Source organism: Xenopus tropicalis, chromosome 3 (genome assembly GCF_000004195.4).
Source record: "Xenopus tropicalis strain Nigerian chromosome 3, UCB_Xtro_10.0, whole genome shotgun sequence".
NCBI classification, from domain to species: domain Eukaryota; kingdom Metazoa; phylum Chordata; class Amphibia; order Anura; family Pipidae; genus Xenopus; species Xenopus tropicalis.
This window is the reverse complement of record NC_030679.2, coordinates 52,225,099-52,358,484: the sequence shown is the minus strand read 5'-3', so window position 1 is coordinate 52,358,484 and position 133,386 is coordinate 52,225,099. Positions and strand designations below refer to the sequence as shown.

At 36.5% G+C, this 133,386-nt stretch overlaps 2 protein-coding genes across 2 annotated transcripts; both read right to left on the bottom strand.

The window, feature by feature from the left end:
• Nucleotides 1–21,228: 21,228 nt before the first annotated feature.
• Nucleotides 21,229–110,677, bottom strand: otogl (otogelin like). Its single transcript, XM_031898881.1, has 57 exons — nt 110,330–110,677; nt 109,595–109,637; nt 108,499–108,547; nt 104,890–104,956; nt 103,579–103,677; nt 102,473–102,627; nt 102,126–102,247; nt 101,356–101,561; nt 101,093–101,220; nt 100,847–100,953; nt 99,730–99,836; nt 98,093–98,218; nt 97,233–97,341; nt 96,985–97,031; nt 96,082–96,227; nt 85,103–85,226; nt 84,173–84,350; nt 82,981–83,105; nt 81,614–81,823; nt 80,357–80,522; nt 78,700–78,774; nt 77,503–77,555; nt 75,946–76,108; nt 74,676–74,783; nt 74,118–74,256; nt 65,231–65,365; nt 63,874–64,020; nt 62,794–62,913; nt 62,048–62,164; nt 60,928–61,084; nt 60,311–60,337; nt 59,227–59,394; nt 57,858–58,136; nt 56,653–56,770; nt 56,405–56,484; nt 52,740–54,895; nt 52,384–52,561; nt 51,614–51,756; nt 49,608–49,631; nt 48,830–48,922; nt 47,930–48,119; nt 47,042–47,256; nt 45,956–46,097; nt 44,849–45,034; nt 43,677–43,889; nt 42,641–42,742; nt 41,483–41,590; nt 40,966–41,067; nt 40,778–40,882; nt 40,521–40,561; nt 39,801–39,864; nt 38,919–39,097; nt 37,729–37,833; nt 35,268–35,387; nt 31,806–31,851; nt 23,963–24,042; nt 21,229–23,020 (listed from the first exon to the last, which is right to left on the bottom strand). The coding sequence occupies exons 1-57, from the start codon at nt 110,436–110,438 to the stop codon at nt 22,820–22,822; spliced, it is 9,102 nt and encodes a 3,033-aa protein (XP_031754741.1). The 5' UTR covers nt 110,439–110,677; the 3' UTR covers nt 21,229–22,819.
• A 14,544-nt stretch (nt 110,678–125,221) lies between these two features.
• On the bottom strand, nt 125,222–130,369 carry rps16 (ribosomal protein S16). The gene is given in 6 exon segments (NM_001011146.1): nt 125,222–125,406; nt 125,497–125,544; nt 127,631–127,727; nt 128,227–128,328; nt 130,200–130,251; nt 130,342–130,369. Coding segments are annotated over 5 exon segments (441 nt in total). The 5' UTR covers nt 130,248–130,251; nt 130,342–130,369; the 3' UTR covers nt 125,222–125,260.
• Between the last annotated feature and the right edge of the window lie 3,017 nt (nt 130,370–133,386).

The following is a 133,386-nucleotide window of genomic DNA, read 5'->3' as shown; positions in this document are numbered from 1 at the left end:
CTTCACTGATATGCTTATGAACATTTTGGTAAAATAGTAGTGCATAATAATCGGAATTAATTATCATTGCTTAAAGGACATGTAAAGCCTACATTTGCCTACCATGTATATCAGTTGGGCATGTCTCCCCCACCCAAACGGCATTATTTGTACTGCATATATCCCCTCCGTTTGCATGCACCAACACATTTTCCTAAAGCAAATAGCAGCACTCACCTGGTGGCCATTTTCCTCTGATACATAATCAGATACATTTAAATCTGCAAACAGCATACACACACACAGACCCTTATTCAGCATACATGTCATCAATAATATAGGCTCACACAGGCACAACTGTCTGAAAAAAGTTTTGCTTTGTTTGAGCCGAGCTCAGAAGAGGAGGTTATGAGAAAAAAATAGAAGCAGACAGCTAGAGCTGAGTTTCCATAGGAACCAGCAATGCCATCTCTTCACTGGCTGCTAGCCTGGAGGGTGTGTTTAGTCATCTGAGCTTAGAATAACTGAGCATGTCTTGCAGGCCAGAAATAAAAGCAAATTCCTGAGGGAGGGGGCCGAGTGGGTTACAGGAGGAGAAGGAAATCTAAGCGATTTAGGTGATGCTGCAGCCTTACTATTAAACTCTGGACAACCAGTGTGGCAGGTATTGAAAGATTCCAAAGAGGCTGTTCACTGATTTAATTTTTGTGTGTGGGGTTTACATGTCCTTTAAGTACATTTTTAAAAATCTTTCCAATGGAGTGAGAATGTGAGATATGCAAAATATATGATGACATTTGAAAATAATACCTGTAACTAATGTCAGCACACTTTCGGATAAACTTAATTTGCCATTTTTTGTTAATGTTTGTATATAAATGTTGTATTGTCGATATGGTTTTAGTTTAGTGATTAATGCTGAGTATTTTTCTTTTGATTCAATGAAAGTTGTAGAGTCGTTTGATTCAACATCCCATACTGTCAATAGGTATCCACAAACCAAGCTACATAAATGATGTGCTGGCTGATCCCATGCTAAAATGATGCTTGTTGATGAAATATTTGTTGCCTGCAGATTTGTAGGATTTGATGGTCCTGGTAATACAGTAATACAACATATGCAAGATTAATAAAGGTGTTATAACAAATAAACAAAGTGAAAATTTTGGAAACTATCAAGGCATCATTATTAGAGACAAAGATACTCAAGTAAAACTTCTTCTTAAAGACGCAGGAACACATATTGCAAGGCTTGTGTTTTTTCATATCTATCTGCATAGCCCTTTTCTGTATATTTTTCAGAGAAATTTAAGATATATGTTGGATTAGTTGGGGCAGTCCTTTGACTGTGGGAATTTGGTAATTATTTGCAGTAAAACATAAACACATTACTTATTTATACTGCTAGATTATATTTTCCACCAGTTTTTATTCAGTAACAAGAAAGTCATTTTGTGTCAAACACCTGAAGAAGTGAGGACTCTGGTCCATTCACCATTGTTTATGTAACTACAAGTACTGTTTGTAGGTACCACCCTGGTGTCACAGTAACCTTTTCCTAACATCTACTGTTTTCTGACATATGCTGTTTAAATATTATCTTACACAATGAATGGGTTGAGATGTGCTCCATAAAAGCTATTAGTTTATTAAGACAATGTACATAATAATACACTTTATGCTTTTCTCTAAAAGCATACTGTGAATTGCTGGCATATACCAGTAAACATATTCCGTCCTAGAAGCCTCCCCATCAGTGTTTGTCCAGTTTATCTGTATGTATCCATGTGGGTTTGCAGCTCTAGTATTTGGCTGAGACTGGGGAAGAGAAACTGTTATACCTGTTCTATAGTTTTTGTATTGTGCAGTGTATTCAAGGGTTAGACACCCATCTAAATCCCCATAGGTCAGCAAGGTGCATCCTCTCAGACTCACATTGATAAGTAAGTAACGATTACCCTTCTACACTGTCTGATGCTTATCTTTCCATTTATTCATTGTATTCAAGTATGTCTTCTCCTCCCTTTACTCGGCCCACCTCATTATCATCATGTGTTTTCCATCCTGTAATCATTTCTCTTTAAAAGCCTGGCTGGCTGGCCAATGCTCGGGGATTGGGCATTGAGCTTAATTCTGTGACCTGGCCTCTGGTAATCTTGTTCCAGTCCAAGTTTCCTGCCTCCTCAGGTTCTGTTCCTGGTTCCTGCGTTCCTGTTCCGTGACCCCAGTCTTGTTCCATCACTCCTGGCCCCTTCTTGTCCTGCTCTTTGGATTCCCAAATTGAACTGGAATTGAACTTTCATTTAAAGCACCGTGAGGTTGTGGAATGCCCTTCCCAGTGGTGTTGTGATGGCAGATTCTGTTGATGCCTTTAAGAGGGGGTTGGATGATTGAACAAGCATAGTATTCAATGCTATTGGGATACTTAAATCTATAGTTAGCATTGATGTTGGTATATATGGTTTATGTATGTGAGTGTATAGATTGGTCAGTATAGGTTTGTGCGTGCTGGGTTTACTTGGAAGGGTTGAACTTGATGGACTCTGGTCTTTTTTTTTCAACCCTATGTAACTAGTTCATGAGGACATAGGATGTTTGTGTCTTTCCTGCTGAAAAGGAAACTGAAGCAGTTACATGACCCCTAGGAAAGAGACTCCTCTATACAAACACAAAAATTTACCTTAAGGTTTTTAGAGGTTACTATTGTTTCTTAACACTGCTCCAAATAAAACTGAACATCCACAGAAAATTAGAGATTAGCTTTCATCTTACTGCATTTCATGGATCAAAACACAAATGTCAACCGATTGCTATGGGTTACTACTTCAGAACTTACAGCTCCCCTTACCACAAGTGTCCCATCAAGCAGGACTAAAGAACAGTAGAGAATAGTAATGAGCTTTTTTTTGTTGAGCAGCAAATTTTTTCAAGTCAAATATTTGCACCCATTTCACAAAACACACAAACATTTTTTGCTCTTCACTAGTAGTAAACTCTGTTATGCAACTATTACAATTCAACTCACATTTTGTTAAATACTATTATAACTCCATAACTGCAGACTTGATTACATTTATGCCAATGTAAAATATAATAAAATATAACTTACTTGTCTCTGCTGAAATAATTGGGCTTAAATTCTGTAACCCTATTGTATTCTTCATACACAAAATAAAATAATACATGTATCCTGGATATAGTTGCTGAACTGATATATATGTGGAATTAGAAGGCAAGTGCTCGTAGTGTACACTAATATTATCTGAATAATATTTAATGAAAATGTCAAATCCTTGTTGAGACCAGTCTGAAAAATTACTCCATTGAAAAATAACTTCACTTTCCATTGCAATTTCTACAGAAAATGAAAAATTATCTGGAACTGGTGGATCTGCAAAAAAAAATTATACCAAGTGTCAGTAAAAGCATAATTCCAAATTAATGTTTAAGTTATATTGAGTTTTCTTAATAAAGAGGTGTTCTGTGATGTATGTGTATTGTCAAGTATATATATATTAATGAACTGAAAATCTCTCTCTTTTTGGATATTGTAAGGTGTTTAGTAACATAATGATACAACTTGAAATTGTTAATCAATAATGCATACTTTGTCTGAATTGATTTATGCCATACAAGGCAAAAATAAATCTCTTTTTGTAGTTGAAAAATAACATTTGCTTCTTCACATAGCACATTATTTCCTAGAAGTTTGTTAAAATGTAAAGGCTTTGCTAAATTAGACTGAGATTACAAGTTACCTGAAGTACCCCCTTAGATGCCAACATCAACATCAAGAACTACCCTGCAGTTTTTAATTTTGTTGACCAACAGGGGCTAATTTATCAAAGTACGATCACTTCCCAATACTAAAAAATCGTATTTTGTACTGTGCGTATTTTTTGCGACTTTTTCGTACTTTGCGACAAAAAGCGGGCCAATTTGTGCAACAAAATTATATTTGTTGCACCGAGTAACAAAGTTTCGAATTCATTCAAGCTTTGGTATCGTGACTTTCCTTGGGCCAGGTTGGAGCTGCAGAGTGCCATTAAGTCCTATGGGAGGCTTCCAAAATCATGCACAGAAGGATCAAGTCAGAAAGGTTTTCCTGCCTTTTACGATCGTTCAGATACAAAAATTTTGTGACTTTCGGATCACCAATATGATATTATCGTGACTAATACATTTTTTTCGTAAGCATTTTCATGATATTTGCGATCATCAGAAATTATTGTATCTAATCCGAATTTTACCCATTTCGGGATTCAAACTCGTACTTTGATGAATCAGCCCCATAATATAACACTGGTCACGTAAAACAGAATTTTATCAGAGTATGTATGTATGTATGTATGTATATCTTTATTTATAAAGTGCTAGTTATGTAAGCAGCGCTGTACAGTAGAATACATTAATACAAACAGGGGTATTAAGATAATAGATAAATACAAAGTATTACAATAAACAAATAAATACAAGATACAGTTGCAATAAGAGAAGAGTCAAAGACAAAAGAGGATGGAGGTCCCTGTCCCGTAGAGCTTACAATCTATCACAAATGCCAGCTCCAATTTAAGAGAAAACACTGATGGAGTATGAACAGCTAGACCAACACACCAAGACCAAGTAAGGCAAACTGAGAATTTACTATGTTGGTATAACAAACAAGCAATATGAAAAATGCAGGCAAACTAAACTGCAGGTAGAAAGATGATAGTGAGACACACAAGACAATGAAGGTGATGATGCTGAATAATATCCCATAAAAGTTCTCAACACATTAGATTATCTCTCCAATGTGACAACACTACTGAATGATGCTGATATATATTATCTGCTAAAGAAGAAATTCCACCGGCAGTTACAATAAAATATTATAGACAGCTTGAGAAGGATTAAGCAACTCACTGAACTTTGTATTTGGAAGCCACCCCATTCTTATATAGACTCCATAAGATACACAAAGAAGGAGAACCTCTCAGGCCAATTGGCACCAGCATTACATATAATACAGTTAAATAGGACTAAAAGCTTAACCTTCCTAGTTGGTAATGGTGTCCTACAGAACTCCTTCAGCAAGATTTGTAAGTTAAAACTAGAAATACATGACATACTGTAATTGTGTCCTGTGATATCACATCTCTGTTTACATGCATACTTTAACATTTCAGAAATCAGCTTGGAATTCAATGACAGCACACCTCATGAAGAATAAAGTAGATATAATTGTTTGTGTGTGTCTGTTTTTGTGTATATGTGCAATGTAATACTAAATTTGTCCACTACATATAAAATATTACTTACACTCATATTCACAAAGATATGGCAATTCCAGGTGACAGAAAAATGAAGTGTAAAAATAATTTGGTCCAGTTGCATTTTGCTGTAAAGTATAGCAATCTGTTTCATTTTCAGGTAAAGTTGACATCAATGAAACACCACTATCTAGTTTATAAGGTGAGTCATCTGTCCACAGTAGTTCCCCTTCCACCTATTAAAAAAACATGTATAAAACAAAATTACTTTCTTAAAGGACATGTAAACCCCACACACTAAAATTTAATCAGTGAACAGCCTCTTTGAAATCTTTCAATACCTGCCACACTGGTTGTCCAGAGGTTAATAGTAAGGCTTCAACATCTCCTTAATCACTTAGATTTCCTTCTCCTCCTGTAACCCACTCGGCCCCCTCCCTCAGGAATTTGCTTTGGCTGTTGGCTTGTGGGCATGCTCAGTTGTTCTAAGCTCAGATTACTAAACACACCCTCCAGTCTAGCAGCCAGTGAAGAGATGGCATTGCTGGTTCCCATAGAAACTCAGCTCTAGCTGTCTGTTTTAGTTTTTTTCTCCTGAGCTAAGCTTTACCTACAGTACTCAAACAAAGCAGAACTTTTATCGGAGACAGTTGTGCCTGTGTGAGCCTGTATTCTTCATGAAATGTATGCTGAATGTCTGTGTGTGTGTATGCTGTTTGCAGATTTAAATGTATCCAATTATGTGTCATAGGAAAAATAGCCACCAGGTGAAAGCTGCTATTTGCTTTAGGAAAATGTGATGGTGCTGGCAAGCAGAGGGGATAATAGTGCAAATGATGCCATTCGGGTGGGGGAGACGTGCCCAACTGATATACATTGCAGGCAAATGTAGTATTTATATGTCCTTTAAGGAAAAAAATAGAATCAGAGAAACAGCAAGTCCCCCTCTTTGCTGAATACTAAATTAAAATTGTCATTCTTAAATTCCACTTTTCATTTCTCTGATAAAGCCTATGCTTGCTTGTGCTCAAAGCCCCGTTAAACATAATTAAAAATTATTCCTGGAAAGCTAGGCAGTAGGCACTGCAAGCTTATGATAAATTGAAATTCCCATTCATATTACTTGGGCAGATACAAGAACATAGATGCTAAATTGTCCTATTACCCATACCCATTTATTACTCACAGCAACCATCTTTGATTGGTTAACTGCTGCAGACCCAGCAATCTGGATAATTGATTCCTTACCTGTATTATAATGTTGTGTGATATGTTGTGATTTTCATGGAATTTTTACCTATTGTGTATTTTTTGTTGGTGTGAGGGGTTTGGGACAGCTGTTTCACTATTTTGAAACACAATTTCACAGCTAAAAGGGAGTCAGTTTATTAATACATTGGTCCAAAATGTTTGATGAGAAACATTCATAGCACATTGTCAGACAAAATATTGAATTCACTTAAATGTAATTCCTACATACCTTTCTATCAGAGAGTCCACTCCAAAGTAAGATTACCTCATTTATGTGATAAAGGTAGGATGATAAAAATAAATGTTCCTCCATATTTTGTATGTTTACCAGATGTGCTCCAGGGTACAGAGACTGGCAGTGCTTCTCGGCTTTTTCCCATGGCTGCCCATCCAAAAACATTCTATAGCAACTGAGCTTAAATGCAGTCCAGCCATCTGAACAAACCCCTGTTAAAAAAGAAAAGCCCTGGGATTGTTAAATAATGAATTGCTTCATACTTCCAAAAGAAACAAGACTAAAACACATGATCCTTGGAAGACAAAATAAAGTATACATTTGATGCAGTATAAGTTGGGTATTTTTATTTAAATACCTGTACATAGATCAGCATAAAGACATTTTAACTGGGTGTACTTAACATGCCTTCTATTTTCATAACCACATTGATACATAGTCCTGCCAGGTACATTAATAACAATATACAGTAGGAGGAGTGCATATTTAGGAAAGTGTTAAAGAAGAAGGAAAGGCAAAGTCATTTGGGGGTGCCAAAATGTTAGGCACCCCCAAGTGACTTTAACCACTTACCTTGTACCCCGGGCTGGTGCCCCTGTTCGCAGAAAGCAGCACCAGCCCGGGGTAGCTGGAGCGGATCGCTTCCTACTTCCGGCTTCCGTTTGCTGAAATGCCAGCGGTCGGCGCATGCGCAGTAGAGTGAAAAGCCAACTTTAATGTTTAAGTTCGGCTTTTCACTCTACTGCGCATGCGTGCGCAGCGAATAACAAAGGAGGAAGAGCTGCAGGTACCCCAGGCTGGTGCTGTTCTCTCTAAGCAGGGGCACCAGCCCGGGGTAAAAGGTAAGCGGTTAAAGTCACTTGGGGGTGCCTAACATTTTGGCACCCCCAAGTGACTTTTACTTTCTTTCTCCTTTAAACTTTACTTAACTTGATTGCGCAAAATGTTGATACAATACATTTTTTTGCTGTCTCAAAACAATTATCATACCTGTTTCAGCGGAAATACTAATGTTTTGGAAAACATTTATAGATCCCAAACATAGTTTTTTAAAAAACAAGACAAAATTATAGATGGTCCCGGGTTTCAGATTTTCCCATTCATAAGAACTGTCTTGGAGTGACATCTCACGAGCGGAGCTGTTTAATAAAATACTAACTGAAATGTCACTGTTAAGCTTACTCCAGTTGAACACCACTGATGTGCTTGTCACCTTTAACTTGATATCGGAAACACTGATTACATCTGCACAAAAAATAAATGTGTAGTTATAGTCATTTTAAAAAATCATCCCTTAAAACATACTGCTGTTTCAATACAAATCACATACCTCTCACATGACTCTCATTATCTTACATATAACCAATACCCCAAGACTGATTTAAAAAGAAAGATTAAGCATTTCCTTGCTCCAGGACAGGTTTCACAACCAAAGCTAGAGAGCTGACAATTACCTCATCTCTATTGATACAGGAAATCCTAAATCTTAGAGTTTAAATATGACTGACAAAAACAGAGGTTCAAAAGTCTTGTTGTACATAGCTCAAGCATGAACTGTAAGCACTTACTTATTAGGCATGATCTTGCAGCTAAAAAACTGCCATTCTTTATGGACTCAATGGTGATGTTGTAAGACTGATTCTCCTCTAGGTGCAAAAGTGATGTGTGTGAATTATAAATTTGTTGTTTCACTGTTGCTTTTGATATGTTCTGAGAAAAAATAAATATGCCAAAACATTATTCTCTGAAAACATTTGTTACGATAGAAGTTCATTTTTGTTTTCATTTTTTAATTTGAGGGAAAAGCTCCTGATGCATTTATTCTATTAGCTGGGAAAATAAGTGAACACATTTATATAAGGGGTTTGGTCTAAACTCCATTTAGGGACCACAGAAGCCAGTGACTCAGGCCCAGTTCCTAGGTATCCACCTGCGTCTGTCTTGGACAGCATAGGTTAGGCAAATGACTGTTTAGGCTGGCAGTGGTAACTATGTGGCCCTGGGTGCATTTATTTTAAATAGAAGACTTGCTATTAAGTATCTTGGTATTTCAAATTTACTTAAAGATACTGCTTTTAGTAGCAAGTACGTTTACCAACACCTTTAAAATAATAACCTTAATAGTTACATTTTCTTAGCTTCTTTCATTACACCAAACAAAATATTGGGAAGACATCCCCTTTAAGACCTTCTTTCTAATTAAGTGGTGTTATCAAAGGTAAACTCAAGATAAATAGGACTACAACAATATTAATCTGAATGGCAACTTTAAAAAAAATTATAAGCAATATATGTTACCAAGGCTTCTTAAAAAAGTATAGATTTTATTTATCTATTATATATATATATATACTTGCGTTAATTTAGACGCGATGCTGTTTGTGTTATTTAAGTCGCGAAGACTGCGGTATTTGACGCAACACGCGCTAATTAACACAGCGCACGCCATATTAGCCATACAAGCCATTACTTTCGTAAAACTACTGTTCTGAAAATGACCATTTCCCTGCAAACTGGAGGCTGCATCACTCTAGGGCCAACACATACTTGAGTAAATCCCACTGCAAAGTCCATATTGTGTTGCCAAAAGCTCATGAACTGTACTTTTCTATAATTACCGCCTGCCCCAAGTAGGTGTTAATTTTGGCACAGACTAATGCGATATTTAGCACGTCTAAGGGGTAGATTTACCAAAGCACGAATTCAAATCCCAAATAGAAAAAATTTGGATTGGAAACAAAAATTTTTCGACTTTTTGTCGCCGTCGAAACTTTATCGTATTTTTCGCAACTTTTTCGTCGCCTTCGCAACTTTATCGTATTTTGCACAACTATTTTGTCACGGTCGTGACTTTATCATATTGAACGTTCATAAACGGCGGAAAAACCTTTCCGATTTTGCATGATTTTGGAAGCCTCACAGAGGAATACATGGCACTCTGCAGTTCCAACCTGGCCCAAGGAAAGTCATGATACTGAAGCTTAAATGAATTCCTAAACTTTCGTACTTGGCGCAACAATACGATTTTTTCGCGACGGCGATGAAAAAGTCGCGAAAAACTCACGCCGGTGACGAAAAAGTCGCAAAAATACCGATCATTACGAAAAAAACGCATTCAGACGCATTTGAAGCGTTACAATTAACGCATTCAGTTGTGCGCTATTTAACGCATGCGATATGCGACTTAACGCATGTACTTTGCACGGTTTTTTTTCGCGTCAATTTTAACACTTAACGACCTTTAGTGAATCAACCCTTATGTCTTAAATAAACTTTTGAAAAATTTGAAGGGTGTGCCAACCATGGAATATATATTGCTGAATACTTTAATTTTGGCTGTGCACCCCGCAAAGTTAGAAGCTTTGTAGTGCAGACACTACAAGAACTGATATATATATATATATATATTCTCTGTGAAACAATTCTTTAAATCCCATATATGTACATTTGCATTTTTGCTGAAAACCCAATCTTTACCTTTATTACTCAACAACTGATAACACATAAATTTACAGCCTTTTACAGAAATATGTTACATTATATTAACTGTGAATAAACAATACGATATAAGAAACCAAATAAATGTGTTACAAAGAAGATATTCATTTTCTCTTACTTCAGCATAACATATCATAATCTCTATTAACCCATTCTGTGGCAGGCAATTTTCACACTTCACTTGTGATGAATGCCACCTGTTAAATGCTAGTTTTTTGCATGTTTGTGCTCCCTCAAATAAGGGGTATTTCCCAGGGCTGGAAAACTCTTTTTTTTTTCAACTGCATGACCAGAATTTTTGTGTAATTCTATTCCTACAACAAGCTACACAAAGTAAATACATTTCATTTTCAATAATGAAAAAAAAAAAAAAAAAAGAAATACAGCAGAAAATATTTTATTGCATTGCCAAAATACTGATTTAAAAAGATGTATTTCTCCTGTAAAAAAAAAAAAGGGTTGCATTTGGATGCAAGAACCCCAGTAAAATATGTCAATTTGCACTCTACATTGTTTCCATTTTTTGTGCACCTGCAGGTTTGTTTATGAATGATTAATTTCATTATACAATTCTCTGCATATTAAAGAAATCTTTCAATCACTTTTTCAAACTATGTTGCGTTTTAAACCTTACCTAATAACTATAATAATAGGTTTTAAAATGTTAAGGTTTGTTTATGTTGTATTGTGTTTCATATGAAATAATGAATGTAAAATCAAAGAATAGGCTTCGCTAGACTAAATTACAGGTATGGGACCCCATATCCGGAAACCAATTATCCAGAAACTTCAGAATTACGGAAAGGCCATCTCCCATAGACTCCATTATAAGCAAATAATTCTAATTTTTAAAAATGATTTCCTTTTTCTCTGTACAGGTATAGGACCCATTATCCAGAATGCTCGGGATCAAGGGTATTCCGGATAAGGGGTCTTTCTGTAATTTGGATCTCAATACCTTAAGTCTACTAAAAAATCAATAAACCATTAATTAAACCCAATAGGATTGTTTTGCATCCAATAAGGATTATTTATATCTTAGTTGGGATCAATTACAAGGAACGGTTTTATTTCTACATAGAAAAAGGAAATCACTTTTAAAATTCTGAATTATTTGCTTATAATGGAGTCTATGGGAGACAGGCTTTCCGTAATTCGGAGCTTTCTGGATAACGGGTTTCCGGATAAGGGGTCCGATACCTGTACTAATAAAACAGTACCTTGCACTTGATTCTAACTAAGGTATAATGAATCCTTATTGGAGGCAAAACAAGCTTATTGGGTTTATTCAATATTTAAATGATTGTTAGCAAACTTAAGTTATGGAGATCCAAATTACAGAAAGATCCCTTATCTGGAAAACCCCAGGTCCTGAGCATTCTGGATAAAAGGTCCCATACCTGTATAAGATAGGTAAGTATCCAATGACTGAGCAGATAAGAGAATCATTGGTAAAATCGTACATGATTATCCGTAGCACATGGGCATGTATTTTTACATGCATAGCCGCATATGTGTGGGAATATTATGCTTCAGTTCTGTTTTTTCTTACTTTATTTATTGTCCATTACAGTTAAATCAACATTTGTAAATAGTTTCAAGTATGTATTTGTTTTCTTGTAATAAATATAAGCTTATCAGTGAATTAGCCTGTTCCTTAACATAGAATATGCATATGTAGTAGCAAGACAACCTGAAGGCCCTTATCACATAAAGGGCACATAAACATGTCATAGCATACATATTTTACTAGACTACAACCCCCAGCAGTTATGGGGTTATTGTATGTCTCAATATAGAGCACATTAGCTACCTACCTTAAGGTATCTTATCCATGGCCTTGCTTCTCTGGAATATTACTGATATATGCTAGCTATATATACAGTTATTAATTCAGGAAACAACAGCAACCTATTAGTCACCCTGGATTTTGTTTTACTTTGCTTCTTTTTTTCTGCTTTTTCCATTTTCATTGCTTTCGCCTTAGGTTTGGACTGTTATGATGTACTTTGTATAAGATAATTCAACACAATTTAATATTTGTAAAATTGCATAAAAAATTAAATAAAACATAAGTTACAAAAAAAAAAAAAAGAGTTAAAACATGATGGGAGCTGTAGTCCAGAAGCCACCATTAAAGCAAAACTGTATAACAAACTTTTCCTAATGCTTCTGGGGTCAGCTGTCCAACTAATGCAAAATAACCCTCCAGTTTACAATTACAATTGCTTCGTTTACAATTGATTCTCTTTTCTTGATGTGATTTGAGATGACCCATGGAATGTCTGACATTCACCGGATACTAATTCTACACTTGTAATTAAATATGGCTTAATTACTTTGGAGGGCTTGGAATGCAAACAAGTGAAATGAAGGCTTAAAGGGGTGGTTCACCTTTAAGTAAACTTCTTGTTTACAGAATGTTATAGAATCTTCTATTCTTAGCAACTTTTCATTTGGTCTTCATTACTTATTTTTTTATAGTTTTTGAATTATTTGTCTTCCTCTTCTACATATTTCCAGCTTTCAAATGGGGGTCATTGGCCCAGCAGCCACAACACTTTAGCCCCAAGACTTTACAATTCTATTGTTATTGTTTATCCCTTATCTTTCTATTCAGTCCCTTCCTATTAATATTCCAGTCTCTCAGCTAATTCACTGCCTGGTTGCTAAGATAAACAAGACTCCAGCAACCAGATAGCGGCTGAAATTCCAAACTAGAGAGCTGCTGAATAAAAAGCTAAATGACTAAAACAACAAAAAATAAATAAAAACTTAAATCCAACTGCAAATTGTCTCAGAATATCAGTGTCTGCATCATACTAAAAGTTAATGTAAAGCTGAACAATCCCTTTAAATCCTTTTTATGGAAGTGTATTGCTTAGTTCAACAGGATCATCTAATGAGAATCATCTCTACTACCACACCAGTCTGTTATCTAACACAGGAAAATGAATATGAAGTTTTTGGCAGCTGATATAACTCTGCAATCAACTAATCAGAATACTTGACATAATGCAGTTTAGGAGTTCAGAGTTAAAATAATTATGTTTAATGCTTAGAGTGACAATTTTATGGAAAATGTACCACTGTCTAGGAATACACAGAGCAGGAAGGAATTAAACTGATAAATAAAAGTTCATGTCCTATTTTTTCCAACAGACAACAGGTGTATAACCCTAGCTTAATATAAATATACATAACTTATATGTATTTGTGATCTCTAGCTTCCAGCAAAGTAATGCTCTTATTCTAAGTTGCTGAAAGGTTACACGCTTGATATACCTCATATAATATGCCACTTAATTGCAAAAACAGCTACCATTTGCCTACTTACTTGGTTAAAAGCAGCATTCTTCATCTTGTAACTCACAGAATAAAAATCAGGAGTCTGACCTTCAGGAAATGCATTCCATCCAACAACAACTGCTCTGGCACCTGCATCTATTTCAGTACACTCTAAAGTATTCCCACCCTGGAACAGAGAAATGTGTGTTCATTTATAGTTCAGGAGAATAGTCTTTTGGTATTTCCCAAAAGGAAAATTATAAATATTTCTTCTATAAGTAGTTGCTCAGAATAATCTTTACAATCAGACATCAAGTGCTGATGAAACCATGAAACCGAACTTGAGGTGAGTCAGATTGCTGAAAGAATTATAAACCAATGTTCTTACCTGAAAAATAGTCTGGAAAAAAAGCAGAAGAAAGTATTTGTCCATGGATCCCCAGAATTGTCCTCACAAATTTTTATTCTTAAAGCTTAAAAGCAACAAAGAAACAAAAGTAGCTGTAATAATTTTATAAGGAACAAGATAAGAGTTCACATAAAACAGAATACATTTGATGTTTTACTTTACTTATATTAATCCAGTAATCCAGTGGCTTGCAAAAGTATTCGGCCCCCTTGAACTTTTCCACATTTTGTCACATTACAGCCACAAACATGAATCAATTTTATTGGAATTCCACATGAAAGACCAATACAAAGTAGTGTACATGTGAGAAGTGGAACAAATATCATACATGATTCCAAACATTTTTTACAAATAAATAACTGCAAAGTGGAGTGTGCGTAATTATTCAGCCCCCTTTGGTCTGAGTGCAGTAAGTTGCCCATAGACATTGCCTGATGAGTGCTAATGACTAAATAGAGTGCACCTGTGTGTAATCTAATGTCAGTACAAATACAGCTGCTCTGTGACGGCCTCAGAGGTTGTCTAAGAGAATATTGGGAGAAACAACACCATGAAGTCCAAAGAACACACCAGACAGGTCAGGGATAAAGTTATTGAGAAATTTAAAGCAGGCTTAGGCTACAAAAAGATTTCCAAAGCCTTGAACATCCCACGGAGCACTGTTCAAGCGATCATTCAGAAATGGAAGGAGTATGGCACAACTGTAAACCTACCAAGACAAGGCCGTCCACCTAAACTCACAGGCCGAACAAGGAGAGCGCTGATCAGAAATGCAGCCAAGAGGCCCATGGTGACTCTGGACGAGCTGCAGAGATCTACAGCTCAGGTGGGGGAATCTGTCCATAGGACAACTATTAGTCGTGCACTGCACAAAGTTGGCCTTTATGGAAGAGTGGCAAGAAGAAAGCCATTGTTAACAGAAAACCATAAGAAGTCCTGTTTGCAGTTTGCCACAAGCCATGTGGGGGACACAGAAAACATGTGGAAGAAGGTGCTCAGGTCAGATGAGACCAAAATGGAACTTTTTGTCCAAAATGCAAAACGCTATGTGTGGCGGAAAACTAACACTGCACATCACTCTGAACACACCATCCCCACTGTCAAATATGGTGGTGGCAGCATCATGCTCTGGGGGGGCTTCTCTTCAGCAGGGACAGGGAAGCTGGTCAGAGTTGATGGGAAGATGGATGGAGCCAAATACAGGGCAATCTTGGAAGAAAACCTCTTGGAGTCTGCAAAACACTTGAGACTGGGGCTGAGGTTCACCTTCCAGTAGGACAACGACCCTAAACATAAAGCCAGGGCAACAATGGAATGGTTTAAAACAAAACATATCCATGTGTTAGAATGGCCCAGTCAAAGATCTAAATCCAATGGAGAATCTGTGGCAAGATCTGAAAACTGCTGTTCCCAAACGCTGTCCATCTAATCTGACTGAGCTGGAGCTGTTTTGCAAAGAAGAATGGGCAAGGATTTCAGTCTGTAGATGTGCAAAGCTGGTAGAGACATACCCTAAAAGACTGGCAGCTGTAATTGCAGCAAAAGGTGGTTCTACAAAGTATTGACTCAGGGGGCTGAATAATTACGCACACCCTACTTTGCAGTTATTTATTTGTAAAAAATGTTTGGAATCATGTATGATTTTCGTTCCAGTTCTCACGTGTACACCACTTTGTATTGGTCTTTCACGTGGAATTCCAATAAAATTGATTCATGTTTGTGGCTGTAATGTGACAAAATGTGGAAAAGTTCAAGGGGGCCGAATACTTTTGCAAGCCACTGTATATATAGTCAATCTTTATATATAGGCCTTGTAAAAGGATTTAAACAACTGTTTATTTATTTACAGGTTGTATATAAATAAAATTACATAAACTCAATAATCTCATCCAGCAACTACAAGGAAGAACTGTATTCCTTTGTATAGCAGAATCAGTAATAATCAGTTATAAGGCTAACAGAACACAATGGCATCCAACAAGCTGCCTTTCACTCCCTCTATCTGTATGCACTGGCAGGCATGGAACTGGCTTGTAAGTGAACACACAAGGTGGAATTGAGGGCAGAAATGCTAAACTTTGCATTTTCTGTGATGTGTGAACGCTCACGCCAATCTTGTGCGTGTCACTGTATGCAGATGGAGGAGGCGGAAGGCAGCAGATCAGCTTTTCACTGGCATAAATACATCCCATGTGCTATTTGCCTAAGCGCCAAGGAAGCAATGCAATTTGTTTCACTGTTGCTTAAAGCATTAAATGTATTCTAGCACTGGAAACTGATGATGTGCAGGTCAGGAAAAACTTAACCCCCACCCAACACTAACCCACAAAACCCTAACCCGCACCCAACCTTAACCTGCAAAAACTCTCTTTCTGCTCAGTACATTACTTCTGTGCATATTAGGTTCCAGGGCAGGGAAACTTGGGGAGCAGAGGAAGAGTTTACTGTACCCAGTCTGAACCGCACCCAACCTAACCTAAGTCAGGCAGTCTAACCCTTGGAAACCTACAAAGAAATATGTTTATCCTTCTTAAGTGTGGGATTGCTCTGTCTTGAAGGGCGGTGTAAATACAGAAAGGGGTGAACAAGCCTGAAGGCTGAGGTTTGTGAAAATAGATTTGTGAAAGCAATTTTGTTTGGATACAATATCAGGTTAATGCCTGTTTGCCATCCTAGATATTTTTTTAACTATAGCAGATAGAGGTATGGGACCTGTTATCCAGAATGCTCGGGATTTTCCGGATAAGGATGCTCTGGGGTTTTCCGGATAAGGGAACTTTTGGTAATTTGGATCTCCACAATTTAAGTCTGCTAAAAATCATTTAAATATTGAATAAACTCAATGGGCTTGTTTTGCCTCCAATAAGGATTAATTATATCTTAGGATCAAGTACAAGGTACTTTTTATATTTACAGAGAAAAAGGAAATTTTTTTATAAAATTAAAATGATTTGCTTATAATTGAGTCTATGGGAGATGGGCTTTTTCGTAATTCGGAACTTTCTGGTTAAAAAGTTTCCAGATAAGGGATCCCATACCTGTACTACAATTGAATAAAATGTATGTAACTTTGTTTTGGGTCCTGGCCAAATGTTGGACCATAAAAATGAGCACTAAAATCTCTAAAAACCACTGCTTCACTGAAACAGAAAGCAGGTAAGACAAATGAAAGGGAAAAAAAACATACAAAATATTATCATATTACTAAGGGACTGCATTATTGTCCCATTATATTCTTGTACGTATGTAGTTTGCCCTAAAGTTCATTTTATTTTTGCCGTAAAGTTTCTCTTCTTATATTTTTTCAGATGCCTATTTTTTTCTCTGTATCCCAGGGAATGTATTGTAATGCCACTGGTACCATATTTAGCTCACATGAGCATACTTCATACAACATGACAGCCATGTTGAAACCTGTAACACACAAGTTGGGTCATTACATATACTTTGCAGTTAGTGAAAAAATGCCCATCACCTGTCATTGTACTAGTTTGTTCTGCTAGGTAATGAATATATTTATGTATGTATACTTGCATTCTTATATTGCTAACTGTATACAGCTCTAAACAGTAAAGGCCACAATGCACTGGCCCAACAACAAAGTTGAGCTTCTCATCAACGTATCATCTTTATATCATTTGTCTCATGGCATCTTTTATGGGATATAGCCTTCACTCTAAATAGCCCTCACTAACTGGGAAATAGTTATAGACTAGAGCAGGGGTACCAAGTTTCTGGTAGACCTCGAGGTGGAATGCAGTGGAATGACATCCCACCACTTCATTTTCCGCCCAGCATACTGGAGCTTTTGAGTGTGGCTGCTCAAGCCATCCATCTTTGTAGTTTTATCCCGGTATAGAAGATTGTCCCCACCGGGTCACTGTATATATTTGTTCCCACTTTATATATGTTTCTGTGTGCAGACTACAAAGTGGGCCATGAAGAAGGAAAGTAAAAACTACTACAATCCTTTTACAATAAACTTGAAGTTGAATAATGTTATGTGGGCATTAAATGTGAATTTGGCACTGCATTTATATATTGCTATGTATATTTGTTAAACATCGATTGATACTTTTTCTTGCTTATTGTGCCAAATGATAGATGTCGTACAATTTTAACTGTGGTAGATCCCATGACGGAGGTCAGGTGGCAAGAGTAGATCACAGGGTGACAAAGTCTGGGCACCCCTGGACTAGAGGCTACATATCTTATACTAGATTCATTCTTTAACACAGCCCTTTACTTAATGCTCTGGCCATATAGCCACACTTTATTGACACAAACAACTCTGGCATTGCACTTTCTTGATGGGTGCTCAATGTAACATTCACAAAAAAAAGACACAAACCTTACTAGCTCACCTGAGCTGCACTCCAGTATTATCTCAGAACATACTGGAACACTTTAAACATAAAATAAAGGCACAATGAGAAAAGCAATTGACCTGATATAACTATAGTGGCTCTTATAGATGTTACAGGCGACTCGTTATGGACACCCAACTAGATGTGGTGCATACAAAACACATTATACACATCATACTTTGCTAAAGTGCAAAGACTTAGGGGCACATTTACTAATCCACGAACGTCCGAAAAGCGTCCGAATGCGTTTTTTTTCGTAATGATCGGTATTTTGCGATTTTTCGTAAATTGTCGCGACTTTTTCGAGCTCTCAATACGAAAGTTGCGACAATTCGCGAAAGTTATAATGGCAATGAAAAGTCGCGACAATTCTCGAAAGTTATAATAGCAATGAAAAAGTCGCAACAATTCTCAAAAGTCATAATGGCAATGAAAAAGTCGCAACAATTCACGGAATTTGTACTTACTATGAAAAAGTTGCGACAATTCACGCAAGTCGTACCGGTTACGAAAAAATCAATTTACAGGAAAGTCGTAACGGCGACGAAAAAAATCACAAAAAATAAGAAAAAGTCGCAAAATGTTCGTTTTCCAATCCGAATTTTTCTCATTCGGATTCGTGGATTAGTAAATCAGCCCCTTAGAAAGTAACACTTTGCACCAAACAGCAAATGGTGACGCACATTCTCCAGAGGCAGAGGGTGACTTTTAGACGACTATACTTGCTCGGAATCCTAAGCATAACTGACTAGAAATACCCTTATAACTGTTATTCCATGTGGGTTTCTAGTAGCTTCTAGTTTCGTTACAGTCTAGAGGGAGCTACAATAACCAAATTTAATCTGACTTGTATTGTCTGCCCTTTATTAAACCTATATTCTCTATAATCACAATAAAAAGAAACAACAGTAGCGTAACTGATTCAAAGATAGCACGTCTCTTCCAAGCACAAAAAAATAATACAGTTTCAAGGCAGAGAGCGTTGTGTTTCTCAGGCAACAAGAGGCGGGAGCCAGCGATAAGGAAAGCACAACTTGCATCAAACCTGAACTCATGCTTACAGCCAATCAGAGGCTCTCACTTACATGGTTGCCTCCAATCAGAGGTTTCCTGCTCCCACCAAAAGCAGTAAAGAGAAAGCGTGAGTCTCGCTAGCACGTACCTGCGCTGTGTCACCCGACTGCTGCTTTGTCCTTGTACTAGCAGCCTGATACTCTGTGCCTGAGCTTCCCTGGCCGAATGTGGATTATCAGTCCCTCCCTTGTATTTGCCGAGGAATTCACCTAGTTGCTTTGGACTAGATGCTGATCTCTGCTTAATAATTTCACTCCCCCTGTTAGTGTTTGTTTATCCACCAACTTGTTACGGCTGTTCTTGAGGAGAGGTTTCCATGGTGACTGGCAGGCAGTCCCCTCTTCTCGCACACTGCGGACCTGAGGGGGAGTGGGAGTCCTAATACACTGGAGCTGAATAAGGAGTTTACCCAAACAATTCAGGATTACACATAAATTAAAAGTTATTAGTTTGGACTGACATGACGAACCACCAGAAAAAAAATATCTGAGCCTGCAGTGACAAAAGGGGTTTGTAGTTGTGCGATAGCACATAAAGAAACTTGGTTGTTGGAGCTGAATTAACAGTTCCTTTTACTCTAGGGGCAGATTTATCATGCTATGTAAAAAGTGGAGTGAAACATTACGGGTGATCAGCAATTAGATTTCAACAGTCAGAAAACCAAAGCAAAGCATCTGATTGTCTGCTATCAGCAACATTACCAGTGATGTTTTACTCCACGTTTTACAGAGCATGATATATATACCCTGTCTATACTAAATTGAGCTGAAATGAATTCAATCTTTCCAGCCAACAGACTTCACTGACTACAACAGATAAGCAAGCATGATACCATGGTGTATGGGGTGTACCGTAGGTCCTCTGCAGGACCAATTTTTGAAACCTGGACCCACAACCCAACCCCACTGCTTTATTTGCAACCTGATCCACCATGACCCGCTGACCACCATTAAACAGAAAGTGCTGTTGCTACAAACCAGACATCATCAGAAGTGGGTAGGGGCAGAAAAAAACACTTCTTTAGACATTTACAAAATGTTTAAAGAAGTAAAAGGTAGATAATATAGAAATTTAAAATTAAAAATATAGATTATACCAGCAACCTGCAGGCTAGCATCTATACCCACACTCAGAAATCCTACCCACTACTAGACTCTACCAAATGTGACTACAGCATAGTTACTAAAACTGCCTTTTATTTGTTCCATAAAAGGAAAACTTTCTATATAATTGCTTTTTATTTCGCTTTTCAGGTAAACAGATTTCATATAGAGCACATTCCCTTTCAACTTCACTCTGCTAATATGGATAAAATGCTTGGACACACTCACAGACGTGAGAGTAGACTTTAATATGTGTCACCTTGAACTGGTGGTGCACGAAAAGTTTATTTCAACTGGTAATCAGTACATCACTTTTCTGAATTTTTTTCAATATTCAGATTCTTTTAAAACAAAGGTTTGAGTAATGAGCATGGAGTGATGCCATAAAGTTACCCTTTCACTGGCAGTGTAAAATCTTAATATCTAACATCTTATTGGTTGCTATGGGTTGCTGTGACCGAGCAAACTTATATTAAACTTTTATTACATACAGAGGCTCATAAGAGTGGAACATGACTTTAGAAAGGCTGAGGCAAATAATTAGCACAACATTTTACTACAAAGAAACAGGGCCGGAACTAGGGGTAGGCTGAAGAGGCACTTGCCCAGAGCGCAATGATTGGGGGGCACGAGGCAGAAACCTCTCCGCCTACCCCTAGCCTCGCTCCCTAAACTTCAGATTATATTATATTCAGATTATAGTTGTCTCATTTATATTCACATTATATTAGCAGTAGATAAACGATGTATTTATTAAACATGTAAACAAAAGTTTTTAAAAAATTGCCTTTATTTGAAAAAAAATTTCAAGATGGAAAAACTCACCACATAATATTCCTTAAGATTGGCTGGTAGACAAATACTAGCATCTAATAACATGGTCATGAGTTTTTAAATATTTTCACCAAACAAATAAAAAATAATTCAAAGTGCTTTACAGGAAGACATGTTTAACATGAATTCAAACCATCTATTAGCCATCAGTATATTGAAGTATACATTTTCTGCAGTAACAGTCTAGCAGTGATTTAAGCCAGCAAAGTGATATACACAACAATTTTTGGTAACACAGTATTTTCAGTAATTTTGTAGCCTTTTTTAAGACAACAATCCTAGTGCTTTACAAAGTATTTTCTATTTAACACCATGCAGTTTTTTTCAGCATTCTCCTCTTTTATTTTCTTATTTGAATACATACACAGCACGAGTTCATATCAGCTACTCATCATTCCAGTTTATATTGACTTATTACATGAATTGGTCTAGTGGCATGTCTTTAAAAATCAGTACTGGGAAATGACCATACATGCTTGGACACCAAAATCAAAAATCTTCGTGACCTACTACCCAGTACTGAACTGAGATATAGCCTATTTTTTCAGTGTAATATGTTCCTAAAATTATTAAATCCATTATCATGTTTCATTTTGTACATTAATTAAAATACATATATTTTATTGACAATATTATGTACACATCAATTGGTTATCATTATTGAAGGGATATTGTGCGAGAAGGAAGTGACCAGGGATCATTTTGGAAAGCTGGCAAAAGCATTTCTCTAAATGGAAGCATAACATTGAGCAAGAGAAACTAAAAATCATTTTTGCACCATGATATTCCCTCTACTATGATGTGATATCACAAATGCTTTCCGTCACTGTAGACAGAAAAATAAACATAGGGCATATATACTAACATTTTAGTATATTGAACTTTCCTGACTATCAGGAACTTTTTCTTTAAATTCAGGAAAGTATTTAATTGATGAAAACATTTCTAAAAGCACATAAATGAAACAATTCAGCAAACTGTGCTTGAATGCATTGAGCAGTCAAACACCATTCACTTCTATTAACCACCACATTTTTTTTACCAAGCTGTAACCATCATTAATGCTTAGTTAAAATGTACTTTAATAAAGCAGCCCCATATTTTAGAGTTATTTTGCAGTGTTTTCTGTGAGGAATTTGCCTCCATAGATGGGGTATACATTTAATCATGCATGTAATGAAAAAAAATGTTATCTACAGTTTATTGGGAAACACTGGCAATGTCCAACCAGCAACTAGCTATGATTAGTTTCCTACAGGTAGAATAATGAAATCCGATTTTGAATGATTGCCATGGGTTGTTTCACTGGTGCAAATTTGTAGTATTTAATTTCTTTCAATTCTTTTAATTGACATATGAAACGTAGTCCCCTTAATTGTAATACAATTAATTATTTTAGTGGGTCCATAATTACTTAAATTTTGTAATATATTGACAATTTTTGACACAATCATTATAAAATGTAAGCTTTGTAAATTGTTTTTCTGTGCCAGGAAATGTTGTTGATCAGTGTCCACAAAAAATGAAATTCAGTTCCACTGGCATGAACAATCCAGGGGCTCTTGTATGACATACATCACTTCCGTACCATTTCCTGAGCAATATAGTGGCACAGTCAGATTCTGCACTCCATTTTCCCGGCAACATTTACAGAATCTTATATGGCTATCAAGGTTGACATTGAAAATTGTAGCTGAAGGACATTTCCCATCACAAGATGCAATAGTTACCTGTTTAGTGGGTAAAAAAGTAGTTTGAGTTATAGATTGCACAGAAATATACATGCAATACATAGAGAATGAGGATCCTTCCTACGTTTATAAAATTCCTCATACCTTTATAGAATACAGTAATATGTAATGTAAGGCAAAGAGTACACCAAGGGAGATATCACATGGGAGCAGAATAGCAGAAGAATCAATTAGATGTTTGCTTTCAGATAGGTGACCAGTAAATGCTACTTGCTGAGTAATTGCAACAGGTTACTAGCAACTAGGTTACAGTAGCAAATGTTACACATTATAATACTTTACCCTCATTGATTTTGCTGCAGGAACTAAAATAATTGATACATTCTCTAAAGCGTGATATAAATCAGGCTTTATAAATCAAATCTAATAGTACATTTACCTAACAAGTGCAGAAACTCTCAAGTTATTTTTTAATTAATAAGTTTGGGTTATCTATTTAAAATAGTTGTTTAAATCTGGTATTTTAATAAAACTCAGAATTTTGCAGTGTAACCAAAAGATCATATGCATTGTTGGCTATTATATCCCACCATTATTTATGCTATTGTAAGTTACAAATGATAATCATATGGCACATTGTTTTACATAATTAATGGGCATACTTTAGAATAACATTTAGGCTATCAATTTATAGTTTAACTGGATACATTTTTTATTTGTTTTGTAGAACAACATGCCATTGTGAATGTGCTTAGTCAGTATTGCTCCATGTTTAGGTAGCAAAATGCTGAGTTTGGGGAAACATTGGATTTCTGACCTTTAAAGAGAACTATATACTTGGTAGGTCCCAACAAATTGAAAGATCAAATGTCATGTTTGGGATGTCCCTGATGCACTGAACAATTATTTCCCACAAAGTAACTTAATTAGCAGACTGTCAATCTAGCACTTTTAAAAATTCCTTAGAAATTTTGTACATACCGGGCTTTGGCTAAAACAGTCACTTTTTCTTATTGTGGTTCTAACTGCCACTTTCTGACAAATTCTTTCTTCCTTTGAACCTAAACAAAAGCAGACAATGATTAGCATGCTGCACAGACTTGTACCATAATTATATATCGAACCTGTAAAACAAAATGTATTCCTTCATTTAAACAAAAAAAAAACATAAACTGACATTTATTTGAAAAGCACATAACCGATATCTCTGTAACTATGCCTGTGGTATGTTTGTATGTTTCTCTGGATCTATTTATCTATGCAATGGTTTTAATGTCTAATTTATGACTAAAAAGGTAGGTTATTATACAATAAATCTTTCATTAGGATTAGTAAACCATATGGTACCCATTAAGTTCTGTATTGCTTCCATAACAGAAGCTTTATATAAAGCACATGTTTATATTATTGTGAGAGGGAGCTTGAAATAATTCCTACACTTGGTAGATATTACTGCAAACATTGGGCATTTAAGGATTTAAAAAGAAAAAATAGTGCCACTTGGTAAGTCTTTCATTTCAGCAATTTATCAATGCCTTCAATAATGCAATGGGAAAAAGCAAAGACAGAAAACCTCACACCTATTACAGTATTGGCTTTAGAAAGTGATATAGTGTTTGACCTAAATGGACTAAAAACATGTGTTATGCAGTAATATAAGAAATAAACAGTTTAAATAAACCTACACATATAAAATATGACTTGTGAGACATTTCCACTTATCCTTTCTGCACTTACCTGAAATGTTTTCCTCGTCAGGCTATATGCATGAAACACTAAGGGGCACTTTTACTAACCCACGAACGGGCCGAATGCGTCCGATTGCGTTTTTTTCGTAATGATCGGTATTTTGCGATTTTTTCGGAAATTATCGCGACTTTTTCGTTACCAATACGATTTTTGCGGAAAAACGCGAGTTTTTCGTAGCCATTACGAAAGTTGCGCAAAATCTGGCGATTTTTTCGTAGCGTTAAAACTTGCGCGAAAAGTCGCGCCTTTTTCGTAGCGTTAAAACTTAAAAGGCGCAACTTTTCGCACAAGTTTTAACGCTACGAAAAAATCGCCAGATTTTGCGCAACTTTCGTAATGGCTACGAAAAACTCACGTTTTTTCGCGCAAATTGTATTGGTAATGAAAAAGTCGCGATAATTTCCGAAAAGTCGTAAAGACGCCGAAAAAATCGCAAGAAATACTAAAAAGTCGCAAAATGTTCGTTTTCCAATCGGAATTTTTCCAATTCGGATTCGAATTCGTGTCTTAGTAATACAATGCTGAAGCACAACCGTTGCACCATATATTTTAAGAAAAATACTTCTACACCATAGATTTCCAGCAGATATTCCCTTGCAATACCCTATATACCCTCTATACATAAGGTCAGGCATCTTTGTCAGACAGTATCGGTATGGACTACATTTAAATAGGAACTGTTAAGTGTAAAAACAAAACAGGCTAAAAAGATAGGCTGGACAAAATCAAAAAATGCTTTTAATATACTTAGCCAGAAATGTAATCTACAAAGGCTGGAGTGAATGGATATCAAACGTAGTAGCCGCAACACAGATTCCTCTTGTTTATCTGTATAACCTGTTAGTCAGTTGGTGACTAGAAAGGTGCCACATAGGACATAACTGTTTAGTTAGTTTACCTTTGATCCCGACCTGCATGCTCATTTATGTTCCATGTTGCCCCCCTTCAAGTTGCTAGCTTACTAACCGATCAGAGTGATGCAAAGAAGGAAGTTGTGTTCAGACTATTACGTTAGACATCCACTCACTCCAGCCTTTTTGTAGATTTACATTTTTGTAATCTATATCTAACTACATTGGAACCATTTTATATTTTTCACAGCCTGAGTTTCCAAAGCTAAAATTTTTGAGTAGCAAAAAAACACAAAAAGGAAATAAAGAATGTATTATCTAAAAGTGTAAAAGTCAATGGGGGTTGTATTTTCAAACTTCCCACCATTTTTCAATTTGAGTTTTAATATGAAATTTAACTCATTGAATATTAAGGAATTGAATTGATTTGACTGCATTCCAGATGTTTCGTTTTGTTTTCAAACAATCAAATTTTGAGTTTTTTAGTATTTGAAAAAAAACTAAAAAATTCTAATTTTGATAAATTTGCCCCTTTATCATAGCAATGAAATTTTTTTTTCAATATTATAATTGCAGTAGAGAGATTGAAGCTAAATGACTTTGATGAGTTACTGTAATGCTGAAATGTGTCTAATATAACATTTAAACATGTACAAAATACATATTTAATTGTAAAGTAAAACAGTTTAAACAGTCACCCATTAATTCTGAGTAATGTTGATGAAGATCCATATGAACATATGTCACCAAAACAGATATAATTTGTAACAAATCATTGCTGAAGTAAATGGAAACATGTTACAAGAGAAAAACACACAGAAAATAAGATATAAATATATTTATCTAGATTAGAATATGATGTATTCAGGCTTTAATACAATTCTGAATTGAGATGAAAAAGGAAGAATCTTTGTAAACACACTTATGTTGTGATGTATGAAGTAGCATAACAAATCTGTGATGTCAGTTCTCTGGTTTCACTTGTACTGCTTTGTATTCTATGTCTTCTATAGGTTTTTATTTTTGCAATTTTGTTTCAAGGCTATATGCCTATACTACCTTACTTGAAGTGTTTTTCCTGCTTTTGCTGCATCTACATTCCCTCTCTATCCTCACCCATACTATTATTACAGCTGGATAGAGTTTCTGCCTCTGAAACATTTTTGATTCTTAACCTGCCTTTAAGTATATATTGAGGGAGGGATTTATCAACCTTCAAGTTTGATTTTTTTCACAATTCGAGTTTTTTTGCAATAGAAACTCAAATTCAAGTTGTGGTTTAAAAATTCTGGTATTTATTAAGTGCAAAAGAACTTAAATGTAAAAATTTGTCATCTAAAAACTTGTTTCTGTAGAAGTCAATGGAAGTCATTCTAAGCAAAGTCAAGCCATATTTTCAGTTCAAGTTATTCAAATTTTATTTTGAATTTGTAAACTCAAAAATTAGAGTTTTTTTAATCGCACAAGTTTACCACATTAATAAATATGCAGCCATGTGATATGTGAGTTTATTTGATTTAAAAAATAAACTCAAATTCACAAACTTAAAAATTGATAAATAAGCCCAAGAGTCTCTTCCAGCTAATTGTGTCTTTTAAAAGTATTGTCCAAAAGTCCCTTCCTCATGTAGATCAAACCAAAATGCACTACAGTACATTCTTTACTGCATAAATCAATTCAACATTCAGCTACTCAACTTTTCATTGAGTTACCTATATTCTCTTCATTCATTTATCGCTTTCAAATCTCAAATGTATTCCCAAAAGCACTCCAAAAGTACAACAATGGAGACTCATTCATCCAGGTCATGGTACATCTAGATTTACTTATACTAGAAACACTCCAGAAGTACACATTATTTTTTTCTGTGAGCTTTGTTCATCTCATCTAAAGTTTTAGATGCTCAGTTTAAAATGCTCACTAAAGCTCTTTGGATAACCAACCACTACTTTCGTCAGGGATTCTACCCCATGACCCTCTAATATTATTTAAGACCAAGCTATGCACTACACTTCACCACTACAGTCTCACTACACTGTCTTCTTACATGTTCTTTCTCTGTAGTCTCAGTTCCTCTTTAATTATAATTCACTTTCCAGGTACCTCTTAGCTGGGTGTAGCCTTATGTACAGTACAGTTACGGGACTTGTTATCCAAAATGCTCGTCATAATTTGATGCTCTTGTAAGTCTACTAAAAAATAATTTAAACATTAATTAAGCCCAATAGGATAGTTTTGCATCTAATAAGGATTAATTATATCTGAGTTGGGATCAAGTACAAGGTACAGTTTTATTATTACAGAGAAAAGGGAAATCATTTTTAAAAATCCAAACTATTTGGTTAAAATGGAGTCTATGGGAGATGAAATTCCTATAATTCAAAACTTTCTGGATAATGGGTTTCCGGATAACAGATCCTATACCTGTATTGTAGAATATGCTGGTATGAATCAAATATAATCATATTTTAAAAAATGTGTAACGTTAAATGGCATTTTTTTTTTCAACATTTACCACATACAAATTACTGGAAGACAAAACATTTGATGCTATGATGTTTCTTTTAGGGGAATAAAAATGATATTTTCACAAATTAGGTTACCACTACTTCATACATTTTCCACACTTTGACTAATAATAAGGACCTTTCTGAATATGTCAGGTTAGAATACATTTGAAGTGTTGACATAAACAAGAAAGAACTTTAGAATGCATCAATAATGCAGTTTGAATCAAGGTTGGTCAGAAACCAATTTGTTGTGCTGTTTTATATGCTATGGGGCAGATTTATTATCAGTTGTACAGTACCTATTTTTTTTTTTTATAGTAGTAAGAAAACACAAGATTGATTACGATCTCTCTAGAGTTTTTACAGCAACTACCACAAACCTGAGCTATGATTGATGATAAATCTGCTCCATGTGTTTCAAAACCTTTCTATTTTATGCAAGACACCTCCTTCTCAGGTTTGTATGCATATCAAAAGCAACATGAACATAAACATGATGATATTTTAAACACTAATTTTAGAATCACAGTTCAGAAACAAAGTTCAACTGCAGAAATAGCTGCTATTATTAAAAGGCTAGCTCTATATATTAGAGTATGTGTGTGTATGCGTGCGTGTTTGCGTATATATATATATATATATATATATATACACTGCATCTGTATGAGTCCCTCAGTGCACCCATAAGAGAGACCTACAGTTGCCCCCATAAATACAGGGCTGTCTGCTTTCAGGGACAGGCAGGGGTTAGCACAGCTGATCTTTTTATCTGGTGCGAGGTGCACAGACAGACCCCAGACAGAAGTTTTCCCTGAATGAGCACTAAGGGGTACACTTTTGTGCCCCTTTGTGCTCTTGCACTTCTGTATTTTAATCAACCCTTAATAAGACCCTCAATATGTGTAGAAATGTTTGAGAAATAACTGAAGCATCATTGTAAATAAAAGTTTAAATAAAAAGGTGGCAAAAATTCTGACCACTCCCTAAACCCTGAGCAGGCAACAGCCAAAGGGTTCCTGATGGGTCCCCTAGCAAAGCAGTGGAATATGCAACTCCAGGCCCACCTGTTGAGTAGGTTACCATGGTTAGATAAACTGGTGTAATATTGAACTAAATCAGGGTAATTATTTACTAATCTCTACCTTTACTTAAAGTTCTACAATACAACCAGCACATATTTTCGTTGGTTAGAAAAACAACTGCTATAATCCAATTATTAATGCCATCCATGGGATTTTCAGCTGCTGTGGCAATGCACACACTCACTTTCCTGCACATACCCATCAGAAAATGGCTACATTTTAAAGCAACTAAGATTGTTGGAAATTTCATTTTGGAGGCAAGAAATGATTTTTCTGATTTTTTTAGAGATAGAAAATCATTGCTACAAAGATAAGCCCCAAATACAGAACCTCAAACATCTAATTCATCTATTACAGTATTATTACAGTACAGAAAAAGGCATAAAATAATTATAGTACCTGGTTCACAATTTATTTTAGCAGTAGGAACTACGGGGGTAAAGGTAAAGGGCAATACACCCATTCCAGAACCTGGCAGAATTATTAGGAATATAAGATTTCTTTTGTAAAAATAAACATTTTAACACAAATAACATGTTCATTAATTCTTACACTGCCAACTATTTCTCTCTCGCACTTGAAGTACAAAACTATAATTCATTTCTGAGCAGAATCAACAGAATACAATTAAAATGTATATAAAAAAATGGCACACCAGGAGTTCCTGACTAGCTTCACAGGATTCACTGACATGTACAGTGGTTGTAGAAATGTGGCTATGGCAAGGTAAGAATTAAATACATGGAGTCACTCTGCATGCATTTGATCAAGTGTTTAATCTTAACTTGTCCATTTCACCCCTCACGGCAAGCGTTCTTAAATAGCTTGTGGTTCCCACAGAGCACATGCTTTTAGTTCCATTTTAATCAGCAGTTGAAATAGCATGTTATAGATGCTTGTTTAGTCTCAGAAGCCACATAGACAGATGTTTTCTGAAGTATAACATTGGCTTTCATGCGACCACAGAGTATTGTGAAATCTACAGCAACACTTTCCTCTTGAGACAAAATACTGAATACTTTGTGGCTTCCGTGTCATTATTATTGACATCCATAAATATATTTATAGTTGAAAAGTCATATTTTATCATTCAGGAAATGCTACTAAATGTATTCTTTTATAGTGATGTTGATTTTTTACAGTAGTGGTTGCAAATGCCGCTAATGTAGTGCATTTTGAAAGGTTACTGTATAATCCACAGTACAGCTTGAAAATAAACTGTATCTGAATCTTGCACTTAGAGGTAGTGGCATTTGTTATTAACCATTTATCTTTATTGAAGAGCTAAACAATGGATATTATTACATATATATTGTGGAGAGATGCTGTTGCGACAAAGCTGTAAACTGTAAAGCTTAAAAGGAATACTGAATTTTTGTGTTTACGCCTTATCCATTAAACTCATTTTAATAATGATGCTTAATTAATATAGAAGCAATTGAAACAAGTTCAGATGCAATGTATTTTCAGTGTGAAGTCTTATATTGTTAAAGGCACATTAATGCTAAAATGCAACTATACTTTAGTGAAAACTACTATAGGTATGAAATCTGTTATCTAGAAACCCATTATCCAGTAAGCTCTGAATTATGGGAAGGCCATCTTCCATAAACTCCATTATAATCAAACTTGTATTTGATTCCAACTAAGGTATAATTAATCCATACTGGAAGCAAAATAATACCATTGGATCTATTTAGGGGGTGATTTACCAATGTTCAAATTTGAATTTTTGGGAGCCATATTTTTAATATAAGATATTTGAGTTTGTAAACTCGAAAATTCAAAGTATTCAAAAGTTTTTATTCAAACAAGTTTACCATATTAGTAAAAAATTGATAAATAAGCCCATTAATGTTTAAATTATTTTTTGATAGACTTAAGGTATGGTGATAGATCCAAATTACAGAAACCCCTTATCTGTAAAAACTCAAGCATTCTGGATAACAGGTTCCATACCTGTTAACTAAGTTGTGTCTTTTAAAAGCAGGGCCATTTGCCTTGCTCTCGTTATTCTAGCTCTTTCTGAAAAACAGTAGAATAAAATTGTAGGTTCTCTGATGCTTAGTGCCAATTGATCTCAAATCAAGTGGATGTATTCAGAGACAGCAGGTAGGGTTGAATGCACTATTATTGGCTCCTTGCAGTATGTGCAAAAATGGCTTGTGAATTTGGATCTCTTAAGAACATCTAGTCATGAATATGTGAATGTTACAAAGTGCTCTTCAGTGTAAGTCATATTTTGACATTAATGTTCCTTTAATCTCTTTAAAACATGGGTCAAGAAACACTATACATACATAAAATACTTATGGTCTTCTCATTTTAACATTTTTGTCCATAATTTTATATGCAGAACCTGTTCTGCTCATAGTTTGCTTAGTGTATTTATTTTTCTACATACATTTGATGAAACTTCTAGTTATACTCCAGAATGATAAGGTTAAATCATTCACCATGTAGTCAGCCAAAAAAGCAAGACCTGTGAGTGCTAGATGTTAAAGAATTGTAATGTGATTGGGCCGGCCACTGCATGCTTCTTTTTCTTCCTTATGTCCCAGCAAATAAGTTAAAACACAGCTCTCCAAGGTAAAGCAGAAACTAGCACATAATGCAGCATTTTTCCACTTACATATCTTGCAGCAGCCATCATTGTAGGTCTCTATAGTGCCCCCATTCTAAAAGGAAAACAGAAAATATAAAAGAATATCAAAAAATAATGTGTTGTACTTTTATTCTCTGGAAGCTTTTTTAAGCAACACGTATTTAGATCAAGAAACACAAATGTAAATAGAAACCTACAAATTGACCCATTACCTTAAGCTGCACATATAGTGAAAAATGTGCCAGTTTCATAATAAGCTTGCCAAATAAGCTCTTTAGCCAAATTTGGCCCACCTCCTGTTTGGCATACTGGGCAAATTTGATGGTTTGGCTCTTGCATATAGTGATATGCCATTTACAGACCATGAGAGCAGTGAAAAATGCAAAGGTCCACCTTTCTGCCTCCATTATAGGAAACATTTTTTGCCTGACTGTGAGTGACTTACACTCACCATATATGCAAGAGGTGGGTATGCTGTTAGATGACCCTTACCAGCTTGCCATTCTGCAGGCACAAGATGCTTTAGAAGCCCTGTTCATAATACCTGCTCTAAGAGAGAGCTAATTACAGGACTCCCATGTACAGAGTTACAGATAGGTGCAAGAGTTTAGTGAATGGCACCCAAAGGGCACAATTTTCAAATGATCAGTTTATGCTCTAGTTATGCTATCTTTTCATAAAGACATGTTATCTGCTAGCTCTAGTTATGTTATCTTTCTTAAAAGTGTGGCATTATATACCCTGATCTAGGTTAAATAAAGAAAAAAAGGATGACTTAATAGAATGCAGACGTGTTAAATGTACCGGTATGTTGCTTATCCTCATTTTTCATTCTTACCAAATTCAATACAGCTTCAGTTACACCAAGTCAGAATTGTTAAGTACCCCTGTACTCATGAATACTTGCAGCTAGTGTTCAAGCCTTTGATGTCATTTTGGGTTTCAAATTTGCAAAGGGCCTTCATCATTGTTAACTAAAAAGCTAAGTATATTCAACAAAGTGAAACAAAATAGTGGTAAAATAATAGGGGTTATTTGCAACATCCTGGTTTTAAACAAGCATTTATTTTTGCACTCTGCTATTGCAAAATTGTCATTAGAGCACTGTTTGCATTTGCCAATGCTCTTTTCAAGAGAAGCAAGCGGTGGAAGGCCCATAGGCACTGTGTTCAAGGTTCACAGCACAACCTTATTCCCGACCAGTATTGCTGCCTGAATGAACACTAAGGGGCATGCTCTTGTAACCTTTAGTGTTCTTGTACTTCTGCCCAGAGGAATCATAAATGACTACTAATGTTTTATGTGCAGTGGAACTTTTCTGATTTTGTACTTTTAACTTTTATTATACTATTTATTGTACTTTCACATTGGTAAAGTCACAGGTGAAGCAACATGTTAATGCCCCTTTTTATAGATGTTGTTCTGAAGATCTATGTATGAATTGTCAAAAACAAGAAGCAAACTAAATATGGATTACTTTATCTTGTTATTACAAAATATGCATTGAAATATTATTTTACAAAGCAAAAAAGCAGTCACGAATGTATGACATCTACTTCATGAAGTTACACATTTCCATTTTTTCATGTCTGTAGCTTCAGTGCCACTAAATTATTGGTAATTATTGTCATATGACTTCACTAATGTAATATTATTGTATTGTTTTTGCAACATAATTAATATACAGCCCTTTAGAGTCCTGTGTAGCATTTTGGTATAGTATCTGTCTTACGGTATATACTATGAAGTCTATTATGCTATTATTGTGTTTTGAATATTTAGTTATGCTAAAGACAAAATAAAACTTATTTTCAAGAAAATAAATAGAATGCTTTTGTTTGGAGCATTGTCAAACATTAATAAATAACAAACAGGAACACAAAATATATGATTTTATATATTTTGGGTCTCGATATAAGATATAAAGAATCATTTATAGTCACAAAGCTCAAATATTGGCAGAGGATTGCACATGTCAAAACTCTTTAGAAAAGTATGTCTGTCTACCTGTACTCCTATGTAATTTGCATCATGCGCCAATTTGCCTGCTGCACCCACTTTGCAGAATAAATTTGAGACAATGGACAATGGAGTTCTGCACTTGTGGTACTGAAATTCTGTTATTAAAATGCTGATATTCTTGGGCTATGCTCCATGAGAGCTTTTGTCAGATAGTGTTGGATCAACAAAACACAAGTTGAATTTAGTTGCATGGGTTGAAATATAAGGGGACTGATAGAAAAATCTGATGTATACACTACATGAAATATTTGTCACCTAACACAACACTGCCATTAGAAGGAAACACTGCATGTTGTGTCTTCATTCGACGAGTTAAAATCTGATGGTGACTTTTTCTTCTCATTGAAATACAGTGACTGTCAGATGTTGATGCAGGAACATTACATTACAGCTGTGGAGATCAGGTTTTGTAGGATCCTACAAAATCTTGTGCTAGTGTGTGGTGTTGTGTGGTGTTGTATGACAAGATTAGGTAAAATCTCACTCACAAAATCTGATCAAAATCTCCCGTGTTTATGTTAAATAAATAAAATAAATTCCTAATTTGCCTAATATTGAAGAGCATACCAATTAAACTTTGAATTAATGGGGTTGATTGACTAAAGGGCGATAAAACGAGCGCTATGTATAGTATGCATTAAAAATGTTAAAGCTTGATTCACTAAAAGGACAGGCGTCATAATTAAGACGCGATGTTCTTTGCGTTATTTAACTCACGATGAGTGTTTTTCTTGCGTTAATTCCCACCAAGTGCGTTATTTCCCGCTGTGCACAATATATTTTGCGGCTTGTTATATTAGCACACAATTTTACGCATGTAACCATTACGTTCAGGAAACTTCTGTTCTGAAAATTACTATTTCCCTGAAAACTGCAGGCTGCATCACTCTAGGGCCAACACATACTTGAAAAAATCCCACTGCAAAGTCCATGTTGTGTTGCCAAAAGCTCAGAAACCACCATTTTCTTTAAGTACCGCCTGCCCCAAGTAGGTGTTAATATTCGCACAGACTAATGCGATATTTGGTTCGTTTAAAGCTTCATATGTGTTTGTGAATCGTGTGTTAGTATTATTTATATGCGAGAATTAATACAATGCAAGGTAAATAACGCATTGTAAATAACGCAATAAGTGCATTTTTTTGCGCATGCAATATGCAGCTTAACGCATGCGAAATGACTTTGATGAATCGGGACTTCATTATCACATGCTTTTTAAAACAAAAAAGCATGCGATAAGCATTATCGACCTTTAGTGAATCAGCCCCAATGTGTCTTAATACCTGTATCTATAGTTAGTTTTATGCATGGATAAAATGGATTTGATTTTTACACCAAAAAAAAGTTATGTTGATGTGTGGTTTCATCAGTCATCAAACTGGATGATACTCATAGACTCTCAAAGAGATCCTGCTTCTAATACAATCCACGTGCCAAATACTTATGCATGCACTTCTTAACACAAACCTTCAGACAGTCACTGTCATTAAAAGGAGGGCAGACCACACTAGAGCCCAGTATCATAGCACCTACAGAGGTCTTTGTGCATTCATATTTGGTGCAGTTGGATATCCATGTTTCCCCAACCTATAACATAAAAGGGATCTTGTCATTGATAGCAGAAAAACAATTCTTCAAATATTTATTAAAACTGATATCATGTGCTAATACTGAAGCAAGGTTGCACACAAAATAACTCATTAACAAATGTGTTATTAGTTCAAGAACAAACATATACAGACTGTATTCATATTTTTCAGAGTGAAGGAGATGGACACAAGTTATTTTAGACACATAGGTAGAGCATAATATTTCCGACCCCCTACCAGGCTGTATGAATTACCAATTTTTCAGTCTTTACAATTACATCTAAACATAAGGATGTTTAATCAAGTATATTCAGTAAGATGTACAGTACATCACTTCATTCTGAGTTTTACTGAATTGTGCAGTATTTGTAAATCACTAATACACAGAACAACAATTCTTAAACTACAACAACACTACTTATCCCAGACTTTCATAACAAACCTAGGGACATATTTATAAAGCTTTGTTTAAAAAGCAATATTTCAACTTACCAGATTCTATATGCCATTTAAATCATTGTATTTATAACCCATGTATTGATTTTATGTGTTTGTTAAAAAGGTGTTGAGAGATGACTCCCATGACTCCAATCCCCTACTTGGGACCTTTATCCTGTAACTAATTGTGCATCACAGATAATAATACTTAAAACTTCAAGTAACAATTAATTACAAAGGCAGCCCTATCAGCAAAAAATTATTAACATAACCTATAGGTAACTTTTTATATAGAAAAGTTCCTTATATAATACCAAAACACACGGCTAATATATCATTTATTTAATATATTATTACATTACATTTCTGTTTTCTTTTGAGTCCATCGGGTTTTGGGCTTATACTGCAGTTCAATTAGTGATTTTAAAAGGTTTAGTTATGCTGTGACTATCTGGGTTGGCAGGTATTTGCACTTACATAAGAATATCTGTTGTAAACAAAAGTGTCTGACTGTTGTGAGCATTTCTGTGCAAGCTTGAAGCTTTTGAGTATGTGAAGGTGTATGGATGGAATGCTAGTTATACATACAAGTATGGGTCATTTTTTGTCTGTGTTTGGTTTCTGAAAATGAATAAGGGTGTCTGGGTGTTCCTAGGTGTGCCAATTCATGTTGTCCCCCAATGCATCCTTTGCTTCTACTTTGTAAACACATTGCAGTGTCTCCTACTACATGACTTTACTTTTTTTCTGCCTATATTTAATATATATTTACAACATCATCCAGTGGTTTTAAAATTATAATGAATAAAAATCAAAATAGTAGAATGCATCCCTGCTTCACCTCATGTGCCTCAAAAACCTATTGTTTTTACACAACATTTCCATTATTCCCACAAAATAGCATGTCTTTTCAGTTCCATTACTGCTGGTACTTGCTTTAGTAGAAAACATGGGACATTGCTAAGAGTGCAGTTTATATTATATATACGGTATGGCCATGGTCTTTTGTATAAATAAATAAGGTCAAAATGGCTATTCCTTTGCTGTATCGTGGCACCAACTTTATATTTACAACAGTAAATGTTGCATGTCCCAGGGTGGAGCCAAAAACATTTTGATAAGGAAGGTAAACTGCCATTTATTAAGATGAGATAGGTCATGCAATTGAACTATTTAATCTTCCCCCCTTTTACTTGCACCAAAAATTTTCCACTTTTGAAATCCCAGTGAAACTGATGTTTCACCCAGGGCTGTGGAGTCGGAGTCGAGGAGTCGGAGGCAATTTTGGGTACCTGGAGTCGGAGTCGGCAAAAAATGAACCGACTCCGACTCCTACTAAATTTAAATGGGAATAAAAAAAATAAAGCAAGTTTAAATGTCCCAATTCACAAACAGTCATAATTAATTACTTCTCTGCTATAGGAATAAAGCCCAATGCACGCAGTGCATAAACAAACACGTTGAGTGACCATAAAGCATGCTTTTCATTGACTGTATGAATGTACATTTACATTAGCATATAAAATACATTAGCATACTCCACGACTCCGACTCCAGTCGGAGTTGTGGAGTCGGAGTCGGAAGTATCAGAATGTATCTACCGACTACACAGCCCTGGTTTCACCTTCTCACCCTGGTCATTTAAAAGTTAAGGTTACTGGAATTGGTGGAGCTCTAATGCTTCAATATTATTCTACAATAAACTGTAGCTTCTGATTTCTTTTTTTTTCTTCTTCAATAATTGGCATTCCTTCACAAAACTCTTAGAAGCTGAGATTTTTGCTCAGTTCTAAAAGTATTCTTGTTGGATAATTCATTATTTAAAGGTAAAACAAATGTTTGGACATTACCCACAAATCAGGACACCCAAAGATGTATTAACTATAGATAACTATTCTTACCTCATATAAAACTAGTGTTCCATTATCGCTGTAAAAGGAGCATGATACATTTTTGCACGTGCCACAACACATCTGCTGGCTTGGAGATGGTGTATAGACTTGGTTCTATGAAAAAAAAGTCCCAGGTTACTTTGCTAATCAATGCAATCAGTCTGTAACTATTTTTACTTTAAATATTAGGCTGTGAGTACAGAAGGCAGGAAACAGGTTTCATCAAGATGCTATTATACTGGGTAAATAGCTGGTTTGAATATTCAGATGGTGAATTCAAATGTTTTATGTAGCAAGTGGTATCATGAATCTCTCAAAACATTTAACATGTACAGGTATGGGATCTATTATCAAACATGTGTTCTGCTATATGGTTCATCATACAACATTTGAAAACTGTAAAAAGCCCAGTAGGATCTTATTCCTACCAGTAGGGACTTATGATAGCTTAGTTACCATCAAGTACAAAGTACTGTTTTATTATTGTGAAATCAAAGTTTTGTGGATTAATAATGAGTTTTAATGCTTTCCAACATAAAGTAAGGGAGCAGGACATACTTAATGTAATGTGTACATTAGATATACAGGTATGGGACCTGTTTTCCAGAATGCTCGGGACCTGGGGTTTTCCTGATAAGTAATCATAATCATGTAATTTAATCTATTAAAAAAACATTTAAACACTAAATAAACCCAATAGGATTGTTTTGCCTCAAATGAGGTTTAATTATATCTTAGTTGGGATAAAGTACAAGGTACTGTTTTACTACTACCAGGCCCAGATTTGTGGCAAGGCCACAAAGGGCCGGGCCTAGCGCAGCACAAATTTAGGGACGGCATGCCGCCTCGTCGCAATGAAGTTGTGAAATTTTGCTATTTTGCTCCCATACGGAGCAATGGGGACTTCTCCCCACTGCTCCGCTCCGTAATGGAGTTTAAATATGTGGGCATGCGCGCTGTGTGGCGGCGGTAGGGGGGTATAGAATTGTTTGCCCATGCTCGTGCAGGGGGGGCTGGGGGGGTGACCTACAAAGATTCACAGCAATGGGAACAACAGAGATCAGAATCTCCCTCCCTAAGAGTTTCCTTGATAGACTACATTGGAAAAATTTATCATAGGGTGATATTGATTGTTTAGTTATTTCCATTACGTTGTATTCCATACATTACGGTCATTACTGTCATATTTTAATACTTACAGCTCCACATTGTTGTGAGCAGTTCAGAACTGAAATGTCCATGGAATAAAACCCACTTTTTTCATTTTTTTCAGGTAAACACTGTACTGTGTAGCAGAGCTCCCCATCCACATATTGGATCAGTGACTGCCCAGGTTGTAGAACTGTGATTCCCTGAAAGATGCAGACCTCTTGTTTTTCTAAGGTAAGGGACAACCAAAAATGAGTTATAATAAGTTTATATCAGACTAAGTAGACGTAAGCTTCTTCTAACCATTAGTAAAAGGGTCCTGTGTATTCACAAAACCTGTGGCCCTAGCGAGAAACTTTTTTCTTTTTAAATGAACACAGAAAGTTGAAAACCCTTTTAAAATGTAAGCATAAGCATGCTGGAGAAGAAAAGTTATGTAATTCCTTTTGTATACTAAAGGGAGAGAATAGTTAATTGTGAAAAAGAACATTCTATTTTTGCATATTTATTTGATTTTTTTCCTTAAAAATTTTGATGTGATGTTTTACTGCTTACTCTACACTCTTCAGCTGTGACTGTTAATCAATCTATTGATTGTCTATGATCATATTACTACATTTTTAACTGCCGTATACTGAAATATTAGTAGTAAATCAATGGAGAAATATGTATACTTTTAGAAAGGACCATGCAGATACAAATCACGTGATGTTACCCTATGCTATATAACTTACTCAACTGAGAAGCAAGCTCCATTATACAGTAGTTATGTTCAAAGGGCAGCACCATATCTTATAACTTTATTGTAGTTGGTTTAGAGTTAGATTTGTCCATATGCAGCAGAATTGACTATTGTTAACAATAAGCTATAAGATGTAGTTTAGATCAAAACCTAGTATACATACAGTACGAAAAAGAATAAATATAATTACCACAAATATAATGAGTGCATCCACATGGGCTTTTATAGTGTTCATTAATTCGCCGAATTTCACCCTAATGATAAAGAAATAGAGGAGTAATGGATATGTTCAACCCTCCAAAATAACAATATCTTTTTCCCTAGTTCTTCACAAAGATTACTTCAGGGGTCCTCAAATGTCTGCAAGTGTTACCACTTAGCCTGCCACCCAAATGCTCTAGAACATAATGTATATTTCTCATTGAGCAGTTTGTCTGGGTTGTTTTCTAGTCGTTTTCATTTCTAAGGTCATGGTCTACTAATATATAACTTATTCAGGCCATTGGTTTTTATGTGTCAGTAAACACAATGATATGGGAAAGAGAAGATGTGGGGCACAGAAGCAACATACTAGGTGATTAATAAGTCTATATAAACATGAACCTTTATGATGTTGGGCCCACCTTAACAATATACATTCAAATTTTATCCCATTATCTGATCACAAAACTTTCTGCCAATATAAAAAGCATAGTGTAATACATACAGGGACAAAGAGATTAAACATATACACATTAACACATTAATGAATTTCGAACCACAGCTCTTAACATATTTGCTAACATACATGAAAGTTGCTTCCATATGTAAGAGCTTTGTACTAGTTTAATACAATGTCATTTGATTTTGATAAATTTGTAGTAATAAAATAATGTATTTTATGGAAAGGTGTTTTAAAGTATGGTCTTACCAAGTTGCACTCTACATTTGTCACATTTCCACAGTCACATTCTAAAAAATAAAAATAATAGAATATGATCAATAAATATATATTATGTAATCTACTGAGGAGCTGGCTAAAACTTAACTTTATTATGCTCCTGCTTATTATTAATAACAGTGTAAACCTATTTTGGATAGTGAAACATAAAGAGAAAAAGTGTCCTTCCCATTTTGCGTTTAAAGGCTGTGAATAGGTTTATCATAATAAAATACAATCATACTGACCACAAGACCAATATGGACAACAGTTGCCAAGGCTTTTCTTTTTAACCAGTTTAGTGTCAGCTGCACACTGAAGCTGTGGTGTAGAACAGAGATTTTCATCACATACTAAAAGAGAAAAAAAATTCTAAATCAGGAAACTTTTATCTGTACAAGTGGCCCTTAATGTGTGCACTAGAAAATATTCTCACCGCAGATGTAATGAGGGCAACACTGGTGTGTCGTGTTCAAATCAACGGTAAGGATTTCCCCTTCACTGCACACTGGAACAGGTTCTGTACAGGATTCACAAACTACATATGTGTAAAATAAATCATTATTAAAGTTTTGTACATTATTACAGTGGCACAGCTAGAGCTCAAGTTCCATGCTGTCTTTTATTTCCATTAAACAGGAAGAGCCAACATCTAGAGGAGGATGTTAGAAAGGCAAAGGCTGTATTACATACTGTATTACAATGACAAACACAGTTATAATTATAGAATCATATTTTTGTCTAATATATTTGGTGCTTAACTATACATATTAAACATTTTAATAGCCATATGTCTGTAGATATTAAAAGCAAGGTGAAGACAACTTCAAAGTGGCATGAATAGTTATAAAAACTATTAAGCAAATATGGAGAGTTATTTAATGTGTGTAGTAGCACTGGCATTCTGAGTTTAAATCAAGACAGTCAAATTCAAATGTTAGGTATTTTCTTACCACAAATATAGGAGAAACAGCATGGGTCCTCTTGCCTTGCCTCCACTAAGATCTGATCCTCACTGCAGTTTGGCGCTATAGATTTTGGGCAAGCAGAAAGGTCACATTCTAATTGAAGAAAAAAAAATAACTGATATTGAAATAAAAAGCATTGGTATTTGCAAGTTTGGAAGTGATTTATGCATATGATGTTATATTTAAGTAAGTTTAATTGAGCTACCAGGCTAGAGCTGTAGCAGGAAGCTACATAAAATGGCAGCTGTTTTCTTAAACAATTGGAGAAAGCTTCTAGGCCTTTTTACTCAGGTATGGTAATGCTTTCTGCAGAATAAAAATAGCATTCTAGGTGCACTAATGTGGCAAATCTTTTGGCAGTAAATGCCAAAGTTACTTTCCTTCTCCTTTAATATTTAGGCAGGCACTCTTTACATTTACAGATATATGTAAACATCCATGGAACAGTAATGCTTCTATTGCTCCATAAACAATTCAGCACATTGACACACAGAGCATTTGATTACCAAAGTCCTTTCCAGGCATGGATTCTCTGCAAAATTCGGCATTAATGAAATTTTTCATGAAACTGCTGCAAAAATTTGCCACGGCTATTATCACCAAGTGAGGAAAAAGTTGTGGTTGCGCAGTAGCCACATTTCATAAATTTTTGTCCATTTTGCAAATATTTGGCAATTTCATAAATTATGGCTTTGGAAATTTGCTGAATATGTCTAAAAGCAGACAATAGGACACTCAGTCACTAGCAGAAGAGACTGTTTTACTACTAAAAGATGGGAAGCAGAATTGTATTGTACTTTTACACCTACAGAAATGGTACTTTTTTTTCTCAAAAACCATAATAGCGTTTACTGTTGTGTTGAAAATGCTCCACAGAAACAAAGATGTAAGTGTAAGTGTAAGTGCTAGGGCACTAAGGGCACTAAAGGGTGGAAAGTTTCTCCTGCTAGCACTCATTTACTAAGCACTTGCTTTTGGGGCCTTGCTGCTCTCCAGCTGGTAGCAGAATAAAATCCAAGGCGAGGTGCCTTGACCAAAGATACTTAGGCAATCCCCATCATTAATATTCTTTAAGTTAAACATACATATTTAATATAAATAGCAAGAAAACAATATCAGCTAGATTTAACAGAAAAAAATTACCACATGTATATTTTGGGCAGCATGTCTCAGGATTATAATCAGCAACCGGCCGTTCACCAGTCTTACACATTAGAGGCTTCTCACACAAAGATATATTGCACTCTATAAAAAAGAAATATTCAATTCTGTAAATGAGTCTATAACGTATAGTATAAATTATTTCATATAAAGTCTATATCACTGAATGATGTGTATAGTGTGATAACAAGCTTGTTAGTAAAACATATTAATAGAATACGACACTTTGTTTAAATATGTCATCGGAATTAGGCGGGGTTTCTGCAGGGGCACTTCAAGAAGAAATTGATTAAATTTTTATACAGTAGAACCAGATTTTTTAGAACCCAGATTTCCCAGGGGGGCTGTGTATAACTGATTAAATTGCAGGGGTTTTTTTGGTGGGTGAAGTAGTTATGTTGACTGTAATTATTGTATGTTCATGCAGCAGCAATATTCTCTGCAATACTGCAGTATGTTTTTAAAATAGATTTACAATTAGCGCAAAATTGACTACAAACATTATAAAGCACCACATTTTTGTAACTGAAGAACTTAATTTCTGCACAGTGTGCAGTAGTTAGTTGCAGTGCTTGGGTCTTTGGTCCAGTTCCAGCCAGGGCTTTATCTGCAATGAGTTTGTACACATGTTCTTCCCATGTATGCATGGGTTTCATCTGGGTACTCCAGTTTCTTCCCGCACAGAAACATATAGTAAGGATATGTGACACCTGATAAAATTGACCCTATTGCGTGTAAGTCACCTTAGACTGTAAACTCAATTGGGGCAAGGACTGATGTGAATGATACAAACAGAAATGTGCTACAGAATATGTTCCCTTTCTGTAACTAAAGGACAAAAGAATGTCCATGCTACCCCACTTGAAGACATGAATGATTTTACAAACAAGCTTTGCATGTGAGTTGTTGTATAGTTAGTGGCTTGTGACACATGCAACATTTTGTAGTGATGCAGCTCAATTACAGTGGAATTCTGGGAAAAATCTCTAGATTGCTGGTAAATAAATGGTTTACATACCACAAACTTTTTTTGGACAGCACTCTCCTTCTTCAATGACACTGATAAGTGTCTCACCCTCCCGTTGGCAACTTGGCACTGGCTCTTTTCTGCAGTCAGGTTCTATAGCTATAATGGTTCCATTTTCTAGGCATTTAGACATACAACATCGTTTCATTGATGAATTCCAGACTTCTCCTGGTGAATGTGGATTCCCTGCATTATCAGTACATGCTAACAGAAAAATAGATAAAAGGATGCAGCATTGAGAAAAGTATTCCACAGTTTTAACTGTTATCAGTGTTCTGTGTCTTTTGTTGGCCCCCAATTTGAAAAAAATCGAACTACAAAGATCATCTTTTAACTGCCATTGGTGATTGTCAGCTGCAAATGATGAAAAGTATAATGCTTTGGAAATCTGTTGTAAGTATTGTAGAACCTACTATTAATGTAGTTTCACCCAAATAAAAATGTAGTACAGCTACACACAAATCAAATGAGTTTGGTACAAACCCTTGATTTGCTTTATTTAAGGTTTAGAAGTGATTTAATGATTTTTTTTACTGTAATAAATTGGAAAACTTCTTTTAATGAATAAATATAAAACCTTCTTTCTTATTTACAGGTATAGCTTTACATCCTCTGGCTTCTTCTATTAGTATAAACATCACCAGAGTCTTGGCTACATCTTACATTCTGCCGGGCTCTCTTTGCGGTTAGTTTTGGTATTCAGTGACAACAAAATGTCAGTATACCCCATATTTTATTCTATACTTGAAGCTACAAATACGTGACCATGATCAACTGGTGATATCTAACTCTATTCAGGTAGATTCCTGTTTTGTCTGTGGTCTCTAAATTTTTGTGTTGGCTTTGGGTTTATTAAACCTTTTTGTTTACTCAGTGTTCTTCATTGTGTTATAGTTCAAACTATGTTAACTCCAGATAATAAAAACTTTGATATGTAAACTTCTCTGCCTTATTGCTCCCAGACATGATGCATTGATCCCCAACGGTTCCTTATAAAGAGGAGAGCATCATCATGCAGATTCATTTCTTCACAACCCTTAATGTCTGACTACTGTACACAACATGACAATGCTCTCCTCTTCATCTATAACTCCAGATAATAATTTGGATACTATTTTAGTGGCTTCTTATGTTATATACTACAGCCAAAGATAAAAACATACCACATTTTTCTTCAGGAATACAGAGCTCTGAATCAGTTCTATGAAGTATGGTTCCTTTTTTGCACACACAGTCTTCCCTTAAATACGAACAGGGTGATTCTTCATAATACCATTTATTTAAGCAGGTTTTAGCTGCACAAGGTTGCACACAAGCTTGGTATTCTTTTCCTTCTGGGCAGGTCAAAGCTATTAAAAAATATAGTGGAAAGGTATATTAGTACAGGTGTGTTTTTAAAGGGATACTGACACACACAAAATAAAGTTAATTTGTAATCCACAGAGTCTTGTTTACTTTTTGCTTGAAAATTTGGATTTATAATGTTTTTTCCTCACTTAATAGACTTAGCAAGGTGGGTTACTAAACCCAGTCACTAAAGCAACTAAGAGCTGGAAGTTCAGTTTGCTAGTACAAAAACATTTTTTTTTTTACAAAAACTGTTATTCAAAGGAAATGGTCCTGGGAATAACATTTTCTTATCCATTTACTGCATTACATTAAATTGGTTATGCTACATTGGAAATAATGATCTGAATGGCTACCTAAAAACAAGGAAGCAGGTTGGAAACCCTGCATGACTATCGCTTCCAGCTTTTTTGCGCTAAATAATATATATTTGGAAACTGAATGTACATTAAGATTTCAACTTCCCGGCTCTACAAACCAGTTCTGGGAGGAGAGGACAAAAGTAACTTAATTTACCAGTCAACTGACTGTATATGTACATCTTCTTTTTATCTGTAAGCCTCAGACACAGACTTTAGCTGGGGAAAAAGAGCTGGATTTGTTTATATAGAGCTCATTATCTCTGTCAAACAAATTCTCTTGATTACAGCTGAATGTAGTAGAGCCATGTGTCCTTTATAATAAAGTTAACAAGAAGATACTTGTTTTTATTAAAATTATTATAGCAAGTTGTTTTTAAATTTGCCCTTGATGAACAAAAGCATGTTGTGTTTTTTAAAATATAGCTTTGTTTGATGTCATTTAATCAAGGGTAAACTGGGTTGTTTTTTTTTACTATAGCCCACCTTTAATGTATGTAGATTTCCTATACAGGTAACAACTGATGTATAAATAAAAAGAGCAGATTCTTTGTAATGACTTACAGCAGTAATCTTTGGTCCTCCATCTAATGCAGATATTGTGCTTGTTGCACAGAGCTACGTATGCAGAAAGAGCATCACATTCATAATTTAAAAAATATGTGTTGTTGATCCACATCTTCTCACAGAAGTCTTGCGGTGAAACCTATAAATCATTGTGATATACATCAGATCTCTGTTAATCTTAACTCAATTATCAGATTATATTATATAACCTCTCCAGTACAGAACAGCATAAGTTTCAAACAATGCAAATGTTTATTAAAAATTTCTTGCTGTGCTGCAGAAACAAAAACAAATCCCATCATGTAAAACAGCCTAAATTGACCGTGAAATTATTAAAAGGCATGATGAATTGCACACAAAATAGTTGCAAGACATGGTAACACTGTACTTTTGCAGGCATGCAGAGCAGCCCTATATATATCTATATATATCTATCACCCTTTACTTGTATTTTTATAGCCATTCCAGCATCTATTTGTTTGTTGTAATCTTTATGGATTTAATATCTCTGTGAAAATGGTTTTATAATGATGTGGTTTTTTTTTAGTTACATTCTGTAAATATCATATTTATTTTTGTAGTATGTTAAATGATAATATTATCATTTGCCTATTAACAATTTTTCGGACATGCCAAGTAAATTGGTGTGTGGTGTATTAAAGCAAAATAGTCCTATAGTTCATAGTTCCTATGGCCATATGCAATGAAATATGTAAAGCACTTGCAAGAGGTTAAAGTATATATCGCTGTTAGCAAAAGTTTTAAATTAACCCTTAAAATGTAGACACCATAACTATGTTTGAACTGCCATTATGTTAATGACTCTGCATTGCTCCAAAATGATATAAAAGTTTGTTCATCAGATAGATAGATAGATAGATAGATAGATAGATGATAGATAGATAGATAGATAAATGATAGATAGATAGATGATAGATAGATAGAGATAGATAGATAGATAGATAGATAGATAGATGATAGATAGATAGATAGATAGATGATAGAGAGATAGATAGATAGATAGATAGATAGATAGATAGATAGATAGATAGATAGATGATATATATAGCTTTTGTAACATACTTTCCTGTGACAGGGGGAAAAAGCTTTTCTGTTCAAAAGCTCCAGGCAATAAGTGCAGTTATCCTCTGTGCAGTTTCTTATAGGACGTCTTGTAGTAACATCAATTGATTTCTCAATTTCCCAGCTTTTAATAAAGGCTTCAATGTCTTCTTTGTTGGTAATTATTGTTCTGTTTTGCATCTTTAAATCATCACTTGGATCACCATTGCAAATACCTTAAAAACCCAGATCGCAAAATTGCATATTATTTATAAAAGACCAGTATTAAGACAGAAATAGCTAAGCAAGCTTGCATACCCCAGCTCTTGGAAATGAATTTAACTGTAAGTATATTAACTTTATTGACAAATGTACTTGCACCTATTCAAGCCCCTGCAATTTATGGTGAGTGCAAGGGAACCCTTGAATTAGCAAAAGCCTGGAGCTGGCATCATTAGGCGTAAGCTTTTGGCAATGGCTGCAACTGACTTGCGGCAACTCAGGTAGGTGCTAATATTAACGCCAACCAAATATTGTAATACTTCACTGAAGTTGAGGGGAAGCTACATAATTCTTTCCACAAATAAGTGTTATAATTATGTTAAAGTTTAAAAAATATAAACTGTTTCCTCAACCTTTTTTTACTCATCTTGAATCAGCAAATTAAAGCAGGCGAAATGTATCTGTAACTCACAGCATGAGCATGAGCAGTTAGGGCCAGAAATGTGGAGATAGATGATAGATAGCTAGCCATCAGCCCTTGCCGGTTAAGAAAGTTGTTCTACTAAAGTGACACTATAATATGCATTTACAACACTTTACTTTGTATTCTTTTTATTATATATTTTATATTTATTATTTTTAATTAATAGATCAATTGTAATATAATTTTTTAATAACTTTACTTACCACAAAGCCCCTCTGTTTTGGTTGAAAGATTAGAATGTAGGCCATACTGTATATCTATGATGCCTGTGACATGAGTCCACTTAATGTTTATGCCTGCTGGAGTGTTAATGACATACATTGCACCTGTATCTTGAATACACAGTCCTTTCTTTGAGAAAGGCAGAGGCTGAACAATTGAATTAACTTCTACCTAAAATGAAAGAAAAATCCATACAGCATTAGTGTTAATCCTAGTAAACAGGTGACAATGAATGCTCTGGCATACTTCTGTTAAGATAATTTGCTGTGGTGACATGAATAATTGTTCAGGATAGAGTCATCATTGGGAAGCAAAGGCCTGTGTAGGGCTTCATTTATTTAACTATGACTACGACAATATGGAATATATACTTTGTGGCAATGTAATAACAGGAGTAAGGATTGTTTTAGGTCTAGCAACCCATGGCAACAACATCAGTTTTTTGCTTTCAAGTAGTAGACCATGAAGTGATAACCTTAAACTGGTTGCTATGAGTTACTAGACTAAAAAATGACATGTGATATTACAGTACCCTTTCTGTTTATTGTGTACCATGATAATAAATAGTCTAAGCATGAGTAATGTGACTGCTTAAAAGGCAACTATCACCCAAAAATTACTTCCACTGTGAGAGGTGGACGCTAATAGAGCCTGCACTCTGGTTGGAGGAAACAATAGTCTTTTTTTTTTTTTTTAAATAGCCTCCTACAGTGTTCGGGCGTCTAAAGCATCAAAAGCTCTGCCCCTCATTTTAGGAGCACATGGCAGGTGGTCACTTGAGTATCAAGACAGCAAACAGGCCAGATTTTATAATGATCCTTACTTGAATAAAAGAATTGAATAGACATTTTAAAAAATATTTGGAGCAATATACCCCTCACCTTTCTTTCTAAGCGGTTTATGAGGACTTGGAAATTTGCTGTTGTCACATTTAACTTTTTAAAACAAAGTCCAGAGGTGCCTCCGGCAGGAACCTAATGGGAAGTGAGGAAAATTTGAAATTTAGCTGGAATAGTTTCAGATGCTTTGTGTTAGAGAGTAAGGTAATTTAGAAATACCCCAGACTCAAGTGCTAGAGTACTAACAGGTACAAAATTGTCCAGATCAGTAATAATTTACCTAGCACTTGGGTCTGGGATAAACTAAGCACAGCCATGGCAAGCACAAGGCAACATGCACCCACAGGCTCTCCATGATTTGTCCATCTCCCTTTCCCAGCGAACTACTTGTGAATACATTGCTGCCAAACACAGGCTATGCTGCTATACTCACTGAACTATTGCAGTGAGTATAGCAGCGACAGGTGTGCAGCTTTAACAAGTGTGTTTGTATGCTGTATTAGCTACATAAGGAAAGTGCAGCTCCTTCTGGAGCCTTGTGGCCACCCTGCCCCACCAATCATAAGTGAGAAAAAGAACAAAGAATTATTAATGCAGAACAAAATAGTCTTTAGACAAAAACTAATATCACTAAAACAATCAACTGTAATATATAGCAACTACAATAGCAGAGTTAGTAACATTTGCTCTTTGTCTATGTATTAAAAAAAATTTTTGAGAAAACTATCAACTTTTACTAAATCTGCCACTTGGAGGCTATGAAGCTATTTTTCAGTTGTCTTTAAGATATTGTATTGAATATCCCTTCGATGTTACTCACCAGCTTTCTTATTGAGTTGACACTCTGAAAATATACAGAAATGCAGTGTTAGAAATATAAATGAAAATACATAAATAATCTTCCTAGCAGATCTACTCGGTTAAACTTGGTCATAATGTGACTGTATTAACCCTTTCTGTGCTGTCTGTTTTGATTTGTGATTCATGGTATGTTGGCAGTTGATCAATGAAAAACCTGAAAATGTAGAATCTATGGTGAATTTGTACTTTAGGGTAACTTTTGCATTGCCAGGCACATATTGGGGCAAAAGACACAATATTTCTAGATACTTGTAAATATGTATGAATACTAGAGTAAATTTACTAATGACATAAAAGTCCAAGCATATGTTAAAGGAGAAGGAAAGGTAAAATCACTGGGTGGTGCCAAAATGTTAGACACCCCTCCTGTTAGGAGAAACCCGCACTGGCCAGGGTAGCTGCACATGCTCAGTAGAGTGAAAAGCCAAACGTTGACAAAAAGCTGTCTACTGCGCATGTGCTGGCTGCGGGATTCCGAAGATAGACGAGAGAAGGAAGATGATTGCTCTCTCGCAGATACCCCAGGCTGGTGTGGATTATCCTAACAGGAGCACCAACGTATAAGGTAAGTGATTACCATCACTGGGGGGAGCCTAACATTTTGGCACCCTCCCCTCCCCAGTGATTTAACTTCCCTTCTCCTGTAAGACAATTCTTATTCTTAGTACAAAACTATATGAAATTCAAGCAATACTGAATTTAATATTAATTCACAGAGAAACTTTTCATTCCCTTTACTACCTGGGTGTTGTCGATTTAACAGCAAATTATTGGGTATGTCATAGGCTTCTTGGGCAAAACACCCATCTTAAATATTATTGAACAATTGGAGCACAGGGCTAATTGCTGGATTGCATACAAGGCATGATACTTGGTATAATTACCTCCCATTGAACTGTTAGATCAGGCTAAAAACCCAAATAGTCAGAACTGCAGAAACTGACAAGAAACTTGGCAAAATGGTGCACTGACAGATGAAATTTTCAAATAAAAGAGATTATCTGCAATCCCAAAGGACTGCAGGAAAATCTCATGCTATTATGGTCCATCTTTTGCCCATCATTTTGGACAGTATGATGGAAAATTAGGCAAACCCGCTCAACCAAATCTGAGCATGTATGGCTATATCAGTGCTGCAAAGAACATCCTCATAAATGCTAGGGAAAAAAGAATACATTTACACTATATGAATATAAAAGCAATTATGCTACAGATTCACACATTTTCCTGTAGGATTAAGCCATACCAAATATAATCAAACAAATCTATGGTATGTTTTAAATATTGTTGTACAATAATTATTGCATTTTTTTACCATCTAATATTTTATTGTTTGTCTGTAATTATTCAAATGCAATATAGTCAAAGCTTTGTTATTTGTTTTCCAAATGCAAGGCAAAGTTCATTGTTCAATGTGTAATAGATTGTATATGTAGGGTGTGTCTGCTTTGTCAAGACACCACTGAGTATTACAAAGTGTAATTTTAACAGGTGATAAAATGAGTAATTCCAGTTACCAACCTCCTTTGCACAGATGTATTACATATACAAAACTTGATATCCAAACAAAATAAAATGTCAGTACAGGTATCGGACCCCTTATCCGGAAACCCATTATCCAGAAAGCTCCGAATTACGGAAAGCCCGTCTCCCATAGACTCCATTATAAGCAAATAATTCAGAATTTTAAAACTGATTTCCTTTTTTTGTGTAGAAATAAAACAGAACCTTGTAATTGATCCCAACTAAGATGTAAATAATCCTTATTGGATGCAAAACAATCCTATTGGGTTTAATTAATGTTTTATTAATTTTTTAGTAGACTTAAGGTTTGGAGATCCAAATTATGGAAAGACCCCTTATCCGGAATACCCCTGGTCCCGAGCATTCTGGATAATGGGTCCTATACCTGTACTATGAAATGGTACTTTAAGTAAGATCCCACTTGGGCATAGCGCTACTTACAAGACTGGGAGGGCATTTTTCAATATGGGCTACAATTGTTTCTTTCGGAAGTCTGACTAAGATGTAGGGTGCAGCATTATACAATGCAATATTATTTCCATCAAATGTAATGATGCTCAGTTCTGATAACACAGAACACTGGCCTGTAAGCAAAGAATATATGGTTTAAAATAATATTCATAACATTTAAGAAGAGGTAGTGGTCAGGGTCAAGTTGGAAAATCAAACCTGTAGTAATTATTCTCTGCTTTCTGAGTGATTAGAGATCAACATTCATTAAAACCTGTGAACAGATCTCCTTACACCAAGTCATGCGTGTATCCTTTAACACGCCACACAGACATAAAGGAAAACGTGCAGGGGAAGATGTTATATACGCAGCTCCATAATTACTCTATGTAGTTATTGGGTTTCACAGTGTTCATCCTTCTTCAAATAAAAATAATAGTTTTATTTTCATTTCCTGCAAAGACGACACATCGTGGACTACAACTTTGTGGAAAGGGATATACTAATACATGTGTGGGGTTATCAAATTTGTGCAGATGAGTAGGTGGCAACAGGAGGAAAGACAGTCCCACACACCCTGTTATGGCAGATTTCAGCTCAAAGAAGTTTTTATAGACAACAGTGCAGTTTACTTGAAGTGTTTAGCATTTTTATAAAATAAATTGTGTAGTTTAAATTATCTCAATAGGAATCTCTAACTATCCACTGTAAAACCAGCAAATGGATTTAAAGGATATTAAGTTCAAGAAAATAATACTTACATGGACACTCCCATTCTGGACAGCAACTATCACTATTCACTTGAACGGGCATTCCACGAAAGCCACAATCTGGCTTCTCTACATTTTTGTGGCAATTACTTGAAACATTGTACAATATCCAACCCATATTTATACAGACATATTGACTGCATGGGTCCAGTGATTCGATGTATCTTGGCTAGGAGAAAAAATGGGAACATTTAAACCTCATCTCTGATAATCTAGCTTTTAGATGTGACCACAAAGAACATCTTGACACAACATTTACAAATATGTAGCCTATGAAGTAAGAAATATCTTGTAGGTTAAATACAAATACAAGATGCAAAGACTACTTAAACACATATATTTCTTACCATGCATTCTGAGGCACCGCTTGTATGGACCATGGTACCATATGAATAATACTCAGAAGATGCAGTGTAATTCATAAATATTTCAGTAACTGTTTCTGAGCTTGTTGTTTCAAGAAGAGGAGCAACAGAAGATCCAGTCACAATGATTTCTGGAGTACTTCCAAACTGTGTAAACTCTGTAAAATTAGAAAGGGCTTCGGAAGTTGTTTTTGGAAAAACTTTCTCAGCAGTTGTTAAGTTTGCTTCAGAAGTATAAACAGGCTCACTAGAAGTTTCTAGTCTTTGGTCAGTAAAAGATGACAATGTTTCAGTAGACTTTAATGGCGTTGATTTATATGGTTGTTCTTCTGTTGTTGCCCAAGTTTGACTTGCATTGTATTTGGGTGTTATAGTTTTATCCAAAACTGTTTCTTCTGTTGTTGTAAAATTGATTGCAGATTCTATAGAGGGTGTGATAAATGACCCGGTTGTTGCAGCTAATTGTACTGTAGGTGCTTGTGATGTCTCCCTGTCCTTTGTAGTCAAAAGAAAATCAGTGTAGACTTTGAATTCACTAGTTGTCAATCCTGTGAATTTGGCTAACTCTGCTAAAGGTGTGGATGAACTCACAGGGGAAGAAGATTTCAAAGTTTCATAGACTGAAGCAGGAAAATATGTAGCAAAACTTTCTTTGGAAGATGTTGTAGATGGAGCTATTGAATGACTTGTTACTGCCATTGTTACTTCTTGTTTCTCAGAGGGCTTAATAACTGAGATTGTTTCGGTTGTCTGCATACCCTGAGTAGGAAATGTTGTACTGGACACTTCTTTGGTGCTTAACTGAGGGAATGTCCTTGGAGCTGTTTCAGTACTTTTTGGGAATTTTTTAGTACTCAGAGTTACAGTAGTAGTTTGAATATGTGTTACATTGGGAATTAAAGCAGTGGTGATTTCTGTAGAAGTATTAGTATAGACTTGTGAAGAAATTGATGAAATATAAGCAGTTTCTCTGGGGGTTGATGGTGACATAGTTGAATGTAAATAAATGGAGGTCATGTCTAATTCTGTAACAGAGGTAGTATTTTGCTGTGGAAAATCAGTTTTTGAAATATTGGTAGTAGCCTGCAAAAATGTAGGCAAGCTTGTACTATCTGTGAAATGAGATTTTTTAGAGGTCATTGAATCAAAGATGTCTTCCTTTCTCTCTGTCATTTTAGTTTGTGTAACAGCCTTTGAAGTTTGGTGTTCAACTATAACAGACTGGGTAGGACTTGTGGTTGAGTCTATCACTAATGGGGATACATATGTTAAAGGTGTTTTTGTTGTCATTGTGGTTTTCAAAACATCAATGGTGATATTTTTCGTTGCTGTTAAAGGTAATGACATATTTAGCAAGGAAGTTTGAATGCTGGTAAATTGTTTTCCATCAGTAACATCATAAGTGGTTTGTCCACTGGCTTCTAGACCAACAGGCTTTGTCAGAGATGTGAATTTTGTAGTAGTAGTAGTAGAGATATTTATAGGGGTGATTGATTTAGTAGATAACGACATGTAAGGTCCTGTTGTTTCAAGAGGTGATGCTTGACTAGATTGAAATTGTGATTTTGATAGATCTTGAGTAGATAAATATGAACTATCTACCCAAGGTGAATAGGGAGATACAGTCACAGACTTTGTTGTCAGTAGAAAATGACCCAAGGAGGATGGGCCCAGCATTCTTGTTGGTGTTTTGGTTGTGTCAAATGCTGGTCCTGGAGGTGCACTTGTAAAAGTTGGAAAAGGTGTCAGTGGATGATAGGAAACTGGATGGGCATCTGAAGAAGACTTAATTGGTGTTGTTGTTGTAATTCCAGGACCTACAGCAAATGTTGATTGCTCTATTTGTTGTGTAGATAAAGTTTCAACATATTCGCTTGTGGACAGTTTATGCTGTGCTTCTGTACTTGCAGTTGTTAGCTCTGGGTAAATTGTTTGGATTTCACTTGGTGTGCCAAAAGAGGCCTGAATTGTAGAATGTAATGTAGAATGTAATGGACCTTCAGTAGAGAGTGGTTCAAGTGAAACTGAAACAAGGGGAATCATTGAAGCTGTAGTTTCTACATAAGACGTTGTTACTGTTGGACTTATCTTTGTTGGTTTTGTTAAAACTGAAAATTCAGTTGTTGTAACTGGAACACCTTTGGAAAAAAGCATAGCACAAGTTTTAAAGCTATAAAGAAAAAATATATGGTATACTGGTACAGAACTTAGAAATACAAATCACATGCTGGGTATAAAATATGCACAATTGTGGCCAAGTTATGACCTTTTTTCAAGAATGAAAAGAAGTACATTGAGTTTCTAAATTTAAATCTCAATTTGTTATTAGTCACTCTGCCCAGTTTAGAAATACAGTCTTTTACCTAGCATTAGTGAAGATGACCTAAAGATTTAAGAAGCTAGCATTCCTCTATGACTTCTTTGTGATCTGAAAGCCTGGCCCTCAAAATTAGCAATCCACATATGTGGTGAGATTACAAATAACTATTTTGCGTTCTACAAGGGTCAAACAAGGACTTCCCAAAGTGCAGATTACTGGATCTGTGTGAATCCAAACATTAGGAATGCAATCGCTTAAAATCAATAATGAGTAGAATATCAGAATTGGCACTAATACACAGTGATAAATAAACATTCTTGTGTTGCTTGATGCAAAAGGTTATAGGTATTATAAATCACTAGCATACACAACAATGCAGCAAAATAAGTAATACAAATGACTAAGCTGTTACTGTCGTTGTCTGCTGTAGGATGCAGTGAGAGATGACTGGGGCATTCTGACCACCAATACTCATGGCACTGAATGCCATAGTCCTAATAAGGTACAGGGGTTTAAATCTGCCAAGGATGATAAGTGTATATAGATTATTATTTTCAGTGTCATTTTTAAGATTGAAATCATGAGAGCATTTTTCACTATGGAGCTGAATATAACCAGTCTCTAGATGCAATCAAAGCTTAATTATACATCAAATTGTGCATTTTCAGCTCAGCTAATAGTAATGTTTCCTATAAGGGTGTATGCATGGGGTGCATGGTATGCACTAGGAATGCACTGAATCCTGGAATGGGTTTGGGATTAGGCAAAATCCAAGCACAAGCTGAGTTTCAAACATTACAATTGACAATTTTGAGGGGGTTTTGCACAAATTATATACAGGTATAGGACCCGTTATCCGGAAACCCATTATCCAGAAAGTTCTGAATTACGGAAAGGCCATCTCCCATAGACTCTAGTTTAATCAAATAATTCACTTTTTTAAAAAGTATTTCCTTTTTCTCTTAAATAATAAAACAGTACCTTGTAATTGTTCCCAACTAAGATATAATTAATCCTTATTGCAGCCAAAACAATATCATCAGGTTAAATTACCGGCTAAATAATTTTTTAGTAGACATAAGGTATGGAGATCCAAATTACGGAAAAAACCCTTATCTGGAAAACCCCAGGTCCCGAGCATTCTGGATAACAGGTCCCATATCTATATTTTAGTAAAAAATTTGCTTTTTAGTGTAAAAGCAAATTTTGCATTTGGTGAATCTCTAGTATTCACAAGCCCCCAGGACAGTAAAATCTGTACCAATAGTCTCTACAAATATACATATCCTCGGTAAAATAAAAAATCCCCTGGAGATACAGTACTTACAGTCTTCTGGGTAGACACATTTAAGTGTAACCTCATCAAGAATCATATTATTTGGGCAGTATGGTATACATCCTTCTACCCTGCAAGTAAAAAAACAGTACATTAATATCTGTAGTTTTATGGTATCTTTGTAGAAGCTGTTTATTTCTTTTAAAACACCATTTAGCTGCCTATGCTACCAGTGATTTCAGGTCCCCAGCAAACTTCTTCAGTAGCTGTAGTTCAGTAATAACACAGAGTGCACTTACGGAGGGAGAAATGAACATGTTGTGGCATTTGGATCGCTGCAGGTTTTGACACAAGGGTTGGCGCATGGTTCATATCGCCATTCACACATTCTCCTGTATGGAACAGCTGCAACGACCTCTGAAATTTAGAATTTTACAAATCTTAAACTTGTTTTGTTCCTTTTAGTGGCACTCTTTCCTTTAAAAGTCTAAAAAAAATGCTTACAACAGTAATATCAAATACATTGTATCTTGCTTTCTGCCTGATGTGAGTCTTAGCCTCCCAAGATGGGGAGTGGTAGATCATGAAAACTGTATGGAAATACCCTCACACCTACATTAACCAGACATGTAATATGAATGTGTCAAGATGTGTGAACTTTCACTCTATCCCCTCTGCTGTCACTTAACATTAGCTCTCTTTTGATGCATAGAATGCAGGGATTTGTAATGTATCATCACTGGGAGAAAACACACATTGTATCCCCCCATGACATTAATAAAAAAATATCTGAGATGTTGTTAAATTAGGGCAGGCATCCTAAATAAAAAAATAATACATACATAAATAATGAAATGTAAAAATGATTGGGGGATTTTGTTGGGTTTTGTGGCCAGCATATTAATATGTGTAACCTAAAGTGATTTTTACTGTGCAAAGTTGAACCTACACTGGTCTACCTTCCAACCACCTTGTCTGCGAGCTGAACTTTTGGATAACATATAACTGATCATACAAATCAATTTTCCTGAACCTGAATTGCAGGAAGTGAAGAAGAGTTGCAGCTTCTCTTCAGTTTCTTCTGTTTTTTGGAGAGTGCTTGTACCTTGTTACTCATTGTTTAAAATATTAAACAATCAGATTAACCACTTTTTTCTTGCACTTTTTTTTTTCTAGCAGAAATTGTTTACAGGCATATATACAAAGACTATTTTGATTACAGTGTCCCAAATCATGGCATGCTAAAGCTCATGCATTTAGATAATACACCCAGACATAATGTATTTCTGTCTTTAATGGCAATGGGCGTTTTGGCACCCAAATTATTTTAAGCTCAGTGGGCAAGCGCCAAAAAAACTTTTTTTTAAAGGCAATCGCCTGGACCCATGGGTGCTCTCTCAAGCAGTTATGAAACCAGTTCTTTATCTCACAAAATAAGGATAAACAAGAAGATAATTAGACCATAAGGAAATAATATTTTTGCTTAAAAGGACAGCAATCTCACCTTCAATTTTAAAGCTGCTCGAAAGTTTGAACTCTTCTGAATTATCATATTTGGAAACTTTAACTTCCATATCAGTGAGCACAATAAAAAATCCTTTCTTGCTGTGCAATTCAAAGGCACTAAAGCCTGGAACCCAAAGGCCTTGATGGTGGAAAAATGTTGCTTTTCTCCGAAAAAATGGATTGTCCTCCCATTGTTCCAGCCGAACGGTGTCATTTTCATTAACAGAGAGGAAATAGTTTGGTCTTTCCGCAGACTCCAGAGACACAAGTGACAAGGCTATTGTAATAACAAAGGGCCCAAAGAAAAAAACAATATCATTTAGTATGTACATTTTTGCTCTTTAAAGATTTTTAAAGTTAAGATATACAATGTCTTTTCCTAAGTTTGAGGGAGCAAATGAATTCTAAGGAAGGGATCTAGCATCTAATGTTCACATATGGGGTCATTTGCTAACAACCAAGATGCAAGTGCTAGAGTACTAAAGGGCACCCTGCATGTGCCAGTGCCAGCATTGGATGGGCCAGTGGAACACTGGAAAAAAATGAGGTGGGCCCCACCAACAAAAGCCTGCTCCTGTACAACTATGGGTGCTCTCCCTCTACCCCAAATTGTAAGCGAAAAAAGGAGGTTAAAGGTATGTAGTTTACATGGGGGAAAGATGCTGGTGGCACTGTGTTTAACACCTTGGAGGAGCTCCCGACTGGGGTGGGGGGCCCATGGGGTTGCAGCCCTAGTAGGCCCGGACACCCCAGTCCAAAACTAGGGAGAGGTGACTATGAGCATCCCCTTGCAGAATTCCATCAGACACATCACCACCTCACAGCCACTTTGAAGAATTATGTGGAAAATGCTGCATTGTGGGTATATAATAAGTCAACTTGCGCCAGATATTGTACTTTGCACACTACACATAGAGGCAGATTTATCAAAATGTGAGTTCAGACCTGAATACATAAAAACTCACCCACATTCTATTCATTCCTATGGGATTTTAGGAAGTGTATTTATGAATGGGTAAAAGTTAGAACTCACTTTTTGATAAATACGCTTCTAAAAACCTAATAGGAATTAATAGAACATGGGTGAGTTTTTATGTATTCAGCTCTGAACTTACATTTTGATAAATCTGCCCCTTAGTCTCATAAATGAGCCCTAAGGTGTCCACTGTCTTTGATATGTAACATTATACATTTATCAGTAGTTTTTCTATAATAGTATTTCGATAAAACTAAAGTTAATAAATGTGACAAAAGTGATTGATACAGTTTTGCAATGGAAAATGAAATACAATGCATGCTTCATTTGAGAGTTTTAAAGCTTAATGCAATTTGTTGAGGCAGTAACTGTTATATAACTGAATACTCACATAGGTCCTTATCTTTGAAAAGTCCAGGTGTTACCATGAAATTAAACAAAACGCGTCCATGTGCACTCATTCTTGGCAGGGGAAAGAAATGTTTGCTGGTAACATTTACACCTAAAACAATATCCTTATTTCCACAACTGGAAAGAATGTAAGGTCCCTCTCCAAGGCCTAGTGGAAAACCAAAAGGAGAAAACGCTGATTATTAAAATATATTTATAAAAATAATAGCTATTGGCACACAATTTCATGGCAAAAAAAATCACATTCCATTTCAGAATATCTGGTATGTTTTATATCTGTAATTTGTTGCTTCCCAAATATGATATAAATGATAATAAATTTGTTTTTATAATTCAGTGGGACATTATATTTTCTCCCACCTCTACATTTTCTTCATCCTCCTCTTCCATCCCTCCCTGCCTCACTCCTTTCTGTCTCTTTTTCTTGGTACATTCCATGAATCTGTAATCTCTGCTTCTTTTCATGTAACATGTCTTTCAATCATTTCACTCCTCTTTCTTGTAAATCTCCCTGCTTCCTCCCCCAATAAATGTACCTAATAGCACTATTTAAAGAGATGTAAAATTGTTTGTATGTGTTTCTTTTGGTTTAATTAGAAAGTAGTGAATAGGAGGAAGTACAAGATGTACTCGACCAATGCATCAAGTTATTTTTTGTTATACTTCCTTTACAAAAAGACACTACTTTTACTAGAGACATGAATATAAGGAAACTAATACAGATAATTTAAAAAGATATGTATATAAGATTTTGCTCAGACAAGATTCCATTTAAAAAAAATCAAACTTTTAATATAATTTTCTATCTGTACATATAGATATATATTTGTAAATATAGTAAGAAATGAATGACTATATTTATAAACGTTTGGGTAATATACTAAATGCTTGGGACCTAGGATTTTCTGGATAAGGGTATTTACACCATGCGTCTCATCCCATACAGAAGTTATATATGGTGGTACTGGTGTTCTCTAGATACCTGGCATGGAATCACTTTGATATAGCAAATAACTTGCTGTGAAAAGGTGCAAATTATACATTGCATAGGCAATTTCTCTTACCTTCGTTATAGTATTCACAGTCGTACGCTGAAAAATAAACAGAAAATATTGAAATCAAAGCTTTTTTTTTTCTTGAGAAACTATAAAAAGAATCATTTCTTTTGAATCCTTTATTGTTATAAATTATAAAATTGAATCAGTTTTCTGATTATTGCTGCCTTTCTGCTTGATTTTCCTAGGTTTAATTTTGCAAGGATCTGCAAACAGTTTAAATTTTCCCTCCATGCATATGTGGGCTTCATTCAGCTTTCCAAAAACATACAGGAAGGTCCCTAATGAAACTGTATGTTTGCATGTTCAGGACAGGGGCCTATATGAATAATGAACTATCTCTGTAAGGGCTTGTACAAACAGCCATTTCTCCAGGGGAACACAGGAGAACTATGTAATAAGTTGTGCTATAACAATGATGAAAATAAACAACAAATGTCCCACCAGCAAACTTATTAACTAAGTAAATTGGAAATAATTACATTTCCATCCCTACCAACCTACCAACTATTCACCACATTCAGGCAAGGCCTTTCTTTTATCTCAACCATGTTTAGTACTTTCCAACCAACACTACTAAGACACATGCTTACATGATCCATGCCTGTTGGTGTGGGCATACTTACGGCACAAGTTAGGAGATCTCCAGTGGACTGATACACCTTGCTGACAGCATTTGTGAGCATATGCCGCTATACTAGTGCACAAGCACTCACAATCCCCTCCCAGGTTACAGTTACATGTGTCTGTATGGCAGTTTTTCACAAATGACGTCACATCAATCTGTTGATAAAATATGTGCAATGTACATTTTATTCCATATAAATAATTACAACTCCATGGGGCTCACTTAGCAACATTTGAATTCGAATTTTATTGTGATTAAAAAATTTGGCATTATTGTGTTCAATATTTATTAAATGCAAAAAATCATGAAACTTAAAACTGAAACACTTAAAACTTCAGCATAATAGAAGTTAATAGAAGTTGTCCTAGACAAAATTGTGAACCTTTCCTTTTACCATTTAAAGGAGAACTAAAGTCTAACTAAAGAAGTAGGGCAGCAATGTTATCCATTATGTTTTATGCTTCTGTACCAGTATCAACCCAAGGGAACCACAGCCCTTTAGCAGGGACAATCTGTGCACCCAAAAATGCCCCAGTAGCTCCTCATCTTCTTTTCTACTGATTAACTGCACATGCTTTGTGCTGCTGTCACTTACCTGCTTAGGGGCCCACTCACAATATACTGTATATACTGTACAGAATATAAATAACGCAATATAGGGATGAGTAGTAATTAATACAGGTAATTACTATATGGCAGCTTAGAAACCAGTGCAATTAGCATCAGAGTTTAATAATCAACCCTGTAGCATAAGCTTATGTAACTGGCCAACTTAATTTTCTGAAATCTGATGATTTGTGACGACCCCTAAGCTCAACTTCTTAACAGCTGCCCAGAGCCCACTGAGCATGTCAGTGTCACTGACACTTTCCAAGATTGAGCGTCCTGTGACAAGTCCTGGATCATGGCTGCTGCTAAGATGCTGAAACTTTATGTTGATGCAGTAAGTACAGTATATAAAATATGGCATTTTTAGCCCTATACATTTTTAGTGTTTAATGCTCCTTTAAACCCCACTGTAATCTAATTTGCGGTGAACACTACATTTTATTAAATGGTACACTTTTTTATTGCACAAATATGCAGTGCCAACTAAATGCAATTACATTGTAACTTACCACATTGCGACAAGGAGCAAATACATCACTGTAGAGAACTGAGCACTCTTTTTTTGCATAGGGGAATTTGCTCTGGTGAACCTCACAAGGTCGCGCTGTCTCATTTGAACTTTTACACTAAAAACAAAGACATAAAAAATGTATGCTATCACCTTACAATGGGTATTTTGTAATTCCACCAACTATTTTCTACATTTATTGTACATATTGTGTTTTATAATATGTAAATATAATTGTTCATCCTCATTTATCTGCTGCTCAGTATTTTTTGATGTAAGTTTTAAATGTGAGTACATTTCTATACAATTTTTTCTTTCTATGTATATTTTAGTAATACAGGAGAACAAGTTCTACATAATATTATGTTTAGTTTAAAATCAATTACAGTGGTTACTTTTTCCATTATTTATATCATTATGTTATAAATGTTTTATTACAGGAATGGAATTTACCAGTATATATTGTGACCTGGGCTTTATTCAGATTAGAAGTATTTCCCTAACATGGAACACCAAGCCACAGAGGACTTCTATTCATATATATTTGTATATCCAAATCGTAGTAAGGGTCCACACTACTCAGGACTTAGGAAAAATGATATTCATATATATATATATCATTTTTCCCAAGTCCTGAGTAGTGCGGACCCTTACTACGATTTTGATATTTTCAACTTTGGACTGCACCCAGGCCAGTAGAATGGACTTTTACCTGAATGCCAGCCAATTGCGACTTCAAATATATACCTGACCAATTGTCCAGCTGTCTCCAAAAACTTGAGGGTTTCTCACTTCCATGTTGTTTGATGTTGTAAAATCATTTGAAGTGTACTTATCAAAATTTCCACACAGGCCTGCCAATTTACCCTTGTTGAAAAAATAAAATAAACGAATCAATATATAAATATGTTTGGAAATTTTTTATTACATTACTTTTTGCCTTATTTTATATAATTTCATTTTGCATTTCAAGTTGGTCCACTTGGCCATCTGGAAATCTCCTTATGGGTTCACCCTACTGGCACAGTACATTTGCTACAATGTCACTTGTCTCTCCTTCCTAATCACTCAGTTTACTTCTGTCATGCTTATACAGGGAGTTCAAGGTTTTAGCGCTGGGCTTTGGGTACTAGAAGGGTTTGCTACTGCAGATAGTTGGGTGTGCACTGCAGCTCAAGCAGAGACTAGGAAGCACCAATCTCTTATAGAAGCACCAGGCAGATATCCAGTGCTCTATTTTGGTCCAGTTCCATTCTAGGCAGCAGACCTTATAATTATGATATTTAAAAACAAAATAATACTTTTATAACTGCTCTTCCTAGTTAAAAATAAATGTTTCTTTATGCTTTGGCCACTAGAAGGCACAGTTCACTCAAATCTTTGGATAATGTTTTCAATCAGAGCAATTATGGTTGCTCCCTTCTATAACAACAAATAAATGGATATAAATACATCTACCTTAGGAGTATTATCTGAAGCTGTATATGGTATATTGAACATTTTATTATAATCTTTTATTTATATCTACCTCATAAATACAAAAATAATTCCAGTACCCAATTAAACTTCCTTCAAGTTTTTGGAAACTAATATTAATCAAAACCGTAATTACAAAATGGTGTAGGCCTTGTGCAATAGTTGTAAAAAAAAACCTAAAAATATAAGTGATATAGCAAGAATATACAAAGTTCCAATACTATCAGAATGCCTTTCCTTCAAAAAACTTTACATGATGTTAGATGTTACATGATGTTGCAGTTATAATGCTATACTTATAGTACTGTGCTCCTAATACATTTGCAAAAAACATTAGGAACTCTGACTTACCTTCCACCGAGGTCCTACTTTGACATGTATTGTGGTTTTTTTATCCCAAAGTATTGTCATTTCCAGTTCTGGAAAGTGCACCACTGTATAAAAACCAGCCTTCCAATGTTCATATCTGTATAAACTGTTTTGCATTCTATATGTCTTCTAAATACAAAAATAAAGATGGATAATCATACATATACATGCATATAACACCATTACAAATGGCCATTTCTATTTTTCTAATTAACTTTAACGAAAAAAAATAATGAATGGAACTAGGGATGCACCGAATCTGAATCCTGCCGAAAAAGGCAGAATCTTGGCCAAATCTTGAACCGAATCCTGGATCCGGTGCATCCCTAAATGAAACCACAGAAAGTGGTTAAGCATACACATAAGGTAAACATGTATATACATACATGTATCTTAACATACAAGCATGTATGTACACATTCTAACTTATACACATAGCAACACAACCTAACACAACCAACTTACACTTATTATTAGTTATGTTGACAACATGCATAGTAACACGGCGAACATGTATACCCTCCAAGCCCAGGCAAACCATATGGGGGCAAATAGCCACAGGTTACACAATAACAAGAAAAAAAAAAAAAGCTAAAGGGGGTCTCTGACCAAAGGTTGGAGAATAGTTGAGAAAGTCGGGATACCTGATTAAAAGCTTTAGAGGATAATACTACAAAATACTTTTCTGATGAATTAATGTATTTCCTGCTAAAAAGTACAATACTTTTGTTCAAATTAATGTGCTAAATGTCTAGTTTTATACCATGGAAGCATACCCCTTCTTTTATGCTTATTTGTAGATTTCTGCCCGTTTGGGACCAGCAGATTAAGGAGACAGCACCCCATCTTGAATATTTATCAGGGGCCATCAAATACTTGGAGCGTTTGGACTTTGTTTTTATGTTCTTTGTTTTTTTGTTTATAATACCAGTAAGTGTCACTTTTGATAATACATCATTAGAACCAGAAAGAGGGCTTGAATTAAAAAGATTTGACAATGGTTACTCTATGGCCATAAGCTCAGTATTAGCTTAGCAAACAGAGTTAATGGAGATTGTTTCCTCATGGTTGCTAACATATATCTAATCCAAATTTAGGTATTTCAGAACAAGTGAGAAGAGAATATCCCTGAAAATGTGCAGAGATTACTGCCTATTTCTCTTACACTTTCATAGCAGGAGAAACAGATGGGCATGTTATTCACATGGCAGGACGTATGATATAAACAAACCAACATTAACCGCATAAAACTGGTGGGAAAAGGCTGGGCATATCTTTTACACAACAGCAGGCAACAGCAATGAAACTTTCCTAACCCTCTAGTAAGAATTTTACTGACCTGGGCAGCTGACGTTTCACCAAAGTAAATGTCTGTGTCACCCAGTGAAATGACAAGATGCTTGGAGCAAATGATGTCATTGTCAAAACATTTCCTATTCTGGGCAATGACTGAAACATTGGAATTGTCCACACTCTACAATGAAAAGAGTTGCAAAAAAACATTATGCATGGCATTCACCTTCTCAGTATTTTCAAATTTCTAAAATATTTGCATAAAATATCTCGTTTAGTTCCATATGTTAGTGTTCTGAAGCTAAGAAGAAACATCTGCAGGCAACACAGTTAATTTTGTTGATCAAGTACATAACAGTCTAAGGCAGGGTAAGAGAAGAGAACAATATTAAGTTAATGTTCTTTTTTTATGCCCTGAACACAGTTGGTCTGGTGTTACAGCTGACCTTCGGCAAACTCTCCTACTGCTGAAATAGCACTTATAGTCATATGCTCTATATACATATATGTATATAAAACAATACATAAATATATATGTATTGTATTGCCAATATTGTTTGGATCCGATTATAGGGTTATTTATAGTATTATTTCATCAGTGTGGCCAGTAACAAAGTATAAAATCATCATTTATTTATATAGCACCAGCAAATTATGCAGCGATAATAATAAATGACTACTGAGTCTATAAACACCCACAATCAATTTATGAAAAATAACATTTCATTCTCTGCAATGACCTTCATGTGTTTTCCGAAGAAGAATGCTTACAATTATTTCAAACAACATCTCCTTTGTTTTCATTGTTTGACTTCACCTTATTTATCTAACGGATTTGACTTTTCCTTGTATTACATTTCAGCAATCCTGTTCTAATTAAAAATGCCTCTGATTTTCCCAAGATTGCTCTTTAAACATTTGTAGGTATCTGTTTCTGTTTGATAATACTCCATTTCAGCATGCAATTTTTACAAGGGCGTTCCCCAGTTTCAAAGTGAATGTTGTATTCATTGATTTCAATTGCAGCACTCTGTAGTTAGCTCAAACTAATCACCACTGCAGATAGGTTTTTATTCCAGTTTTAAATGATAATGTTTTTAATATGTGGATAGGGACATTTTTTAATATGTGGATAGGGACGTTTTTTTATTTCTGAGCTTTGCAGAATAAAATACTAAAAGAGAACACAATAACAATATTCTAGCATCTGTCCGGTATTGGATTGCTGGAAGTTAAACAATAGGAGGGCCCTAGCATAAACAAAAAAATAAAATAAAATGTATATATACTCCAGCTTGCTCACCAATACACAGAGGAACCGGGCCAGCACTTTCTCCCAGGCATTTTTCAAGGTGGGCTATACTAAAGAGCATATTTATTAACACTGGAGATAAAGATCACCGGTGATGTTTCCACTAGCAACCAATCAGATCTTTGCTTTTGTTTTCTAACTTGTAGCTGACCATTCAAATCTAATTTTGATCCAAATACAATACAACATTTCGAGGCTCATTTATCAACATTCTCATTCATTTTCAGGAATGTCATTTATCAAAAGATCCAAATTGAAAAAGCATGAACAAATAAACATGCAGAAAAAATGCAAAAAACGCAATATTTTCATATTGTTGCACAAATGACAGTTTAAAAAAACTGAAATCCTCTAAAACCACAAAGCAAAGAAAGAACTTACAGCTGTAAAAGAGATATCAGCATTGACTTCTACATGATTTTGACAGGTTTTAGATGGGGTATTTTTGCTTTCATATTTGTTGCGGTTTTCATTAGGAAAAAATCAAGTACTTTTTTCTCAATAAAAATGTATTTTGGTGCAAAAAAATAAAAATCGTGAAAAAAAATCAAGCGTTACTAAATGCCCCCCTTAGACACAAGATAATCTCTTTTTAATGACATACTGTAGAACTGATATTTTATAGGCACATTACACAAAAGTGTCAGAATCCTATAAAATGAATTGTGAAACTGCCTAAATTATGATAAAGCACATTACAAGTTTACATAGAGATCCTGAAGTGATGATTTAAGTATTTTACATGCTGTGTAAAATAACGATATACCTTTGTTTGACAAATATCAAATGAACTAAAGATTCTACCACTTGATGGGAAGCATACACATTCTTTTAACTTGACAGAGGACTCAGTATAGCAGATTCCACTTTATCATAATAAATTAATTGAATTACAAAAATCCAAATGTAAAGCCAAAGAAGGTTTTTTACTCAGAATATCTTCTGTAAATGCGTTTGTTTTGATGAGTTTGTCCAATAAAGTGAAAAGGTAATCTCAAGTTTTAAACTGTGTACAGCAACTTGACAGTTTCCAACACTTAACAAGTTGACCCGGAGGAAGTCAAATTCTTGACTAATCTGGAAAGCACCCTTCCAAAAATAACAAATGGACAGATGGTAGATGGAGAGATAGATAATGAAATCATGCCATGGTCACTGTTATTTAATTCTCACTGGTCAATATAAAAGGGCAGCCTTCTTGGTCACCCTGGTAAGAAATGGGCCTGCATGCTATGTATTCATACAGTCATCAGTTATACAGTCCATGTACACTATACACTTCCAAATAATAGAACTGTTCTCTGATTTGTTTTGATGTGGCCCAAATCTCTGTAACTGTTTTTTTTTTTTCGTTAATTTGTATGTAGACAATTCAACAAACGATTTAGGATGACACAAGCAGCCATTTAAAAAAATACAGTGTTTTACAAGTTCTGTTGTTTGCCTGAAACTGTGCCACATAACACTCTCTTTATCCCCAGAAATCATGATCATACTCCTTGTATCACCGAGTGGTGTTTTGTGAAGAATTGTTCTTTATCTATTCAAATAAGACTCCTTGTTACGCATGCCAGACTCTGCAGTCCTTGCCAGTCCCAATTTGGCAAGACTAAATGTGCTCGATCTATCATTTATTATTATTACCATGCAGTTTCCCTGCATGAGGCTGGAATTTCAGCTCCACTGAGCTTGAACGTTAACTTGATGAGGCCGTGAGATGCTGCCAATAAACACCTGTATCACTCTGATAACAAAAAGCTGGTAGCTGCTGTGCATTGGTCCAAAGTACCCTGTTAATTCTTGCCTATTAGTTTTATCAAATTTTATCTCCAGTCAGCATCCTTTGCAGTAGCACAAAGACCACATATAATTTTACATATGTGTATGTTCATAAACAATCTGCCTGGAAGTAGTAGTTTTGTAAGCTGCAGTATAATTATGGGTGATCTCAATGAAATGAAAGGGTTAGCAGTCTTACATAAGGCAGTGGAATCAACAAAGTTTTATAGGGGTGTACCAAATTCAGTATACTGACCCAGGACACCCCCTAAAGCATTGATATTTCTGCGAATTTGATAAAGCCTAAATTCAATGGATTTCCTCTATCATAGAACTGAGCAGCATAACAGCATCACTGAGCCACATAACAGCAGCATTTAACCTATTATAGATACATATGTTGTTAACATAAAATTAAGTATTAAGTATATAATTTAATTTAATATCCCATGAAATCAAGACTTCTGATATTTATGCACGCAAAGAAAATTTCAAGTTGCATCATAATACATAACAAGGCCATATAGTTTAATATAGTGTAATTTTTTGGGGGGAAAATACTTTTGATTAATAAACCGAAAATAAACTCCACAAAGATCTGTTCATAACACAACCTTATCTGCTTAGAGTTCTTCCTTTGTAAGAAGTAGCAGACAATGAAAGTGTAACAATATTAAATGCAATAAAAAGGCATTGGAGGTGAGGTTCATTTATCTCTAGGCATACAATCGATGTGCAAACAATACAGAAATATCCAGAAATAGGTAAGTGCAGTTTATGTCAGTGCTAGACAGAAGAACAGTTTGACTGATGCCAGATTTAGCAGTTTAGTAAAAATATGCCCAATGGCCATAAACCTGTAAAGAAAAAAGTAGAGAGTTTTTATATTGTGACTGATAGACTGCATTATTTCAATTCATTCATAGTTGTGTGTAAGGAACATGGTCCTAAGCACACACACCCTGAGTTTAAGCATCACACATACACAATACTACTTATATGAATTTTCTATATATTTATGTCTGGAAAACAATGCCTCACATGCCTCTTATGATAGGAAACAGCAAATCTTTATGTAATAAATACATAATGAATACTTAACAGCATAGATAACCAATAAATGTTCTTACTTCATTAAATACAAACATAACAAGGAGAGTGTAAACTAATGAAGCACAGACAGCTTCCATGGTACTGTTTCAGGGCAGGGCCAATCATGTCTGCTTATTTGTCTAAAGCTTCTGTCTCTAGTGTCACTCAGCTGGGAAGGTTAAAGTCCCAAAGATTCTTACATGCATTTGGAAATAGAATACAGAACCATCTCAATGTATGCCAGAGCACACAATTAAGTTTTAATTAAATGGTCACCGATTTCCCATGAAACATTTGCAGAGTTCTGTTCTTTGAGGTGTTAGACCTCAAAGACAGCCCAGAGCTTTAACGCCCCTCCAAATCTTCGATCTACTGGAACTGTTCTTTCTAACACTAGAGCAACTCATGTGAGCACAGTAAAGAGCATGTAAATCTAAAAAACATCAGTATTTTTATAACAATCACTAACCATAGTTACCACTCATCCTTAATAAATACATCCACAGTAAAAACTCATGCTTAATAAATCAGTCCCATAGTTTTCATATAATATATCCCCTAGCTGTATGACAAATAATACAAAAATAGATAATAGGTACTTTTTTGCACTAAATACTCATTACTACTCATTTCTTTTCAAGTGGTCCAGATACTGTACGTATTGCTTGTTAAATAGATAACAAGTCTTTTGGATTTAACAATTTATTTTCCATGCTGAAATCCTTCTGTAGTCCCCAGTTCAACCTTTAATATGCCCCTTAATATATATAATACTTGTCAGATAAAAATGAATGAAAAAGACATTAGTCTATCTACTGTATAAAACAGGATTCTCACGATAATCTGCAGAATTATCTGCCAACAGATCACTATCAGTTTCTTAATTAGTAATTAGCTTTAGTTCAAAGGTAGGTACAATCCTTCATCAATTACTCAATGCAATTCAGCAGACATGAACAAATTAGCCTTTGTGAGTTAGCCTGCTTCATTTAAGAGTCAGAGCCCAAAGGCCAAAAGACCAGCCATGTATTGCACCTGTCCCTCACACAATAAGTCTACTTTTAATATGACAAAACCACAGAGCCAGGATTTTCATCACCTGAGTCATATGGCCTGGGTGATGAGAAGTCTGCAGGCATTTTGCCATTGTGACTGATTGTGTTTCGTCAAGCTATGTTCATGAACTCCCGTTACTCCCGGAGAATGATTTCAGACGCATAACATAGTGACACTGTATTATAGAAACCCCAGCCAAGTTAGTGTGTGCTGTAAAAGAGATTTAACTACATCTTTCTCCTACAATATCTCTGGTTTATCTCATGGGAGATAAATATTATACTATTATACAGCTATGGCACCCATTATTCCAAAAAAGCTTGGGACCTGGGGCTTTCTGAACAAGGTGTCTTTCCACAATTTGTAACTTTACCAAAAAATATAATTTAAACATTAAATTTTACCACCAATATGAATTATTTATATCTTAGTCGGGATCAAGTACAAGGTTCTGTTTTATTATTACAGAAAACAAGTAAATCATTTTTTAAAAATTTTAATTATTTGATTAACATATAGTTAGTGGGAGATGGCCTTCCCGTGCTTTAGAACTTTCTGGATAATGGGTTTTCAGATAACCTGTATTTTGCATGATTCTAATAAAGAAAGAGAAATTCTATAAAGGATTTAAGTCAGAATGTAGAATTGTTGAGAACCATGTAATATCCACCTTACGGAAGGGTTGAAAATGAAATTGATCCTTGCAAGCCTTTATGAATACTTTCTACATTTTCTACAGGGTAAGTTGCAAAGAAAGGCAGACTTGATGTCTTATTCTTTAGAGGAATAATCTGAGAAGCAGTGCTGGCAGAAATGTGCATTTGATCTTGGCCTTTTTTGCACAGCCTTTTATGGAAAGAGGAAAATGGCAGCTGCAAAGCAATTCTAGTATAGTTTGAGTGGATTAGTGCTAATCCTTCTATTTACAGACATATACTGTATCTAAGGCTTCAACCGCCACATATAGAAGCTTCTCATTAAAATTAAAAATGTTCCGAAAAGAACCACTCACTCATCATAGGTTACAGTTTCAGCTGCAAATTCTCTATTGAATTGTTAATGCTTTATGGCTTTCTTTTCTTATTCTCTCATGTTCCTGCTGATGACTTTTTGCCTTAAGAAAATGAAAGTCGGAATGTGTGCTGTGGGAAAAAAATGGCTCCTTTATTTCATTGCATTGTTTGAGCTATTTGATACGAGCATTATTTTTTTATTAAGCAGCATTGATTGAGAAGCTCTGACATTTTCAATTACTCATAGTAGGGCTGCATGTTGGCACGGTCACAAGCTAATAAAAGCCTAGATTAATCCTGCATTTTTGGGGCATTGTTTCATGGCAAACACACCATCATGGCCATTATGAAAAAGATACCATTGCCTTCATATTACAGCACAGGCTATTCTAGGCTGGTAGGGTGTCACTTTATATTTTCTTCTGGCCACCATTTTTAATAAGCAGATTGAATTGAATGGATCTCATATTTCACAATGTCATTTATTACCTACAGTAAAACATCTAGTATGTTATAGATTCAGCTCTGGCATAAGAGAGCAATGGGAAATCTGAGCAATGCTGCTGATATAATATTTGAATAATTTATAAATTACTAAATTAATTTATTATGTAAACAGAAAAATCCAGGGGTGATTTACTGAGAGCCGAGTAGGGTGCAAAGTCCAAAAACAGATCCAAGATTCCCTGACCCACAGTTATCACCCTGCAAGTTCCTGCTTTCACCTTATAAATACACAGCTACCCCCATCCCTTCCCTTAACTTGTACAGGCTACAGTGGAGCAATGTATTTACAACCTGCCCTATAACTAGTGGTGAGCACAAGGTTGGCCTGCACCCGCCTTCGCCCAGTGATGGATTTCCAGTACCGACCTAGGTGCACAGCCCAGACCTGGGGTCATAGCAAATGACCACTCCTTTTTTACATTTACAAATAACAGTGATAATTGCCAAATTACTTTCCAGAGGTAAATGTGACACAACAGTACTTGAGAGCTCATAGACAGATAGTTCAAATATTGTAATATGGTTTATAAGAAAACACGGTTTTTGTTTTAAGGGAACACATGCTCATAAAAGTTGTAAAAAGTTCATGTTCATGCAACGTTCTTATCTACAACATAATTCATAGGACACCAAAACTGTTTATGGTTAAAGAGGATGTTTATTTTTTTTTTATCTTAGTTATTTATGTTTTGTGTTTTTTAAAGGGATTCTGTCATGATTTTTATGGTGTAAAATTTTTTATGATTTTTCTGTTTCTTGAATTTTTCACTGTTTTGCAAATTTTTCCGCAAAGCGAGACGGGACAGATTTGCTTATCGCTACTTATTTTTTTTCCAGGCCCTTTGTTATTGATCTTTCATTTTGACATCCAAACTTTTACCCTGCTAGCAACCAGATAACAGTTGAAAATGCAAAAGTCAAATAAGAAAAAAAAGTCAATATATAGAAAATGATCTTAGAATACTGCATACATCATATTAATGTTAAATATTAGCTCTGTATAAAGACATTTTTAGGAACACTTTACTGTACATCCTACAATTCAGTTTGCAATATGCACTCTGATCCACATTGGTGCAGCTGTGATTGCCCTGTGCTGATGCAGTGGTGTAACTGTAAGGTGTTACTGGGCCCCACAGCAAATTCAATTTAGGGGCCCTCTGTAGTTTCGCCCCTGTGCTGATGGTTGCCTGCAAATATACATGTTTGTATGTATGTTTAAAGGGAGATTTAGTGCTGGACAGTAAATTTGTTAAGACAGCGGTGCTGCTAAATCTCTGTTAAAGCGCAAAAGAATAAACATGGAGTATTATAGGGTCAGCAGTTATAAGCTATAGATGCAGGGCCACACACATAGGCTGGTTTTAGACCAGTTTATATGATCATTGTCTGGATCTTACCAAAACTCAAGTAAGATATATAACTGGGCTAATGATTGTTTATGTGATTTATTTTACATACATATACATAATTATACAGATAATATATATTTTTTTTTTAAGTTTTAAACCATTTCGTTGTTTTAGAGCTACAGCTAATTCAAAATTATTGGGGTTATACAGGTATGGGATCCCTTATCCGGAAACCAGTTATCCAGAAAGTTCCAAATTATGGAGAGGCCATCTCCCATAGACTCTATTATAAGCAAATAATTCTAATTTTAAAAATGATTTCTGTTTTCTCTGTAAATATAAAACAGTACCACAATGGTGGTTGCCCCCAATACGCAAAATGCAGGGAATGTGTTTAGCAACAAGTATTTTGATAAATGCCTTTGTAACTGAGAATTTCTACGTAGAGTAACAGTGCCAAATAAGAAACACCACTTTAGATCAGTTCCTTCTTTCCTCTTTGCAGCATAGACATGTCACAAAAGCAGCAAACAAAAAGCCCATTTTGAAAATGATGCAAGAATAAATCATTGTTATAAATTAGAATTTACACTGAAATCTATAAATATATATATACTAACAGAAATGTGAAATTTATGAGCACATGAAAATAACTGTAAACATTTTTTCCACTTAATCTGATACAGTTTTATATATTGATTTTGCTATAAAATACTGCTTCATCCTACCTTGGTTTTAAATGATTATTATACAAATTATTGCTCGCCAGCTTTTTATGCTTAACATTGCAGTAGAGGCCAACAATGAGAAATGTTTTCTTACCTTAACTAGATAGACTTGGCAGTCACTTGCATAATCATACTCAAGTCCATCAAATGTGTAATAATGCCGGTCCCCATACACAGTACAAACTGATGGGCAGGGGTAACTGGTACAGTTGAAGAGCCCCCTTCTGCAAACACTGCAAATAGAGATAGCATTGCATGAAGTACTCTGTGGTTCTGCCCAAAGTTATAGGACATAATAGGGGTCATTTTTCAAATCCCCTGAAGCAATTGCTACAGCACTTAATGTCTGACATAGCAGGGATAAGCACAGGGCCATGTTGCATTGTGCCATCACTTGTACATCTGAATAATGACTAAAGGGATGCCCAAATACCTTCTCAAGCCCACCCCCCATGAAGACAGCTCCATTCTAAAAGCCTAAAGAGCTACACCTATGGGTATGAAATACAGGACAGGGTGCAAAAATCTTTCTTGCATTATGCCCCCTCTGGCACTTAAGTGTCAGCGGTTGCTGCCCTTACCTAGCAATCATTGTTTCAGCTTCCAAACTCAGAAGCCAGGATAAAAGTAAAACACTAGTGAAAGTACCTACCATGTATAACAGGGTGTAGAGATCACTTCTCCTGACAGATATTCTCTGTCTTTCCATGTACATGGGCAGCTATCTGGTACATAACATTTCCCTTTGTGCTCTGCCATTCTTTGTAATAGAGAATAATTAAAAACATAAATTAATGCGGAACAAGAATTAAACATCCCAAACACAGTGTTAACAGGTTACAAACTTTTTATTATCCATATATTCATATATACAAAGTTTTTCACCTCTCTTGCTTGATCTCTAAATATTTATAATGGTGCTGGGGATAGCTATTAAGTCTCTAGGTGTTTATGATTTCAAATGTGATTTGGAAGCCTGAGTCAGAGCAGGGGTAGCTGTTTCTAACTATCGTGGCAGAGTATAGAACAAATATATAATGTTATCAAAGGTTACAGCATGCCAGATACCAGCAGCTTGCTGTGGTTTAGCAGCACTGGGTCTTGAATTTGAACCTCCCCTAAAACTGATTCTTTTGCGCCCCCTAGCTCTCCAAAGTAGGCATTCCAAACAATTACAAATGCAAGAGGATTGCTTCCTAGGAGCACTTCATCAGTTTTATTGTTTAACATATGAAGATGCTGGGGGTCATTTATAAAGTTCACGCAGTTGATATCATTTTCGCAAACGGTTGTTTGAGCACGTTTTCCCCTAAAAGCTTGGTGGTGCTGTGCCTGCCTTTCCTTTTTTTGCAAATTGCAGTGAAATGCAAATTGGAGACAAAAATTAGCAAATGAGATAGCGATTTGCATGAGCATGCCCTCTGTGCGCGTTTATTATGCGTGAATATAGCAACGGTTTTCTCTTTGCAAACATAAATTTGCGAAATCAGTTTAGTGAGTATTTTTTCCTCCACTAAAGTTGTGGCGTAACTCGGACATAGAGTGTGCGGATACATATTCACAATTTGTTAATATTCTATATTTAGAAAGCTTTAAGCACATTCGCACTGCAAATAAAAATTTCGCAATTATGTTTGCACATAAAATGCACCAGTCTTGCTTTATAAATGTGAACATGGGCAAGGCAAATATGTTCACTGCACAAATTTTCTAAATGACCCCCACTGTGCTTGCTTGCAAATACAACACTATAACCAAAGGGTTGGCTTGGATATTCGGTTAGAAAAATATACCGAGCATTCTGGTCGGTGTACATAAGCACTAGTCCTTTTTCAGCAGACTCCACTTGCCTAGTGTTCCATTAACTTTTTGTAAGTGTGATTCAGTTGGATTGTAAAAAGCAGTGAGAGTTTAGTACCTACCCTGCTGGACAAATACATCCACTGGCACAAGGTGGGGAGGGCACACATGTAAAGTTCATAGCCAGATTGGCACAAGTGGCTTCACAGTTAACCCCAGCTGATGGGAAACCAGGTATGGGGTTTCTGCAATCAAAATATATTTTTCCATCTGGACATGTGTGGCCTTCAGTTAAAGAGAAAAAACAAACAGTTTGCTTTTGAAACATATATATATTAGGAGTAATAATTCAATGATAGTTACTATTATTGAGGGTAGTTATAACAGGATCACTGCAGTATATCCACCTTACACAGAACATGCATTATTGCTATTTATTTAGTGCAAATATGGTTGTTTTAAATACATGACATATTAGAAATCTAGAAACCATTTAATCATCTACTAAGTTTTGAGTTGAATTGCTACTCAATTAAAAAGAATTCTTACTGAATATGAACATCTGACTATAGGCAGGTCCTGAATCGACTCCTCCTGATATTTTAGTCAGTGGCCATGAAAAGCCATAGACTGATGTTACGTAAGTAAATATCCATTAGCCACTGAAAGCAGCCCACAGTAGAATAAACCCACATAACTTAATATCCTTATCTTAAACACCCTGTGCCACACCAGAGATTAGCCATGTATCCTTCTGATTACCCCAACTAAACTGAGTACTGAGACTTCCCCCACACACCCACGTATGCTTTAGCCTTATTACACCCCCACGTATGCTTTAGCCTTATTAGCCTCACACCCCCACGTATGCTTTAGCCTTATTAGCCTCCCTGTTACGATGACCACCCTACAATGGCAACTGCCTACTGACCTTTAAAGGAACAGTAAAACCAAAAAATTCAAGTGTATAAAAGAAATTCCAATATAATGTACTGCTGCCCTGCACTGGTACAACTGGGGTGTTTGCCTCAGAAACACTACTATGGTTTATATAAAGAATGCAGCTGTGTAGCCATGGGGGCAGCCATTCAAAGGAGAAAAGGCACAGGCACTTAGCAGATAACGGATAAGCTCTGTAGAATACAATAGTGTTTTATCTGTTATCTACTATGTAACCTGTGCCTTTTCTCCTTTTTCCAGCTTGAATGGCTGCCCCCAGGGCTACACAGCAGCTTATTTATATAAACTATAGTAGTGTTACTGTAGCAAACACACAACTTTTACCAGTGCAGGGCAACAATACATTATATTTCTTTTACTTTAAATCTCTTCAATTTTTTGGTGTTACTGTTCCTTTAAACCCCTCAATAAAAATGTGGTTTATTGCAAAAAAAGGGTGTAAAAACTGGTTTAAAATGAATGACATATTTAAATGCTCCATTGTTGTGCTTAATTAATGCCATGCACCATGACTTTAGAAATTAGCCATTTAAAAGAATTTGGCTTGGTTTTTATAGTATTTATAGTAACAGCATAATTTGGTGTAACCCAATGAAATAAATGAGACAAATGTAGAAATTTTACACCAAAAATGTTGGATCTTTATGGTGAAATTTAGAATCATTATTCTCCATTAATATAAACATGTATGTAGTAAATGTGCAGCAAAATATGCTTACCTGCTATGGATGTAGCTGTTTCAGTACATTTCATTGTTCCATTCAAACACTGGCTAGCATAAAAAGGGAATATCTTTATTTCTGTAAGGTTATGTAATGCATTGTTGTTAAAGAGCTAATGGTAAGTGTGCATTGAATCTAGCAAAATCATCTGGAATCACCAAAAGTGCTAAATGCTATGATTTTCGGTAACTAGAATCAGTTAGAATACCTTGTGTCCATACTGTGAGAAGGCCACAAATACAAAGCACAGTGGAGTGCTTCAGATGCAAATAAATACAGAAACTGCATTATTTTTCTGTATTTAGCATGACTGCATGCAGTGTATTTATATTGTGTATTTATATAAATATTGTATTTATATTGTTATAAATAATAACAGAACAGACATGAGTAATACATTCAAGAAGGACAAGCATTTACATCAGCCACATGTTTCCTGCTTCACTGTGTATAGTACACAGCCAGTCACAGTTACACAAAGGGAGAGGGGAAAGTTCTAAAATTGCTACACAAATATTAAAGCATATACAGAAATAGCACAAATATTTTTTAAATATAATTGATTAATCATGTTTAGCTGAGATTTTCTCATTTTTAATCAGTATAAACCATTCTCTGTTCTTAAGTGTGTAATCCCTAGAAAGCCAAACCTAGGGGCCCATACATTAAACCACGATAGAGTAAGAATGAGAATTTTTTTTATTTTTTATAATTTATAGAACTTTTAGTATTGACAATGATATTTTCATTAATTTCCGTGACTTTTTTGTGGTTTGCGTCAATTTCTGTGTCAAAATCGTATTTGTCCCAACGACTACGAACATTTCGGAATTCATTCATGCTTTGGTAAGCTTTGGACTATCTTTTGGCCAGGTTGGAGCTGTAGAGTGCCATTGAGTCCTACGGAAGGCTTCTAAAATCATGCACTGAAGTTACGATAGTTCGAATACAAAAATTTTGTAACTTTTAGATCACAACCACGATATTTTTGTACGACCAGAAATTATCGTGGTCACAAATTTTTTCCAATCATACTTTTAACGATCCGAAATTCGTGCTTTATTGAATAGGCCCCAAAGTGTTTGTAACAATATTATATTTATTTGCAGTAGGCTACTACTCAGTTTTACTTCATTCTTAAGTGTACCACAAATACATGTATACGTCACCATGAAACATTAGTCTGAATCTTACCAAGACCCAGCATGCCTCATCATAACTTCCCCTGGGTGAAAAATTCTGCCTCTGTAGTAGCATCTACAGCTGGATCTGTTGGATAAAAGCATTTGTTAATATGTTAAAGCTCTAAGCTCTACCATATCTGTAGATATGCACCATAGCAAGTGCCACATCTCTTCAATGTTACCCATTACCTCATAATTTCCAAGCTCCTATAGATCTGCAACTCTTTGGGCTAGAGTTATTGAAAGGTGAAACAGAGTTTTCACAGGTTGCCAAAGGGGAAAACAATGAGGGAAAGTAGGGGGTTATGTAATAAATGGTTCAAAGTTTGCTACAGGTCTAATCACCTATATCTACCAATCATCAGGTATCATTTACTGGTCATACTGTTAAAAGCAAACTTTTTACTGGTTTACTGCACCTTGACAAAAATAATATAGCTGATTTATCAAAACAGAGCCAATCTGCATCTGGGCAGTAACCCAAAACAGCCAATCAAGTTTTTGTTTTCATTGTTCTACTTTCAGGTGTCTGAAGAGTAGCCCTGGGTTACTAACTAAGTACAACTTTGCCCAGTGTTTACATATGGGGGACACTCAGTTCATCCTATGATAAATATGCCCAGAAATCATAGTTTGCCGCCAAAGATTTTAACTAAATCAGTGTGTTTCATAGCATGTGTGTTCCATAGCATGTATTACTACTGGTAACTGGTGGAGCACAGGCACTGTACTTAGCAAAAATATAGTCAGGATACTGCTATACTGGTAGCAACACATTCCAGATTAGTAGCAGTACCAGTAGTGAAACCAAAATGTACCGTACCTCTGTCACAATCACTTTCCATAGACAGAAGCTTAGGCTGCATGGCTACCTAGGCCAAACTGTCCCGTGCTCTTAAAGCAACTTTAGGGCACTAAACCTCATGCCTCAGCTCTGGATTTACATCCAACTTCATACCTCTATATGTCTATAGAGCTCTGATCAAGGATCAATAGAGAAAAAAGGGTAGGGCAAGGACAGACTGTGGAGAGATTTAAGGTTTTTAGGTTTTTTAGGTTGGTTATTTATGGAGATAAATATATTTCTTTCTTTCTCTGAGGAGCACCACTTGGAATTGCCTGATGTAACAAATTACATCTAGGTCTCGGGTAACTGCTTAAAAATTCCTCCTTTCGCATTTTAGGGCTATCACACAGGATCACCACATTGAGAGGAGTGAAGCAGTGAAGCCCCTAAGGGAAATTAAAGATTCTATAACTTCTCATTATTTATTGGGCCTCCCACTTTGTGGACCTTTGTGTACTTGAAATGCCAGCTGAGAAATGAGACATCTTTATAGATATTATTATAAAAAATAACACAAAGTATAGCTAATCTTTGACATAAAAGCAAAAGATTTTCCGGTAAAAATCCTGATTGCCCAATGCATAAATGGCTTCCTGTTCTTCATTCATACTTAAAAAGCACAATGTCCACACAACAGAAGATTGATTACACCCAACAGGAGGCATTTATCTATTTTAGATAACAAGATGACAGACAGAGCCCTAGTAGCCAGGATTCATACTGGATTATTGTTTTGTATGTTGTATTAAGTTTTACAGAAGATTTATGTCCTATTGTTAATGCAAATGTTGAGACTGATATGAAAATCCAATGTACTTACATTCCAACACAAAAATTTACTGACTCATCAAAGTATTTTCCTTCAGGGCAGTTGCATCCCTCAACACATTCATCACTACAGACTTCTCCAGATGTAAGAGAACCACAAGTCCGGCCACAGAATGAGGTGCACTGGTGGTATACCATTCCATGAAGGCATACGACCCCTGAAGGACAAAATATTGTGTTGAATTTACAGCTCACAATGCGGACATCACAACACTGATGTCAGCATTGTGGCAAAAAAAGCACGGTATGCCTCTTTCCATCACTTTGGGACTTCCTGCCTTGTGTCTTTTCTTTGTAGCTACTTTAACTGTTTTATATGTCTTACAAGGGGAGCCTGTGTTTTGCAGTGATGATTATTTGGAAATAGAGAATATGCTTGTCCAGTAAGAAAGCTTTTATGAGAGATGATTTTTTTGAGGCAGAAGGTTTTCATAGGATGGCTGTTAGAAAGCTTTGGGCAAGAATGCCATTTGTGGAGAAGCATTTCTTGCAAGGTAATACTGGGCAGTTGAAGCTGGAAGTTAATAAAAATAATAAATATATATATGGTATTCAATAATATGATATTCAATAAATTACACTATATGGCTAAATATATCCAGACACCTGCCTGCCCAACATCTCATACTTAAAAGGTAAAAAATGCAAATTCAATTTTGTTGCTATAACAATTTCTACTGACTGGGAAGGCTTTCCAGTAGATATTGGAACATCATTGATGGGATTTGGTTCAGCCACAAGAGAATTAGTGAGGTTGGGCACAAATGTTGGGAGATCCCCTTTAGAATAACTGCTGATGCTACTTTACAATCACAGTTGAAGTCTAGGAGTGTAGAAATATGGAATCCTATTTACTACATGTGTGGTAGGGTAGACAGTACAAAAACGGCCACAACCTGCCATGTTTTTGCACTATGCACCCTGCTCTGCACCCTTAATGAGTACCATAGACCTGCAACTGCCCCCGATAATACAGAGTTGCCTCTGCATTTAGCAGCACTGTATTAATGAGGGGTGGGAAGGCTTTTATCCTTCCCTGCCCTAATCCTCCCTTAACTTGCACAGGTCAGGCCTGTTCTTAACAATTCTGGCTGTTTTGCAGTTTGCACACTGCATTCCTATGAGTAAAAGATCGCTTATATGTATTACTATACTGAATCGAGTTTCAAGAATTAGCAGTTGATGGAACGATACAATGCTTATAAATTTAATTCCAGTTGTAAAAATGTTTCTTTTTTATTTTACTTACCACAGAAAGAAACTTGAGATCTGAAATTCACCGTGACCCCATGCTTGTTGCAGATGTAGGCATAATGGGCAAGGGCATTGCAAAGACAGCTGCTTCCACATTTGCATGCATCAAACCGACATAACTGGTAATATTGCCCTGGGTTCACATATGTATGACAAGGTGCAAACAGCTCTTGATTTATGACATCACAGTGCGCAGCATAACCAACTGCAAAAAAAGCAAAATCTTATATGGCACAGGTTGTACTATGTTACCATGAAGAGTAGCACACAAATAGCATTCCAGCAGGAGGCAGTGGACAAAAGACAAAAACAGGGGAGACGGCAAGTAGAATTTACATGCCAAGCAACACAGCACAGAAGGGGATGACAATAAGAATTTCAATTTAGCATATCTTCTGTACCTCCTGCATAATATTAATAATGGCTTATTAGGATCTTAATTTATGCTGCAAAGATTAAAATATGGATCACTGATGTTTGCAAAATTTTCTTGTATTCATTAGAGAAAACATTAAACGTATTTTTTTTGGTATGCCATCCAGTCTACAGTTTGATTCCACTCATATTGTACCAAGGCAAGAATTGTTTCAACGGAATATAAATTAAAGAGGAAAATTACCATAGAATGAAAATGGGATTCTGGACCCTATATCGTCAGCTTTTATTTACCTGATTGTGTTCAGCAAACTTCTATGGACCACCAGTTAGATAAAAAGATCTCAAATAGCTTTTACAGTCCACCAATTTTATACTTACCCTGCTTTGCTTACATTTTTGAACTCCACAATTACAGATCGACATTTACACTGCCTCTTCTCTAACCCAGTGATGGATTATAATAGGGACAATTAGGGTGGTCAAGTTCTGAGTTTGGCTTTAGTCTATATAGCTGTTTACAATGATCCACTATATCTAATATTAGACAAATAACTATGACAAAAAAAATGACATCTCTGCATGGCAACTGTACATATGTGCCCCAAGCTATATACATGATGCTCCACTTTTGCTCCACCTTTGCCATTGTTTACTATCAACCGCTCTCAAGAGTAGGTAATCAAATATATTGTGATGTGATGGTATTTGAAATACCTCACATTCCATCTGTGCAATACCACAATGATGTCCTCACCTGCACTCATTCAAGTCATGGAAGCTACAGCCTGTGTAATATTAGGACAGAAACATGATGCCCAGGGCACACTATATTTGGATGCTAAACTCTAAAGAAGGCACTTTTGACATCTCTGTTAAGGAAGCCTCTCTGCCAGAGCCAAAACACAGTGCCACGGTCTGAAAATTGAACATACTGACAAGGCTAGCATTAACTCATATGTTCATATGTCATATGTTCGGATTTACCATTTTGGATATTTATGTCACATGGATCCACTACTGGGATGTTGACTGGTGTTAGACAAGCAGATGATATCTTCCAGGCATTAGCATGGAGCTGTGGAGTTCCTTCGATCATCCCTGCCGGAGACCTATTAAACACAGAGACAGTTTTCTTTCACAAACACATTGAATCTAAAATGTAATACTGTGCAAAATATGTCACAATTAAAACTCTGACAAGATGATTAGGCATGATTAAGTGCTAGATTAGCATAAAAACACGTTAGGCTGCATACATGGGGTATGATTTTTTAATGGATTATAATAAAGATTTATATTTTTAATTTTTGATTCTTTGCATTCTTAATCTTTATATATTGCATTATTGTCCTCTTTTGGTCACTAGAGGGCTTTGTCTGCAACATGTATAATACTAACTTTATTTACTTTGATTGAATTTTTTTTCCTAGTTTGGCTATTTTTTGGAATGTTTAACTTGTTTTTACCTGAAATTTGGTGGGACATGCAGTGATTTTTTTTATATACCATACCATCTGTATTAATTCCCTACATGTGTCTATATGTATATTTCTATAGTATTGGAAATTTACTTTACATCAAAATATAAATGACTAACAGTTTTCATAATATCGTTATAAATATCTGAATGGAATGTACCCAAAAGAGTGGTCTAATGGAGCTGTATGTGGACAGTAATGAGTTACAGGAAGCTACTAGCCACAAGCCGAAGATCTACTGGTAAGTAACTATCTATCTTTTGGACACCCCTGAATGTAAAAATGAAGTCTTATTGCAGGTTCATACCACTATAACAATATTATTTATGGTTAATTATAATCTTACAGTTGGGATCTTATAAATGTAATAAATCATGGCTTATATTGTATACATAATAGATATCACACTGGAGTTAGATGATGACAGTTGACGTTATTATAGCATTTGGTACAGATGTTCTCAGTAGTTTTAAATAACCCTATTATATGGAACAGAATGTATACCATAACTATGTACACTAGGAGGGAAAAACAAGTGAAGAAGGGGATCAGGGATATCTTGTGTATTGTTGTTGAATATGGACTACAACAGTTCCACGCATAAAATCACAGGCATATTTAAAACAAGAGGAGTCTTTACCTTATTAACCACACTTTGATTTTACCAGCCTAACTTAGATTTATAAACAAATACTTACAAAAAATCATCTCTTAAGTTGCCGTTAAATGTTCCGCAAAGGCCCAAGGTTCTTCTTCTCCAGGCACTACTTGCTTTTATATAAAGTCTGTCACCACCCTTAGAAAATTGTATTCTTACACCAAATTTAGTTTTCACTTGCACAAACATTGATGACAGATTCCGTACTTCAATCTCTCCTAAATAGGGTGTGAGGACAAAAACAAAATAGATTTCTATAATAATATGAAACAAAAACTAGTACCGTGTTAGCCAGTGTCAAATATATTAAAAAAACACAAATACAAGAGTATTGTAGAAATGACACCTATATTGGCTAACAATAAAAATACATTGCAAGCTTTTAGAGCTCTAAGGCCCCTTTGTCAGGCAAAATACAAATGAAAGCTGGAATGGCACAACATATATACTGTTAGATCAGAGAGAAGTGTTCGTAACCAATTAATTAGGTTGTGGAAAAAATAATGCAATTTGTTAGCAACTTATTATGTGACAAAACAACAAATCCGAATGCAAAAATATGCCATCTAAAGCCTGACATGTAGAAGTTAATGGCTGGTGGCCTTTTTACAACTGGAAGATCTTTCTTTGCTTCATGGTTTTAGAGGTGTTCGGGTTTTTTCGATGCTTGCATTTGTGTGACAATACAAAAAAGTTGTGGGTTTTCATATTTTTTTCTGCATCTTTTTTATTTTAATTTGGATCTTTTAATAAATAAAATTTGTTGTTTTAGCAAAAATGGGTTTAGTTGTAGTTTCAAAAACCAGTAAAAACAACAAAAATCAAAATGTTGATAAATGGGCCTCCTAATATCTGAAAATGTCTGAAAGTTAATTCCACGTTCTTTCCCCTCATTTTAAACATGAATAAAGTTGGGAGATTTTACTAATTTTTATTAAATCTATAAATATTACTTTCAGAACCGACTTACCATTTATAATGAAACCCTGATTAGAACCATACTGAACTTCTCCATCTCTGAAAAGTGTCACTTGTTTATTTATGTCTTCATCAATCACAAGTGTAATTGACTGGATGCAGGCATGGTCATAATTCTAAAACAGCAAAAGAATAGTTAAGTCTCTTTATCTAGCTTTATCAGCAATTTGGCTGCACATGAGGCAGGTGACATGTATGGCCTAAAGCACCATCAGCTCATTTATTAAGGACTAGGCTCAAGTGCAGGAGTGCAAAGAACTCACAAACTTGCTGCCCTTGAAGCCCATATTGAAAAACATTTATGTAGCAGTGCAACTGTGCTGTGTGATTTGTGCCCTGCTAGACCAGGGATCCCCAACCTTTTTACCCATGAGCCCAGTGCTGCCTTAAATCGGAATTACTGATCTTGAGCAAGAGGCAGAGCACAACACTTACATGCATAAGAAATCCCTGTATCAAACACCTCCCATAAGCAGTGACAGGACTCTCTAGTGCCTTTCTTATAATATAAAATACATTAGGACTGGCCATATTGTCATTTACTTTAGGTGTTGGGTAAATAATAACCAAATCAAAGTTTATCCATATTTGTAGTTATTATTCTAAACAATTATGGATTATCTTGTTTGAAGAGGGGGGTAGTTTTGTGTCACTTTACTTACTGATTAAAACAAGAGTACACTATTTATCACCAAATATCACTATGGGGGAGATTTATTAAGACACGATTGCTCGGAGCGTACTTTAGCCGTTTTTTTCGCTTTTTTCGACTTTTCCGTATGCTTGCGCAAAAAATTTAGAATGATTCTGCCGCTGTTTACAAATGTTTAGTACGAAAATTTCGTGACTTTCGGATCGCCAATACGATATTATCGTGACTAATAGGATTTTTTCATAAGCATTTTCATGATATTTGCAAACTTCAGAAATTATCGTATCCAATCCGAATTTTTCCCATTCGGGATTCGAACTTGTGTTTTAATGAATCGGCCCCTATGTATACAGCAGATTTATTTGCATTATAATTTAGACAAATAGTGGCCACTGTTTCATCTGTCGACTGATAAAATGTCACTCTTACTCTTCACCATCACCATGGCAGCTCTTACACCAATTAATAAATGTATATAAGGGAAAATTTAAATCAATACTTACCGAAATTTTCCTTTCCTGGTTACTATGGGCAGCCTTCACACCTATGGGTTTCCCCGCCCTCCAACCACTGATAGGACAGAAAACTCCAATTAACCCCTTACCCCTGCATATAACCTTCCCCCTCCCGTCAGGTCATGTCTTTGCGTCCGAGCCTGAACCTTAGGGGGGAGTCGGTGTGAAGGCTGCCCATAGTAACCAGGAAAGGAAAATTTCGGTAAGTATTGATTTAAATTTTCCCTTTTCCCTGGTCACTATGGCAGCCTACACACCTATGAGTCAATACCCAAGCAGTTAGAAAGGGTGGGTTAAAACAGAGTAAACACTTTATATGCAGAAACACAAAAATAAATTTATTTAGGCATTGCCGTTGCCACACACAGCCTCCAACACTCTATTTCCAAACTCTTTCTGCGGTTTGGTCTGCACATCCACTCGATAGTGCTTTAAGAATGTTCTGGCCGAACTCCATGATGCCGTCTTACAGATCTGGTCTGCCGACACCTGTGCCTGAAACGCCCAAGAAGTACTTAGAGCTCTTGTAGAGTGTGCCCGCACCCCCTTAGGAAATTGTTCTCTTTGGTTCTGGTATGCCAATCTTATACAATTGACTATCCACCTACTGATGGTGGGAACTGAGGCTGCTTGACCTCTCCTGTTACCGTTAGGAATAACAAAAAGTCTATCTGACTTTCTCCAAGTCTTTGTTCGCTTTAAGTAGACAGTCACCATTCTGACCATGTCTAACGCGTGCCACCTCTTTTCTTGTTCCGATGTATAATCCGAAAAGAAGGAAGGCAAAACTGTCTCCTGATTGAGATGGAAAGTTTTAACTACCTTAGGCAGGTATTCAGTTACTGCTCTCATGATTACTTTATCCTGTTGGATAATAGTGAATGGTGGCACCGCTGATAATGCTTGTAGGTCACTCACTCGTCTAGCAGATACTACTGCTGTTAGAAAGACAATTTTTAATGTTAGGAACATGTCAGATGTTTCCTCCAAAGGTTCAAAGGGTTTTGAAGTTAAAGCTTCCAACACTAGTTGTAAGTCCCATACTGCTGACAAAGTTCTGTTTGGAGGTCTCAAATGCATAACTCCAGTCAAAAACTTAATTATTTTTGGGTCCTTTGCCCACTGCGTCTCTGTTAAAGCTGAAATTGCTGAAACTTGTAATTTTAATGTCCTTTAGCTTAAAGATTTCTCAAATTCAGCCTGGAGAAAATCCAGAACATGTATAACTGACAAATTTTCCAATGTTATGTCTTTCTGTTGCAGCCATGGTAGAAATACTTTCCAAACTCTATCATACGTTTTATTTGTAGACGTCTTTCTGGCTGCTAACATGGTGTCTATTACTGAGGCAGACATGCCTTCGGTGACTAGTCTTTGCCTCTCAATCTCCAAGCCTTCAGGGCTAATGTTTGCGGAGCTGGATGTAGGATTGGCCCTTGACTCAATAAGTCTTTTCTGGATTGCAGCTTCAGAGGTTTGTCCACTAGCATGGATCTGAGAAGTGGATACCATTGCCTCCTTGGCCAATCCGGAAGGATTGCTATTACCTCCGCTCTGTCTGCCCTTATCTTTCTCTAGACTCTTGAAATTAACGGAATTGGTGGGAATAGAGTCAGACAGAGTCCTGTGCTCCAATTCTGTATCAAGGCATCTTTGGTTCTTGAAAAGAACTGTCTCACCTTGCAATTGGTTGGGGATGCCATTAGGTCTTTCTCTGGCCAACCCCACTTGTCTACTATTTGAAGAAATATCTGCTGATTCAATTCCCACCCATGACTGTTTACCGTCACTCTGCTCAGAAAATCTGCTGCCACATTCTGCATTCCCGGAACATGTATCGCTGATATGTTCTCCAGGTATGTCTCTGCCCATTGCATAATTGGCCGAAGCTCCTTCATTAGACTTTGACTGCGTGTACCCCCTTGTATCTTCAGGTAAGCTACTGCTACCACATTGTCTGATCTTACTAGCAACGATGTCCCTTTTAGATGATTGGCCAGCATCTGAACTGCTTTCCATACCGCTCTTAATTCCAGGATGTTTGCTGTAAGAACTTGTTCCTCTCTGGACCATCTTCCCTGTATGCCCTTTTCCTCCACATGAGCTCCCCATCCTCTGGGGCTGGAGTCTGTCGTCAAAACCTTCCATTGAACATCCTTCAATGTTTGGCCTCTGGACAAATTGGCATCTTTTAACCACCACGACATTTCTACTTTCACTTGTTGATCTATGTGAATCGTCTGATTCCAATCCTGCTTCCGTCTCTTCCATTGCCTCAAAAAGGCTGTTTGAAGTGGCCTGGTATGCCATCTTGCCCACACTACCATGGGTGCCGTTGAATTCAGCAACCCTAAAACACTGCTGACCTCTCTTGCTGACATTGAGTCTTTCTTCAATAATTTGGATATCACCATCCTTATCTTGTCCTTCTTTTCTTGTGGTAATGTGACTATCGCTCAAGCGGTTTGGAATCTTGCTCCTAGGTAGACCAAATCCTGTGTTGGGTCTAACTGGCTCTTTTGCAGATTCAACACCCAGCCATGGTGCTGCAATGTCCTTATGACCATCTCTCTGTGGTATAGTAGGAGCTCCACCTTTCTGGCCTTGAGCAAGATGTCGTCTAAGTAATGGTAAATTAATAAACCTTGTCTCCTTAATAGTGCTATTAGCGGCTGTAGGACCTTCGTAAACACTCTCGGGGAGGTTGCTAGTCCAAATGGTAGACATGTGAACTGGTAATGTAGATTGTGATCTATGGCAAATCTCAGGAACCTCTGATGTGTGGTTGCTACGGGAACATGGAGGTACGCATCTTTTAGATCTACTGACAAGAGCCAATCTTTCGGCCGTATTTCCTTTACTATTGAAAATATAGATTCCATCCTGAACGTCTTTATTTGTAAAAATGAATTTATTGGCCTTAGATCCAACACTGGCCGAAAATCCCCTGTCTTCTTTTTCAGCATAAACAAGATGGAGTAGATACCTTTTCCCCAATACTTCTGCGGTACTGGACTTATTGCTCCATCTATTAGGAGTTGTTGCACATATGAAATCATTATCTCTTTCCTTTCCACTTGAAGAGGAATCTGTGAGATCACGAACAAATTTTGTTTTGGAGTTTTCTTGAACTCCAAATAATAACCTTCTCTTATCGTCTGAAGAACCCAGTGATCCGAAATGGACTTTGCCCAAACCTCTATGAAGTGTTGAAGTCTCCTGGGTATTTGTGAAGCTTGTCAGACTGTTTTTCTTGAGAATCTTGCATTTTCTGTCTTTGGCTTCTGCATTCTGAACAACGCTGACTGACCACCTCTCCATTGTGATCTCCTATCCTGCCCGGATACTCTAGGCTTCTGCTCTGTTCTAAAAACAGCTTTGTTCCGAAAGGACCGACGATCTTCCCCGGTTTCTGAAAACCTTGCAGTTCTTCTTTCCTGGGGAAGAAAAACACTTTTACCGCCCGTAACCTTCTTAATGATGTCATCCAATTTTGGCCCAAACAGCATTTGGCCCTCGAATGGCAGATTACACAAATTCATCTTAGAGGCTTTGTCCGCGTTCCATGCTCGTAGCCATAAAGCTCTCCTTGCTGCCACCGATAAAGCCATGGCTCTTGAAGAGGATCTTACCAAATCCACTGAAGATTCTGTGAGGAAATCTGTCGCCAATCTCATCTCTGCGAGCGCATCAATTATATCTCTTCTATCCACCCCATCTCTTAATGCTGAATCGATATTTTGCAGCCACATCTGCATTGCTCTTGACACTGATGTAAGTGCTAACGCTGGTCTACAAGTCGCTCCCAATGCTAGATAGGATTTTTTCAGAGATGCTTCCATTTTTCTATCCATTGGATTTAGGAAAGATACCACATCCTCTACCGGCAACAAAGTTTTCCTTGAAAGTCGTGAAACCGCTGCATCTACTTTTGGTGCTTTATCCCAAATTTGTTCCTCTTCCGCTGGAAATGGATACAACTTTTGAACTTTTGAAGGTATCGGGAACTTCGCGTCAGTTTTCTCCCACTCCTTCACTATTACTTCTTTAATTGTCTCATGTAATGGAAAAGTAGATTTTTCTTTCTTGAGGAATTTAAATGGATTAGCGGATGATTGTTGAGCCTCCACTTTCTCTGGTAAACTCAATTGGGACCTAATGGCTTTGATTAGCGGTTCTACCAATGACATATCAAATGAAGAATAAGTTTCTTCCTCCATCCTGTCTTCCCTTTCAGAATCTTCTCTGTCCTCCTCCCTTGAGGATTCAATACTTTCTTCACGTATTGGATTCTGTACAACATCTTCTCTGGAGCGTTTGGCTGATTTTAAACACTCTGCCACAGCTTCCTTTATCCACTTCATTACTTTTGATGTATCAGCAGCTGCATCTCCTGACAATCTCCGTGTGCATCTTTGGCATAATTTTAAATGCTTCATTGCTGGATTCTCACACGCCACACATACTTTATGCTTCTCTTTACTAGTTCTTTTTCTGGGGGGGGGACACACTGAAAGAAATAAATAGCACGCATTATAGCATAAGCACTCTTTTCCTGCCTAAACACACTACAGCACTGTGACTCACCTCCTATCATCATTGGCAGCATTATCTGGGCTACTAGGCACGTGGTCTTCCATCCCTGTCTAAACAAATAATGCCAAGACTACTTAATGATTGAAACACAAGCCCAAAAATTTTCCCCAAATAAGGCCAAAAACTCACCAGCACAGACCAAAATAGAGCCACTCTGCTAAGAAACGCTGCAAACACCACGCTGCCAAGTCCGGAAGCGCCGGCGCTAAGTTTGGAACGCATATATGCGTTCCACCGACGTCACTTTCCCTTCGCGCCATAGCCGACGCTACCCGGAAGGAGGAAGTTTTCGCGCATGCGCAGTACTAGCTTATGCGTTCCAGCCTGGAACGCTCTCGGAAGACTCAGGTGCCGCCCTCTGCAATCGTCTATGACGAAACGCTGCCTCTCCGTCCCCAGAACTGGATAATCCAGAAACAAGCAGGGTGAGGCAAGATGATCCCCGGGCTGCCTAGTAACGGGGGTCTGATCCGCCGACCTCCTCTACGAGGAAGTACTATGCCAGATCCTTCTAGGGAGAGAGGCTGAACTCCCCAGGTATGGGATCCCAAACGGGTCCGGTGAGTCACAAAAATAAAAAATCACTCTTTGTCCTATCTCCTGGCGAGGACAGAAAAAAGACATGACCTGACGGGAGGGGGAAGGTTATATGCAGGGGTAAGGGGTTAATTGGAGTTTTCTGTCCTATCAGTGGTTGGAGAGCGGGGAAACCCATAGGTGTGTAGGCTGCCATAGTGACCAGGGAAATGCAGATAAACTACGCTCTTTGTGAAAATAATTGAGCCACTCTATCATTCTAAATATGTACTGTATAAGAAAGCCAAAACTTCCCCCACTATTGGGATATATTTCACCATTTGCAATTTATCAGTTCAGCATTACTGCTGGTTTTGCCCACAGCCAATTATAGTATCTACATCTCTAAAATATCCTTTCACTGGAATAATAGGAAAGACAGACTTTCCATTATGCAGAGTGGTTTTTCCAATATACAGTATTTGTAGGGAAATGTATCCTTTTGTTCATTCTGAGCAAAAGGCCATTGCTTTACTTTCCATTTTCTTAAAAGCCACTTTATCAGTGTTATGTTAATAATGTAATATAAGATGTTTTTCTCAAAGAGGACATGTACAAATGTGGCAGCAAAATTGTTGCTTTCTATGTGGATTTTATTCCAATAATTAATATGTAATGTGTACATCCACTGTGATAATGGATTTTTTCTGTCTTCCCATATCCTGTAGAAAATTCCTATGAAAATTAAGTAATGAAACTAGACATTTATTGCCCAAAGTGCCCATAGACCGCATTTGCACATCAATGTGAGTTCCACAAACCAGCTCAGTTTCTCAGATCACGAGATGCAAGGAGAGCTAACAAAGAGAAACAAATACCCAGCTTTCTAAATGCATTCTTTGGACAGAGCTGACCCTCTGAAAGTCACTTAAATAAAGGCATGAGCAAAAAAAAAGAATCCCAATTTTATAAATTCAAATGGTGTAATTAGCAGTCATATTAAATATGAACCCAGACAGTAGTGCTTATTAAGTTAGTAATTTAGGGATAAAAAAGTATATAATGGACTTTTTTTTAAAAAAAGGCTGAAAAATATAAACACATGGAGATAAATGCTGTTTTAGAGAAGGTCAATATAGTCTGGCCAAAATTAAGGGGAACATGAAAAAAGCTGAATGTGTACTCAGCATGAAAAGAAAGCTCTTTAGCTCCTTCACTGACAAGTGTACAGGCAATAAAATATTTGCTGATTACTACACTATGCCACCACTATAAGTTATAAACAATAGTTTCACAATCGGTGGAGATATGAAAATACCAGTATGGGATCTGTTATATAAACCCAAACAGGATTGTTTTGCCTCCATTAGGATAATTATAGCATAGTTGGGATCAAGTTCAAGGTACTGTTTTATTATTACAAAAAGGAAATGTGTTTGAAAAATTTTAATTATTTGATTAAAATGGAGTCTATGGGAGATGTTCTTCCCATAACTTGGAGCATTCTGGATAACAGATTTCTGGATAATGGATCCTGTACCTGTAATTATATAGGTCTTAGATGGTTCCTGAGCTGAGCAAGGAGATCTAAGCTGAGAAGGACGGAAAATACCTACAACCAGGTAAAGCAAAAAAGTAACAAACACTAAAAATCCACTATGGCAAAATCATTTTAAAAAATCCTGAAGGGATACACAGCATATAATAATAATTTCATTTTTCAAGTTAAAACTTACAATTGTCGAAAGAAAATTGAGACTAATTGCAGCCAAAGCAGGAATGCTTAACCTATGGACTTAATCTACAGACATTGGTAATCAAAAGGAGATACCATATGTCATTAATATTAAACTAAACTTGGGTTTTAAGGGTGACTCCTCCATATAGGAGCTGAACAAAAGAACTGGGGAATGCTGATGAATTCCACGCTGCTGCTCTGTTTTTGATCTATCAAAATCTTCTTGACTGTCAGGAACATTATCAGAGCTGGTGGACAGAATATTTTTTTAAGCAGTTGAATGCTATTCTTCTCTGTGGGAAATCTGCATGGGGTATAAAGTATTTACAGTAAAGGGGGGAGTTTGTTGGGGGTATAGATATGGTTTCATTTTTTTTCTGTGCTGCAGTCTGACTTTATTAACTGTAACCTAGATCATACTTAAAGGCATTACATTACTACTGTTAAAACTGAAAGAACGGGAATAAAAAAACAGCTCGTGCATACATGAGTAATTAAGTGCAATGTCTCCTGGGCAGCTTTTCCCCACAGGTGAACAGCTGCCAAGTCTAGAGAATTTACAGGTACTCTGATCTGATTGCAGGTTATGGACCTGCAAGGCACCCGCTTACTTAGGCAATATTCCCACGAAGATACACATAAATACACCAGATCCCTCTAACAAGATCAGTTAACACATAAGAACTTGCATCTGCTGCTGAACACATATTCATGGTAAATGATTGATTAAGATGCCAAAGACAATAAACTAGTAAACTAGTGGGAAGTTGTTAGTTTTATGCTTTTCATTGTTTGATTTGTATTAATCGTGGAATAATTGTTTTTCTTTAAAAATATTACTCTCTGCCTCCCTGTATGAGTGTTGTGCATCTTTGTCCTAGATCAGCCCACAATTAACAGTACAATACTTACTTGAGAAGATATTAATGATGTTATGGAGAAAGTCACCCATGTAATATTACCATAACAGTATAAATAATATGGTCAAACAGTTTGCTACTTTAACTTTCCGTTACTACATAGACATCCTTGACATAAGACATAAACATAAGTGAGCAAAGTAACATGTTGCTAATTCAGCAAACATGGGCCTCAGAGATACAAATAACAAATGTTTAAGACTTTGCTTATGAACAATAAAGTGTCTAGCTGACAATGCTCCAAGTATGCAGTTTGGAAAGTCATTGCTATGACTACTTTGTCTACCTGTATAAAAAGATATAAAGAGCTCTGTTCTATTCCCTGTGCTATGGCACTGGAATTATCTCAGACTTTCCCATAAGGTATGATAGGAATTTTTAGATGACATCCAGAGATAATGTTTTAATTGGTAATACAAGCCAGCCCTATATGCAGAAAAAATGCTAGAGAACTCATATTGATCCAAAGTAATACGCCTGTTATGCAAACTGAAACAATCCCAAATACTTACTAAAAACTGATATTATGGGACTCATGAAAAACAGCCAGTCTGGGCACTTCACACAAAGAGCCTGTTGTTGGTTACAAGCCTATTTCCCACTGCACTTTTGAACACTTGGCTGGTAGCCGTATATTCGTATGGTCTGTCACTGCCCTCCTCAAACAAAGTCCAGTGTACAGCTTAGTCTAATGAGAGGCTTCATTCATCTCTCTGCTGGTAAATTAGACCATTCCCTGCCAATCAGCAGATTGATGTATCTTATTAAGACACCTGTTTGTGTTGTAATAGAACCTAGTACTTGTGCAATCATGCAATAGATATGCAGGGAACCACAGTGGCTTAGTACTCTTGAAATACACAGATTCCTAAGATAAATCAACTACAAAGTAAAAACAGAATTATATTAAATGAGTGAATTCAACCAACATTGCAGTGCAGAGTAAAATGCATATTCAGATGAAGCCCCTAGAGGACTAACAACTGCTTGGATATAACACATTTCATATACAGCATTTTATATGGATGGGAGATTTTGGATTAAATAATTGAATATATTATGCTATGAAATAAAGTCTGTCCTCCTTTGATTGGTTAGGCACTGCCTCGTGTTAATAATGTGCACTGATGTTATGCATGCAATCACTGACCAAAACACCAATGTGTCAGGGGTAGCCTCCAGTTTCTCACATTCCATACCCTCAAAGGCCCTTCCCCTGTACCCTTGCACATCACATCCCTACACATGGAAAAATCATGCATGAGGATTTAATAGCATATAATCCCTAGTATATTTGGGCAACAAATATGAGAATAAAAATTGTGTTATGCTCAAAGTAGAGTAGACTAAACACACTACCTATTGTATACTGTATAGTCAAAGTGACTGACTGTCTGTTCCTTCTGCATTTTAAGAGTTCAGATCTGGCTGTTGACCATAAGTGAGCCTTACTGGTATGCTAAAAAAAAGTTCTGATCACATAGGGGCACATTTATCAAAGTACGATTGAGTCCGAATACAAACAAATTCATATTTGTTCGTACTGTGCATATTTTCTGCGACTTTTTCATACTTTGCGTGACTTTTTTCATACTTTGCGACAAAATTTGTGCGACAAACTCGTATTGTCAAGCCGAGTACAAAAGTTTCGGATTCATTCAAGCTTCGGTATCGTGACTTTCCTTGGGCTAGGTTTGTAGCTGCAGAGTGCCATTGAGTCCTATGGGAGCCTCCCAAAATCATGCACAGAAGGATCAAAGTCAGAAAGGTTTTCCCGCCGTTTACGATCGTTCAGATAGGAAAATTGAATACGCCAATACTATATTATTGTGACTATACCGATTTTTTCATAAGCATTTTCGTGATATTTGCGATCATCAGAAATTATCATATCTAATCCAAATTTTTCCCATTTCGGAATTCGAACTCGTACTTTGATGAATGTGCCCCATAGATAATTGTTTGCTACTTGGTTTCATTTGACTGAATAAGTCCTTTGAATTATATTTACAATAGTTTTTAAATGGAGCTTACCTGTTCACATAAAGTCTTTTGCACAGTGATGGTAAATTTTTCTTTTCCAGTCCCTTTTACAAGGATATACTGACATGTACCCAAGAAAGTGTAATAACGCCCATCAAATGTTGTGAAATGCGCATCTCCAATTACAGAGCATTCAGCTTGAGGAAAAAGAATTAGTGTATAAATATGTGGGTTATGGAAAACACCATTCACTGCAGCATTGTTAAGCAAGATTCATCAATAGATTACAGAACATCATGCATTATAGATTCAGCCAAATACAAGACTTTTTTTGCAGGATTTTAATTTGGCCAATTCCAAATGCCTGGCCAATGCAAATCCAAACTCTCAAAATAGCATGACTTTAGGTAATGTAATTGAGAAAATCCTTTGATTTGGCTGAATCCCCTGTGAAAGATTCTGTATTCACCTGAAACCTGGACAGAATGGGTTTGGTATAGGGTTCATTTACGTGTGCTCACTGCAATTGTGATTGTGCAAAGTGTGCTGCAGCTGTTGTGTGAATATATGCCATTCATTAGATAAGATAATTGCATCTAAATCCATTCCTTGCACTTCCACATAGTTGTGCTCAGCACCACTGGTTTTGCCCTGCCTCTTCTTAGTGTGCTGATTGAGGCAGGAGTTACCACCACCTTTAAAAATGTTTGTAGTTCCATGGTTCCTATAGTGATCTGTGTCGATTGATGCAGCAAACCTGCCAACTTAATTTTGGCAACCAGCTTTAATGTGGGCTAAGCAGAAACAGCCTGCAGTGAATTAGGGACACTGAATAAGAATTATCTGTAGTGATTTAGAGTAGTTAAACATTCACAATGTGTCTTTTATCAATTAAACCAGTATATAGTTCTAGAAGATATGACAAGAAGATATAAAGTAGAATTTCCCATTTACCTGGACATTCATGTTCAGTGCAGTTCCAAACGCCTCCAACACAAACACTGCAAATATTAAGAATAACTTTACATTTCCATTTCCATATTCCTTTCCTTTATTTTATGTTTCAACAGAAAGAATAAACTGCTATATTGGTCCTCAAAATTCATTGAAAGCTAGTGATGCTTATCAGTCCTTAGTCCTTAGACTTTTAATTAAGAGATAATACAGGCACAAACATAAAACATTATAATTGCTATACTTACCACATGCTGCATTCTTGCTCAATCATAGAACCTGCTGGATAGGCCATTCCATGATAGATGCATGGACAACTGGTCACGGCAACGCAGGAGCCATTGTTGAGAATTAAACCTAGTTTATGACAATCGAATGAGAACTAGATCACATGGACCAGCCCAACGCTGATCACAGGTTGGAATATTTGTTTACTCAGTGTTCAAATATGTTGTTGGTATTAGAAACAATATAGATATAAACAGCAAATCTACCACCAAAAGTTTGACCAAATATGTAAACCTTAATTTGCACTGATTTGAGTGAAATCACAGGAGTGCAATTATTTGGTGTCTTCAGATGACACAGTAAAGTAAAAGTTCACTGTTTGCTCAAATGCTAAGGATTTTGGGCACATGCTATGGATTTTGCCAAATCTGCATTTTGCAAAAACAATGCTTGAAATCTGTCAAATCCTAAAACAAATTCCAGTGCAGTAATTAAAATGGATACTGGCACAACTAAAATAGTGGCACCACGTGATTATTTGATATTGTTGTGTTCAATTTAATGTGAGGATATATCTGTATGTATAATAGTACATACACTAGATACATACTGTTTTTTGAAACATCCTCAGTAAACACCCCAAACATGTCACAACTATTTTACTTTATTACAACAACAATATGATGGCAAAAACACTGCAGAAGTCACAGGAGTCAAGATATTTTTTTCATCAGCAGTGATGATTGATAGGTTTCATTTAGTTACAGCAGCTAATGCAGTCAAATAATACAATGGAGAAATAATCGAGAATAGTGTGACAGTGGAAAGATATGACCTTTGATACAAGTACCATGTACAAAATTTACACTTGAAGTCTTACCATCAGGACAATAGCAGCCATCCAGGCAGTGGAGGTTGCTTCCCAGGCATTCTTTTTCATATGTGCAAGTCGGTGGACAACAGCTAATACAATCACGGTGTACAAATTTGTCTTCACACTTCTCAGCTGTAGTGTATGCATAAATATCATAGCATGACCAAATGTGATATTCATGAAGATACACACCGCATACATTGCTTTGCTTAGAGAATATTATTGATCTACATTATATACATTGATCTAGATTATTTTTTATCATTTAAACTAAATTTACAGACTGTATCATTACATTTTTTTGTGAATGACGAAAAGTAATTCTTTTTTAGTTCAAGTTTTGACTACAATTCTCTGAGCGAACAAGAATTGTACACTTTATCCATAAACTGAAACTGATATATTCCTATAAAAACCTGTAATGTATCAGTATCACTTTAACAATCTAAGGGGCACATTTACTAAGCCACGAATGGGCCGAATGCGTCCGATTGCGTTTTTTTCGCAATGATCGGTATTTTGCGATTTTTTCGGAAAAATGTCGCAACTTTTTCGTTACTAATACGATTTGTGCGAAAAAACGCGAGTTTTTCGTAGCCATTCCGAAAGTTGCGCAAAATCTGGCGATTTTTCGTAGCGTTAAAACTTGCGCAAAAAGTTACGCTTTTTTCGTAGCGTTAAAACTTGCGCGAAACGTCGCACCTTTTAAGTTTTAATGCTACGAAAAAGGCGCAACTTTTCGCGCAAGTTTTAACGCTACGAAAAAATCGGCAGATTTTGCGCAACTTTCGGAATGGCTACGAAAAACGTGAAAAAATCGCAAAAAATAAGAAAAAGTCGCAAAATGTTCGTTTTCAAATCGGAATTTTTCCAATTCGTTTCAGATTCGTGTCTTAGTAAATGTGCCCCTAAGTGTCAATGCAGTGGCCAATTTACAAAGGTATTGATAATCCTGGTACAATAAATTAGATTTATAGATATTCATCAAAAGTCAAAAACCTGGGTGACCATTGACCAATTTGGCAAGTTGGCAAGCAAATGGCCAACCTCGAAATAAACAAGCCAGCAAAGCAATCTAAGCAATTAGTGATATTGTACAATCTCAACATTCACATGTTGGACCATACTGACTATTAGTCCTGTGGAATGGGCAGATATCCCACTCCGTGACTGGCGAGCTCTAGAGCTATGACATATGGAGCTACTTGTAGCGACTACAAAATGCCAGAAAATACCCTGCAATAGACAGTACTGAGAATTGTCTGCTAAAACACACACATAAAGAAAATGATTATTATTGTCTATTTTGTAGCCACAACAAGTAGGTGGTTACAAGCAGCTCCTTGTGTCATTGCCTTATAGTTTGGAAATGGATGGGAAAAAAAATGGTTGGTGCAAGAATAAATTGTACAGGTCTGCTGACAATGCAATGTGCTGTCTTGACACCAAATTAGCCACAATGTACTCAGGTCAGCTGATCTCAACTTTTTATGAGGACAGTTTTACTGAACCATAACTATTATGACATTGTTTCCTACACATTGGTCAAATATTCGTATGTTAATATTTTCCTAGTTAGCATTGAATATGCAAAAAAAAAGTTAATGTCACAATTTGCATGTTGAAGCCAAAGGTGTACGCACTGCATGCAGGGAAGTCATCCCTCCAGTCCCGAATGGGAAAGCCTGAATGAGAACAGGCTCTAGCATACTCCATTACAGCTCGGCAGTAGGTTTCTTCATCATCTTTCCTAAGGATTCATGTATTTAAATATGTCAGACATGAGAAAAGTACAGATGGTACATATTTACATAGATAATAATAAATAATAACATTTCTGTGATGGCATTTTAAAAAATTGTGACTGCTGCTTTGTGAGAATGATTGCTCCAGTCTCAGACATAAAGCATTGCATGCCTGCTGTTTAAAGACAGGAAGGAAGGAAGGAAAATCACATGAGTATGAAGCAATACATACAGTAGGTCTATAATAGACAAAAGTTTACTTTGGCAAATATAAGAAGATTCAAAATTGCTCATACTATCAATTTATTCACACTTCCCTGCAGATGCTCTTGGGCAGAAAGTTGTAATGAATTGGCAGTTTTAGCAAAGAAAATAAATAGAATGTGTTTGACTGCTATTTATGGGGGTTTAGAGTTCAGGAGCAGCATTGCGCACACCCCTCCAAATTGTTAATATATTGATAGAAGTTAATATTGGGATAAACAATTCTGCAACTATTCATTCCAGTGCAGATGAACCATGTGTGTTTTTTATTAACCAACATTACTGCTCTGTAAAAAAAAATTAATAGACATTAAATACAATGGAAATGAGTGAATTACTTTTTTACAACACGGTCTGGCATTGAAGTGCAACATACAGAGCAATAATGCTGGCAAATTCACTTCTTTTAATTAATAGGAAGGTGACTGATCAGTGAATAGGCCTCTCACTTAAAAGAAACCCAGTAAATGAATATCGCTAGAAATGGCATATTTTACTGATCCTGGCATTCAAATTAGTCAAAGGATTTCCCCATCCTAAATTTTGTTAGAAGTGTCAGGGACACTGCACACGCTCAGTACACTCATGCTTTGTGCTACTAAAAAATACATGAAATCACTTAATTTTTCTTTAGGCAAAGGGATTAAACTGAGTACAGTTTTATCGATTTTTTTTAAATGCTTCTCTACCATAAAGACTAGAGAACAGGATAAAAGTAATTCAAGCTGAAATTCAATGATATGACACTTACTTGCAGAGGTCATTCATACAACTAGCAATATAGGAGTAAGGATCTATGGTCTCATGGCAGCTCATAAAGGGAAACTGTTGCAAAACTTGGCACTTGAGAAATGCTGCCTGTAAACAAAGGACATGAAAAAGGTAAGAATACAATCTTTTTGTCACTTATTTTGTTTAAGATCTGCTAATTAATAATGTACCTTAAGCATAGATTATAATTTAAAATAAGTATACTGTAGCTTTATTAAGATTGTACCTCCTGAGCTGCTTCATCAGAGCATGGATTAGGGTAATCAGACTCGGTGACCACACAAATTGGTTCCTCTGGGGTCTGGACATTCCAGCTGTTGGCAAACAAGGCAATGTCTTCTGTAGAATCACCTGCTATATTGGGAAATATGATAAAAATATTTGGATGTTTTCAAAGAGAAATTGTGCCAATGTTTTATATATAAATGCTTTTAGTTCACTTTTTTGTTACGGTGTTAGCCCCTACTCCAAGCAGATTCCTAGACTTACTGTGCTGCATTATCAAGTCATCTGACCAATTTCCATTAAAGTTTCCACACAATCCACATGGTCTCCCTTTATGATCTTCTGACAGTTTGATATAAACACCCGTTCCACCATCCCAGGCAAGGGAAAATCCAAAGGTTGTTTTTACCAAAATGTAGTCAGCTAGTCTTTCAATGAAAATATTCTCAATTGTCTGTGGAAGTGTTAATCTGAAAAAGAAAATATGGGCACGATAAAATAACTATATAAACAAAATATAAATAATATAAACAATAAGATTACATTGTGTACTTGAAGAATCACTTCATTATCACTCCTTATCTTACCTTTCTGGATTTCCCATCCCTCTTAGCTAGCTGCTTTATGCAATTGAATCTGACTACTTCGCCTTTGTCACAGTGGACAGTGTCACCATCACTGTACTCATGCAAACAATAGCAGTAGTCAGAACTTTTCTATCTACCCAATTAATCCTTTTCATAGAGAAGTTTAGGTTTTGGAGTGTAAAGACCTGACACTTGCCTCAGGAATATAGCGCTGACTGCACTAGCCAGCCTTATGAGCATTACTAAGGCAAGTGCTCGGTCTATTATTTTTCCTATCAGCAGCTCAGCAGGTAATTTTATTCCAAAGTGCTGTATAAAAGGTTATAGTGCATGTATGTTTATGTGCTGCATATACTGAGTGAATATAACAATGAATGCTTGAGATTCAGAACCCTCATTAAGTAGTCCAATGTATTGTATCAATACCCAAAAAGGGAAATTTCCTACCGAACTCCTCCTTTTCTGACTTCATAACCGGAAACAGTGATCTCGTCATGGCTTGAGAAGAACATGCTGATTGAGCGGGTACATGTATACACTGAACCTCCACACTTAGGGCTGTTGTGGACCTTTAATAGAACAGAGGAAAGCAATACACTCTCTTCATATTTAAAGGGGTTTGTCTTATGGCCTTATGCAATAGATATTGAAAATGTATACATTTATAACATCCACCTTTTTTACATTAATCCATTTTCTAATGTGGTGGTGGAAAATCTACACAATTTTAAAATAAAGTAAGACATCTCATAAAACAAACCCATAATATACAAGACCCATGCCTTTGTACTTACCCAGATAGTGTACAGAGGCACATTCTGGCTGCAGTCTCGGGCAAAAATGTATGAACAGTTTCCAGGGTAGTAAAAATAGATTCCATCAAATGTTTCAAAATTATACTGTCCCCAGGTTTTACAGATTCCTTCCCTCTCTTTGCCAGTGTTAGGTACTACGGGGAAAAGTAACAGCAATTTAACTTGTTTTTCATTCATCTCTTTGATGGATAAATACACAACAGCTTTGAAAATGTATACCATTGAACATCTTAATTAATGTTTGTCTGTTAAAAAGTATGATAGTTTTCAGATTTTAAAGGACATGTAAAACCTACATTTGCCTGCAATGTATATCAGTTGGGCACGTCTCCCCCACCCAAATGGCATTATTTGTTCTGCATATATTCCCTCTGTTTGCCAGCACCATCACCTTTTCCTAAAGTAAATAGCAGCTTTGACCCGGAGGCCATTTTTCCTCTGATACATAATCAGATACATTTAAATCTGCAAACAGCATACACACACCCTTATTCAGCATACATTTCATCAAGAATTCAGGCTCACACATGCAGAACTATCCCTGATAAAAGTTCTGCTTTGTTTGAGCACTGTAATGGTAAAGCTGAGCTCAGGAGAAAAAAATTGAAGCAGACAGCTAGAGCTGAGTTTCTATGGGAACCAGCAATGCCACCTCTTTATTGGCTGCTAGACTGGGGGCGTGTTTAGTAATCTGAGTTTAGAACAACTGAGCATGCCCACAAGCCAGAAATCAAAGCAAATTCCCAAGGGGGGGGGCGAGTGGGTTACAGGAGGAGAAGGAAAAGTGATTAAGGGGATGCTGCAGCCTTACTATTAACCTCTGCACAGCCATTGTGGCAGGTATTGAAAGATTTCAAAGAGGCTGTTCACTGATTACATTTTTGTATGTGGGGTTTACATGTTCTTTAAGACCTACATGGTAACTTTGGTAATAAATGGCAAAATGGAAAATATTTTCATTGTCTCTGAGGCAGCTGCCATAATGTACGGGATGTATATTTGTCTTTATATTTACCACACTAAGCACAGATAACATTAGCAATGTTTCTAACAGATGTTACCAAAGTGGATGTAACCAATCTTACCAAACTGGCACCTGTCCCCCTGTGCCTGAAAGGTTTCACAGTCACATACACCAGCATCTGTGCAATGTGCTCCATTGAGGCAAGTCTGGGGGCAAGAACCTGCAAAATCATAAAAATGTGCTTTTAAATTTTTATTTACATTAGGATAACAAACAAGAAAAGTGATAGAAAGGCCTACATGTTTAAACTGCAAGGGTAGAATAAAACTCAGCATGCTCTATCTTTTGAAACACAATTCATATATGGAAGTAAAATACTAGTGGTGTTATGTGTTAGCCAGGGTAGTGAGAATAGTCCCACAATCATATCCACTCCAGGTGAGAATAAGGAGGTGGCAGAACACAGGCTTGTATATTATGTAAATTACTCCAACTAGTAAATTTCTATTTACAGATTTGTACCCTAATCCATGAATTTCAATCAAGCAATGTCATACTAGCCTGGTGTAGATTTACTGGACCCTCACAGAAATGGTGCCACTGGCATCCGTGGTGTTAGGTTGATAACAGTAAATATCTGGAAACTGGTCTCAAATTGCTATTCCTAAACACTGTAATTGCTGCAGATTTAGCACATCACATTTCAGAGCTAGCTACGACTCGCAGTGTTTTCAGTGTTGTTTCAGCCAGCTAAGAAGTGTAGAAAGCTCTCATTCTGCCTCCCATTGCCTTTAATGGGGAACTACCTGACACTACTAAATCTAATGAACATATATGGGCTGAGAACCATCTGTTTCAGTAGCACAGGCAGTTTTATGCCCTTATGTTAGCATGTTGATGTTCCATCAGCCTAAGCTCCTGCTAGTGGCCACACCACAATCTACTATATTTCATTATTTCACAGAATAATGGAAAATAGGGCAAAAAGTTTCCTTCTTTAAAGTTAACACCAATATAAAGATAGTCCTCAAACAACATATTAATATATGTAGGAGCAGGCATATATCAATCTTTTAGTAATAAAAGCTTACTGCTCCCAAAAAATAAAAAATTGCAACTTGAAGATTCTGATGATAATATCTATTCAAAAAGAAAAATCTTCAGTCAGTGAGATTTTTCTTATCACACAAATCGTGGCTACTTTGCCTTATATGAATAAACAAATAAAAGTGTACAGATGTTAAATTACATTAAATGACACATATAAAAATTATACCTTACTTTGGTCTGATATTACGAGTATGAGTCCCAGAAAGTTCTAGAAGCCCATATACACAATGCTTGATTATAAGGGACAAAGTATAATGCATACACAGTACATAAGAAAATATTATGTTTGTAACAAAGTTACAGAGTTATTAATATCACTAACCTTCTTGTGGTATAAAAGTTTCAGTAAAAAGTCTACGAGATCGAGCTCTAGAGGAAGGTTCATATTTCTGTAAAATAGAACATATTAAACAACTGATATAGTTGCTAAATGACAACTATTACTAGAATTTCAGTTTCATTTTCAGTTTTTATATGTTTCTCAGAAAGAAGCCAATGTGTAATTATTATATAGCAAATAATGTACCCACTCTGTTGTAAAATATAAGGATATTATAAGTCGCTGAGGAGTTCCATGAGGCCAAATACTTTTATACAGGTCATAGAACTAGATAGGGTAGATTATTTACTAATAAATAAGTATTATTTATACGTTTCAGTGAATTATGTGACAGAAAATACATCACTAATCACCAATTACTAATGACATCAATAAGCACCATTTATAAAGACATAATTTACAGGATATTCATGGCTCTTGTGTTTTATAATTGTAAACATATTATATTTATACTTATATTTTATATACTTGTAATACTTTGAACATGTGGTAACTGTTATTTTTAACAATATTATATTACAGCTGGGACAAATGTATTCTTCTAATTTTTATACAGGGTAAATTATTTCTTAGAAAACACTCTAAGAAATAATTTATTCCAAACTAAAAGTTAAAAGAATATAAGACAAAGACATATAAATTGCACCATTGTCATTGAGTTTCAGCTTCCAGTACACACAGCCAGTAGGCTGCTTTAAGTTAATGCAGTATCATGATCTAATTAGTGAAGTCCAAATCCACTCAAATAGCTGACTAATCATCAAATATACCTGTTGGTTTACAGGCCTAACTGTACTAAGATGATGATAAAAAAATAAAGGGTTGATTCACTAAAGTGCGATAAAACAAGTGCTATTTATAGCATGTGTTAAAAATTTTATCGCTTATTTTTCGCGACTTAATGCACGATTCACTAAAAGGATACTTGCGTTAAATGTTGTTTGCGTTATTTAACTCGCGATGAGTGGTTTAGTCACGATAATATCGTTTTGGCTATCCGAAAATCACGAAATTTTCGTATTTAACAATCGTAAATGGCTGGATCCTGAATTCTGACTTTGATCCTTCTGTGCATGATTTTGGAAGCCTCCCATAGGACTAAATGGCACTCTGCAGCTCCAACCTGGCCCAAGGAAAGTCACGATACCGAAGCTTGAATGAATCCAAAACTTTCGCACTCGGCGCAACAATGCGTTTTTTTCGCACAAATTTTTTTGCAAAGTATGAAATTATCTCGAAAAGTACGAAAAATCGCAGAAAATACGCTAGGAGCGTTTATATATTAATAAATGTCCTCCATACTTGAAAAAATCCCACTGCCAAGTCCATGTTGTGTTGCCAAAAGCTCAAAAACCACAATTTTCTATAATTACCGCCTGCCCCAAGTAGATGTTCATTTTCGCACAGACTAATGCGATATTTAGCGCGTCTATGTGTTTGTGAATCATGCGTTAGTATTATTTCTGTGCGAGAATTAACTCAATGCGTTAAAATTAACGCCTTGCGATCATGTGATATTTAGCGCATGCGATGTGCGACTTAATGCATGCGATAATACTTTAGCGAATCGTGCAGTTTTTTTTCGCGTCAATTTTAACGCATGCGCACTTTAGTGAATTATCGCACTTTAGTGAATCAACCCTTAAGTATTCATAGGCAGGCTGGGGGCTATGAAAATACATTGGAGGGTCACATTTGACCTATGGACATCCAGTTGGACTAGCCTAAACCTAAATAAACATATAATTCCACAGCAAGGCAAATGGTCCATAAATATCTTATTTCTAATAAATGTTGTGGCTGCTATGTAGATGTTAGCACTCATATTAGACATGCCTTTGTAAATATAATGGAATTTACCATCATGAGACTTTATCCTACAGAGTGGACATCCTTCCATGATTGTAAAAATTATTGTTCATTGGCCCTCAATAAAATATCAATGAACTTGGCCTGTTATCCTCTGCCCTCATAGTGGGAATTCAAGGTAAATTGTTATCCTTCTTAACTGCATTGCTGACAATTGTTTGCATATTAGAGATACGCAAAGGTGATACTATGCTAGAGCAATACTGGCAAACAACCTTATGCCATTTAAAATTACAAATGATTTCAGTTCTATGTGGCAAAAAATGAACATTAATACATGTTAATTAATACATTAGTACACAGGTTCTTTGTGCACAATGTAGTCTCTTTAATTGGTGCCAATTGATGTTACTTATGTGACACAACTCTTAAAAATGTGTTTCAGAAGAAATAAAGGGCCCCTTGTTTAAAAAATATTTGAAGTCTGTATGAGCTGTATACTGTAAAAGCTCTTAGGCTGTAGTCTTGTGCCTTAATAGAGTCCCTATGTTCTGCAATAGCAACTACATTCTTCCTTTACTTATTTATTGCACATTATAACATTTTTTTTAAATGGCTACCTTATTATAAAAAATGAATCACTGAATTGCAAGATCTGCTTTCTTTCTATAAACTGCAACTTGCTATATTGATTTCATGCAGCAAAATTGTATCATACGTTATAAGACACATCTACAGGTGTTTTTTATTAGATTGTACATTTCCACTGAGGTAATGATCTGAGCAAGTATAACAATAACAATATTCTTTTGAAAGCAATGACAAGTCTTTGTAATGGCAAAATGTGACACTGGGAATTTATTTAGAATGACACAGTTATTTCAAATTATGCCAAAAGATTCAGCTTGGGAACCTTATTACTGAACCTTATTTTTGGCACTGCTCTACTGTTTCAGATTCAATTTACATATGCAGACAGACCTGTAGACAGACAGACAGATAATACTTTTTGTTGTTCTGCTATGTAGTAAAATGATTTACATGATTTAGCTTAACTAATATATATAATAGAAATACTTTTGGTATCATTTTATAAATAGATATAAATGTGTGTGTTATTATCAATATCAACCAAAATTGAAGAAATGTAATGTCTGTACATTTAATTATATTGTGATAAATATTTCTACAGTATTTTACAAAAAACAAAGAGGTGAAGAGGAAACCCTTCAAAAAATTTCATGTAATGAAAAAAGTACCTGTGCCCTACTGGAGAAGGGATATTTAATGCTATTAGCTGATGTGCTAATCTATCGATCTGTTTCTCTGTCTATCTACAGTTATTTATCTAAATGCTTTTACTGACTTGAAAAATTACTGCAATTACAAAGGGTCCCTTATTACTTAAATGGGTTAGCAATAACTATCTAAAACAAAAATGATGTAGAATATTCTATGGGCTGCATAATAGTCAACATAAAAGGTATTTCATTTTTTGTTTTTGTAAAAGTATTAGCAATGTGTATGCAGCCAGTCTAGCAGGGGATTTAGAGTTCAATGACAGAAATATCTGATGGTGGAAGGCGAGTGTGAGAATAAGATAAACTCAGGCTTGCTTGATAAGTGAGACAGAATGAAGTTTGAGAATCACAGGAAAATAGGTATCAAACAGAGGATTGATCCTCCCCGCGCTTTTACCATTTCTTTGGTGTGACAAAGACTTCATTGTCAGTGCAAGACTCATTTCAGAGGCGAGTTTTTCTCTCGAATGGTATAACCTACCTCTGCTGTTAAGAGATCTCTTTTCTGGCGAATTGCATTAAACCCGTTTCTGGAAGAAAACAAAAAGTATCTTGTATTTTCAAAGGTCCAGGAGCAACCTGAATAAGCTATTCCTGGGGGAAAGGTTTTTTTCTGATTTCCATCACCTATCAAAGAGGCCTTTCTTGGGTTAACATTTAAAAAGGTAACTAGTATGTGCGTGATCTCATCTTACACAATTGAAGAGAGCTTCACAGATCTGTGCTCTAGAGAATGAACTGCTTGGAATTAGAAAGCAGAAAGTTATTTTTTTCTTTTTGATTCTTTGACACAGTCAGCCTCTTTTATTTTATATAGTATAAGGCTGTTAGTTTCTGATTAGGAGAGTGAGAGAAGCATATTTTCAAGATTTTACAAAAACAATACTTTTTTTTAAATAAATGTTGGCTGCTGTGTGTTCCTAGCACTTAAGCAAGGTAAAATGATTATTTACTAACTTAAGCAAGGGCATTGTGGGGAAAAAAATAAATAGTGGCAAAATCATGGTTGCAAAAGGACATCTCAGTACTAAATAAATCCCTACATATTCAAAACATGAAAAATGTACTTGTACTGTACTAATTAAATTCTGTATCAAACGTTAAATAAAGAATTCCATCTCATTATTTTTAAATAATGATGCATGAATGCATGTTTATTGGACTACTGAGCCCTCTCAAGCTTCGGAGAACTACAACTCCCACAATCCCCAATGACAGTGACTAGAAATTGATTTAGGTTGGTAGATAAAGTTTCCTATAATTGCAAGGTCATGAACTTGACCTCAATTCAAGATTTACAAAGCTATTTACAAAATAATTAAAATGGCACAGTAATGAACTACAGTCAAAATGACTGATTATTTAATATAAGGTTCTGCTAATTTTTGGGGGGTCTGGCTAATTTGCTATAGGTCTTTTCTGTACTGAGCAAATGCAAGACCACACAAATGCCCAGGATAGCAAATTACATTTGGAAGTAGGAAATTCCCAAGTGACTGCTGAACATTTAACAGAAAGCAATAAAGGTAGAATAGACTGCAGCTTTTAGTACACCCAGGGGAATACTCTGCACTCACATTGATGTCCTCGATTTCAGACCAGAAGCTGCAGCAATGGACCCTAAAAAAGGCAGAATAGTTACATGAAACTTCTTCTTAAACTATAACAAGTTGGTTAGTTAGCTACTTTATAAAGTGCAATCCATTTTAATGCATCCTATATCTACTGGTGCATTGCATCTCCATCACAATAGTGTGTTACACAGCCCAGCCTTTGTTCTCATAATGTGCAAAGAGAAAAATAGCTAGCTTGCAATCCTTCAAGTAGTCATTGAACTTCAACTCCCTGTATGCCCTGTACTTGGAGTCTGACATTTTCAAAAGCTGCAGGATCACAGTGTGGGCATCCCACATTATATTCATAGCACAAAACTACATCATGTGGTATGTGCTGTTATATGCAACTGTGCAAGATTTCATTGGAAAAGGATGAAAAATAACTCACATACTTTGTCAGGTTTAGCCACTCGTAATCTCTCATTCATTATTGGAATTTAAGTTAAAATGTTGACTTATTTAAACTATTGTTTTTATTCACCCAAATAACAACCAAAGTTTAGTGTTCAAAGTGCTTGGTAAAGCAAATTAAACACTTAAAGTTTTTTTAAATCTTCTAAAGTGGAAACCTGGAAGGTATACATTGAAACCAGTAGGATTTTGCTTTGCTAACTCTATAAAAAAACTTTGCACTAGCAGCAACTCCTTGCACAAACTTTGCCCTGGTCTGTGAATAAACTGTATTTGAAGACTTACCAAGGAGAAAAAGCAGAAGTGTGCACAGGAGAGATTTGTTCCAAGGTATCATCAAAGTGAGATTTCCCCCAATGTTCATCTCAGTGTAGCTTGGTAGCCAGAAACGCATCCAAAATACTGACCTTCACTCTTATGGCATCTTAGTAGTAAGTTTCTTTGCAAATTATTTAGATCTTTCATTGAGCATAGATTATTACCATGTCAGGGCTAAGAGGAAAAGACACTAAAGTTGTTCAGTCTTCAGTTGCCTTTGAGGCTTTGGAAAATGTTCTAGTGACTTGCTTGGCTGAGATTTCCTCATTAGTGATGCATGATAACTCCTTGTCTGTATCAGTTGCACAAGCTCACGCAGACTGGCACGTTTTCCTCTGCTGCAGGCGGACTTATCCTTTTATAACAATTGTGATGATGACATAAGATAAGGTGTCATATTAAGAGAGCCTTGTGCATTTTTCACTAGGCTGTGCTCATTAACTCATTAGTATACAGTGGGTCCCCTGGTTATATATATTTAGAAGGCGATCAAGGGAATTCATTTGTTTTTACATTTTCAATAACATTTTAATGCCATTTTATACCTGTTTTCTATGATTTAAAAAAAAGGATTATAGAAAACAACTACCAGCTTAACTGCAAGTAGTTCCAATAACAAAATATATGTTTGTTTCTTTTGTTTACACGAAGGAAACTTTATAGAATATTATTCATAAATATTTGGGAACTAAAGAAGAAAGTTACATGATCACATGAGTGACTTAAGGTATGGAGATCCAAATTACAGAAAGATCCCTTATCCAGAAACCCCCAGGTCCCAAACATTCTGGATAACAGGTCCCATACCTGTAATATAACATAACTTGCTGCCCACAGTCATAGCACACTATGGAAATTACTGAGTAAGCTGGGGCACTGCAAATATTCATAGGATAATGTTACTTTGTTTTGCCACTTATATGGCACGCCATATATTTACAAACACCACAGTCACTTAGAATAGCATTTTATTTTTTTCCCTCAGAAGCTTTACATCTTAACTTTGTAAATACCTGTGTCTCAACCTGATATCGCTCTAATAAGGGTTTCTGGTGTCTGCTCTAAGGGTGGGGTCACTTTCTTAGGCTTAGCAGTGGCCTTAGCAGACACTAAAAAAGAATATATATATGTTCAGAAACTGCCTGCAAATAAAAAACTAACACTAGAAGAGCTTCATGGATGGATCAGTTAATATGAACATTATGTTTTTAGGGTGAAGGGCAAACCCAACCATATTTAAAAGGCCGATCTACGGTATTTGGTCAAGGTCAGGGTAATATAAAATGAATTTTATATTTCTTATGTTTCACTAGATTTTGCTTCCAGGTTTCAATGTAGCAGAATGTGTAACATAATTGTAAATTCCTACTCATACTTTAGAGACAGTCAACCATGGAAAAAACTTCCTAGCAGATATGCACTAGTGCATCTTAGATTTACATACTGTGGTAATTGATATATTTTCTTCATGTGCATGGAAATCAACCAACAATCTTGCACTCACTTTTCTGTATCATTATAATGGAAACAAAACATATAAGAAGACATTATCCCATATGTAATAAAAGGCACTAACTTTGCCCAGTAGCAGTAACCCATAGCAACCAATAAGATGTTTGCTTTTAAGCAGGTGACCAGTAAATTCTCCCTGCTGATTGGTTGCTATGGGTTCCTGCACCTGGGCCAAAGTGATCGTTTCCTTGTGAAAGACGCCAAGCATATTTCTCTCTGTGATACTCCGTTTTCTGACGCGGCTTGACCCCCGACTTTGAACCTTGCTGCCTGTACTGACCTCTTGCCCGTCCGACCACTCTATTGCCTCCTGATTTTGCTTCGACAACCGGTTTGGCACTCCTGCCACTCCTCAACTTGGTTCCAGTCCTGTCCCATCTCCAGTGGCTGCGTACCTCAGTGGGAGGTGTAGGAGAGGTCCTTCCTCTACGCATTCTTCCAGTGACACTTCCCTCAGGATCCGTGACAATTTTATTACATAATCCCATTTGTCTTGTGACAAGTTTATAGAAAACAGTCCAAATACAAATTGGTAATGCTCACCTATATCGACCACTTATTGTAGCGTCGGGTGCTGACTGCTGAGCCAAGGACCAAATGCAATTTTGCAATACAACACGCTGTAGCACTCTGAATAAAGTGAAAAAGGCAGAACTGGCACAATCACATATCAAAACCTTTCTAGGTACACTGAATTACTTAAATGCATTAGTGAAGCCAAGTGCGACTGGCATTTTTTTCTGTGTTTTGCACAATGTGTGCAATGTGTGCAAACAGCCGCAGGTATCTGAGCTCTGCCTCCTGAAGCTGTTCTCTGCAATGAGTGCCAGATTTTTGTTCCAGTGCTCAGTGCAGAGATCAGCAAGCCTAGGGGACACAAGTGCTTTGTAAGCGAGTACTAAGGGGAGCGCTCTTGCACCCCTTAGTGCTCCTGCACTTGTGCCCCTGGGGAAAGTAAATTACCCCTATAATTTATCTTGTTCTTTATATGTCTTTTCTTTCACACATAAAGAATTATGTATGGTGGTTCCCTACTACTGCCTAGTATCAGGGGCGGGCCGAGCCGACCGGGCGCCCTAGGCAACCCGGTCAGCCACCTCGCCCCTGCACATGCATCGTGCACCCACCCACCAGTTCGAGCGCGGGGATGCGGGGGGCAATGCGAAACAGATCACAGACTAGGGGTAGGCAGGAGAGGCTCCTTCCTGGCGCCCCCCAATCGTTGCGCCCTAGGCAGCTGCCTCTTCTGCCTACCCCTAGTTCTGCCCTGCCTAGATTGCCAAATAGCATGTAATTGAAGTAACTGATACACTACAGTTGAAATGGTTTAACATGCAAAAAAACCAGCATGGAATATTTATTGTGCAAACCCACATAATTACTAGTCAGCACAGCAGAAAAAATGCATTGCGCAATGTCACCATGGATTTACCCAACCTGTTGTATGTGTCCTTTTGGATCTAAAGTTCTGCAGATGCATGAATGTACAAAAGTATACATGTATAAGTTCCATGCAGGATGCTGCCGCTTTGCAGAGCGATTTCACAAAATTGGAAAACTGGGCAGCAAACTGGAAAATGAGGTTCAATGTTGAAGTGAAAAGTTATGATTTTTGTAGAAATAATATAAATGCGAACTATCTACTGAATGGTAGTTTGTTGGGGGTATCCTTAATGGAGAAGGATCTAGGGGTTTTTATAGATAACAAGTTGTCTAATTCCTGGCAGTGTCATTCTGTGGCTACTAAAGCAAATAAAGTGCTGTCTTGTATGAAAAAGGGCATTGACTCAAGGGATGAGAACATAATTTTGCCCCTTTATAGGTCCCTGGTAAGGCCTTACCTTGAGTATGCAGTGCAGTTTTGGGCTCCAGTCCTTAAGAAGGATATTAATGAGCTGGAGAGAGTGCAGAGATGTGCAACTAAACTGGTAAAGGGGATGGAAGATTTAAACTATGAGGTTAGACTGTCGAGGTTGGGGTTGTTTTCTCTGGAAAAGAGGTGCTTGCGAGGGGACATGATTACTCTGTACAAGTACATTAGAGGGGATTATAGGCAGATAAGGGGTGTTCTTTTTTCCCATAAAAACAATCAACACACCAGAGGTCACCCCTTTAGATTAGAGGAACGGAGCTTCCATTTGAAGCAGCGTAGGTGGTTTTTCACGGCGAGGGCAGTGAGGTTGTGGAATGCCCTTCCTAGAGATATTGTAATGGCAGATTCTGTTAATGCCTTTAAGAGGGGCCTGGATGAGTTCTTGAACAATCAGAATATCCAAGGCTATTGTGATACTAATATCTACAGTTAGTATTAGTGGTTGTGTATATAGTTTATGTATGTGAGTGTATAGATTGGTAGGTGTGGGTTGTGTGTGCTGGGTTTACTTGGATGGGTTGAACTTGATGGTCTTTTTCCAACCCTATGTAACTATGTATGTAACTATGTAACTATGTATAGAAGTAGATACATCAGCTGGTATTTTATCAATATTTATTATTTCTTCTTCGTATATCTGCACCTTTATACCTAAAATGATTTCCAATTTGAACCTCTTCAAACTAATATATTAAAATGCAGTTAACTGGAAGAAACTTGCTTTTTATTCTCCTTACAAATTCAGCTTCTTCTTCCAACTTAAGATTCCTTTGCAACCTTATTATAAGCGTGCCACTGGCTAGAATGATACAATACTTTAATACACCCATATAGAAATGAGCTTCCCCTTTGTTTGTTGGTAGGGTGTGGCAATTTAAATAGTAGAAATGGCTCAGAAGCTTGCTGTGATTTATGATGTTAAAAATTCTTTATCGTTTATTTCATACTTGTAAATTCTGACATATCCTCATTCAGTGACGGCATAACTCCTGTACTACAGTAGTGCAATTAGTATTTGCTAAACCAGATAAAATGGGTAAAAGAAATTGTTCTGTTGCAAGCTTCATCCCCACTGATCAGGTGCATGGCAAACAATGAGTGCATTAAGCAGCTTCCTCTAGACCATGTCCATGGTGAACTTCTTTAAACAGCACAGTATTCCTAAAGAACTCTGTCGTGACACCATATATTGCGGCTTATCATTTGTCTGTCAGTCTTTCTTAATTAGTGCTTTTATCATGGTACACCGGAGGTTGTATCTTCTGGGTCATTTCCCAATGTGCTCCAAACATCTACCTTTCATGTTAATTCTACCTAAAGTATTTTTTAACAGAAAACTAAAAATAATATATCATATTACCTTATTACTAGATAGTCTGCATGGATATTCCAGTCACAAAATCTAATATCCCACTACGCATCTTAATTTTCATTGCAATAGCACACAAAACCGCTGGTATGCAGGGCTGCATAAATCTTACTAACATATAAGTCCAAGATGAATATTAAATAATTACTCTCTTTTATTTGTGTCTACCTTGTGTTACCAAGGGCAGCCACACTGATCTTAGCTTTTCCCTATTCTATATATATATATATATATATATATGTTTTTACTTCCATATTTTAAACACGTGTAGTATATATAATAACCTTAGTCTGCAAAGGTGTTAATTTATATATTGTGTATTAGTCTGCAATCAGTTAATACTTTACTAAAAGAGAAGCAAGGCAGTCATTAACCATTAAGTTGTTGCATGTCCATAACTATCCAAATATCCAAACTGTTTTTAAAGGTCATGCAATAATAAAACACACATTTGATTAATCAAGTGTAATTAATCATCCAAGTGTAATAATTTATACTTGGAACATTTTGTCTAGGATTTTTTGGAGGGGTTGTTACTATTATGTAGGTATTCTAGGTCTTCTGTCAACCCGTAGGGGCTGATTCATCAAAGTAAGAGTTTGAATCCCAAAATGGGTAAAATTTGGATTAGATACAATAATTTCTGATGATCGCAAATATCACAAAAATGCTTAAGAATAAAGCGTATTAGTCAAGATAATATCGTATTGGCGATCCGAAAGTCACAACATTTTCGTATCCGAACGATCTTAAACAGCGGGAAAACCTTTCTGACTTTGATCCTTCTGTGCATGATTTTGGAAGCCTCCCATAGGAATCAATTGGCACTCTGCAGCTCCAACCTGGCCCAAGAAAAGTCACGATACCGAAGCTTGAATGAATCCAAAACTTTCGTACTTGTTGCAACAATACGATTTTGTTGCGTAATTTATGATGCATGGTACGAAAAAGTTGTGCAAATTAGCGAAAAAATTGCCGAAAATACAAGGTATGAAAACTTTGAAAAATTAAGATTTTTTTGTATTCGGAGGCAATCGTACTTGTGTTATATAATATAAGTGTAACAGATACCAAAGATCAATTAGTTACTGGCTGGATCAGCCAGAGAAGTCTCTGCATATGGTTGCTTCTTATATATGGAATGCTTTTAACCTCTAAAAGCGCCTGTGTGGAGAGCTAAAATAAACAACCAGTTCAAACAGTTCAAGTGTCTTCCTCTGACTAGTTCATAGTCCATATTAATTTATTTTGTCAGAAGGAGTTGCAAATTCATATTTGTAGACAGGAATACTACTTAGTTGTAACTCAGGTTAGAGGTACAGAGAACATAAAAAAAGGAACAAGCCAGGTCTAGACAGTCTGAGAACGTAATTAGTATCCAGAAGTCAACAGAGCCACAAATAAGATCACCAAAGGGAGGGTCAATTCAAGAGTAAAAGAACTAGGAACACAACTATTGGCAGTAATGCCTCCCCCCCCCCCCCCCCCCCATTTAAGATTGATGTCTGGAACCAAGGTTTATTAACTGTGGATCTGAACAAGAATGAGATATTGCACTGCACATTGCTGCAGCCTCTTAAAATGTCCTACCTATATACCATCTTACCTAAAAAATGAAAACTGGTACAGGTAAGCATTTATATGATAGAATTTTCCAGCCTGTGTTCTTTCTTCTGTTTCTAGAAGTAGCTATTATCACTGCAGCTGCTGCTGGTGGTGCTGCTCTGCTGCCTCTATAGTCCAAAGAGGGAATTTGCAGTGCAATATTAAGCATGTTCCTGTCTCTTCCTATTTACAGGGTCCCAAGAAAATCATTCCCACCTAGACCCTCTAAAGATAGCTCTGGATGTAATAATATAGAGATCTGTGATATGGCTGCCAAATAATCACTTAGGATTTAAAAGCATGCCTGACTTTTTAAAGTATACTACAGTGAGTAAATTACAGGAACTGATGATATATAAATGTGGCTTATTTCAATGATAATAACTGGTTGTTTCCATTTTAATGAGGAATAAATTAAAATGTAACCTTAAACTAGCGTGTAGGGAAAGATTCCTAGGTGAAATACAAGTACTCTCCCTACGTACACAATGGTCACATTTACATCTTCTCAGAGAGAAAACCCCTGAGCTGTCTATTTGTTAGAGGGGTTGAGACACAATTCTCATTGATTTACACAGCACACGTCCTGGCATAGTCTATTCTCTTGGAAGCAATACATCCAGTTAAGCTTCTTATACTTTAAGCCTCCAAAAAATCTTAAGCACCCCAGATCAACTTTAGCATTTTGAGATTTTGACAATGTCACCCTATCTTCTTTTTCAGAATCTATGAACAAATGTACTTTTGACCACCCAAATATATTGTAACTATATAGGCCAGGTGCATAAATTCACTCTCCCAAAGTGATAGATTACAATTTTAAAATAATCTTTTATATCCTACATGGGACTATTTCCAAAATGTATCATAAAAACAAAAAAGTTTAATTATTGACAGAAATTCTCGTAAAAATATATACTGCTACAGTATTGCTGGTAACAACTTGCAGTGTACCAACATTTTGTTTTCATTTTGGTTTCGTGAATAAAGTATTCCCTATTGTATAATATAAGGATATTATAAATCACAGAGGAGTTCCATGACCACATAAAAGCACGTGCCAAAGGCCGAGTGCTTTTATACAGGTAATGTAACTCCAAGGTCACTTCTGATATACTGATATTTTTCAACAGTGAGTACTTTATCTATTATAATACACAAGTTTCAGTGAGTCGTGACAGATGTGATAAAGTTTAGCTCTGATTATAAATGATGAAATCACCAAGCACTGCTTATAAAGATATAATTTACAAGATATTCCTTTTTAGCACATACTGAACCAGTATGAGATGAGCAGGCAGAAAACAAAAGGACTTCTTCTAATTTTTGAATGGCTGTTCACAGCCTTATGTTCACAATTGAGCTGAGTCATAACAGCATCCTTGCAAACAACTTTTTAAGCATTTTTTAGCTAACACCTGACCAGAATGGGAGAATCAGGTATAAAACATAAGAAAGGGTGTACAGGGTTTACTTTTTGTTTTTCTGCAAACATTTGCACACTGCTACTTTCTACCTTCTGACCTGCAAGTATCTTCTGCCCAACAAATCCAGAGGCTGCACTATAGCTTTTCTCCGTTCCTCTTGACCCTAGCCGGTGGATCATGTGGATTCAGGTAGGTTTCGACAGATCCTTGCAATAGTGGTCTGCAGGTCAGCACAACCTGTAGATATATCCATGTGTCAGTTGCACTGACTTACATCTGCCTTGGAACATACTGTGAAAATGACCCTTCACTTGATCAGGTCATCATTACCTTGTTACTTGAATTGCTCTTGGTCTTGTGCTAATGTAATTGGACATTCAGACATAAAGACATTTTTAGGGTAGAATATTTCACCTCAAGCTTCTTATAACAAGGGAAAGGAAATAATTTATATAGCACTTTTCTCCCGTGAGACTCAAAAGCACAGCAGCCAGGAGATTAAGTGACTTGTTCAGAGTAAGAATCAAAACACCATCTCTAGCATCAAATCTCACATCAAAGGGTGATCGCTTAACTCCTAGGCCAACTCCTATAAAAACAGAATGTAACATTACAGAATATCTCTTTCGTTTGAGTGACTACACACAGGCTGGTATTTAATAATATCCAGTTTACTTAGTAGCAGTGTGTTACGAAAAACTATATACAGAGGGAATATTGTCTGTCTAATGCCCTCTGCCATGTATCATCCTGTGTGGCCACACAGTTTGAACATGCAAATGTTCTTCCCACCAAATCCACAGGGAAAAGAAGAATACCAACAACCTCACTCCAGCAATCGCTACCCTCTTTGCAACCATCACACAATGAGTGAGTTTTAGTGCAGCAAGCTTGTTCCACAAGACAGGGTTGGAGGTGGCAGATGGGTCAACAGTACAACAGGTGCATAGTAATAAGTCCTACTCCTGGATTGCCAGGAATGCTTCCAGCCACAAAGGGCAGGTTTGTGTTTACACTGTATGCACTGTCTATAACACATCAGTTCTGTGGTAGTAATAAAACACATCCTGAATTTCTAATTTGGAGGAACCCAAGGTAATTGCCTCTGCTGAGTGCCCTTAGGTCAAGTAGTGAGTCAAAGAAATGGGGCCCATGGAACCCTTCAAGTCTATATTATATATACAGTAAGTACATACACCCTTTTACCAACTAGGGATACACTAATGACGTCATTTTTGGAAGCTGAATATAACAAATCCAAAACTTTGTTTGCATTTAAAAGTTTGAGAAAAATAACAATAATTGCAAAATCTGTTGCTTTCATTGGCCGGAGCTGTGGATGACTTGAGGGTTTGGATTACAGTGAGAGTCCAGCAAAATCTGGAAAAACCAGACCAAAACCAAAAGCACTGAAATTTGGCCAAACCAGGTCCTAGATTTGGTGATTCCCTAATGATAATTCTTTCTAATTAGAAAATGTGATTGTAAATGTATAGATTTTGGTTGGGTTACATGAACTGTACAACAGCAGTGTAAAAGTAACAAAAGGTATAGGGAAAACAATTGGGATATTTACTCAAACACATCCATGTCTCTATCTTCTTGTACCTGTGTCCCATTCCATAAATAGATCCCAGGTAGATGTCAGGTAAAGATTTTAAGAAATATATAATACATTTAACCCCTTAAAGGACATGTAAACCCCACACACACAAAAATGTAATCAGTGAACAGCCTCTTTGAAATCTTTTAATACCTGCCACTCTGCTTGTCCAGAGGTTAATAGTAAGGCTGCAGCATCCCCTTAATCACTTAGATTTCCTTCTCCTCCTGTAACCCACTTGGCTCCCATCTAGAATCATACAAGGGTGAATGAGAGCAATTAAAAATATCTCCACATTGCAGTAAATAGGAGCATCTCATTTGTAAATTAGAATTGCCTGTTTTGATTTTAGTTGTTGTGCTTTTATTACCATGTCCTTGTGTAGATCCTACATACATGGCAAATGTCAGGAAATCAAAAGCTGCAGCTGATACTTTTGGATCACCATACATTAAGTTTGTCCAAAAACATTTAAACATTAAATAAACCTAATAGAATGTTTTGCCTCCAATATGTCTTCATACAGCTTAGTTTGTATTAAGTACAATCTGCTGTTGTGTTACAGAGGAAAAAAGGAAATCATTTTTTAAATATTAGAATAATTTGCTTAAAATGGGAGATGGCCTTCCTGTTATACAGGGCCAGAACTAGGGAAAGGCATAAGAGGCATGTGTCTAGGATGGAGTGGGTGGGGGAGCTGGGTACATACCCCTCATGCTTGCCTTCCCCTAGTCATGGGGGATGGGGGGTTCCAAACCAAGCCAAGAAGACAAGCCAGTGGGGGGCTGGATTGAGACACTGAGGAAGGGGCTGCCTGCAACCTTAAGCACATCACTCTTCAAATCTTTCTGAATATCAGGTTTTCCTGATAAGGGATTCCATACCTGTAATAATCACAAGTGTTCCAGGCACATGGCCCCTACTTTATTGTCCCCGTTTACTTTCTCAGAAGAATATTATGTATTTCTAATTACACAAAGCCACATTGAAACTGGATCAGTCTTTATAATGAACCCTTTTTTACCTTATCCACTGAAACTAAGCTACAACCTTCAGCACTTGAAAAATAACTTTCCTCAAAACATGCGAAACACTGAAGATTGCAGCTTATTACTATGGTGTAACCGTTTTGCCACTTGTATTCTATTGCAGTATTTCATGATTGTCCATGAGAGTGGTTAAAGGTTTTTTTTATATAGCTGAAGTTGGTAAATCTTCCAATGCTAGGCCAAAAAGTTAATGTGCAGGCCACCAATGCAGTGAGGCCAAGGGCATGGCATAAAAGTCACAAAGGTCATTAAGAACTGCACTATGCACTTGCTTGTGGTTCAGCTACTTGAGTACTTTTTAATTGAGTAGGACAGTTGCTATCAAAAAACCTTGCCTGCAGAACTGCTTAGAAGCAGTGACCGATGAAGTGTCCATTGCCCATTCAAAAGAAAAGTCTTACAGATAAAAGGATCATGTTCAAATGTCTCTTTTCATTCATACTTTGTGAAACCGGAATACATTCATCAAGTGAGTTGCTTTTTGCTTCAGTTGCTTTCAGATGACTTTTTTAAGGTGAAATCCACACAAGGGTCCGGATTCCTGAAACATCAATGCGATCTTTGCTAGAAAACCCACTTACAGCCAGCAACGGACCACAATCGACTGCATTGTAGGAATGAGATTCAGTGATTCAACTTCTGATGAAGTGCTGCCATTAAACCATCTGAAAATGCACTGTAGCCTACAGCGCCCTTTAACACTAAAGGTCAAACATATTTCTAACATGGCATTTCGGCTTATGTTTCATTGCTGTTAAAGCGTGGGAAGTGACATTTTATTAGACTAACAAATACACAGCAGTATCATAATTAAAATGTGCTCTCTAAAAGGGATTATATTCAGCTTCTTCAAAATTAACATTTTTCCCTTCCGGGGTAAGTTCTTCCTGCTGCTAGTGCTGTTCTTTTAGATATTTCTGGCATTCTTTGAACACTATGTCACAATAGCTCTTTATTCGAAAACTTATAACATGTAGTTTATAATGAAACTCTAGTAATTTAAGATAGTGAGTTGCTTGTGAAAGTAGAAAAAGAGGAGGGGAGTAATACTAAAAGATTAAGCTCTCAACTTCCCGTATTCATGTCAGTCATGCTACAAGCATCAACTTTACAGTACATTATAATGTATATTATTAAAGCCGAACACAAAGTAAAATACCTTGAGAGTTCTTTGTTCTTCCTAATGAGTCCAAAAGAACTTCCAGCGTGTCTGTGCAATGGCTTCCTTATTATTAATTATTAAGAATAATTTGGCCCAGTAAGACCAAAATGCTGTTGTGATACAGTTTTATCACGCCAATTCACTTCCGATACTGGGTACCTTAATTTTATAATTGATACAGGAATACACAGATACATCACAGGAGGCAGGGGGGGGGGGGGGTTCAGCTGAACTCAAAACACTTGATTCGGTGCATCCCTAATTTGAAATGACTAATCCCCAGGTCCTTGACCAGTAAATATGGAAGACAACAAAGCCAGCAGGAGCATATTGTGCTTCATTCACAAATTAGTCACAGTGATGGTGAGACAATGCTGTGTTTTCACTAAACATATTTTGATTACTGCAATGCACTCAAGTAGCTACCAGTGTGGGTGGTTGTCACTCTATCTTGCTTTACTGACTTTTACATTTAAAGCTGGCTGTACGTGAACTGATATCCTATGAAACTTCGTTTCGGACCGTGTGGGCTAAGAATTATTGTCCCGAAAAATTTCATACCATCGTTTATCAGAATAGAACATTACAGTTGGATAACAATTAAATCTGCATTAGTATTGTGCATCTGATAATATCTTTGGGGAACCTAAAATGCTTTTTTAGGAAGTCACTTTCATACGATTGATGCCTGCCAATTTCATGTTCAGAACATCCTACAATTTCAGTCTAAACGTTAGTTTTAGATTGTTTCATTTAAACATACCATTGATATCTGATTGTTCATCGAAGACTAAAACCTGAATGTGTATGGCCACCTTTAGGGGTCTGTTTTGTTAAACTGGTCATTTTTGGCACTTTAAGAGTCTAAAGCCAATTGCATGAATTGTAAGAAATCTTTCCTGTGGACTAAATAACTCACCTACTTTAAGCACAATTTACAACCACAAACCAAGATTCATTTGTGCATCATTTGATCAATGCCAATGAGATCACATGTACTTTTTTGCACTTTTTTGGAACTACCTGTGTTTGGCAGAGCTATATTCATGAAGGGCATGCAGGGGGAAGCACTTAGCAGCCACCTTCCAATGCAGAAGTTTGGGAGCAGAGGATGCAGGTCTAAAAAGGGCCTATTCCGTGGACTTCTGTAAGTTAGCAATCCCTGATGTAGCGCAAGGTGCAGCACAGCAAATTGCCCTAGCAGAATTGCTCTGACTGAGGTGTGCTCATTTACGGCTGGGGAAAGGCACCAAAGGGCAGTTTCATTCCTTAAAGGATAATGGAGAGTGTAAATTATATACAGTGGAACGCCAACTTAACATTTCTTAGGGGACAGCATCAAAACAGCATAAATTATGGGAAACTTAAATATGGGGACATAAAAGAGAGGTTCTACTGTGCACTGCTGTACATTTATTGCCTTGGTGCCAATCTCCTAACTGCATGGGTTTTGGTTTTTTTTTTTTTTATATTTTTGCAAAAAGACATTTGCCAGTTGTTATCCCACTGAGTCTGTCCCGCTTGTCATAGACCAAGGCTGCCATCTTTACACCAGCAAACATCTTCTGGTAATGAAGACCAAGGAGCATGCAGGCATGTCATGCAGCCCACGTCTTGTCGCTTTAAGTATAATTAAGCAAACATCAGGAAGAAACATGTCTTAAAATGGTCAGCTACACATGTGCACTCCCAGGGAAGAAGCCTGCCCCAGTATCCTTTACCAATGTTTTTCTTCACAAACTTCTAAAATGAAGCAAAATGTGCTCACTGCACTTCACTAGGCATGAATTGTTTTTAAAGGAGAAGTGATCACTGGCAATTGCTTAACTGACCCCCTCTGTAGAAGTATCACGGCGCAACCATTCATTCTTCAATGGACCTGGGCCAGTGCATGCTCAAAAGAGTGATAAAGATGGCTTTTCACTTTACTGCACAAGCGCATCTAGCATGAAGGATGCAGAATCAAAAGCTGATCACTTTGTGGTGCTCCTATACACGTACTCCAGGCTGGTAGTTTTCAGCAGCCCCCAGTGACTAACTTAACTTCTCTTTTAAGTGCAACAGAACATGAGACTTGCAGAAGCCATCATAGAAACCGGTAAGCAAATGCTTAAATATGAATACATACTAGTATTATATAGAGGAATTGATTATCGGCAACTCTTGTTGGTCCCTGTCTCAGGCAACCAAAAAGCTTATGCTTCTGAAAGGCTATATTTGTGTTACTTTTTATTGCTTCTCTCTTTTAAGGCAGCCATACATGTTCCAATTATGATCTTGTGACCATTGGTCACAGGAAATATCGTTCATTCCCTCCATTGACATGCAGTGCTAAATCGTCCGATAGGGGTAGAATCCCTATTGATTGTACCTCCATATCCAACGATTCAGCCCAGGCACCTTCGACAGCAAATGATCAAAATCTTTTGTCCCGCCCAATTGACGAGACAATGATATCCAAAGCTTTCGAGATATCTGTTGTCTCGTCAATCCACCATACGCGCACCGAATATCGTATGATATCTGTGCATGTATGGCCAGCTTTTTAACATTTTTCACACTGCCTGCCAAACCATTTTCTGGTTGCTGGTTTGGTGGGAACCTAACAAGCAGACCAAAAAATTAAACAAAAAAATATCTTCAGATACCATTTTCTCAAAATACTAAAACTACATTTTAAGTTAAATATGCCTCAACTTTAAAAAACAAATACAGGTATGAACAGAAATGTTTTATAGGTTACTGCACCAGCCTAAAGCTCCAAAATATCTAACAGTAATGATTCAAACTTGTGCAGTGGGTCACAATCTTGGATTCTGTTAGTATTAGTGAGACATGCTCATTGCCCTCTGGACAGCTGTCTCAAATCAACAGAAAATTAGGTACACATGGCATAGAAGTGGATTCTATAAAGTGGATTAAACATGATGCAAACTGGACTGGTTGTGATTTGCTCTAATTTGAATTACTAATCAACCTTGTATTGCAAATTTTATATTCTATATATACATACAGTATATTGTGAGCCAGCCCCTAAGCTCATCTGAGCTGCAGAAAAAATGGGGAGCTACTAGGGGCATCTTCAGATTTCAGGTCTTCACTGTTCAAGAGCAGTGGCTGCCTTTGGCTGGTACTGAATCTCAGATAATGTACTGTAATTCTAGCCTACTTCCAACTTTAGCTCTCCTGTAAGACCACCATTTTTTTTTTTTTCTTAAATCTCAACAGTTCAAGATCCCAGAAAATTTGGCTGCAACAATTTAATTTTCAAAGATTTATTTGCAGAAAAATTTGAAATTTAACGGTAAGACTTCTGGTAGCGAGCACGGGCTCCAGGTCCACCAAATTTCTTGGACTCGCAACGGCGAGGATCTGCAACAAGGAGGGTTCTGTCATACTGGATTAGGATGTCTTTAATCTCCTTTTTGGAAGCTTCATCAACATCTACAAAATAAAGAATATGCATGTAAACAAAACTGGGAAAAAGGCAAGGGGGCATAGGAAACATAAGGACAAAATTAGAACATTACTTACATTTCTGGTAGTAAGCTACAAGTGACTTGGAAATAGCCTGGCGGATTGCTGTTGAAGATAAGAAGGTATTCAATTAAAAAGGGATTAAAACAATTTTTCAGGTCTTATTTACCTTTGTCAGACAAATATTAAAAGCAAAGCATACTAAATGTGACCACACAATGGCAGATTTTAGATGCCAACTCGGGTCCTTCAGACTGATTTGGCAGGTTATCCGATTGGCCAGGTTTGATTTTCCGTCTGATCGGGGGACCAGATCGGCTCGTTGATGCGGTCCTTGGTCTGACAGCCCACATACCTCACCAAACTAGTGGACTACACCATGTATGTCCACCTTATGGATAAATACAACTACCTCCTTAATGAAAAACAAAAGGGTATAATTCACTTGGTAGTTAGCCCAGGTTAGAAAGAACTACAGTCAAAAGATGGTGTCTTCATACTCTGTGCCATCCACAATTTGCAGCTCCAATTACCCTTGTGCAGTGTCAAAAACCTGCTACACTGCTGTTGAGATGTAACCGACATTTAAACAAGGGCCAACATCAGAGCACAAACTGGCACATTTTAGTGACATGATTTACCAAATTTACAACACTGAGACCAAAAAGCTGCGGCACCTAAATATGACAAGCTCTCACTGGAATTACCAAAAGCAAAAACATGTGTATACACGTAATGTATAACAATTAACAGTGACCTTTGATTTAAATTTAGAACAATGCTTAATTCCACAACTCATTTTGTAGCAGCCACAAAATATACAGTACAGTGCCGATAAAAATTCTGTATCACTAAAATGAAACTAGTAACTTAGTGGATCCCTGCCCATAAAGGAGAAGAAAAGTTACAATTACTGGGGGGTGCCAAAAGGTTAGGCACCCACAAATGATTGTAATTGCTTACCTGAAACCCCTAGCCAGTGCTTCCGTTACAAGAAAACAGCACCGGTCTGGGTGTATGCAAGCAAGCACAGAGTGAAAAGCCAAACAAAAAAGCCAGATTTTTCTCTCTCAACTGTTCATGTGCGTGCCCTGTGCTCACTGTGAAAGGAGAAGCAAGAGGATCGCTTGCCTGCGTTTACCCTGTGCCAGTGCAGTTTTCTGCTAACATTAGCACCAGTCGGGTTTCAGGAAAGCAATTAATCAATGGTGGTGTCTAACATTTGGCACCCCCTCGTGATTAAACTTTTACTTCTACTTAAGGATAATGTCTCACGGAGAGATTTAGTTGCCTATAATAGATCTCTGCTACCATAGGGGACTAACCGCTCCAAAATGCCTTTCCGCCAGCAACAATACGAGTTGCCAGTGGAAGGGCCTACGCATCTATTCGGCTCTCCCCCTGCAGGCAACTTTGGAAAGCCGAATCAATGTGCAGGCAGAGATCAAGCGTTGGCAACTAACTTGCTCCGTGGGACATTAGCCTTAAAGCTCGCTATACATATTGTGACAGTGTGCCTAAAAAAGATAGCATGCTTTCCTGAAAATGTAAGAAAATATACATTTTTTTTTATCTGTGTGATGTGGACGGTGGATTCCTTGTAAGCTAAATAAGAGGCAGCTGAAAGATGAGCTGCCTGGAAAAGGAAAAAGGTGTGTGCTCCCACACCTGGGGGCCAAGTAGGGCACAGGGCAGGAAGGTTGCCTGCCTGTGTTTGGAACTCCCAGAGGGGCTGTGGGTACCTCCTGCTACTACGAGCAGCAGAGGGAACCATGACCAGGTGTGAGAGCTGAGAGAAGGGTCAGCAAGGCTTAAGATGAGTGTAACTGGGGATGGTGATAAACCCCTAAAAAGTTCAGAGCGTGGAAGCTACCCTGGAAGGTGAGAGTCCCAAAAAGGGGACAGCTTTTGAACAAGTTTAATGAACTGTTTGTGAGCTTTATGTTGGGAAGAATTTTCCCTGTGGTGTCCCTGTCTATCATGCAGATCCTCTGCTTACCATAATTTTCTCCACAAATTACATGTACAGGCAGTCAGCAAGTCACAGTATTAAGATCCATGTGTTTGGAAATGTCACCAAGCTATTGGTGGCCATGGGAGCCAGTTATTGATGGCTCTCCAGGGGTCCATTAATATAATTCAGAGGACCACCACATAAAAACACCAGATTTTAAAACAATATGGGGCTTACCATAGACTTGAGCAACATGTCCACCTCCCTTTACACGAACTCTGATGTCAACACCAGCAAAACGTTCCTTGCCCAAGAGGAGAACAGGCTCCAGCAGCTTAGTAAAAAAAAAAAAAAAAAATTGTAGGAAAGGTTAAGACCGACAGATCCAGTTCATTTACACAAGTTTACAGAAGGTGCATTAATAGAGTAGAAACAATTAGCTTATAAGAGTCACTCAGAACACATTTCCTGCCCTCTGCCCAGGCTACAGTGTGCCCACTGCATTTATACAGTGCGCTGTAAGAGTGTATTACATTTTACCTGGAAGTTAGCTTTTTAATGCACCCAGCACTACAGAGCATTTGTATTGAGTGGTCTGTGTACACCATTAATTTGTAGATTTTAGCACCACTTTCCTTGCCAAGTAGGGGTGGCAAGTATAAAACATGCCAAATTAAATGGCAACAACCACAATTTCTCTTTCATAATGAAGGGGAAATAACCTGCCTATAACAAACAATGACATGCATCTGGTGATACAAATATTACATATAGAATTATGCTACCCTCTTAAAAACAGAAATACACATGCAAAACATTTTAGAAATACTCACTTTGTACTGCAATGTTGCAGGTTCAATCATTTCAAGGGGTCTTCCATTAACTTTGATAAGGCCATTGCCTCTTTTGCAATGGGCAACAGCTGTAGCAGTTTTCTGAAAAGCAATGGACAAATATGTAAATTGAAAAATACAAATCACATGAATCACTTTACTGCTGATAAGCATTTGAGATATTTTTGGGCTCCCCAAACATGTGTGAATAATCAAGTCTTGACAGTCAAAGTGTCAATCACAAATAACTGGAAAGTTGTTGACACTTGCTTGTTTTAGAGAACAATGAAAAGGAGCAATGTAGAACAGACTAGTAATGAAAACTCCAGAGAAGTAGGCGTGACCAGACGAAAGATGAACACATGGATGAGCAAGAAGTGGGTAGAATTAAATGTATGGAAGGAAATTTAATTTAACTATATAGCAAGTATAGCTATATATTTAACTCAACACACAAAAATACACAATGGAGAAAATAAGCACATAAGTTTATAGGTAGATAATTTACAAGGGATACCCATCAAGTTAAATGCTCATGGTATACTATGTAGCCAAAAAGTATCCAGACACTGCCCTCAACTGTAATGCTCACTGCAAAGTTCCTAACTAAAAGCAACACCAGGCACCAGCACAAGATCTAGTCATAAACACTGGGTTTTTTGCAAAACATACAAGACTAACATCCCTGAGCACAGCTGCAATTTTATTTGTATTTCTTATTTACAGTATATAGTGCCGACATTTCTGCAGCACATTAGTCCCTGTCCCAGGAGAGCTTATCACATTTACACACACTATTGTCAAATTAGTCAGAAGCCAATTAATCTGCCTGTATGTTTTAGGGTGAAGACACATGGAGCTACTTAGTAGCAGTACTTGTCACAGCTACTAAATGCCAGAAAATACCCTACTATAGACAATACTGAAAATTCCTAACACACAATGATCAGTAAATAATCAGCGTTGTTTATGTCAGTAGATAAAAAAAGTAGCTGCTACTAGTAGCTCTGTGTCTTCACTCAGTGTGGGAGGAAACCAAAGTACCTGGAAAGCAATAGTGTGTGTAACTGTTAACACCTTGTAGTAACAAACTGCATGCTTGAATCTCTGCTAGTATGCTTGGCAGCTCTGGGGTTGTTGGATGCCAAAAGAACACTATAAATGCAAACAACTAAGTATAGGAATATATTATCATCCCATGTAAAATTACTAAGCATCATGCATTTTTTTCACTTTGTACCAGCAGTTCTTGTTTCAGCATAGGAATGCCCATGCAAATGGAAGTGTTAACAGTATTGCTTTGCTGAGGTGGGAGTCTAGTATGATCACCCAACAAAGCATAAAGGCCTATGGCAGACAGGATGTATTTCTGTTGGTATTTTACAGGTGGCAGAGAATCTGCCAGTCAGCAGCAGTAATAAACAATTCCATTAGTGCGCTTTTTTTACCAGGGTAAACTGCAAGAGAGAATATGCCCCACATACCATTGGCTAACATTTGTGGTTGGCAGCAAACCCAAACATGTTCAGGTACCTTGTGCAAAGCTTCCCAGAGGCTCTTATAAATACAAATTGGACTCTAACATATATAGAAAATGACCTTCCTTTCACAATAAGCTGTTGGACAGGCATACTTACACAAGGTAACCAAGGTACAAATGTAACAGTAACTAAGCTGGTTCCTAAAATGCATTATATATGTGAATGTGGACCTCAGAGCTGCTGAAAATTCCAATTGCCTTTGAGATAATCAGCGGATCGCACAATGATAAGCAGAAGCTCCATGTGTTGGTATTTTAAACATAAGCAGCGGCCAATCTGCCCAAGCCATTTAACTTGCCCTCGCCACAATAGAAACTACAGAAAAAGTCAGACCGTCATATACACAAAAGTGATATTACCCACCTTACCCACTAATGCTGTTACAGTGCATAGAGAAAACAGGGCCGCACACACGCGGTCACAGAAACTCACCTTCCGCCCAAAAACTTGGACTGACTGCAGAGGTCCCTTAGCCGGCATGTTCCTAAGAAAGGGAGGAAACAAATGGGTCGATCAGTACGCGCCACTAACGGGGATTCAGCACGAATTTCAGAAGAGCCACAGCACCCCTTACCTCTTCGTGACGGGCAGCGGCGAGAAAAGGAAGGACAGGGTTTCCAGGCCCACACATCAGGGGCCAGCGTGGCTTCGGCGCATGACGTTGCCCGGAAATAGCCCATTCAGCCGCGGCCATTTTTCTCACGGGATCATGTTCGACAGTAGTTCAATTCAAATATACTATACAGTTTTGTGGTGTTTTTTTTCCTAATTAAAACTAACATTTTATATCAATTATGTGCATAGATAGGCAAGTTAGAGCGTTGTCTCGTTACTCGGAAACATAAAGGGCGTCGTAATGTATTTCCACAAATCAGGAAGTGATTCAGTCAGTGTCATATAGTAAAGCAATGCAATTTTATAGCGTTGTTTTATTTAAATGGAATGACGAACTGCAAACAAAAAGGGGGCACCAATAATAAATGTTTTGATGAAATGCGGCCCATTTAAAATTGGGTACAAACGTGTCATGTCATGTCAAGCAATGCAAATGTGTGTGCAGTTAGACAGTCAAGTACATAAATGTGGCTTATTTAATGTTTTTGCTCACAAATAACCAATAAATAAAGTTTAGTTACTCAGATGACTGAGACGGGTGTCAGACAATGTAAGGGTGAATTAGGTTGAATTTGTAGACCTTCTTCAAAGTATTTTACAGGTTTTCTATCAGATAGGAAAGATGGGCAGGTGGGAGTTGAACTTTAGACGTAGGTCAAGAATGGTTGGAGCACTCCCACTCCTCTCTGCTGAGAACAGAGGCCTGTCAGAACTAAGCCAAGTTAAGCAGGTTCCCACCCATGATAGTTTTCCTTAAATAAACACTAAACATACTAAATAAAGTCTAAAAAATGCCTGGCATGGGCCACTTGCATCTTAATTGGTTTGGTTTCTGTATCTAGGGTTTCAGCCTGACTGAAAAAAAAAATAGGTGAAAATCACTTGAACTTCCCATTCATCTCTATCTTCTGCAGCAACATGGCACACTTGTGACAGGTGATTGTTTATCAAAAATGCTAATGCTTCTGCATTTTAAGCAACAATCACCTAACACGCACTGGGATGATTCTGGGCTCCCCCAGAGAAGCTATTATGCTCAGGTGACAAAATGCCCAGAATCACTGCATGTCATATTACTTTGTGGGTAGGGTAACAGTAAGTACCAGAGCGTATTTCATTCATTCGGGTGCAGGCACAGGTAGGAGCCTATGGCCATATTTTTGGCAAGCGTCTTTCCACTTGCCGAAAAAAGACGCCATACGCTCAGTGTGGCATTAGCCTTAAATGAGCAACAGCTCTAATTAATTTTTAAATCCACATCCCATTACCTTAATTACTCCATATTTCTAAGCAACACTCCTAAATAGCAAACACAAAAGATGTCAGGGCTTACCAATAAGTGGCCAAGGTTTTGAACAGATCAATCTGGGTTGGGTCCGAGGAATGGCCTAAATTGTCCCGCTTTTCTAAGGCTCAAATATGAGAGGTATACCTTTCTGCTTATCAATTAAATTGCACCCTAACCTAAGTGGAAGTTGATTTGGAAACATTTTCAAGTGTACAAGTTTTAAAGCTATGGATCCATGTTCAAAAATGGGCACTCATGATGCCCTTTAATACAATTAATCTTTTTTTAAGTGAAAATATATTGCCCTTTTTAACATGAGCTAATTCAGTTGGGCTCATATACAAAAAGGTTGTATGACTATCTGAATTCCAAAATAAATATAAATGTGGTGATAAAGAAGCATTTCGTGATAATATAAAACTTTAAAGTGACCTATAATATCATATATCATCATTGTTCTGCATGTAATAGAAACAAGATAAATTTGAAGTTTCCATCACTGACATCAGCGAAAAAAAAATTAACAAGAGGGTGATATGAAGACATTGGGGGCAGAGCAGTGACATGGGGGTGGGTCATGACATGTGGAGGCATGTTTGTGCCTTGTTGGGGCAAAGCTGTGACATCAAAAGTGGTTAATGGGAAGATTATTGTTGGGGTTTCACAAGGCTAAAACCCAAAAAGACAGTTGTGACCTGAACATTCCTAAGAACTAAACTGTTCTGTTCAAAACCGGCAGCAACCCTAGATAGATATCTACTACTAGGATGAAATTGATGGTATGAACAGCATCAGGAACTAGCATTTCAAAAGCCAGTTTAACAGTGCTAGATCAGGTTCACAGTTGTGAAGGTAATACACAATATTACTGCTAAACTCTAAATCTTAAAACCTTAGAGAGGATACTAGCAATGCTTCATTTTTTATTTTACAAGATTTGCAGATCTCCACAGGAAAACTTACAGTTTTGTGACCAATACAGACATTTCAATTTTGAGCCAGTAGGGGTCACTTTCCACTGTACACCAAGGCACAGAGACAGAGAGACAAGACTAGTGAAATACCTATATTCAGCACTGACAAATTTCACAGTAATTTTCAAGAGATTTGACATCACTCCCAACAGTTCATACCCTAGTGCAGACAAGAGTACCATGATAATAAAGAAACAGATCTAGGAAAACATTAGTATCAGCTGTAGTTTCAAGAATGGGGCTCTTTCACGTGGGTGCATTTAAAAAACACGCTGAGTGTGCAAAAATAAAAAAATATTGCCTTTAAATGCTTTTTTTAAAACACAACTATATGCTTCTTGTAATTTCCAAAAACAGCCCTTTGTTCTATTGTCTTTTTAACACATGCCAAGTGCAAAAATAATTTGCATGTTGTGTTAAAAAAAGCAATAAAATGTAACTCTGCATGGTCGTAAGAACAAATTGATACCATATAATGAAATCAATTCGTGATACAGTTTAGGTACACTCAAACCTGCATCTCAAATGTATGTCAAATTCTCATATAAACCGGTGTGAGCCTAATTGACAGTGGTATAATTTAGGATATATGGGGCCCCAACACCTACAGGTCCCCAGCCACCAACCAGCAGGCACACCCTCTGCACTGAAATGTGGACCACAATATGCAGATTAGGGGTCAGGAAGAAAGATAGAGGGACAAAGGTGGAGGGGGGACTGCTGACTGACCATCAAATTGAGA

Bases quoted from the DNA above. Each gene is read 5' to 3' on its own strand.
- otogl (XM_031898881.1), bottom strand. From the start codon at position 110,438: ATGCGTTTCTGGCTACCAAGCTACACTGAGATGAACATTGGGGGAAAT. The intron at 98,219-99,729 runs GTGCGTACACCT...CATACACTACAG, and splicing joins GGATGACTTCCCTGCATGCA to CTGAGAAGTGTGAAGACAAA. The intron at 43,890-44,848 runs GTATGTTTTTAT...TTTTTCTGTTAG, and splicing joins TATTCCTGAAGAAAAATGTG to CATGTACTGATAATGCAGGG.